At 43.0% G+C, this 144,179-nt stretch overlaps 1 protein-coding gene and 1 pseudogene across 11 annotated transcripts; one reads left to right on the top strand and one right to left on the bottom strand.

Annotated features, from left to right (window-relative positions):
• Positions 1-1,113: 1,113 nt before the first annotated feature.
• Positions 1,114-3,851, bottom strand: LOC309606486 (uncharacterized protein C4orf46 homolog pseudogene; annotated as a pseudogene). The gene has a single exon. The product of its transcript is annotated as an uncharacterized protein C4orf46 homolog pseudogene (transcript).
• A 38,506-nt stretch (positions 3,852-42,357) lies between these two features.
• Positions 42,358-134,120, top strand: LOC309606473 (uncharacterized protein). 10 transcript variants are annotated; one of them, XR_014231864.1, is made up of 8 exons: positions 42,358-59,690; positions 103,878-104,125; positions 106,423-106,463; positions 106,666-106,720; positions 107,753-107,849; positions 108,785-108,858; positions 112,396-112,491; positions 114,006-117,047. XR_014231864.1 is itself a non-coding variant. In XM_082343613.1 (6 exons), exons 2-6 carry the CDS (start codon positions 104,034-104,036, stop codon positions 133,124-133,126), a joined length of 417 nt encoding a protein of 138 aa, XP_082199739.1. In that variant the 5' UTR covers positions 42,358-59,690; positions 103,878-104,033; the 3' UTR covers positions 133,127-134,120. The 10 variants fall into 10 exon arrangements, 2 of the variants coding, with proteins under 2 accessions (XP_082199739.1, XP_082199740.1); XR_014231865.1 differs by having other exon boundaries at positions 107,656-107,849; XR_014231861.1 differs by lacking the exon at positions 106,423-106,463 and having other exon boundaries at positions 107,656-107,849.
• The last annotated feature ends 10,059 nt before the right edge of the window (positions 134,121-144,179 follow it).

The raw sequence follows: 144,179 nt of genomic DNA, 5'->3' as shown, positions 1-144,179 counted from the left end.
CTTCATCGCGGTGTGTAGGCCTCTCACTATTGCGGCCTCTCTTGTTGCGGAGCACAGGCTCCAGACACGCAGTCTCAGTAGTTGTGGCTCATGGGCCCAGTTGTTCCGCGGCATGTGGGATCCTCCCAGACCAGGGCTCGAACCCGTGTCCCCTGCATTAGCAGGCAGATTCTCAACCACTATGCCACCAGGGAAGCCCGAAGAGGCTATCTTACTATCACTAAGCAAAGCACACCAGAAGAAAATTATTAATAAGTACCTTATTAGCCACGTTTTCACCCTTGCTATAGATAAGAAAAGGTGGAAGCCAAAGGGAGATTTTTTCCTTAATAGAAGGAGAACTGTTTGAACAGTTAGAGCTGGCCTGGGTTACCCCATAGAGCTCCCTGGTACAGAAGCCCTCAGCCGCAAGCCCGAATGGCCGCTTGCTAGGGAAACTGCGGAGAAAATTTGCAAACCTGCTATGTGTTTGGTCAAGATGACCTGAGGACTTTCCTCCACCACTTTAGCCAGGCTCGTAGCAGACATGCGAGATTGAGAGCAGCAAGCCTGCCGGCCCCGGCCTCTGTCCTCCACCCAACCCCACCACCCTCCCTCCTCCTGTTCAAAGGCCCCTGCTACAGGAGTGCAGGAAGATGGAAGATGTCATAAGATCGTTCAGGTTTTCAAGAATTCTTGTAACTACAGAATATGTCAGTTAGTCCTGGCTTGGCCAGGAGGAAGTTCCGGCATCTGCTCCAGGCTTCTGCTGTCCAAGTTCCCACTGCCAGGAGGCCTCAGCCATATCCCAGACTCCATTAACTATAACCATATTTCACCTACACACAATGAACCCCTAAGATACCAAATCATGCTGTCCCTTTGTCTTCAAAACTACCACAGGATGCGGTCCTGGGAAGGAGTGCAGTCAGTCTCTGCGGATGATCCCCAAGCTCCCTGGTCCCTAAGCCCTACTAATCGCAGCCCCAGTCCCTCGGGGCCCAGCTGCAGATGTGACCTCGGGTCAGCATACTGTGGAGAGAGCTGTGGAGAGCACGGCTAACAAAGGGAGGGAGGGAGGGGCGGGCAGCTACCCAGAGAGATCGAGTCGGAGCCTGACAAATGGAGGGACTTTGTGTGAGATCAGCAAAAGAGGAGACACAGACACTTGACCTGGTTTGGAATTATTGCAAATCCATCAGGCTCTGTGCAAATTGAGACCATAATTCAGATTGTTCATATCGTCACCAGCATCCCCATTTCCATTAAGCCCTGCTGTCCATCTCCCCTGGGCCTGGCTCTGTCCAGCAGCTAATGGAAGGGGTCGAGCTAGCACTAAATTAACAAACCACTCTGGAGGGGTCAGCCCCCAGACAAGCCCTTCCAGCCCAGAGGCCATGGTTAACCTTGAACAGGTTCCTGTCGCTTCTTTCTCAGCCTCAGGTGCAGCTTTGGCAGAAAGATGCTCATTGACAGCGTGTGGTGGACTGAGCTGCAGACCATATGAAGTGGGTTTGAACCCCAACTCTGCATCTCATTAGCTCCATGACCTCAGGTAATTTATATAAACTGGTGAAACCTTGGGTTTCTCATCTGTAAAATGAGAAAGATAAAAGACATACTTGCTCTATATCTGCTTAATACTATGCTGTATCTGGTATTAAGCCAAAGCTGATGATGTAGGTGAAGATGCTTTGAGGTTTATGATATGCTCTGCAAATGTGGGTGCCTATGGATGCTTCCCTGGTTGGCGTCCAGGGACCCTGTGGTGAGTGAGAGCCCAGTATATGTCCAGCTTCTGTCCAGACTGTCCTTGTCTCAGGGTTTGGGGCTCTGTCCTATCCCACTGTGGATCACCCTTCCTCAAGTGAGAGGCTCAACTGAAGTGTGTCAGGTACCATTCGGGCTGGCAGCAAGCGCTCTGAGGCTGGGGTCCCCGCCCTTTACCTGGGGCCCTGCTCAGAGGAAAGGGGAAGTGGGCAAAGATCTTTACTGGGCACTTATGTGACAGGCCCTCCACTGTCTGTTCTCCATGCATTCATAAACTCTACCAGCCTTCACAAAAGACTTCTGAGGTGGAGATCAGAAGTCTTTTGTTTTTTTTTTTTTTTTGGTTTGAATAAAAGTTTATTTTTGTACATTTTAAAAATTGCAATTTTCATGACACATAAGAAGAAGTTTTCTAATATCAAAATAAGCATCTCTTTGGTATAGGAACACACCATATGTGTTATCCTTAGCTTAAAAAAATTAATCAAGAACCATGACCTAATATGCTTAACAAAACTATCCTTTGCCCATCCATGTGTCCCCTTTCACAGGCCCATTGTGGGGCTTGGGAATATAGTTCTGCACATACCTCCTTACCTACAAAGAAGTAAGATACTGTATCAGAGGCGTCCAGAAGTTACACAGCAAGAGAATTAGTTGGTTCAATCACTGACATATACGACACAAACCCACCAAAAAAGAGAGAGAGAGAGGCAGCGCAACGTAAGATACGGGACAAGTAAAATAGAACACTGTCATGAAGATCAAATAATAGGAAAATAATTACATCATTTAAATTTGATGCATTTTTAAAAAGTAACTTGTTTAGAATTATATTTAGAATTTAGAATTATTACTTGCCAAGCTCCAAAAGTAATAATACAGAGCGACAATTTTGATAAGGCACTTCAAAGAGAGCAAACATATAACAACATCAAATATGAGAAATATCCATAAAAGCAGTTTATCTTAGAAAAAAAAAATAGGCATTCTTTCAAGACAGGTTTCAGTAAAAGCTTTTTTGGAAAGCATGATAGAAGGGTGAAAAATATTTATCATATATTTTAAAAAGCTGTCACCAGTTAAAGTTGAAAATCCTCTTTAAAAAAAAATTTTTTTCCTTCAAGTCAATGAGGTTCTGACTCAAATATTTTTTCGAGAAACAATTATAATCTTCATGCTAAAAACAGGAAGAAAAAACAGCTTTAAATTACGTTGTCAACTCTTATTCATCAAACATTTAGTGATTGTTGTGTAACAGACTTCTAGCTGCTGGAAATATAGAAATAACAAGACACAATCGTTGGTTCTAGGGAACTTAGCCTAATGGAGCTGAATCTAACATTGGTCCATACAATAAAGCTCGACTTCAAACTCTGCCATTTTTGGTATCTTCTTGCAAACTGAAGAGAATAATGGTCCACCTAGTTTGCTACTGGTAGCACTGTGGCATTATTAATATTATCTACTGATTAAATTAACTTTCATAGAAGAGTCTTTGAAAGTTTAGAGAACAGAAAGTGTTTAAAGATAAACGGGCCAACATCAAAAATAACATCATATTCTGTTTTCACAAAATGAAGAAAACCAAGAAAAATTTCATCTTCTGTATACAGAACTGCTGGTGATTATCCTATCCACACGGCACATGTGCAAACATCATAAATGAGGTGGTATGGATTATTACAGTCAAATCAGTTGTCAGGCTTCAAGGAATCATAGCCTTCTTTCAAGAGGTCCCGCCATGTTTTAAGGAAACGTGCATTTTCTGTACATTTGAAGGCAAGCTCTTCCACTTGAGCTGATACTGCAGATGCAGCTTCAAGAAGTTTGGTTAATGAAAATGTTGCGTCTCCGATCTGCAGCTCCACCTCCTCCAGCGGGTCCACCGGCCGGCCGCTGTTCCTGTTCGGAACCGGACGGCCCAAACCCCCCGGGGTGCCGGGGGAAGATGCTGAAGACGCGTCTGAAGACGAGGGAGAGGAGGGCGGCGGCTGCGGGGAAAGCCGCAGCTCCTCGGGTCCGCCATGGAGCGGGCTGGGCGGTGGGACGGCACCTCGGCGGCCGAACCGATACAAGAGATCAGAAGTCTTATCCTCACTTTACAGAGGAAGAAAGGGAGGCATAAAGAAATGAATGAAGCAAATGAATTTATTAATTAATTGAATTAAATGAATTAAAGCCTGTAAGTGGGGCCTGGATTTGATTCACTCTGCCCCAAAGCCTACCTCTTCCGACTCCACCTCCTGTCTTTAAATTGACCTTTCCACGCTTTGCCCTGGGGCAGAGCCAGGGATAAGGACCAAGTGGTGGTCCCTCAGGAAGTAGGATTAATTGTTGAGGGAGGTGGGGCTGGGTGGGGCCCTCAGCAGCAGCCCGAGGACTTCACCCTTCTCTGGAGAAACAAGGCAGAAAGATGTGACCCCTGCTTGTTGCACCGGAGTTGGCCTAGCTGGGAGACTAGTGGTGGGTTTGTGTCCATTTGTTCAATCAGTGGCCAACCAGGCCCTGAGTAAGCTCCAAAGGCAGCTGCAGCTACACTAGAGGGGTAGCCATGGTGCCCTCTGCTGGGGTGGCCTCCGGGGGAGTGATGGTCACACGGGGCCCTCCAGACCACAACTAAGGCTCCTGTAAGCAGACGCTGTATAATGCACTGTGCCGGCCCCTCGGGTTCCCTCTTTTCTCTCATTAAATCCTCTGCTGGCTGGAGAGGAATGCCTCCTTCTAGCCTTCCTATGGGGTATTCCTTCTGGTAAACGGTTTACACTGAAGTGTGATGACAGGTAGGAACTCAGTACGTTCATTTTCCTAGTGGGCACTTTTTAATGGAGAAGGGCCTGAAGCCAGCAATGGCTAACTGGACCTAACTCCAGAACGAAGAGTTGGTCCCAGTGGAGGACTGGTCTCCTCCCAGAGGAGCCTGTGGAAGAGTGATCCTTAGACAGGGGATGGGCCAAAGCCTTCCTAAGAATACTGACAGCAGCAAATAACACTCGCTGCTCACAGAGTGTTTCCTGGTGCCAGGCACGTGCTCCTTTAAAATCCTCTGCTAGCAAGCGCCTTGTCCTGTTTGAATTCTGATTCCTGGGAGCTGTGGACTTGGGCAAGCCACTTAACCTCTCTGAGCTTCGGGTCTGGAGATAAGAAGACCTGCCTCATGGAGAACGCGAGATGATTATGTTTGTGTGATGCTTGTAGGGCCCCTGATCCTGTGATCAGCCCATATTAAGCCCTCCATAAGTGATAGCTCTTTCATCATATCCATTTCTTTCTCTGTAAAGTGAGCATGATTTTGTGAGGCCAAGTGAGAAAATGTAGGTTGAAGTGCTTTGTCAATGTTGAGGGCTAAGTGTGAAGTGTTTCTGTTATTAATTTTATTTTGTTATTGTCACCAGAGGGGGTCACAAGCAACCTTCTCCTCTCAGTGTAAGTCCTCACCTGGTGAGGGCAGCTCTCCCACCTTCTGGGTCTGGCTCCACCGAAGTGCAATCCCACGTCATTCCCTCCAGGAACCATGGAATTGTCCCCGGATTGGCCTATGACTCCCGAGATAAGCCACACGGATCAGCCACATCTGAAGGTTATTACCTAGGGTCTGAGATAATTCTTACCAGTGCTCTTCTGGGCCTTTGTCAGAGGGAAAGAATGAGAGTGGATTGTATCTTCCTGCTTCCCAAGAGCCAGCCTTCGGAGAACACTATCTTCTCAGGATCGCTCTTCCCTTCTGTCCTCTCCAAGATTTTACGTACTATCCCTCTGAGCATTCGCAATAACACGCTACCTTGCTGTCCTTCTTTCCTCATTTCATACTTTGTTGGGTAGCTGTTCTGATTTTTGCAGGCCCTACTCAAATGCATTGGGGTATAAAGGAAAAAGTTAAGAAGTTAGTATCAGAAAACCCAATGATGACACTTACTAGCTGGCTGATTTTGGGAAAATCACTTAACTCCTTTGAGCCTCTGTTTTCATTTGGTAAAATGGAAGAGATAGTCAAATGAGATAATAGGTGTAAAACTGCCTTGTAAATAGTAAGTGCCAACAAAACTAGTTACAAGTCCTATGGTCTCTGAGTCCTCTTCTTTCTTGGCCCAGTGCTATTCTTCCTTGATACTCAATAAAAGGGAGGAAGAGAAAAGCCAGCACTTATTTAGAAACCACCAAGTGCCAGGTGCTTTGACATATCTTATTCATTTAATAAGCTTTATTGTCTACATTATAGAGATGAGGAAAACGTAGGCTTAGTTAACTGTTTTTGTTCAACATCATACAATTGATACTCAGAGGATTTGAATTTGAATCTGTGTGACCTTAGAAGTAGGGTATTTCTGCTTGTGGTCACCCCCAGATGGTCCTAATGATCCTAATCCCCAGAATATGAGTGTCACCTTATATGGCAAAAGGGACTTTGCAAATATGCGTAAGTTGCAGATCTTGAGATGGGGCAGTTATTCTGGATTACCCAGGTGGGACAGACGTGTGGATGAAGAATGTCGCCTGCCATATCGGAAAACAAAGGATGTTGTGGCCATCAATGCATCAGCCACTGCAGCCACCCCAGCTGCAGTGCACCCTGAGGGGATTCAGGATGGTGAAAAACTGGATGCTGGTCCTAGATAGTTAAGGTGCATATCAAAGGAATGATTTCAATGAGCCCAAACTCTTGCATCTTCCAATACATAGAAAAGCACTAAATTCATTAACTTGAGATGTCTGGCTTTATTTAATTAACAGTAATCTTTCCATGTTCTGACTACCTGGATTACTTTACAAGGACCCCTATATATCCTGGTTCCTCCCTTACCACTTCAGAGCAGTCCCTCAGAGCTATCCGAGAGGCTGTCTCCCTGGCTTAAGTCCTCAGTACGTCTGCCAAATAAAATATGATTCTCAACTTTTAGGTTGTGCACTGCATTTTTCTTTTCAGTGGACAGATGTAGTCACAAGTGTCTTTGTAGAGAGAAGGTGATGTGAAGGCTGTAGCAGAGAGAGGTTTGAAGATGCTTTCCTGATGGCTTTGAAGATGGAGGAAGTGGCTGTGAGCCAAAGAATGCAAGAAATGCAACTCTAGAAGTTTGAAAAGTTAGGAAATGGATTCTCCCCTAGAACCTCCAGAAGGAACCAGATCTCCTGACACCTTGACTTTAGTGAAACAGATTTTCAACTTCTGGTCTTCAAAATTATAAGAGAATAAATTTGTTTTAAGCCACAAAGTTTGCAATAATTTGTTAGAGTGGCCATAGGAAACTAGTAAACTGCTAAATCATGCCATGTCCTTAGTTCACCATTTTATATTCTCTTTGCTGCCCTAAAGTTCCAAATTATAGATTTCTCCAAACTTTCCTATGCCCTGGAGGATCAGGCAGTCCTTCCTGGTCAAAGCAATTTGCTGAAAAATATTTAATATTTTAATATATACCTACTAGGAGACCACGCTGTGAAAGACATTGTGAAAGATGCCCCAAAATGGTCCTCAAGGAGCCTATTAGTATCTATGGTGCAACCCTAGAACTCAGCACCTCAGAACAATATATATTTTCTGATCTCACACAGTTTCTATGGGTCAGTTGCTATTTAGCAAGTATTGATAAGAGGTTCCGGCTCAGGGTCTCTCATGAGGCTGCAGTCACGATGTCAGCTGGACTACAGTTATCTGAAGGCTTGACTAGGGCTGGAGGATCCACTTTTAAGATGGAAGAAAGTTTAGAATTTAGCATCAGAAAACCCTATTCTGAAATTTCTTTCGTTCTCTAGTAAATGACTCACGGAGTTGTTGGCAAACCTTAGTTTCTTGCTGGTTATCAGCAGGAGACCTCAGTTCCTCACTATGTGGGCCTCTCCATAGGGCTGCTTGAGTGTCTTCATGTCATGGCAGCTGCTTCCCACAGAGAGAGAGAGAGAGCAAAAAGAAGCTGCTGTGCCTTTATGACCTAGTCTTGGAAGTTACATGCCATCACTGTTGTCACATTCTCTTCATCAAAAGCGAATTACTAAGTACAGCCCACATTCAAGGAAAGGAGAATTAGGCTTCACTGAGAATTTGTGGATATATTTTAAAATCATCACAAGGAGTTTACAGTGGAGATGAGGGGCCTGAACATCCCTACACTGGAGGACAATGAAGGGCAGCCTCTAATTATAGGCAGAACTGACCAGAAGCTCCTGTCCTTGGAGCAAAGATCAGGAAAATGAAGGTGTGGACTCCAGGGGTCAGTAAAGACCTCCAGGAGCCAGGCTTGAAAAAACAGTGTAACATTAAAAAACAAACACTACCTCTTTCAAAAATTATTAAAAGCAAGTGGTACACAATATAGACATTTTGAAAATGTAGAATATAAAGAAGAAAAATACAAAATCATGTGGGTAGAAAAGGAGGAGGGGGAGCCTTTCTGAGGGGACAATAGCCATGATCAAAGGCAAGAAGCTGGGAATAAACACGCCACGTGCCTCTGGTTTTCTAACAGAAGCAAAAGGTACTTGTTATATAGAAGGGGCTAGATTTTGTAAACAAATAAACACACAAATGCTCAAATCAGAAATTACTGTTCATTAGAGGCAGGCCCACTCTGCCCAAGCCAGAGGAGTTGGACTATAATTCAGAAGGAGAGGGGCAGGTATTTGAGAAGGATTAGGCCTGGAGATGAGGTTCCACAAGTGACAGTAACTCCATGGGAAGACATAGTGTGTGTGGTGATCATGAGAGATTGGGGGAGAGTGTATTTAGGGGGTCAGGTAGGGGAGCACCAATGTCGGGGGAGGGGTGATGCCGTACACAAACTTGGGGCAGAATAAACAGCACGAAAGGTCCAAGAAGGTGCTGAGATCAGCAGACCAAGGTCAGCCACCAGGTCTGCCTCTATACACAACAGAGAGAGGAACTGTTATCAGGGCAGAATTCTCGACACTGGACACTGGAGGCTAAGTGACTAGGAGGTGAGCTTCTGATAAATGATGGAGCTGGGGTCCAAACAAATAGTCCCTCATGGTTATCTATTTATTTTGCATGATATACCGAGCACTTTCTGTATATCACAATACACCAAGTTTTTAACATCTAGTATCTAATTTCACCCTGACAAAAATTCTATGAGGTATTATTATCTTCTGTATCTGATAGGTAATGTTTTGGCTACTCATAATATACAGCCCAAAATAACTAGCTTAAATACATAAGGATTTATTCTTTCATGTAAAAGAAGCTTACAGCAAGACAGCCCAGGGCTGGTATGGAGGCTCCTCAGAGTTAACAGGGATCCAGGGTCCTCCATCTTTCTGTTTTGTCATCCTCAGTGTATTTCTTTTTCTTCTTGCTCACCTCATGGTCCAATATGGCTGCTTAAGATCTAGTCATCACATCCACATTCTGGGCATCAGGAAGGAAAGAAAGGGGGAAAGACGAAGAGCTTATTTCCCAGCCAAACTAGCTCTTTATAAGCAGCTTCTCTACCAGTTGCACACAGTACTTTTACTTCCATCTTATTGGCCAGATATTAGTCACATGGCTGCTTCTAGCTGCAAAGCTGCTGTGTCTTTTAGCTTTGCACATTTATGCCCAAGAAAAGTCAGTCTACCTCTAAGGATGAAAGGAAGACTGGATATAGGATGGCGTGCAGCAGTTTTTGCCACATGTTTTTTGCATGTGAGGCTCGGGAAGGTCAACAGGCCTAAAACCATGTATTGAATATTAAGCAACAGAACTAGGTCTCAAATCCAGAGTGTCTGACTCTGAAGTTCCAGAGAGAGAAAGAGAACACAGGTGAGAAGGAGAGCAAGAGAAAAAGAGTGTGGGACAAAGTTCATCAGGGCATTTTACTTGGACCTAGGGGTAAATTAGGGAGGCAGAGCCACAGAGAAGTCAGCAGCCCAGTACTATCCCCAGCACCTAATGGGGGGCTCAGTAAATATGAAGCAAATGGAACATAAAATCCTGCAGGCACTTAAGCAATGCTTTAAAAGTCAGCAGAACTGAGAGAGAGCCGTCTTAGTCTTTCATAATTTACATGTTGACTTCTCTCCCACTCTAGTGGAATAATTCATGTTATAGGTGGATGGAAGACCATAGTTAGAAGTGACTAGAGAGGGTCTTAGAGCACTTCAGTTTAGAGATGAAGGAACGAGGATGCCGCTGACTTTGTATGCTGGGCTGCCGGGGTCTCAGGGTGGGGAGGTGGAGTGGAGGGCGGGGGAGGAAAAGGGCAGGCAGAGTGCATTAGTTTGCTATTGCTGCCCAAACAAAATACCACAGACTGGGTGGCTTCAACGAACAGAAGTTTATTTCTCACAGTTCTGGAGGCTGGATGCCCAAGATCGAGGTGTTCGCAGGGTCAGTTTCTGGTGAAGTCTCCCTCCTTGTCTTGCAGGTGGTTGCTTTCTCCCTGGGTCCTCACATGGCCTTTACTCTGTTTATGTACATCCCTGCTGTCTCTTCTTCTAAGGATGTCAGTCCTATTGGATTAGGGTCCTTACTTATGACCTCATTTAATCTTAATTACCTCTGTAAAGACTCTATCTCCAGATACATTCACATTCTGAGGTACTAGGAGTTAGGACTTAAACATATGAATTTTGAGGGAGCCACAATTCAGTTCACAACAGGGAAGGAAACAAAAGACAAGAGAAAGAGGCAAACCTAAGAATCCCAAAGGAGTGGTATTTGAAGGTGAGCTTTCCCCAGTCCTTTGGTGGTGGCTGTGGAGAGTTAAGGGGGGAAGTGTTAAGAGATATCTGGAGAGACCCTTCCAACTGGAAGCTGCCCAGTCGTGGCACAGAGAGGCCAACAGGGGGTGTTGTGGAGTCACCCTTTGCCACAGGTTTCCCAAGTTCTTATCCATGCCCAGCATCAGGGCTCCCTTCTCTTACCCCCTAACACTCTCCTCCTCACTTAACCTTCAGTCACTCCTCAGATTTTGGTTATCCCTACACCTTCTTGTTCATCTGGGAGATGGGGAGGATATAGTTGAAAAGCGATGAACTTGGGTGTCTGACAGACCTAACTGGGACTTCATTTCCCTACTTACTTCATCTCATACATACATTCATGCTTAAAAGGTAACCATTTAAGAAACTGTACATAGTGCATTCCATTGAACTGGTTGGGTCATTCTCAGCTAAACCTTCTCTTTGTCTTTGTAAAAGAATCTATTGAAAATTTTGGGTGGAGAGATTGGTATAATTTTGAATTGTGGTACTTGCAGTGAGTAACCCGGTAAACAGTTCACCTGATAGCATGGTGACAAAGGTGACAGCCTTGACGAAATTTAATTCCTACTTCTGTATCTACAAGGGGCATCGCTCTGATTTTTCCATATCTAGTCAGTCCACCTTGGAGAACTTTATCTTTCTATGGAAGACAATCTTGTATGGTTTTGAACACAGAGTCCAAGTCTTGATCTGCACATTTTATCTTAAATGGGTAGATGTTGTTATAAAGCACCTCCTCTAATCCTCTAAACCTTAATTACCTTTAAGACTATAAAAAACATTGAACTCTACTGCAATCTCTCCATTGCTTCTGCACCAAAGTTCAGGAACGTGGCTGCATGGTCATTCTCTTGACCTTGGGCTACAGAACTGCCTAGTTTTCTGCTTTAGAGAAGTGAATGGAAATTCATACCTATAGTTGGTTGCAGCCAGGAGTGAGGTCTACAAGCTTGTGTTCAAGGTGAGGTTTCGTGGGGAGATGTCGTTGATGGGTGTATGGGCTACGGAAAAACAGTGGAGACATCCACTCCCCACACACACCCAGACTGGACCCTGTGCAAGTGGAATCAGGAAGTTTTTATTTAGAGGATGCTCCAGCAGGCTTGGGTTGGGTAGTATTCCCTCCATTCATGGTTTTGGAATAAGGAAGGGTGGAAAAGCCTCAAGAGCATTTTTCCTTTCTCCTTCACCCCCCCCCCAACCCCAAACTCCCGCCTTTCCCAGTAGAAACTTTATCTAGAAGCCTTCAGTCCTGCAAGTTTCGTGATGTTACTTTAAAGAGCCTCTGGATGTCTGTTGGTTACACACTTGGGATATCTGGTTTATGTTGTGTCTAGTGGCCTCCCCGCTCTGCTTAGCTTAGAAGTCTGGCAGTAATCATCTATTATGCAGAGCGTTTTGCATTTCAAAAGTGCTTGCTAGGTTTTGTAGCAGGTGCTGTCAATGCCCTGCCCATACCCCCTGGCCCTCATCTGCATTCCAGCCGGGCTTCCACTGCCGGTGGCGCCTAGGATACATTGCCTGTTGGCTCTCTCTGGCCACCAGAGCCTGCTATGCCTGCCAGAGCAGCTGGCTGGAAGTACCTGGGAATGAGCAGATGCACCCCAGCCTCCTGTCCCTCAGGCTCTGAAGCACACCCTCTACACTGGGGCCAGAGGTCCTAGTAGGACGGCGCCTGGGTTTCTTCCCTCCCCACCTCACTTCCCCATTACCCTACTGATGTTTCCTGAGGTCACTTCTAAAGAAAAACTATTTCTCTACTTACATCACTTCTGATACCAAGTGTGTGGGGAACATTTCTCCCCACGCCAACCAGTTTCCAACTCCCTGGACACCAGCTGGGTGTCCTATAACTTAATTCAATTCTGACCCTAACTACCTGGAGTCAGTGTCGGACCCCGCAGGTTAAGGACCCCGTCCCACAAGACTGCCCCCACTTCAGAGGCCAGTTGCAAGCAGTGGGTCCTCAGGGTTCCCACACTTCTGTCTGACTTGGCTACAGAGGCAGGGGTTCCTATAACACCCCGCCCACCCCGCTCTACTCTCTCCCCCACCCCCTGCTCCAGTTTTGATTATTTGCTGAAATGCATCAAAAAACTCATGGGAAGATTTACTTACATTTGCCCATTTATTGTAAAGGATCCAGATGAACACCCAGATGAAGAGATAAATAGGGCAAAGTCTAGAAGGATCTTGAGTGCAGGAGTTTCTGTCCCCATGGAGTTGGGGTGCACTGCCCTCCTGCCATGTGTTCAACAGCTTGTAAGCTCTCTAAAACCCATAGTTTAGGGATTTTTTATGGAGACTTCATCATGTAGGTGTGATTGATTATTGACTCCGTCTCCAGTTCCTCTCCCCTGCCCTGAGAATGAAGATGGGGCTGAAAGTTCCAAGCTTCTAATTACGGCTTGGCCTTTCTGGTGACCAGCACCCGTCCTGAAGCCATCCAAGAGCCCACTGAGAGTCACCTCATTAGAACAAAAGATGCTCCTATCATCCAGGAAATTCCAAAGGATTCAGTAGCTCTGCGTAAGATGCTCCTAGCATCCCTATCACTCAGGAAATTACAAGGATTTTAGGGGCTCTGTGTCAGGAACCAGGATCAAAGACCAGATATTAAAACAAAAGATGTTTCTAGTACCCTTGTCACTCAGGAAATTACAAGGGTTTTGGAACTCTTTGTCGAGAACTGAGGACAGAGACCAAATATATATTTCTCACTATGTCACAATCTCCCAAATAAACTACTTGCTGGAGTAACTCAAACCAACGTAGATTCCCATGACTGAGTGCCAGACACTATACGAGGTGCCTGTGACACTACCTGGGGCTACACAGCACAGTGGTCAAGGTCACAGCCTTCAGAACCCAACTGCCCAGGGTTCACAGTCTCAAGGTCACCCTCTAGTAGTTGTGTGATCTTGGACAACTTACTTAATACTCTTTGTGTCTTGCTTTCCTCATTTATTTTTATTTATTTATTTTTAGTTTCATTGGGTCTTCGTTGCTGCGCGCGGGCTTTCTCTAGTTGCGGCGAACGGGGGCTACTCTTTGTTGTGGTGTGCGGGTTTCTCATTGCGGTGGCTTCTCTTGTTGAAGAGCATGGGCTCTACGCGCGCGGGCTCAGTAATTGTGGCTCACAGGCTCTAGAGCACAGGCTCAGTAGTTGTGGCGCACGGGCTTAGTTGCTCCGCAGGATGTGGGATCTTCCGGGAGCAGGGCTCAAACCTGTGTCCCCTGCATTGGCAGGCAGATTCTTAACCCTGCGCCACCAGGGAAGTCCCTTGCTTTCCTTATTTATAAAAATAAAGCAATAGTCTCAATTTCATAGGATTGTTGTGAATATTAAATAAAATATTGTATGAAAAGCACTCACAGTAATGTCTGGCACATAGTAAGCTGTTAATATTATAATAATTACCACTATTATCTCAACCAATGGCACTACCTTTCCCAGAGCTCTTCGATTCAGAAATCTTGAGGTTGTTCTTTTTTGTTTGTTTGTTTTTAATTTGTTTATTTATTTATTTATTTTTATTTTTGGCTGTGTTGGGTCTTCGTTTCTGTGCGAGGGCTTTCTCTAGTTGTGGCGAGCGGGGCCACTCTTCATCGCGGTGCGTGGGTCTCTCACTGTCGCAGCCTCTCTTGTTGCAGAGCCCAGGCTCCAGACGCGCAGGCTCAGTAGTTGTGGCTCACGGGCCTAGTTGCTCCGTGGCATGTGGGATCCTCCCAGGCCAGGGCTCAAACCCGTATCCCCTGCATTGGCAGGCAGATTCTCAACCACTGCGCCACCAGGGAAGCCCTGTTCTTTTTTTTTTTAATTGAAGTATAGTTTGTTTACAATATTGTGTTAATTTCAGGTGTACAGCAAAGTGATTCAGTTATACATATATTATTTTTCAGATTCTTTTCCATTATAGGTTATTATAAGATATTGAATATAGTTCCCTGTGCTATAGTAGAACCTTGTTGTTTATCTATTTTATATATAGTAGTTTGTATCTGATAATCCCAAACTTGTAATTTATGCCTCCCTCCCTTTTCCGTTTGGTAACCGTAAGTTTGTTTTCTATGACTGTGAGTCTGTTTCTCTTCTGTAAATAAGTTAATTTGTATTATATTTTAGATTCTACATATGAGTGATACCATATGATGTTTGTCTTTCTCTGTCTGATTTACTTCCCTTAGTATGATAATTTCTAGGTCCATCCATGTTGCTGCAAAGGGCATTATTTCATTCTTTTTTATGGCTGAGTAATATTCCATTGTATATATGTACCACATCTTTTATATCCGTTCATCTGTTGCTGGGCATTTAGGTAGCTTCCATGTCTTGGCTTTTGTAAATAGTGCTGTTATGAACATTGGGGTGCATGTATCTTTTCAAATTAGAGTTTTCATCTTTTCCAGATATATGCCCAGGAATGGAATTGCTGGATGATATGGTAACTATTTTTGGTTTTTTAAGGAACCTCCATAGTGTTTTCCATAGTGGCAGTACCAATTTACATTCCCACCAACAGTGTAGGAGGGTTCCTTTTCTCCACACCCTACCCTCTCCAGTATTTATGATTTGTAGACTTTTTGATGATGGCCATTCTAACTGGTGTGAGGTGATACCTCATTGTAGTTTTGATTTGCATTTCTCTAATAATTAGTGATGTTGAGCATCTTTCCATGTGCCATTTGACCATCTGTATGTCTGCTTTGGAGGAATGTCTATTTAGGTCTTCTGCCCATTTTTAATTGGGTTGTTTGTTTTTCTGATATTAAGCTATACGATCAAGGTTGTGCTTAGTGCTTCTCTCTCCCCTTAAAGCCTCATGACCAAGTCTGGTCAACCTGTCCTCTCCATATCGCTCAGATTCACCCAATGTGCCCCATCCATACTTTTTGCCACCACATGCACTCTCTCCTGGATTGCAGTGACAGCCTCCTCACTGGTCCCTGCACCTCTGGAGTGTCCTCTGATCACCCATTCTTCACATCACAGCCCAAGCCATCTTTCTGAAAAGCAGATCTCATGTCACTTCCCTACCTAAACCTGTTCTGGGACATCCCATTTTCCTCAGGAGAAAATCCAAGCTCCTGCCTTTGCATGAAGGACCCTACAAAATCCTCCAGACCTGATCCCGCTGGTCCCCCAGCCTTGCCCCTCCTTATTCTACCTTGCTCGGTGCATGTAGTCCCATTACACTGTCTCTAGCTTCCCACACACACCACGGGGCTTCACATGTTTGTGCCTTTGCTCCTGTTGGTTGTGCTACCTGAAATACCTTTCCCATCTTTCTTCATCTGGATACTATTTATTTTCTGAACTCACTTCAGATGTCTCCTCTTTCAGGAAGGCTTCCTGGATGCCCAGGCTCTGCCTAGTGGTCCTCGTCTCTTCTGTGGTACTTCGTACACCCCAAAATCACCACGTACCATTCTATAGAAGTATTACCTATTTGTTTTTCCGGTTAAATGGCAAACTCTCTTAAGACAGAATCTGAGTCTAATTCATCTTTTATCTCCAAAATCCCCAGTGCTTGTCACTTAATCTGCGTTCTGTATATTTTTGTTGGGGTGAACTGATAGGGAGACAGAAAACCTGGCAGAGAAGGCAGTACACAGACAGGGCTTAAAAAAGGGGCCGCTAAAGTGGGACAGACAAGCCTCCCTGTCCAGTGCAGACAGCTCAAACGCAAGTGACATTCTCTCCTCCAGCGGCCCTACCATCCCTGCCCCCGTAGGGCTCCAATTCGGCTCAAAGCAGCTTCTGGCTCACAGTGTCCTGTTGTTCTCTGTGCAGTAGAGATTATTTACTGTCACCTTGTTTTCGGGCCCAGGACGCTCTGCCTGCTCTTGGAGGTCAGTGACTGCTCAGAGGCCCACAGAGACAAACCGCCATCTGGGGGCTGGGCCTGCATGGAAGGGTTTTTTTTTTGGTCACGCCATGCAGCATGTGGGATCTTAGTTCTCTGACCAGTGATCAAACCCGCACCCCGTGCACTGGAAGTGCGGAGTCTTAACTGGACCGCCAGGGAAGTTCCTGCTGGGGAGGGTTTTGATAGAAACATGAGAAACGCAGATCAGGCTCATGTCCTTGCCTGGGGAGCTCACTGGTTATTGTTCCAGCCTCAGTGTTTGGAAATGTCAGACTCAGGCTGACTCTTCCCTCCTCTGGCTTCACCACAGGGGTCAGAAAGGCACTGTACCCGCCCAGGAGGTTTTGGAAGGGGCTACAGTCTCTGGCTGTCTCTGCAGTCTGGGGACACCGCAAGCCACTTGTGTTTCTGATTTCCGAACATTTCCACGGGGACCATAGGGGAGGGGTGTGGAGTTCAGCATAGTTTACTTGGTGATATTGCCTGGGCAGAATGAATGTCATGGGCTCCCAGATGTCCTGCAGCATCTGGCCCGGCTGGGCTCTGCCCCTAGAGGGAACAAGCTTGCCCTCTATCAGGTGTAGTCGTGGCCTTGATCCTGGCCTTTCCACTGCTAGGTATGGCCTTTACCTGATTTGGGGCTCCAGCTTAGACACTTGAGGTCTGGTATTATGGTTTCTTATTCACTTTTTTCTCAAAAATGTTTATTGGGGGCCCCTATGTGTTAGCTAACTGGGAAGCAAAAGTATGGTCCCTCCCCTAAGGAGTCATGGTTCAGTTGGTAAGAGAGAGAAAAATAACAATGAGACGTCAGTGCTAACAGACCTAGGACAAGATTCCTGGAGAGCACAGAGGAGGGAGTGACTGACTCTGCTTGTCAAGAGAGGTGGTGACCTGAACTTGCTCCTCAAGAAGGGGCAGGAATTCACCAGGGGACTGTACCGTCCATGGTGCCGAGCGGCCAGCCCATCACTGACGCTCACTAAGCAGCAGCTCTCCACTCCCACCGTTTCCTAGATTCCAGTGACACTCAGCAGTACTCACGCAGTGGGAAGTGCCCTATTACTTCATCACCTGCAACTCACAGCATTCACAGCCCACCAAAATCCTTTTCTTTCTTTTAACTACTTCAACCTCAGAGAAGATCCCAGCCTGGATCAAAGTTCAAGTTGGTCCTCAGCTTTAAATACATCAGATCCATCCTTAGTAAAGACTGAGACATTAGCCAGAAGATGCCCTACAGTCTCTGATACCAAAGCTGCATTTACTTCTCTTGGCTCCCAAAGGTCCAGAACATCAGCAGGGTTGGAGATAAAGGGAGCCCAATGTCTTTAAACCCCTTGCAGCTTGGTGGAGCTGCTCTATAAACAGTGAAATGCACACACTGGAAGAGTCGAGCCTCGGCTTCACGTGGACTGTCAGAAGGAGCTGGAGAAGCCAGCCAGGGCTGTAATTAACAGGACCTGTAATTGTGCCATAAATAAGAGCCCAGGCACTGACAACTATTGTTATTGAAATGTCATGTTTTGAATGCAAAAATACAGTTGAAATGTAGAGAAGCTGGGTGATATTAATGTATGCAAATATGCTTTAATTAAAGCTCAGCAGCCACTGGCTTAAAGTAAAGGACTTGATTTAAATACTTAAGCAAATATTATAATGGCTCCTAGGATAGGCGACAAAAATGGTAAATGACACTGCAAACACCACCAGGAACTATTGACTCCCAGACCCCCCTGTGTGTACGATGTTGACGAAGTAAACCCAGTGGTTCCCAGAACAGGGATTCTCCAGATTGATCTCTGGGACATCTGAGGGAACGTGGTCTCTCAGAGGGCAGGTCCAACGGGGTATTAATGGAGCAATGATGACATTTGACTGAAATGGTCTGTTGACCAGCTGTCTCCCCCAGCTGACCTTTGGCCATCTGAGGGCAGCAGTCGTGTTGACTCATCCTACTGATTCATCCCTCCATTCCTGGCACTTGGCTCCATGCCCTGCACATGGGTAGCCCTCAATATATAGTTGTTGAGATGAACTTTGCATTTTTACCTCTGGAACAATCAATATTCACTGAGGAAATCTGACAACCACTTATGGATCTCAAGGTCCATGCCCCCTCTGCCACCTGGGCAACGCTGCCTTCTTAAATGTACAGACAATCTCTACGTCCCTGTGTTTTCTGGCTGGAATCCCAGCTGTCTACCTTCTCAGCAAGGAGAATGGATCGCTGCTGTGCCTTCCTATAGAGGCTGTGTGCTCATTAGCAGATGTCTTAATTTTATGAATCAGTAAAGGCAGATCTTGAGGGGCCTGGGTCCTTCCTATGACATTTAATATTATTAAATTCAAATATGCTTATGGGAAGTAAAATCAGTTATTATTCTTTAGTAAGCAGGCATTATTTCAATGAGGGTAGAAGGAGTTAGTCCAAAAAATAATGTTTAGATTTGATGGAATATGTATAAATAGGGTCTCAATCTATAAAATTTACCAATCCATAATGCTAAAGACATTATAAATATGTAGTGATGCTATAAGAAAAATTATATAGTAATTTTTGTGTCAGACTCAGGGTGGGAGAAGAGAAACCATGTTTTTGGGGATGATACATCCTTAATCTTTTGCAATCACGTCATCCTGTTAGTGCTTTCGTCAAAGTCCAAAGAATATAGGGCCAAATGAATAGTGGCCCTGGACCACTGTTAATGAATTTAGTAACTGTTAGTGGTCACTGTTAATGGTCATTAGCAGACTGGTGATGTCATATATTGAGCACTTACTATTCACTAGGTATTTAACTAACAGCACCTCACTTTATCTGCATGATAGCCATATATTGTAGATATTATAGACATGGTAGATATTGTAACTGATAAGGAAACTATGAATCATTAAGTAATTTTCCAACATCGTTCTTTTATTTTTGAGAGCCAAACACTATATGCTTCAAGGAGACCAGGTTACTACAGAGCCATACCTATGCAGTAGTTCCAAAGCCTCATCAAACCATGACGACTCTCCGAAGTCTTACAGTTAGTAAGTAGTAAAAGTAGATTAAAAATAAAATACAATCTATCTCTATCTTTCAACTTGTGTTTAGATTACTTAATTTAATATTATTATTAATAAGGTTGGATTTACATTTACCATGTCAATATTCTTTTTCTGTTGTCCCTTCTATTTTTGGTTCCCTTATTAACTCTTTAATTACTCCTTTTGGATTATTATTATTATTATTTTAGTATTCCATTTTAATTTATCTATCAGCTTTTCCACTATCCCCTTTGTATTTTTTTTTTTACTAGTTGCTCTAAGGATTACAAAGTACATACCTAACCATTTACTGTATAGTTAGAATTAATATTTTACCACTTCAAATAAAATGGAAAAACATTAGAACCATATAGGTCTCTTTGTTTTAATTGTTTTATATATCACCTCTACATACATTGAAAACCCCACCAAATAACATTATAATTTCCACTTTCAACTTTCAATACTTTAAAGACCTTAAGAGGAGAAAAATATTTTTTATATTTATCCAGATATACTTCCTTTAACAGTTCTTTTATAGCAGGTCTGCTGGTTATGAATTCTCTGAGTTTTCTTTCATCTGAGAATATCTTTGTTTGACCTTCATTTATAAAGAATATTTTTGCTAGCATAGAATTATGAGTTGACAGTTTTATCTTTCAGTACTTTAAATGTTGTTCCACTGTCTTCTGGCCTCCATGGTTTCTTATGAGAAATCCATCATATTTTAAATAATTGGTTTCCCTATAATAACATTTTTGTATAGCTACTTTCATTATTTTTTCTTTATTTCTGTTCTTCAGTAGTTTGGTTATTATGTGTCTAGGCATGGTTTTGTATGAATTTGTCTTCCTTAGGGCTTGCTGAGCTTCCTGCATCTGTAAATTTATATCTTTCACCAAATCTGGGAAATTTTCAGTCGCTATTTCTTCGAACAGCCTTTCTCCTCTCCTCATGGGACACTAACAAATTTTTCATATTGTTTCGCAAGTCTGTGATGCTCTGTTCATTTGTTTGTTTTAATTTCTCTCTGTTTCTCAGATTGGGAAATTTCTATTGCTCTATCTCCAAGTTCTATTGAGGCCATCCAGTGGGAAAATTATTTTTAAAGTTTCAGATGTTTTATTTTTCAGTTCTAAAATTTCCATTTGGTTCTTTTCTTATGATCTCTACTTCTCTTCTGAGAACTTGTTTTCCATCCTTTTCAAGTGTGTTTACCTTTACCTCATGCAAGATAATTCTAATAATTGTTTGAAAGCCTTTCAAGTCTCTGTCTGATAATTCCAGTATCCAGATCAGCTGTAGGTTAGTGTCTGATGATAGTCTTTTCCCTTGAGATTAGGTCACATTTTTCTGCTTCTTTGTCGAGTAATATTGGATTGTATCCTGGATGGTATAAATGCTATGTTGTGCATACTCCATAATGATTAAAACCCTCTAGAGAGGGTTGATTTATTTTTATTTGTTCTATTTTAGTTTAGATCAGTTAGGCTCAGATTGTAAGTTTTATCTTACCTTCTGTGGGTGGTGATTCATATTTCAGCTCAGTTCTCAACACCCTTGTTATAAGGTCCCATGCATGTGCAGTTTAGTGGTGTCCTGGGACTTGTGTGTGTTCATACACAGAATTAGAAGATTTTCTTCTCCAGCTCTCTCGTCTCCAATTTTCCCCTCACACTCTCTAGTTCCAGAAAAGTGGTGTTTCAATCAGAGTTTTAGCTGCACATGCCACCAGCAGGGTACAACTCCAGGTGGGGGCCATGCTCAGGGCAATGCTGTGAGAGAAAAGGGAAAGAAATGCCCAGGAACTCATCTTCAGATGGTTTGCATCTCCTAGTGTTAATTTCTCTTTGCAATCTGCTTGTTGTGGTTTACTTTAGGGTCTTCAGAGAGTTGCTTTTTGTACTTGGTTCCTAGTTTTTAGTTGTAATCAGTGGGAGAGAGAGAGAGAGGCTTTCCCAGGCTTGCTCCATCTTGGAATGTCCTTACAGTAAAGGTAGGGTTTGAAGCCAAGATTGTTTGACCATTAAGCTTCCATTTTTCCACATATCACACAGCCTCCTATTCCTATGCTTTTAAAATTCATGACTACCAAATTGGTCAGAAAATTATCCACGAAGCTTCAGCTGCTTTCTCTACCTTTGTACACAGTGCTTCTGATTCAGTTATGGAGGCAGAACCAGCAGAGGCCAGCAGTTAGTTTATCATTACCAGAGAAACTAATTACATGATGATTGGCTTTTCTTATGGATGACAACAGCACTCTCCCACCCCTAACCCAAACAACACACAATTGTCCTGAGAACCCTTGATTTGTTTGTGTTTTATGGCTATGGCCAGAGGCAGGAAGAACCTGAGGAAAAAAAGAAAGTAAAAGAGGGAGTGGAGTAATTGCAGAACCATGTGCGAACAAAACCTTCTTTTCATATTTCATTCCGTAAAAGAAGCACAAGAAATGCAAACAAGTGAAGTAAAATCCCCCAAGGGAAATGGATTTAATTATCAAACAATTCTGCCAAAAGAATCTGAAAAATAACTAATACCAGTACACTGAGCTTCAAACACACACACACACACACACACACACACACACACATGGCTGTGGAAGACAGATGATCAAGCAAGAAAGAGGAGAGAGAGTCCTGTATATTTATAATTCATAGTTTCAGGGGCAATGCTCCATTTTGAGTGTGAGTGTGTACCTTTGTGTGTGTGTTTGTAGGTTTTTTTCCTCTTAAAAGTTTATACAGTATAGTTAACTGCACATATTTTACTGTTTCAATTAGCAAAGATTACTATTTGTTTCTCTTTCTTTTTAAGCACTGAGGCAGTAATTACACTCACGATGAGAGAGTTTTGCAGGCCACTTTCTCATTTTGCAGGCACTCCATGAACAAAATACAATAATAAACCATTACGAAATAAAGTTGGCCCATTGGAGAGCACTGGCCTCTCCTAACACACAGGCCATTAAAGGTGGATTGTGGAAGAGGATCAGCAAGCAACCATCATAAATGTATCATCAGGCAAATTAGCAAAACATTTACTACTCAATGGTGGGAGAAAGTCCTTTCCAATAACTTTCCCTAACGCCACCATAATTGGGGAAGTATCAGCTGCTGCACAGCTGCGCAGCTTGATATATAAACGGGCACTCAGCGCTGCTGTCTGGGACCAGGTGTGTTCCTAAAGAGGATTTCCATGAGGCATAGAGGCCCTGATGGGGTGTGAGCATCTGAGGTAGCTGTGTAGTCCTTAGTTCCTGTGGTTCTCTGGGAACTACTGAAGTTTGTGATAGAAACTTGGAAGAGGGTGTGGTGTTTCCTCCAGGGCTATGTTTACAGAACTCTCAGAAGCCAGCTTCTTTGGTTTTGAGATCTGGATAAGATGGGGAACATTTTCACCACTAGGGCTTATCTTTCAAGAGTGAGGTTTGGGGGCACATTTTTTTTTAACTTGCAGATAAATAATAACCTTCATCTTTCTTCACAGTTTATAAAACACTTCCACAGGCATCATTTCATCTGATCTTCACCACAACTTTGGGGGTGGATCATTATTATTCTCATTTTACAGCCTGATGAACTGAAGCTCTCCGAGGAATAAGAAACTCATCCAAGATCAAACATGAGTTAAATGGAACAGTCAGGGATTTTGATTCTGCTCTTCTCATAATTGAAAACACACCTCTTAGCAGTGTCCCATCCACTGCTCGTCTTGTCTTGCAGAATGAAGACCTTTCCACAGATTGAAAGCTCCAGCCAGTCAGGGATTGAATTGATCATTCTTCCCCTCCTGCATCGCATCTGGGACCTACTCTGGTCCTTGTGTTTGCATGTAGCGAATCCTTCGTGAATCTGGGTTGACTGAGGACTGGTCTGGAGGATGGAAATCAGGGGCTGCCAACCTCTGGTGCAGTGCCTGCTACTTGGTAGGTGCTCTACGTTTGAGGAATGAATGAATAAGCATATTAAAAAGCAGTCACGTGGGGCAAGTACGAAGTGTGGGGTGCGGTAGGGAGGGAAAGAATAAAGGTCGGCACTAGCAAGGGGTCATGCAACATGGACAGAATGAAGTCTTGGGAGGCAGGTGCAGAGGCATAGGAGGAGGTCAAGCTTCAGGCTCTCCACTTGGCCATACAGGGAAAACTGAGCAGTGACTGATTCTTCCGGTTAAAAGAAGGATGTTCGGGGACAGCCTCTCCATGCCCTGGTATGACCACCTGGAGCTCCTTGATTTTCAAGCCTAGAAGTCTTAGAAGTGATCTCAGATCAACTACCTCTTATGGCCACTTCCTCTGTCTCCTGTATCTTGATATCTTGAGTGCTCATCTTGTCTGTTGGCATAGTGACAGATTCAAAAATAAAGAACCCCCCCCCCCCAAAATATGGGCCACATGGACTCCATGTGGAGGTACCAGGGATTCAGCTCATCCTTTCCTGTTTCTGTGGGGAGAAGTCAGCCTTCTCCATGTACACAGCTGAAGCCTTAAATCCCTGAGCCGTCCTGAGTTTTAGTAATTCTACTGAGAGTAAGACATTCAGAGACCAAGAAATCCTTTCTATATCTGCCTGTGCAGAATTCTCATAATAAAAAGAAATCATGAACTTCTTAGCTACATATTGTCAAACCAATGAGCACTGATTACAAACTGCTAATTTAATCAGGCTTTTTGAACTACTTGGGACTTTAGCCTCTGTGGGTCCATGACCCAGGGTGGTCAGTCCAGCCATGACCCTTTGTTCCTCAGTCTCTACAACCCTCTTGCCTACTGTCTTCTGCCTTCTCTTCAGCCTCTGTGTTCTGTCTTCCACTCCTGATCTCTTTCGCACTCTTGCCATGGTTCTCTCCAGAGCTGTCACTCAGTCCTAACTCCCTACATTTCTGGACTCCTTCCTCTGTCCTTAGGCCTTTACCAAAACTTGGTTCTTCCCAAAGGATGCTGCTTCCTTTCTGCTGCATGGACCCCAGAGTAGGTGTTGGCATTCTCCGAGTATCATCATTGTCATTTGCAGACTCAACTCAGGGGAAATTTTGTCTTTCGTGGCTTCAGTTGTGGAACTAAATTACCTTTTATTTCTTCCAGTTGTTTTCATCTACAGAGTTCCCTGCACTGTATTGTCTATATTTTCTGTATTCTTGAGGCTCTGGCATTTAGGAGGGCCTGGCTAGCTAATTCCCAGAGAGTGCCAACAGCTCCCCTAAGACTGTACCTCTGATATTACAAGCCAAGCAATCCAGAGCCCACACCCTCCAACCATCTCTTTTCTCAAACTCTCACTCACTAAGTCCGTATTCTTCCTGCCCAAACTCACCCCAGGGCCAGCTGCTGGACAGCTAGGACCACTCTAGCTCAGAGCCACCTGAAATTATTCAAACTATCCAATTCTAAGCTTACTCAGTGTACCTAACCTGCCTTGCCGGTTCCTTCCTGTTAGAACCCCAATAAAGGCTCTGGGCCATGCTCTTCCTTCCCCTTCTTTTGCTTCCTAACTGACGCTAGTCCATCCCCATGTGGCCCTGGGTGGCATGCTGTGCCTCCCATTTTTAGGGATCTGTGAGTATAAACTTCTTCCTTCATGACAATCATTTTCATGTCTGCTGTCTTACCATGCCTGAATAAAACAAATCTCGGGTACAATTTTAATACATACACCCTCCCTTGAGCTTCAGATCTCTCATATTCCTTGTTTCGATCTCAATTCCTGCTATCATCATCTGCCATCATCATGAGGAACTCTAAATCCTGTAAGTGGGTGAATAAGTGAATGAATAAATGTCGGACTTGGTTGCAATTCTGACTCTCACCCTCACCAGGCAAGTCACTTCACGTTTCTGAGACTCTTTCCTCATCTGGGAAACTGGGACAATACTTATCCACAAGTTGTGACAAGGAGTTGATGAAAAACTAGGTAAAGCACCTAGAACCTGGAGCTGGGACACAGGGGGTGGCAAGTGTTAGTTCCATTTTTCCTTTTCCCCTCCTTACCTGAGGACATTTGGATGAGGGTGGCCGGAATCATAGGAATCTGAGAATTTTTTCTTGGCTTCAGTTCCCAACCATCAGTCACTATATCTCTGCTCACAGCAGACCACTGGAAAGAGAAGAGGCAGTGATAACAGACACCAGCCTGGTGGGCCTCCGAGCCCAGCCTCCTCAGAAATTGTCACAAGTTTCTACCGTCTCTCCTTCTCCCACATGAAAGGCCTCTGAGATGAAGCAGAGGGGCCTGGATATACCCACAGGCTGTGATTTCCAGGAGGCAGCCTGCTGGAAGGATGGATCCCAGGTCACCTGGGCCAAAGTCAGGGGGGCCCATGGCTGGTGGGAAATTTCTCAACAGATCCCGGGGTATCAGGAAGAATGAGAAAGAAAATCCCTTTCTTTGCAGTAGCATCCTTTGTCAGCCAGAATACACAAGTTAAAATTCAGTTCTCTCCTCCAACTGGGTGAGGTCACCACTCTCAAAGGAACTTGGGGAGACAAGTTTGCCCTCCTGTTCTCCTTTGTGCTGTATGGTCCAGGTCCAGGCTCTCCAACCACTAATCTCTCTCTTCTGGAAGGGGAGCCAGCCCTGAGAATGTGACCGGGTTAAAGCTGATACCGGTGCCAGTGGCTGTGGCTGTCCCTGGGAAGGACTTTGAATCACAGAGTCATCAATCAATCAGCAAGCGGTGCTGTGGGCACAGTCCTATGCAGGTTCTTGTAGTGGGTAGAGAAGAAGAGGAAGAGTGGGCCATCATCACATCTTTCAGCAGTTTCTGGTCTTGTTGAGGAGACAGACTTAAAAGGTCGAAGAGCAGTTCGCTGTGTGTTTGAAGGCTGAAAAGCAGTGCACGCTCCACGTGCAGTCATATCTGGAGAAGAGAAAGCATGGAAGGAGTTACAGGAAAAAGCTTCAGGGAAGGGTGGGATTGAGAGGAGGGAGAGGGGGATGCAGAGCTGAGAACCGTTGGAGGGAAGGAGCCATCATATTCTTCGAGAATGGACCATGAGCCAGGCGCTGTGGAAGTGCTCTACACGTTATTCCATTAACCTGCATAACAGCCTGCAAGGCAGAGGCTTTATTATTCTCACCCTCATTTTTAAATGAGGAAATGGAGGCACAGAGAAACCTACTTTGAGTCACATGGGCAGGAAGTGGCAGGAGGTAACTGGCTCCAGAATCTATACTCATAACCCATACGGTGTGCTTCTAGATCAGGGTTCTCAATCTTGGCTGCACATTTAAATCACCAGAGGTGCTTTTTCCAGAAACCGAGGCCAGGCCCCAGTTCTAGAGATTGATTAAATTGGTCTAGGGTGAGGGTGAGTCACGAACAGTTTAACAGAGCACTCTGAGGGTGATGGCAGGTTGAGAACCGCTGTTCCTGATACCATGAGATTCTGCTGTGAAGGAAAGGACTGGGAGAGAAGTCAGGTGAGCCAGGTAGGGCAGGTGCTAGAAACATGCAAATTGCAGCATAAGGAAGAGAAAGAAGAAGGGAACTTATCCATACGAGGCACACTTGTCGAATGGCTGCTACTGGCCAGGCACTACACCTGGGTTATTTCATTTCATCAACGGGAAGTATTATTATTATTCCAATTTAACAAATGAGGAGAATTAGGAGGTTATGTAGCTTGTCCTTAACTAATGGTAAGCAGCAAAACTAGGATTTAGATGCAGGTCTGTTTAATCACAGCCTGTGTACTACCTCACACACAATAATGGGTAATGACAGACATGGTAGGTTCTTGTGTGGGTGGCAAGTATCAGTTAGGATAGGCTATGTTATGCTGCAGTAAGAAACAATCCTCAGTTATCAGGGCCTCAAACAACAGATGTTACTTTTTCTGCCCCATGTCCGTCATGGGGTAGTGGGGGGGTCTGCTCATCCTGGTCACTCAGGCACCCAGGCTAATCTCAAATGTTGATGGTCAGTGTGCCACAGAGAAAGAGCTCTGGAGGGTCTCGCGTTAGCAGTGAAATGCTCAAGTCCAGAAGAGACACCCATCACTTCTGCCCCCAGTTCACTGAACAGAACTAGTCCCACACTTATCATATGCGTATAAAGGGAGAATCAGGGGGAGTTCCCTGGTGGCCTAGTGGTTAGGATTCCGGGCTTTCACTGCCATGACCTGGGTTCAATCCCTGGTCAGGGAACTGAGATCCCGCAAGCTGCAGGGGACGGCCAGAAAAAAGTGGGGGTGGGGGAGAATCAGAAATATTGATAAGCAGTCCAGATATTTACTACAGGGCAGCAATGTGGAAGTGGTATTCTATCAAGCTGGCCTGGAAGTGGTATGCATGGCTCATAGGGGAGACTGGAGGCAGCGGACTGGCCATTGACATCAGGGGACAGGTGATGAGGTCTTGCTCTCTGGGGTCAATAGTGAGAATGGAGAGGAGAGGAAAAGAGTCATTGCACCAGAGTTGACTTACATGTGGTGGGAGCTAATGCTGGATTGGGAGAGGCTAGAGAGTCAAACATTCAAACATGACTCCTAGGCAGGACCAATAGGCAAAGTCATCAAGAGGCCACATTTCAGGCTTCACCTACTGTCTCCTCCCTGTTTCTCCCCCTCCTGTTTCAGGTCCTCCTGACCTGTATGCTTTCCTCTCGAGCATAATTCTAGAAAGTATCTATGCTCCATAATGTCATGGAAGAGTCTCCTGCCCTCAAAATTTATTAGCTGAGAACTATTATTAAGACTTAAAGTGCTATTCTAGGGATGTTTGCATTTTAATAACTTTGAAGCCTTTGAAAACTAAGTTAATAAATCTCCAACAGTACTAGGACTTCAGGCCACAAGAGAAAAAACAGCTATTTAATGAGAACTACCTACGTTCCTGTCACTGTTTTATGGATGGGCTGTGGCGATGAGCAACAAAGTCCTGGCTTCATGGAGGCCAGTTCTCTAGTGGGGAAGGCAGACAATATACAAGCACATGACTCTGCAAATGTTAAGTGCTATGGAAAAAAATAAAGCAAGAGAAGGGGCTTAGGAAGTGCACTTAAATGTGGGTGTGTGACGGGGCACGGATGTGGGTGTGTGTAGGGGTGGATCATCTTCCAATGATACTGCCATTGCCAAACATATGAAATTCCTTTTAGGGAATTCCTTCAAAGCCTGATCTTTCATGGATAAAAGCCTAGAGGTTTTCTTGTATTTTCTCTGGAGATTCCTAGAAGCAAATCACATAAATCACCTGATGGGTCAAGTCAGAGAATTCCAAACCAGCCTGGGGAGTGGCTCCGCGGTGCCTCCAGGGCCCCTGGCAGTGGGACGCACTCAGGCTACGGTGCAACTCTTCGCTCAGGCACCCACATCCTTCCTTGGTCTTCTCCCTGTCCATGAAGACACAGCATGCTACTCAGTCTGATGGGACAACTGTCAGGGGCCTCACGCTGTCTCTCAGCAGCCTTGTTAGGCTGTCAGAGTGATTCACTCCGAGGAATAAAAAATGACAACGGAACTGCCAGCATCCCAAATGGCCCAACATTTGCAGAAGTCTTGGCCTCAGGACCTGGCCACTGGTTGCTGCTTCAACCTCCAATGAAAGCCAAATAAATAAGCCAAAGCAGACATTTATTGGTCTCTCGGAGAAGGTTGTTTCCCCATAGAGCTCACGCTCTCAACACAGGCTGAATCCCTATATTTTATTTTTAAAAAACAGCATCACCAACCCAAACTAGGTAATGCATCTTCCCTTAGAGCTGAACAAAGGCAGTGCGGTGCCTTCCTTCCCTGCTTGTGCTTATCATTCTCCTGGGCTGGTGGCGAGGTCCACCGCTTAAACAGTTAATATTCTTCTGACACGGCAGTGACTGTGTTTGGAATGCCAAATGGAAAGGATGTCGGGGTCTACATTTCAGAGGAAAACTTGGGAGATCAGCCAGGTCATTCATCTGCCAGATTCTGTGCTTGCAGTAGCAGAGTAGGGAGGAGGGGAGAAGGCAGAGGAAGAGAAACTTTCCAGGATAAAAGCCACCAAAGGAGAACCCTAAATGCATTATGGTCCATTGGCAAGAGCAGTAAACGAGCCTTAGGAAAGCTGAGTTCTACCCAGCCCTGCTGTGAACGATCTGGATAACTTCAGGCGAGTCTCAGATATTGTTGCTGTTGTTCTATTTCCTTATCTATTTAGACATGATCTTATGTATAGGTTAGATGTGAGGTTCGGATGTTATAATAGATGGAAAAGTTCTTCCAGCAGATTAGTGGGGGAAGTGTGTTATTGGTATCAGGAATCATTTTTATTGTTTTTGTGGAATATTACCATTCGAGCATTGGGGGCCTGGGTCTCCAGGCCCAGGTTTAATTTCGAGGAAGGTCTGTGGATTAGATGAGTAAATGCTTTGCAGACAGAGATTATGACTTACATAGAATCACAGAATAATTGGAGCCAAGAGACCGTAGGGGTCACCCCATTCCACCTCACACCCAGATGCAAAATCCCTCCTACAAAATCCTCTGCATTCCCACAGCAGCTTAGAGCATAATTAACGTAGACGCTTGCTTTTTGTGAGCGCCTTAGATCCAGGGGCAAGATTTTTCCTTTTTAATCCAAAATTCCCTAGACTAACATGAGAACACACAGTAGGCACTCTAATGAATAAATAAGTGACGGTATGAACACCCCTGGCAGATGTCCCTCCAGACTCGGCTTTAGACGTCCCAGCGATGGGGGCTCCTCGCTTGAGGAGGTCACTCACTGTATTCTGGGCAGCTGTCATTGTCGAATGTTCTTCCCTACCTGAGCTGGAATCGAACTCCTCCAATTCCTCCCCCTTTTGGTGCTGACTTCTGGGGCTCTTTCCTTCACCAAGGAAGGCCCTTAAATTTTCTTCACCTCCTTTGCCCCTTGATCTTTCCTGCTACCTAGACTTCCCTTCATTTTGGTCTCTTCTCTGAACAGACTATAGTTTGTAAATGCCCTTCTTAAAATGTGATGTCCAGAGTAATGATCTTGCTGGCCGAAGAGTCACAGGGACAATTAATACTAAAGTTTATTCTTATAAGGGCCCAAGTATCTTCCAGCATTATGGGTTCTTTACATCTGTTAGCCTGTTCCATTCCATTAAATCTGCAAAAAACCCTGGGAGATAAGGATTGTCATTCCTATTTTACTTAGGAGGAAACTAAGGTTCAGTGAGTTGCTTCAGCCTGCCCACCTTCTCACTGCTGGGAGGTGGCGGGGTTGGGACTTGCTCTCAGATCTGCCAGGAAGTCTTCCTTCCCAGGCCTCCATTCATCAGTTACTTAGAAAATATCTACTCTGTGTCAGACTCTGTGCTTGGTCCTGGAAATGAAATGACTCAAACTCTGATTCTCTCTAAAACAACAAGATTCCTCCTGTGGCCCAAGAATATACTTCTTGTATGGGGGAAATCAGTGTTGACACAGCACTTTGCAAACACCATCATTTTAGCATTTTTCACATTGTAATGTGTGTGTTTGTGCATTTTCCCCCATTATTGTGGACTCCTGGTGTTTACCTTGGTTCTCACCCCACCCCCAGCATTGGAAGAGGTGTTCAGTACAGTGCTTACATATGATAGGCTCTAAATAAATATTTGTTGAATGCATGAAATGCTTATTTGCTAAATCAAATGTTATGCCCTCTATGCCTAAAGGTAGAGCTCCAGGAAGGGAAATCAGACAAAAATGAAAGAAGAGGAGAATGTCTTTCTAGCTATCTAAAGAATCAAATTATCCTTGGTCATTTCTGGGGCGACAGAAGTGCCTGAATCAACTTCGTGTCTGGTGGGGCTATGACTTTCTCTGATCTGGAACATAATTGCTATGAATGTGGCTTCTAAGACTTTCTCAGCTCTCTGGGCAGTTGTATCACCCTGAGCTTGGATTCATACTGAGCTCCAATCCCCTCTGAAATCCCCAGATGTTTTCTACTTAAACTCTTCTCAAGGCAGATGACTTCCACAACCTGTGCTGCTTCAGGGCCTAAATGTGGGGTTTTGTGATTATCTCTGCTAAATGTTCTCTATCACTTCTAACCTGTTTCTCTGAGTGTGAGTTTGTACTCGTTTTAGTGACCCTCCCAGCAGTGTGTCACCCACAAACTTGATTAGCATGCTTTCTGATTTTTTTTTTTAATTCAAGTAATTGGTAAAAGTGTGGGAAGGGCCAAGGACAGAGTCCTGAGGCCCTTTGCCAGAGGTAGACCTTCAGGGTGACATTAATCAACATTGCCTAAATAGCACTTTAAACAACAAAGATTTGATCTAATTGTACTATTATATTGCTCATATTTCTAGCCTGACTACAAAAGTATTACAGACATCAATGCCAAATTTCTTACCAAAATCTACAGACTTCCCAAAAGGAAAGAAGCAAATGTGGCTTGGATATTTTGAATGGAGTCATGGAGAATGCGACCACCATTTATTTAATAAGGGTTCAGAAACCATCTCCCTCATGATCTTATCTGGACTTTTACTGGGATTCAACACTGAGCTTTTGTTTCTGAAGTTCCTGTTAATCCTTTTTGTGGAAGGCCAGAATAGTATTCCCCTGTTCCAATTACTGGCCTTTGACAACCTGATGAAACTGTGGACCCTACGTTTAACATTCTGCTTTTATTTTCAGTAACCCTAGGCCAAAAATCCTTGATTAAGTTCTTCAAAGAGAATGATCTCCATATTGGAAAGAATAAAACACACACACTTGCAAAGAGAAATTGAAACTTCAAACAGCACCTCATTGCTTGAACACTTAAAGCTGTAACCTAAGTATTGCTATTGAGATGCTTCTAAATATCCAGAGAATGGATCAGAACACCAGCTCTGAGCACTCATCCTGCTCCTTCCTTGATCTGCTTGCCCCAAATATAACTAAACATAAGCCAGCAACAACAATGACGACAAAAATCACAGTCACAACGTACAATCACCTCTTCTTTTTAGTAAAGCCTGAACTCACTTCTGGGGTTCAGATGAAGCTCTCTTTTATACTGAATCTCATGGAAGCATGAGGTAAACTGGATTATTGTGCGGAAATATTCACTCTCTGCCATTGGTGATAGTATATTTCCCTACTCTATAGATTTTGGGCTTGGCTGGGTGCTTGGTTTGGCCTCAGATTGAGACAGGCTGGGACCTGGGACCCTTTGCTGCAGGGCTGCAGGGCTGTACCTGGACACACCTCTCCTCGAGCAACAGAATACAAAGAAACTATGAGGGACTGAAAATAACTGCGTGCATGTGCAGTTGGGGCAAATTATGGACAACAAGATACAAAAAGACCAAAAAAACCCAACTGCCACTTCTGAAGAGCTAGGAGCCAAAACAGGGTGTCAAGGGCAAAATCAGGGTACTGCACATGCCCCCTGCACTCAACACCACCAAAGGGTGGTGGGCAAACCACCTAAGTCACCCCTCTGGCCTGACCCCTGGACACACCCCTACTGTCACCCTATAAGGAAACAGCTTGCCCCCCCACACCTGCCGCCTTGGGGAGCTAGCAAGGGAAACTGTTACTTGTTTTTGTGCCCCCCCTACTGCAGCAGGGGCCCCAATAAGGCTTTGCCTGAACTTCTTGTCTGGCCTCTTATCAACTTCTATTGATTGGGGAAGGCCAAGAACCCTGCTCGGTATCAATAGTGGGTGGAGAATAGCTTCTTGCCCCTTAACTTGGGGTTTGGACACAACACTGCTTTGGCCAATGGAATATTTGTAGATATGACAAAACAAAGGCTTGCATGGTTGGGCTTGGGCTTTTCCTCTCTGTGAAGGCCATGAGAAGAACATTCCTGGAGTAGCTTATGGGTCCACAGAGGATGAGAAACACATAAAGCATTGTCTCCAGCTGACCCACAGACCTTAGAACATCTGACTCCAGATGACTCCAGCTGTGTGGGAAAGAAATGTAATGCATGAGAAAGAAATCTCAGCTGCTGTGTATTTTGTTGTTGTTGTACAGTATTATTGTAGCAACACAGGGTGATCCATCAGACTGTCTGCCCCAGGGCTGGGCACTTAGTAGATAAAAAATCTGTTGATCTGAATTGAATTGAAAATGTATCTGTTGTCTCTATGGCAGCTTCAGAGCAAGGCTTTCGCTGAAGGGCCCCAGCTTGTAACATAATCCTTCAAGAATGCAGCTCTGAATCTCAGTTCTTCTGAGGTGGTTAAACATTTACATACACACATGCCCACATGCCCACACGCATCTATTAACTGTCCATCAGGACCTAGCTTACAGCTTCCTATGTCTGGAAGGGCTGAGCTATTTTGAAACCAAACCAGTTAAGAGCAGCAAGGCCCTTAGGCTGAAGGAAGACCCAGCAACCACAGATCCTTAAAAGGCACAATCCCGGGACTGGACTTCCCTGGTGACGCAGTGGTTAAGAATCCGCCTGCCAATGCAGGGGACAGGGGTTCGAGCCCTGGTCCGGGAAGATCATACATGCCGCCGAGCAACTAAGCCCATGTGCCACAACTACTGAAGCCCGTGTGCCTAAAGCCCGTGCTCCACAACAAGAGAAGCCACCTCAATGAGAAGCCCGCGCACTGCAACGAACAGTAGCCCCCTCTCGCCGCAACTAGAGAAAGCCCGCGCATAGCAGCAAAGACCCAACACAGCCAAAAATAAATAAATTAAAACAAAAAAAGTACAATCCTGGGACTAAACTGACACGTGTGGGCAAGATCCTGGCTTATGATTTGGATAAAGCAGTTCCTGGGTCTCATGTGTAAATACAAACCTGGCATGATTTTCTGTGAGAAATAATATTGCTGGTGATTATGGCTGGAGGATAGGGATGGACCTAATATCACCCCATGCATGATGGCAACTGCTCATGTTCAGTAATCATTCCACTAATATTTAATAATAATAATACCTAGTAATATACTAATGATAATACCTATCTATCGAACACATACGCCAAGCTCCTTATGTGCATCATCTCATTCAATCCTCATAATTGCATAAGAATGTTATTGAACCCTCTGATGTAGTGTGATAATTGCCTCCATTTTATGAGTGAGGAAACTGAGGCTCAGAAAAGGTAAGTGACTTGCCCAAAGTCACACAGCCAATATGTGAAGGAGCTGGAGTTTGAATCTAGTCAGATCACATTTGAATTGGTAGATTAACTCATAAATTATAATAGAAGGGTATTTAAAAAAAATATTTATTTGGCTGCGCTGGGTCTTAGTTGCGGCATGCAGGATCTTCGTTGCCATGTGCAGGATCTTCGTCGTGGCATGCAGGATCTAGTTGCCTGACCAGGGATCGAACCTGGGCCCCCTGCCTTGGTGGCGCGAGTCTTAACGGCTGGACCGCCAGGGAAGTCCCTAGAAGGGTATTTTTAAACTCGTTATTAGTCTGAGGGTGGGGCACAGGAGGAAATAGTAAAATGAGGAAATGTGCATCTTGGCAGCTTTTTGCTGAGCTGTGATGGAGGACAGTTTGCAGTTTGAAGTAGGAGGTGGGGTGGGCGCGGATCAGAAGACAGGTGTAAGGGGGAGGGGGAATCTGGGAGGAAGAAGATACAGGACAGGAGTGGAGGGTGGGAAGGTGGTGCTGCTGCAAGGGGCAGGGCCAGGAGGAGGAGGTCTGATGACGCTCATTTGTGGGGAGAACACAAATGGCCCAGGTGGATCAGCGAGACTGTGTGCTATGGGTATGGAAGACGCAAAACTCTCCATTTTCTTCCCCAGGAGATTTTCAGTAAAGTCTACAGAAAAGCCACAAAATGTTTAGTGTGACTGATTATTTATGAAAAACAGTGAAGGAACTGAGGTCATGCCCAAGGGTCATGCCAGTAGAATCATGTCCACAGAACCAGAGTGGGCAGCTGTGAGCTCATCAGCATCTCTGGGCTCTGCAGGAAATGAGGCGCCCCTGGGCTGATCAGCCAGGGCTAATAGCTAATAGCCTTTCTAGAAAGAAAAAGGCTCCCTTCACGCAGGCACGTTTACCCCAGGCCAGGGAGCACCCCTTGTGCAGAGTGAGAGCTGGACTCCAGTCTCCACCCGCCCCCTCTGCTGGCTGTCTCCGGGCAGGTACAAGCTGCATTAAGGTCTGCGGGGGCCCAGACATTTGTCTGGCACAGAAGTGGGGCAGCAAGCATCTGGGTTACAAGGTTGTGATGCCGCTGTTCTGTGTGGACCGTTTAGTGGTATGGTCAGGGTGCCTCTGAGCCCAGGGGAGGGAGGTGCGATCCGTCTGGCTAGAAGGGCACCCAGATTGGAAAGATCTTAGGTTTAAGCTGAAACCTGGGGGATGAGCAGAATGCCACCAGAGAGATGACAGAGCAAAGGACCTTCTTGCCCCTGGGAAAGGCACAGAAGTATGAATTTTGGACACTATCAGTGGCTGATAATGCGAGTGCAAACATAAGCTCCCCACAAAAATTCTCCATGAGGGGCCCTAAATAAACAAGCACCACAAGCATTGATGCTTCAAAGCAAGTCTTTTAGTCCTCCTTTCCAAATAGCCTGAAGCTTCTACACAGAATATGCCACTGGACTAATGAGACTGAATTATAGGACATCTGTGACTGGTGTGTGAGATGGCTTGGCAGGAGGGGACGCTGCCCAGAGACGAGGCTGGGGAGGAAGTATGATGGATATAAAGTAGTCACAAAGAGGAGTATTAAGGTTCCCGTTACAGGATTACTGGGGAGAGTTCATTATGTCAACAGTAATCAACAGGCTCCAAGTAATCAACAGTAATAGTCAACAGGCTCCAAGGATAGGAAGGAATGGGTTCAAAGGAGGGTGAGCATTTCCCTGTTGGTTACCAAACCGATCAGTATATCCGATGCACTACCCTGTCTCCCAGAAAGGCACCGATAGAGCAGGACACAGGGCAGGTGAGGTTGGGTGTAAGAAGAGAGGTTTGGAGAGGCGTCTCCTCTTCAGGAGGATAAGGCAGGGTGGGGTGGCAGAGGGGAGTCCAGAATTACCGCAGGACAACCCACAGCCAGGGAGCTGGATAACAAAGGGCACAGGAAGGGAAGAGAAATTTTATTTGCCCATTCTCCTTTTCAAATGCCATGCGGTGAAGAGCTGTCATGTGCCAGGCACAGAGTTTTCCTCCTCTGCCTACTTCATTGTCTTTTCTGGGTATGGCCCTGGATGTACACAGCCATCACCTGGCCCATCTTAACTGCACCAGAATTTGTGATTCAGAATTCAGAGCTGACATGCCAGCATCTCTCTTATCTCTGAGACACTGGGGGTCTGGAATAGGAGAGTTCCCCAAGGAAGCATGGCCAGTCAATGGGCAAGGAGAAACAGGCTAGGCTGAAGGGAGCTGTGTCTAGTCAACTGGACAGAACAATGGAATTTGGTGATGGATAGCTGTGCATTAGCTCTGAATTCTTGAGGAAAATGCAGCCTACAGCAGAGCTATAATAGCATATATCACCTCTTCCCTGGGAAGGAGAAACAGTTACACCTTCCTACCTATTAATCACATTTTCCATTAATCAGGATAACTCACCCTAATTGTGATTACAGTTGGGAATCAATTAATGTTCACCTTAAAATAAAGTGTAGAGAGGAAAGCAATTAATGTAATAGAGTTAGAGCATCAAAATGACACAAATGTTATTGACAATTATGAATCACGTCTTGCAGTTTTTTTGGTTCTCTGCTCTTTCATGGAGAGGTTTCACAATGGAGGGGAAGCAGCATCAGATCCTCCAGGTAAAAACGTGAGTTCCAGCTCTCCTCATTACCACCCACTAAGAGCGAGATGCCAGGGGGTTTCAGGCCATCTTTTGTCCTCACCTCCTCATGCCAGTTCCAGGCAACGAGGCTCCAAGGATAGGAAGGAATGGGCTCAGAGGAGGGTCAGCAATTCCCTGTTGGTTAGAAAGACTGATTTATCTCAGGCTTGGCCTAGCTTTTTTTCTCAAAGGCAAAGTCTGTGATCTTCCAGACATGGACTGTTTGGCTGTTTGTTTGTTGGGTATCATTTGGAAGAGATTTATAATATTAAATAGATTTAATCCAACCTAAACAGAAAAGTGGCATTTAAAATCCATATTGAGCTTTTTAGCTTCTTGCATCTGTTTAGGCCTTTCCTCCCTCAACAATCCTGGGAAGGAAACAAGATAGAGGGTTATTATTTTCAAATTTTAGATCTGGAAAGCAAAGTTTAAGTGAATGAATGACTTGCCAAGGTCACACGATGGGTTAAAGGCAGGATGGAACCCAGGTAGGCTGTCTTATCAGTAGGCCAGCTCTACAAAAATCGTTTTAGCACACCTCCCTTGATGGTCGTTCAAGTTCATATTCTAGTCCCCAAAGCCTCCTGTTCTGGACGCACACTCCTTAGAAGACATTCCAGGTATTAGAAAAAGATCCTGAGTTCAGTCCACTCCAGACCCTGACTTCAGCCGAAACCCAACTAAAACTTACAAGAGAAAATTTAGATTTGAAGAATTCAAATTCAGCTGGAAGAGATTTGAGGGGTAATCAAACCCACGCCTTCATTTTCCAGATGAGAAAACTGAAGCCTGGGTTGGGGAGGGTGTCGTGATTTGGGTCCATTCCCAGCTTTGGACAGAAACCTCATAGCCTCTGTAGACAGGGGAAAGGGCTTGGTTGTAACCCAGGAGAAAATGAAGCTACAATAACTGAGACAGAGATCTTTACAGACCTCAACGAAGTGCTTTGTGTAGCTTGTGGTGGTTGATTTAAATGTCTTGGCCCATACCAAGTTTCTTGTCCATCTTAAAGACTGACTTGTGCACATTTGCTGATTCCTGATGTAGTTGATCTGATCCATTTCTTAAACTCCCTGAAAACTCTAGATCAGCAGTTCTTTGATCTGCTCTGTCCTCAGAACAACCACTCCAGGTAGTCAGATGCTTTGATAGAGGGAAGTTACGGGGATCCAGGCCCCTTTTTTCCTCCTTCTTCAAGGAAGGGCATACCCACCACCTGGGGTTGAGCCCGGAGGGCTGCCCAGACAGGCTGGCACAGTTCTCTGAGAATCGCTGCAGGACCTGGGTTTCTGTTTCCTAGCTGAAGCCTTCCTCCCATCGCCCTAGCCACATCCATCATCCAGTCTGGCCACTGCAGCCTGCAAGGAGAGCAAGGAGAGCCTTAGCATTGACTAAGTCTTTGTAAGCCTCCCCATGGCAGTTTTGATTCAATTGCCAAATAAACTACAGAACATTGATGACCCATTGGCACTGAATTTTTTAACTTTTCCTTTTTCTCTTTTAATCTACGTCAAAGAGGAGAACTTACACATGGGGATATGCCAGGTTGACTGAGCCATAATCTTACCTACAGGCCACCCTAAGTTTTGCTGCCCTAATTAAGCATAGCTTCTCTCAAGATCCATGCCCAACATCGTTTCCCTAGGAGCTGGACCATCAGAGGCCTCCAAATCCACTAGATGGCAGTAGTGAGTTAATCATGTAGAGAAGGCCCACCTAGAGAAGTGAGATCCCCACAGAGCAGCCAAGCTCTAGGATTTATAATCAAGTCCAGAATATCTAAATATAAAGACGCCCTCTCCCCTCCTCCATTCCCTGAGGATGACTTTTACTCTTTTAAATTATTATTTAAAATAACAGCTACTCTGGACTGGGCTATTTATGATACATGCAGGACTTTGGCAGAAAAGAAATAGAGACCTGTGTATATAGATGCGGGAGCAGTTTCTGAACTGCCCCTTGCTGAGTCAAGATGAACTGGAGGCAGCTGTGAGCTCCTACTGCAAGGAGAAGATTGCTCCTTTGCTCCTTTTAAGCCCCAGCTCTCCAAGCGTTGGGCCTTCCAATCAAGGACCTCAGCTAGACCATGAGCCCCAAACCACAGCTTACCACACAACTGTGCTGAGCTCTGAACCAAGGCCTAATATTAATTTATGGAACCACAAAGCGATTACAAAGTTGTGTTCTATTTTTCTTCTGAAAATCCCCTATACAAGTTTGAACTGGAACCAAGCCTACGTATTTCCTAGAACTATTTATTTTTTAATTTTATTTAAAAAAAATTTTTATTTTATATTGGAGTATACTTGATTAACAATATTGTGTTAGTTTCAGGTGTACAGCAAAGTGATGCCAATATACATATACAAGTAGCTATTCTTTTTCAAATTCTTTTCCCATTTAGGTTATTACAGAATATTGAGCAGAGTTCCCTGTGCTATGCAGTAGGTCCTTGTTGGTTATCTATTTTACGTATAGCAGTGTGTACGTGTCAATCCCCAACTCCCAATCTATCCCTCCCCTGCCTCACCCAACCCCCTTGGTAAGTAAGTTCATTCTCTAAGCCTGTGAGTCTGTTTCTGTTTTGTAAATAAGTTTATTAGAAAGACAAATATCATATGATATCGCTTATATGCGGAACCTAAAAAAAAAAATGATGCAAATGAACTTACTTATTCCTAGAGCTATTGAACCAGGGCTTCAGAATGTTCTCTGAACCCGGTTGAGACACAGTTCTTTAAAAGAACCTTTCTTTTAGCTGAAGCTGCCTCCAACCCTGTTCTGGCGCTCCACTGTGGAAGGTCTCCTATCAGGGATTCCTGATCAGTGCCCCCAAGGCAGCCTTTCATATGGAGATACCCCCAGTTTCTGCAGCAAACTCCTTATTAGGCTATTTTCTAGTTGGTCACTTCTGTAGCAGCCAGAGAGTCTGCTGGTTGGTTTGGAGATTTATGTAGGACACTTGGCTAAAATATAAACAGTGGTTTAGAGAAAGGGAATCTGCTCTGTGTCAACAGTAATATGAGGCTGGGGGCCTCCAGCAAGCTGCACTGGATGTTTATCCACTGAATCAAACCACTATATCATCTGGCCCTGGCTGACCAGAGGGGCCCTGGCTGGAGAGCTGCAGGCTCCCTGCCAGCTCTTCACTCTGTTTCCCAACCCGGGGGAGGGGGAGGTCTCCTGGCTGCCTTTCTCCTCCTACCCCACCTCACCTGGGTAGAGAGGTGCTGAGCAGGGACCTCAGAATTTGACTTCATAAGCATTTATTTCCAGCTTTCTGTGCCAGTCACTCTTTTGTGACCATTTCATTTAATCCACAAAACAACCTTCTGAGGCCTTTAGGGGTGGGTCCATGTTTTATGAGACTTGAAGTTGGTACAATTTAGGGGGAGGGGGCTTTAAGAAAAAGCAAACAGACATACAATTAGATATAAAAGTGAATATTCATTTAGTATGATGCAAAATTCATCTCACACATAAAAAAATGACTATAGCTTTGGAAATTCAGATTTATTTCTTCTGAGATCTCTTTAGGCAATTTACCAGAAATGCTTATATATGAACACATCCCCCTGGCAACCTGGCTTCCCCCTTCCCCGAGAACAGTCTGCCCTCACTGGGGCCCTGAAAGGCAGGGGCCAGAGGCTTGGCTCAGCTAGCTTGGAGATAAATTTGCTCTGCAGGTATGTGATGATCCCTATTTTACCCTGGTGACTCCGATAGAAACAGTATGTGACTCACGCCAGGGCACAGCCCTAACAAGTTGTGAAGCTGAAATCTGCAATCAGAACTTTTGCCTCCAAGCCTAATGTGCTTTTCACTGCACTCTACCGCCTCCTGCATGGCTGCAGATTGGTCTGGAACTCTGGTGCTCTAGCTTGAAACCCACTCAAGGGCCACTTTTGGTTTGAGCCACAGATCTCACAATCCTCTTCCCTTCCCTCCTCTGGAGGCCAAGGAGAAGCCCTAAGGAGAGGAGGAGGTGGTCTTTTCTCAAGGAGGTAGACCATTTCAATTTATTGCGGCTCCTTTCCACAGGATGCTGTCTCCTTTCTTGCCCGTTGACTCCTACAACCTTGAGGGCTGAACATCTTCATCTTCTGGGAGGGGCTGTGTGTGGGAGGAGCTGTGTGTGGGAGGGGCTGTCCGAGGGAGGGGCTGTGTGTGGAAGGGGCTGTTTGAGGGAGGGGCTGTCAGAGGGAGGGCCTGTCCACTGGTGGAGCTGTGTGTGGAGTGTCTGTGTGAGGGAGGGGCTGTGTGTGAGGGGCTGTCTGAGGGAGGGGCTGTCCTTGGGAGGGGCTGTGTGTGGAGTGTCCCTGTGAGGGAGGGGCTGTCTGTGTGAGAGGCTGTCTGAGGGAGGGGCTGTCTGTGGGAGGGGCTGTGTGTGTGAGGGGCTGTCTGAGGGAGGGGCTGTTTGAGGGAGGGCCTGTCCACTGGTGGAGGTGTGTGTGGAGGGCTGTCTGAGGGGGCTGTCTGAGGGAGGGGCTGTGTGTGGGAGGGGTTGTCTGAGGGAGAGGTTGCGTATGGGAGGGGCTGTCTGAGGGAGGGGCTGGGGTGGGGGAGGGGCTGTGTGGGGGAAGGCCTGTCTGAGGGAGGGGCTGTGTGTGTGAGGGGGCTGTCTGAGGGAGGGGCTGTCAGAGGGAGGGCCTGCCCACTGGTGGAGCTGTGTGTGGAGTGTCTGTGTGAGGGAGGGGCTGTGTGTGAGGGGCTGTCTGAGGGAGGGGCTGTCCTTGGGAGGGGCTGTATGTGGAGTGTCCCTGTGAGGGAGGGGCTGTCTGTGTGAGAGGCTGTCTGAGGGAGGGGCTGTCTGTGGGAGGGGCTGTGTGTGTGAGGGGCTGTCTGAGGGAGGGGCTGTTTGAGGGAGGGCCTGTCCACTGGTGGAGCTGTGTGTGGAGGGCTGTCTGAGGGGGCTGTCTGAGGGAGGGGCTGTGTGTGGGAGGGGCTGTGTGAGGGAGGGGCTGTGTGTGGGAGGGGCTGTCCGTGGGAGGGGCTGTCTGAGGGAAGGGCTGTGTGTGGAAGGGGCTGTCTGAGGGAGGGGCTGTGTGTACGTGTGAGGGGCTGTCTGAGGGAGGGGCTGTTTGAGGGAGGGGCTGTCAGAGGGTGGGCCTGTCCATGGGTGGAGCTGTGTGTGGAGTGTCTGTGTGAGGAAGGGGCTGTCTGTGTGAGGGGCTGTGTGAGGGAGGGGCTGTCTGTGTGAGGGGCTGTGTGAGGGAGGGGCTTGTGTACGTGTGAGGGGCTGTCTGAGGGAGGGGCTGTTTGAGGGAGGGGCTGTCAGAGGGAGGGCCTGTCCATGGGTGGAGCTGTGTGTGGAGTGTCTGTGTGAGGAAGGGGCTGTCTGTGTGAGGGGCTGTCTGTGTGAGGGGCTGTGTGAGGGAGGGGCTGTGTGTGGGAGGGGCTGTCTGAGGGAGGGGCTCCTTTGGCAGCTAAGGTTGCCTCTGTTATGGCCTGTCTCCAGGCCCTCATCTTGAAGCCTTTCTCTTTCTCTCACCTCTGAGTGCCCTTCCTGTGAACCCTGTCTTCTTATTCCCTCCTCCCTCTCCCTATAAAATCTTTCTTTCTGTGCAAGGATCTATTGTTAGTCATTTGTGTCTTAGGGTGGAATTTAAGTCATTTGGCTTCTTCCTCTAGGACGAATTGTAATTCTCCATAAAGGAACAAAAGCTCTAACCCTTCAAAGTGATGGGGGGCAGGGGAAGTAGCCAAGGCGGTAACCTGAGTTGGTGGTGGGGGTAAAGAGATTTCCCACGTTTTTGAAACAGCTATTATACTGTTTTATTATTCTTTTTAGTTTGTAAGAAGAAGAAAACGGAATTTTAAAATGTATTGACCGTCTATGGTGTGTCAAGCCCTGTGTGCTAGGTGCTTTCAAAAATGTTTTCATTTAATCCTTGTAGCAACTCTGTGGGGTAGGTATTATGATACCTTTTTAATTGATGACAAAGCTGAGTTTAGCCACTGTACAGGGTCACACAAAGGCAGAAGGAGCTGTTTTTGGTGAGTGCCTACCTTGTGCCTGGCACTTTTGCTATGCCTTCTCACAAGTATCTCATTTGTTCTTAGAGTACTTCCCAGTATGTAGCGTTAGCTCCATTTTTCAAAAATGAGACAACTGAGGCTCAGAGCAGTAAAGTGCGATCCCTCCTATGTGGGAAATTACCTTGATGCAATAAGTACTCTATGGTGTAAGTTATTTCAGAGGTCTCAGAACAGAAAGGCTCACAGACCAAATTAAGGTGATCAAAATACATGGTTTCTTTAGATTTATTTAAAACACAAATCGAGAGACAAGGGAAGAGGGCTGGGGTGGGTTAACTCACTTAGGATGGGGGCAAGCAGGTGGAAGGACCATACTCCCTAAATCTTGGGTTACACAATGCTTATATGTCCCCTCTCTCTGCTGCATCAGACTTGCCTGCTGATGGGGTGGTTATGAGGATGGAAATTAAGATCTGAGCCATAAGGCCCAGTACACAGAGGGTCCCTTGGGCCAAAGCATGCATTTGCTCTCTGATAAGAGGATCACAAGGGCAAGAACAAGTATGATTGGCCACAGCTATAGCTTGCCAATTAACCTTCTGAACAGCCAAGAATGTTATTTGCATTTCTTGCACAGAGCACATGGGGCCAAAATGAGACCATATGGATGTCAGCCAATGGCTTGCTGATTTAGGCATGACCTAGCTGTCAGCCCAGAGGGGGGATATCATAACCTGTTCTTTCCACCACATTCTGTCTGTAAGAAACACTCTTACTTGTTGCATCGTACATTCCATTTATTCTATATATCTTTAGCATGTCTTACAGGTTACTAACTTATTATCTATAATTAGCATATCTTATGAATTCTGCATATGTCTCACAAGCTACTTACTCACTCATCAACTATACTTCACACATCTTACATGTTTTGCCTGTATCTCATAAGCTACTTGCTTTCTATCTATGTGAGTTTTAGTTATCTATTGCTGTGCAGCAAATTACTCTAATACACCTTTTTTTTTTTTCATCCCTCACAGTTTTTGTGGGTCAGGAATTTGGGAGCAGCTTGGCTGGGTGGCTTGAGGTGTCTCATGAAGTTGCAGTCAAAATGTCAACTGAGGCTGCCATCATCTAAAAGCTTAACTGGGATGGGGGATCCACTTTCAAGATGCCATTGACATGGCTGGCAAGTTGGTGCTGGCTGATGGCAGGAGCCCCCAATCTGTTACCACATAAACCTCTCCACTGAGATGCTGGAGTAACCTCATGATGTGGCAGCTGTCTTCCCCCAGAGCAAGTAACCCAAGAAAGAACAATGTCTTTCATGACCTAGTTTTGGAGGTCTCACACACACACCCCATCATTTCTGCAACATCCTATTGGTTACACAGGGTAGCCCAGCCCAGTGTGGGAGGGGACTATAGCAGGGGCCATGGGGCCAGGATCATTGGGGCCATCTTGGGGGCTGGCTTCCCCAATGAAATATTTATGAATTTCATCCATCCAATCATCAGCATCATCACTGAAGCTTGCTGCTCAACAGGAGCACTAAGAACAAGGTTCTCACAGCGCCACCCTGAGGGGACCTGGGAGGAGCTCTGGGCCAGCGCATAACAGGAGGAGCGGAGCGGGCCACGCTCTACCACAACCTCCTCTCAAGGGCTGCTTCTTGTAGAAGCTGCTTTCACCCCCCAGGGGTGGGAAATATAACTGAACAGGATCTAGAAGAAGTCTTAAACTCGAGACTTGAGACACCATAGTGCTTCTTGCAAGCAACAACCCCTTAAATCCTGACCACCCATGGTGATGTTTTCTCACCACTTTTGCTTATGATGTTGTCCTGTGTGTTTGTCTCTGTTTTGCTTCCATTTATGGTATTAAATTTGCTTTCAATGAGTGGCATCTCTTTTTTTGTGGGACAAGAAGAAAGGTCATTATTGATTCATGCCTGATTTGTTCCAGAGCTGCTGGTGGTAGCCTTTGTCAAGAAAAATAGCTGTTTTACCCCATACAGGTGCAGGTGGTTTATGACTAGACACACAGAAACGTTGTAGTCAAGTTGTGCCTGGCTTTGCTAAGGTCTTTCAGGATTTATTTTAACCGGATAAGAAAATATAACTATCTTATATATTATAACTATTCTATATTTGTTCCAGGCTCTCTCACGTTAGTACACGGCATTTCTTCATGTCTTGGCTACCAGAGCTCTTCCCTCGGGTTGAGAAGGCCTCAGCATCACTAGATTAAGATATGCATAAAATCAGATTTTCATTTATTCATTACTTCTTCTGAATCTTACTTCCCCCACAAAGCTTAATGGAATGAGCCTCTTCAGATGAAGTTCATTTGAAGTTCTACCATTATCACCCTTCAATTCCTGGCATGGTTAATTAAAAAGTGCAGTGGCTTTTGGAACCTCACTGTTTCCTGGAGATGGTTAGTTGATATAGCTTTGCCTACCTGTCTTTTTCCCTGATAGCATCACCACGATTGAACAAATCATAGCTGTACACTCCAATGATATGTGGCCATTGATCTAGCCAAAACTGTCTACTCTATTCCTTTCCACTCCAACCACTACTTGGGAATCTCACCAGTACACATTCACTGTCCATCCCTCTGTCACTATATAGTGCAATGAGACCTTTCTCCTCTTGATATAACTCCCACTCTATCCCAGGAATTGTCCTGAGATAGCATATTGATGTGTCCTCATTCAGGGATCATTTGCTGATCATCAAGATCTCATCTCCCATGTGACAAGGAGATGGCTTCTTAGGGAATGGCTTCACAGTTAATCTAAAGTCAGGGATCCCAGCACCACTGTCTGGGCCTTGAATTGTCAGGACTCCAGGCTAAAGTGTCATTGCAGAAGTCCTTTTCTAACTAGGTGGTCCAGCACCTACTCATGCTGTTGTTTGATGGTGCATCTATAGTCCTGCTCTCAGCCTCTTGCACAAAGCCATCCACCAGGGTTCACGCATGCCTTCTATCTTTGAACGGACACCCAAACAAGAGGTCTTGAGTTGGTGTAGAGGCTGGTAAAGTGAGCCCTGTTTGATATCCTATTACCCTGGCTGCATGCTATTCTGCATCACATTCCTTTGCATCTATGTTAGATCCATATGCCTTCTTGAGCTTCTGGTAGGTTCCTCCCTGTAGAAATGATTCCTGAACTTCTATGTAAGCAAAGTCCTACTATTAGTCTTTAGATACTCTCCTGTGGAAAGTCAACTTTTATCTGCTTATAGAGATCTCATTAAAATTGAGCCTCTATATCATGACCATTAGGCCCATTTACTTTAGAAAAGCAACGAAGCCACATGTACCCCACATTTTAGTGTTTAGTGTTTTACTTAGGTTATATCCTATCTGGCCTAAAACAATCTTGGCCATGCCATAGATGACTGTATTTGGGTAGAAATGATATATCTGGATCATGGCATCCTTCCATGGATATCTTTCACTTCCATGTAGTGGTGGTGAGCTATCCCCTGGCCATGCATGTGGTACCCTCAGGGGTTGTTTGTTCTTAACTGCCTTTTGCTTTATGGTAGATCTGACTTTTGAGTGGGTGAGGAAGACTATCTGCCCTGGTTCTGAATGATTCTGTGTGATATGATTAGAGAATGAGAGCAACTGTGATTATCCATCCCTGAGAGATTTCTACATGAGTGTATAAGGGCTCTGGTGCCTCATTCTAGTCGGGGGCGGGGTGGAGGCTCTGCATATAGCCATCACCAAGGTTGCCCACTTGTCCGCTCCCTCCATCTCCTGCTGAATGACTCCTGGACTGTGGATAATGGCCTCATTCACTGGTCCTCTCGGGAGGACATATTTCCCATTAAGACCAAACTGCTTTGGCAGAGGCACCTGTGGAAAGATATTAAGCCTATTGGATAGGGTGAGTATCCAAATCTATTAGGATGATAACAACCAGAAAACTCCTCTTCTTGCCATTGTCTTTAACATGGATGCTGTGACTCAAGTTGTCTTATCCTCCATCCTGACCCTTATCTCACTAGTACATGTAGGCAGTGGTCATTACTAGAGAATTCCACCTCCTTATTATGCAGATGCATTTTCTTTTGGTACCAGCTGCTAGCAGCATGGGCCCATTGAGAGTCCATTTTATATGACTACATTGGCTAGGTGTTGTTGGCCTATTGACTCTATGGGACTCTTCACTTTTTGCGGGGACAAAAAATTTATACTGACCACGTAGGACTCTTACTCTGGGTTTGACATTGCTTTCTGGTTAATTTGTTGTTTGCTGTTAAGGCAGCCCACTCTGCCGTTAGAGATATAGAATTTCATAGCGAGGCACCCCATGGAGACTTCTTTTCCATCTTCAGTGACCAGAACATTCATTCAACTGATGCTTCTGCCCAATTTTGAGTATGAAAGAGGAACCTTAGGTGGACTTTCTACCTAGCCTCTACCTTCAGGCAGTCAGCATCACTGAAAAGTAGAATGAGCTTTCAAAAGCCAGTGGTGCCACTGTCCTGGCTCCCTGTCTCTCCCTCTCTGTATGTCCTATCATGCCCATGCAATAGAAGGCCTGTATGACCACCTCCTTTATGGCTTAGTTTCTTAAGCCATTCATACAAGCAGGATTTAGGTCAAACATTAGAAGATTGGACTTGTTTTGGGGATCTGGTCATTGACCTGCATTAGTATTGATAGCCTACTCGTAGTAATCCTGAGCTTTTAAAAGCTAGAAATGCCACCCTAATTGTCCTGTCATGGTACTTGGATTAAGCTAAAGAGTTCAGCTTCTTCTTTTTAGGAATATCTTTCTGTTTTCCATTTTACTGAGAGTTCTGTTTCTTGCCTTTGAACCTCAATTTATGTGTATTTATTTTTTCTACTATTTTTACATCTTCTACTATTTCTGTGAGTTCAGCAAAGGAGGAGATCTTATCGTGTGCTCAATCTGCCATCATGCCCTGACAGGAAGCCTGATTCCCCCTTTCCAACCCAATTCTCCTCTCTTTATTTTGTATATCAACTTATCTCCCCATCCCCTGCTCAGCTCTGATCCCCTGTTTATGTATGCAAAGACATTGATGTCCTCTACTAAACAGTAGGTTATATATTCCAAGTCGCCTCTTTGGCAGCCTGGAATAATCGGCAGAAGTTTTGAAATTTTCATCTTTCCCTTCATCCTCCCCCATTAATCTCAGCCAGGGAAGGGAGCTGTTTAGAGCTTTATATCCTCCTTAATATGAATTATGTTTTCTTCTTTAAAAGACAGATGTGATTGTTTTAACTAATAATTTTTTTCTCTATTACAATTATCAGTAACATTTATGGAGTACTTATGTACCAAGAATTATATTAAATAGGTTACCGATGCTAGCTCACTTAATTCTTACAACATCCTGAATGGGAGTGTTTCATCTACATATACAGGTGAGAAAACTGAGGCTGAGAGAGGTGAAACAGTTGCCTCTGGTTTCATGGCTATTGAAGGTCACAAATGGGGTTCAGACTCATGCCTGTATGATTTTAGAGTAAACTTCTTTTGCAAAGACCCTGATAGTAAGTATTTTGGCTTTGCAGGCCATATATGGTCTCTTTCACATATCCTTTTTTTAATACCTCTTTAAAAATGTAAAAACTGTTCTTAGCTAGAGGGCTATAAATAACAGGGCATGGGCCACATTTGAACTGCTGGGCATAGTTTGCCAAACCCTACTTTAGAGCATCTGTCTTCAACCACCATAGCCAGGAGTGGGTGGCCAGATGGGGCACAATTCCATTTTGCTTGTGCCTCACAAGCACCATGAACACCAGGCACATTGCAGCAAGTAATGATTTAGAGGCAGGCAAAGCCTGTGCTCTTCAAATAGCTAGAATGTTCCAGCTGGGTTTTTGCCCTTGCTTTCTGAAATGGGAATTAGGACAGCAGGCCTTAGGACTGAATTGTTTGTTTGTTTTTTAATCTCCTTGTCCCACTGGTCACACTGAGCATTCAGGGCCCCAGGTGACAAGGCAGTGAATTCTATGGCACTTTTCTCCTCTAAGACTGTAGGCAATAACTGCTTTGCTGTTCCTTCTTTCTGAGATACATTTGTCATAAGCCTGTTTGGGGAGAAGAAGGGGGTGGAAAGGGTAATAATTAGAGTCAGGGTCTTCATTTCCTCATTGCCCTCCATCAATAGATAATTATTTAACATTTATTATGGAACATCAGGGAGACCATTTGGTAGGCAGTTAATAGGTTAGAGCTTAGAGTTGATAAAGGTCTAATGTAAGAGAGATTGACAAGAGGATGAATTCAACAGACCGTAAGGGCTTGGTGTAGGGTATGAAGAACGGCTAGGAACTTAGGCTGATGCTGAGAGGGCCAGCCTGGATGACTGGGAGGATGGTGACACCATTAAATAATAGGAAACAGAGCAGAGAATCAGGTTGGGAGGCGGAAGTGTCAAACTCTGTGCTGGATGTGTTAAATCTGAGAATACTGTTGTTTTCACATGGAGATGTCAGGCCAGCAATTTGAAACACAGGTTCAGAACTAATGAAACTGCCAGATTAAAGAGTTTTGAATTTAGCCCCAGGACAACTTGGACCTATTGGAAAAAAAAAATTGTGCAGAGGTGTTTCTTCACAAAAGCTCTGTTTAGAAAAATTATTTTGGAGGAGGAAAAGGTGTTGTGAAGTAACTTCCAATGATCCTGTCTATAATATGATGAGGCTGGGAGCTAGCGTGGGGGCAGTAAGATGAGAAAGTGACAGAGAGATGCAAAAGGTATTTTGCAAAAACTTAGCAAAAATTGTAGATTTCTTTCCTTTAAAATAGCATTTTCCCTACTATTTTATTTTGAAAAATACTGAACCAATCATTGGAAAAAAACAGTACAATAAATACCCATATTCTCTTCACATAGATTCTCTAATTGTTAGCCTCTTTTGCCATATTTGCTTTCTTTCCCTTTCTCTTTTCAGAAAAAGGGCACTGTCCTACATAGCCACATTATAATGATCACACTCAGGACATTTAACAAAGATACCATAGTTTTACCTAATATATAACATATGTTCAAATTTCCATGATTGTCCTAACAATGACTTTTATAGCTTTTTTTTTTTAGTATTCAGTCAATGGTCCAGCATTGCATTTACTTTTTCATGTCTTTTAAATCTTTTTTAATTTAGAGCAGTAGCCCCTTCTCTTTTGGTCTTTTATGACATTGACCTTTTGAAGAATCTAGACCAGTGGCTTTGAAGAATGCCTGAGGATTTGGATTTGTCCGAATGCTTCCTCATGATTAGATTCAATATCATGGGTTTTGGCAGGTGTAATACAAGTGGGGCTGCATCCCAACCAGAGCATATCCAAAGGCACATAAAATTGATCTGTTCCATTTTTACTGATGTTAGGTTTGATCTTTTGGTTAAGTTGGTGTCTGCCAGATTTCTTCATTGCAAAGGCACCTTTCCCCTTACCTGTTGGATGGTACTTTGAGACTATTTGACTGTCCTGATCTCCAAAACCATTCATTTAATATTTTAGCTTACATTGATTATCCTTGCTTGAAGTAAGTATTGCATTGGTGGTTGAAAAATGGAGATTTTCTAATCCTATAATTCTACATGTGCTAGCTGGCATTCTTCTGTTAAAAAGAGCTTTCCTTCCTTCAACTTTTGTTTTTAGTATCATTATGGACTCATGAATTAAAAAAAATTAAGTTCAATATGTTATAATCTATTACTGTCATTATTCTTTTTTAAAATTGAGATATAATTTACACATGGTACAATGTCCAGGTCTTAAATTTGCAGTTAGCTGAATTTGACAAGCATATATATTCATGTAACTCACACCCCTACTAAGATACAGAACACTTCCATCATTGCAGAAAGTTTCCTTGTATCCCTTCCTTGTTAGTTCTTGTAATCACTCTAGGCAATCACATTTCCTTATTCTTTTTAACACTCAAACTCTTCCAAATTTGGTTAATGAGAGCCTCTTTAAGCTGGTTCCTAGGTCTTTTTGTCATAGCCCCATCAGTTTTTGAGCACATTCTTGCTTTCCAGCACAATAAGATGCCTCAGACCTCTGGTACCAGGTATTTCTTTAAGGAGCCCCTATTTTTGTGTGTGGGTCAAATGGTATTTAGAATCCAAGATTTAGTTGCTGGATGTATTAGTTTGCTAAGGCTGCTATATCAAAAATACCACAAACTAGGTGGCTTAAAACAACAGGAATTTATTTTCTCCCAATTCCAGAGGCTCGAAGTCTCATATCAAAGTGTTGGCAGTCATGCTCTTTCTGGAGGATCTAAGGAAGAATCCTTCTCTGCCTCTTCCTAGCTTCTGGTGCTTCCCAGCTGTCCTTGGTGTTCCTTGCCTTGTAGCTGCCTCACTTCAATATCTGTCTCTGTCTTCACAGGACTATCTCTCCTCTGTGTGTCTGTGTGTCTTCACATGGCTGTCTTCTTATAAGGCCACCAGTCATGGATTTAGGGGCTCATCCTAATTTAGTATGCTCTCATCTTAACTTGATTACATCTGCCACGACCCTACTTCCAAATTAGGTGACATTCACAGGTATCTAGGGTTAGGACTTCAGCATATCTTTGTGGGAGACACAATTCAACTCACAATACCGAGTATGCTCACTGAAAGTAAGATGTCATTTTTCTGGGCCATTTCAGTGAACAGAGCTAGATTGAAAAAAACATACATATGTATATACATATATATTATATATCACTCATACACAATCATGAATTTATACTGATATATTCAATTCCAATTCAATGCCACAGGGTTCTCCCTTTCCTCCTCCCCATCCTACATTTGTATCTTGAACCCTGGCAAATAGGATTTGCCTGCTCCTACAATACAAACAAAATAGTGTCGGAATTCAACATCGACACCACTACCAACAACAAATTAAAGTTCAAGATTTCATTACAGTTTCGTTTGTCCTTAGAATATATTTCATTGAGGGTATTCAGCCAATGTATTCTGTTCAAAAGTTACTTGAATTACCTTTTTTTTTTCTATTTGGTTACTTTATTATTTTGATGTACAATTAAGGCTATTTGTTTTATTTGTATTCAACTCTAGATTTTTTTACTGATTTAGCTTAATGTTTTGAATATGTAAATCCACTTCTTTCTTCCTTGTTGATTTAACTTACTTTTTAAAATACATAAAATGTTAACTTCTTACAGCTATATAAAAATCATACTCAGGATTCTCCCTCCCCTCCCTAATCCTTTTAACCTCATTCCTACTCACCCCCTTTTACGTAACCAATTTCATTATTTCCTGGTTCAACTTCCTGTGTTTTGTTTTGTAAAAATAAACAAATACATACATATATACATTTTTTAGTTTATAATACATCAATCACTCAGTAGCAGTTCATAGACACCTTCTTGCAGCTGTAGAGTCCTCTATTATGTGATGTTATGCCATTTATTTAATCAGACTCTTGTGGATGTGCATTTAGATCATTTCCAATCATTTTTATTGCAAACAGTGCAACAAAGAAAAACCTTGTGGTTGTTTTCATTGTGTAGTTGTTGGAGGGGTATCTTCAGGGTTAACTTTAGAAAATGGGACTGCTGAGCCAGAGGGTAAATGTCTTTGTAGTTGTATCAGATATTGCCCAAGTCTCCTCCATAGGAGTTGTACCATTTTTTCATTCTCATCAACAGCATGTGAGAGTGCCAACAGACTGGCTGTCAAGATTTTGAAATTTTTGCTAAATTTTTAGGTGAGAAAATAACTTAGTTTTAATTTGCCTTTCTTCATTAAGAATGAAGTAGAACATCTTTTAATATTTGTGTGTGTATGTGCATAAATTTATTTTTTATTTATTTAGTTTTTGTTAATTTACAATGTTGTGTTCGTTTCAAGTGTACAGCAAAGTGATTCAGTTATACATATATATATAAATATACATCTATATATTCTTTTTCAGATTCTTTTCCACTGTAGGCTATTATAGGATATTGAGTATAGTTTCCTGTGCTGTATAGTAGGTCCTTGTTGTTTACCTATTTTATATATAGTAGGTCCTTGTTTACCTATTTTTTATATATATATATATTTTGTATATAGTAGTGGAATATCTTTTAATATCTTTAAGAGACATTTTATGTTTTTTGTTGAACTATTTATAACTTTTAATACTTTTTATAAGGTTTTAAAATATTTATTCTCAATGTTAATATATTAGAGATATTAGCTTTTTATCTGTTATACATGTTATAATTTTTTTCTCCCAATTTCTCACTTATCTTTAGACTTATGGTGTTTTTTATCATGGGGAAGATTTTTAAAATGTAGTTAAATAATGATTTTATTTTTTTAAATTGTAGCTGGATATCCAATCATAGTTAGAAAGGCTTTCCCCTTGTCTAGTACTTGTATGGTTCCATCTTTTATATTTAGATCTTTTGTGCATTTGGAGTTTTTTCTGCTTATGATGTGAAGGAAAGAAGCCAATTTTATCATTTTCTCAGAGGTGCTTCAGTTGTTCTAATGCCATTTGTTAAAAAGTCCATCTTTTTCTCGGTGATTTGCGACATCACCTTTATAATATACTAACCATCCGTGTGTACTTAGACTATTTCTGCACTTTCTATTCAGATCATTGGTCTGAATTTTACTTTGTCTGATGTTAGAATCAGAACCTTTCTTTCTTATTGTTTCCATTTACCTGATACAATTCCCCAACAATTTATTTTTAGCATTTTTGATTTACTTCATTTTACATTTATCTTTTGTATTCATCACATAATAGGGTTTTGCTCTTTGAGCCAACTCAAAAATTTCTTTACTTTAATAGAAAACTTAAGTACATTTACATTTACTAATGTGAATAAGGTTTGGCTCCAACTTTGACATCTTTTTTGTTATATTTACTATAGGCATTATGTTGTATTTACTGTGTTCCTTTCTATTATCTGTTCTTTGCTTATTTTTCTTTTTTGTATTTCCCTCAGAATTTAAGAATTGTTATGGTTGTTCTAGTATTTTATACTTTTTATGACACCCATAACCCCTTTTTTTCTTACTTAGAGATTTACTATTTGGTTTTTAAGTTTAAATGTAACCTTTGACTCCTCTCTACTTACCTATGTGACCATCAATGAGTTTACTCTCTTTCTTCTTTATCTCTCACTTCCTCAGTCTTTTTAAATTTTGAATTGTATTTACTTTTATAGAGCATTTAGCATTTGCATTATGGTCTTCTACACTTGACCCACATTGGTTTTAGTCTTAGAGCAACAATTAAACATATTCAGTACTTTCTCTAACTCCTTTCTTGAAGTTTCCCAGACATCTCTTGGTTAGATGAAGCTTGACTTCTAGTAGATTCCTCAGAAAAAGTTTCTGAGTACAGATTTCCCTCCATTTTTGTATGTTTAAAACTTTTCTTCTAGCTTTGGTATTTGAAGGACTGCTTGGTTGGATATAAAATTCTTTGCTCACACTCTTTTCTTGAGTTTCTTGAAAGTATTGTTCCATTGTTGGCAGAAATGGAGAAGCCTAACTTCGAATCTTTCTTTCAAATATCAAGGCGAGATGAAAGTTTTAAGTTGGGTTGAGATAGTGCTAACTTAAGCATTCCAGTTAGTTTTCCCAGGTACATGGTGTGGCGTTTCAATACGCAGATCCTGGTCTTTCATTTCTGCAAAGTTTTCTTGAATGATAGGTTTAAATATTATTTCTGTTCTATTTTTTTCTTCTTCAGAGACTCCAATTATCTATATTGGATTATCTTTGCTGTCTTCTATAGTAATTACTTTTTCTCTAATTATTTTTTAAACACCTTCTTTCCATCGTTTTTGTTTTCTTGACTGTTTTGTGTCTTTCCTTAATGTCTCTTATTATATTTTTAGTTAAATATATTCTCTCTTGGGTCCTTTGTAATTTAGTTTTCATTTCTAAGATGATTTTGTCTTTTTCTTCAATTTGTTTTCTAAATTTAGTGAACACTTGTTTCATATCTTTCTGTTTTAGGTCTGTTTCTGTTTTCAGTTTTTTAATATCTAATTTGAATTGTTTTTATATATGCAAATGCCTGTTTGAGGATATTTAATCCAGGTTGAGGTGTTGTGGTATAATTTTCTTCTGCTTCGTGGTTGGATTTGGGGAAGAATTTTCACCAACTGAAATATTTTAAAATCTCATTTTGATTTTTCTTTTTATAGTAACTTTGTATGGATACTCTCTGTAATTTTCTGCTAACTTTGAACTATTTATTTTCCCAGACTAGCAGTAACAGTTGCATGAAGACAGGGATGAAGAAGTTTTACCAAAATTATTTCAGGGGAAGACTTACCAGAATTTTGTTAGTTCAAGAGTACCCTCTTGTTGAGATATAAAATGCAATTTTACTGCATGGTGCCTGAGATAGGAGAGGGGTTGGGTGCCTTCTGAGTTGGTGATTCTCATTAGTTTCTGTAGGACCGTTAATATCTACCTCCTGTTCCTTCTTTCCCTTCGCTATTAAGCCTTCAAATGATGCTCCTTGGAAGTCTTCTTTCTCTCCCTCAGAAGTAACCCCTACTCAAGACTGCTGCCTTTGGCCCCTTGCATCTTCAAGCCTTTTCCAGTTGATGTCCCAGTAGCCAGAGCTCAGAATAAGTCTCCAACTTCTCATCATTTCCCCACTCTGGGTGGTACTTTCTCTTTCTGGTCTCTGCACCTCCTTCACCTCCTCCACCCCTTGTTTCTCTCTTCTCTCTGGCATGCATTCTCCAGATGACTCTGCTGGTTTGGTTTATTTCCTGACTTGTGCATGATTTTAATTTTAATTTCATACTATTCTTGGTTTCTTACTTACGCTATAGCTGGGTTATGAGTGTATTTACTCTTCTGTCAATCTTTTTTTTTTTTTTTTTTGAGATGTGTGAATTGATTTGGATTTAAGTACCTACTATTATCCTACTGGAACTTGGAGCCCTCATAAGCTTTTATTTATTTATTTATGACTGTGCTGGGTCTTCGTTGCTGTGCAGGTGTTTCTCTAGTTGCGGAGAGCAGGAGCTACTCTTCGTTGTGGTGCGCAGGCTTCTCATTGCTGTGGCTTCTCATTGCTGTGGCTTCTCCTGTTGCAGAGCACGGGCTCTAGGTGCATGGGCTTCAGTAGTAGTGGTACGCAGGCTTCAGTAGTTGTGGCTCATGGGCTTAGTTGCTCTGGGGCATGTGGGATCTTCCCGGACCAGAGCTCGAACCTGTGTTCCCTGCATTGACAGGAGGATTCTTTAACCACTGCCCCACCAGGGAAGTCCCATAAGCTTTTTAATTTGAGATAAATGTTAGAGATTATTTATTCCAAACCCCTTTATTTACAAATGATAAACATAGTCCCAGTGACAGCAAACATTTCTCTCAGGGTTACACAGGAGCAGAGCCAAGACTACAGCCATACTTCCTTTACATCCTTTAACAACAAAATACTCTTTCAAAACAGTTAAATTGCACTATGGGGAGAAATCCACAAATTCAGAAGTCTCAGGGGTTCCCACACACTTATTTGTATCCTGAGAGGATATACAAAATAGTAGTTGCCCTCCTGAGTTGCTTGAAATTCCAACAGAAGTCCAAGGAAAAACCTCTGGTCCTAGAGGAATTTGTCTTCATCTTCTTATCTCTGGCTGTGCAGGAGGAGGAGTAGAGATTCTTAGGTCTGATTGAAGCTAGAAGTTTATTTGCATATAGGAAGTTAAGAGAAAAGAAGAAATAAGAACACAGAATGGTCTCCTCTCCTTTCCTTTAGAATCCTTAGGGATTGTTTTATCACAAATTTTTCATTTGTTTCTCTGGCAAAGAAACCATGGGGGTAGAATGGTGGCGTCAAGGCCCAAAACACCAGTGAAGGCTTTTACTCATTCAGTCCAACAACACAAATGGTGAATCTATGATGTGCTAGGCACTCAGCTGAACATGGGGAGAAATAGTGAGGAACAAAGCAAAGTTGTTTTCCACAAAGAGTTCACTGTCTAATGGAACGAGTTTGCATGCATTACACAACCAGTGTGGTAAGTGCTGTAAGATGTAAATACAACTAACAGTGGGAGGAAACAAGAGAGGTGGAAGCAGGGATTCTGCCTTGCTAACTCAGTGGCATTTGAGTTGAGTTTTAAAGAATGAACAGGAGTTTACTAGAGATAAAATGCAGGAATGCATATTTCACATTTAGTGAACTGGAAGCAAATGGCGAATGGGTGGAAGATTAGGCTTGGCTGCGTGCCAGAGGCTAGATCTTGAAAGTCCCAGTATATCTCAAACTTTAACTTGAAGGCAATAAGAGGTGGTAAATTGTCTTAAGTAGGTCAGTGACAGGATGAATTTCGTATTTTAGAATACAGGGTGGATTGGAAGGGGCATGCCTGGAAGCAGAGAGTTGAATTAGGAGGCTACTGTCATATAAATGAAAGATAATGAAGTCCTATACCTTGATGACTTCCTAGTCTCTGGCTCTGTACTTTCGTGTACAACCAGTGCCTGCTGGAATCCACCAGACACTTTGACTCAACCTGTCCAAACCTAAACTCTTCATTGACTCCTTTCTTCCTTAACATGCATTCCCTATTTCAGTTCTTGAGACCAGTCACCCAAGCAAGATAGCAAGAGTCTGCTTCTCCTTCACTCCATACATCCAAGAGTCATCTACCCTTGAAAATTCAAAGTCTTAAATATCCTATCTCTCAATTCCAATTGCCACTATCTTGGTGAGGATATGAGGAGAATAATGTGGTCTGAAAAACCACGTTGGGGTCAATGAATTAGAGGTTCCAATGAGGTCATAGAAATTCTGGAATGGGAGTACGAGAGTGTGTAGGGAAGGCAGGAGATTGTGCTCCGCGAGGGTGATGTTTGAAGTGGAGGTTTCAAAGGTGGTTTGTTGATGTGAAGGTTTTGGTGTGGCCATGTGAATGAGGCTGAGGTGGGGGCAGGACATTATTATCAGAGATATGGAGCTTAAGGAGCTGAGAAGTCAGAGTATTCGAAGGGTCATCATGTAGATATTGAAGTCCCCAAGGATAATGACAGTAGTAATAGTAGTAGTAGTAGTAGTCGTCATAGTCATAGTAGTAGAGAGATATCCAGATACCGAAGTCATCAATAAATAAAGGGAGGTACCCAAGGGCTATAATGAGGAAGTAGGAGGTCATGTTCATCCCTAGATGCAAATTTGTATCAAAGATGTGAAGGAGAACCACAATATTGTTTCTGAGGTCAAAGGAGGAGGAAAAGAATTTCAAGAAGCAAAGGTAGTGTCTACAGCACCAAAGGATGCTGAGGGACCTTGGGACTTGGTGCCTGGAAACCATTGGTGGCCTGGGCAGGAACAGCTCTAGCAGAATGGATGCTTGGCTCTAGGGATTTGGGCAGTGAATGGATGGAGCAGACACAGGGTCAGAAACTGTACACAGGGCTTCCCTGGTGGCGCAGTGGTTGAGAGTCCACCTGCCAATGCAGGGGACACGGGTCCAAGCCCTGGTCTAGGAGGATCCCACATGCCGGGGAGCAACTGGGCCCTTGTGCCACGGCTGCTGAGCCTGCGCTCTGGACCCTGCGAGCCACAACTACTAGGCCTGCGTGCCTGGAGCCCGTGCTCTGCAACGGGAGAGCCCATGGCAGTGAGAAGCCCATGCACCGCAACGAAGAGTAGCCCCCGCTCGCTGCAACTAGAGAGGACCTGCACACAGCAATGAACACCCAGCGCAGCCAAAAATAAATAAAATAAATAATTTTTTTTTAAAAAAAGAAAGAAATTGTATACAAAGGGTTGAGGAACTCATCTGTGTATAAAGAAAGAAATGAGGTGACGCTAAAGGGACACATTTATCAAATGAAGGAGGTTTTCATTGTTGTTGCTTTTTTTTTTTTAATTAAAGCTAAAGGAAACCTGTGCCTATTTATGCTTCATTCTCTCACTCTCTGGGGAAGGAGGGGAGGAGCTAAGGAAAGGTGTCATTTTACAGCAAGAGGGAAAGGTCAAAGTGTTCACATCTAAGTCTTCCATATCCTTGGTAAGGAAGAATGTGAAAACACAGTGAGTCACATCTGCTATGACTAGGCCAGACTTTCCAGAGGCTGTCACTTGGAAAGAAACAAACCCCAGCTTTCTAAGGTTAACTGCTGAATTCTCTTCCTCTTGTTTAATTTTAAACTTTGGCACTTCAAGGGCAATGAAATTGTTATGGATTGCATATTCCTGTACTCCCCACCTCCTGCCAAGTCATATGTTGAAACCCTAATCCCCAGTGTGATGGTATTTGTAGATGAGGCCTTTAGGAGGTGATTAGGTCATGAGGGTGGAGCCTCCATGAAGAATTAGTGCTCTTATAAAAGACTCAAGAGGGCTAGCGCGCTCTCTCTCTCTCTTTCTCTCTCAATCCCTCTCCCTCCGCCTCACCTCCTACTCCATGTGAGGATACAGTGAGAAGGTGGCCATCTACAAGCCAGGAAGAGGACTCCCGTCATGAACTGAATCTGCCAACACCAAGATCTTGGACTTCCCGGCCTCCAGAACTGTGACAAATGAATGCTTGTTGTTTAAGTCACCTAATCCATGGTACTTTGTTATAGCAGCCCAAACAGACTAAGACAGAAATCCAAGATCCCCCTGCACTACAGCATCAGACAGTGAGGCTGCTGTCTCTCCTGTCTCCTCCACGTGAGTCTTTAAACTGTCTATTTCCATGTTCCCAGATTACAATCGGCTTTTCGCTGACAGGCTGTGCTGAGCGTTGTCTCATTCATGGGGTAGACGGTTGTTGCCTGTTCTCCAGCCATGACAAATTGCTGACTGCTGGCATCACTGATGAAATAAGTAAGGCCTCTGCCACCCCAGCTTCTATTACTTTTTAATATGAGTTACTTTAATAGAAAGACTTAAATGCTTCTTTCTATTGCTTTGCCTCAGCACTTCTGGGGTCATAAATTCTTCTCCCTCTTGTCTGCTATTACTGGCATATCAATCCTTTCTAGTTCCGTGAGCACTAAAATTGAAAGAAAACAAGGTTGTGGCTTTATGCATTTTTAATTTAACAAAATCCCAGCTTTGAAGTTGAGGGAAACAATGCTTCTGGCGGAATGGTGCGGCCACCAGGAAAGCCTTTGGAGAAGTCAGATCAATGGAAGGTTTGCAGGCAATTGGCTCCATCCTTAATCTTCAGGGGACCCTCAGCTGACTTTGTGTTCTTATGAATTCCAGTCAGGTTGTAAATCTTCCCCACTCACCCCTCTTGTTTTGTATCCCTCTTGAGAACATACAGAAACCTAGTAGGATAGGAGACTTTGCACTCTCAGCCTTAGAGAAGAATCCATGCATCATTTGATTTGTCCCCAGGGTTCCAACATGAAATGGTTAGCTGGTTGCATGACAATGAAGGGAAAAGAGTGTCTCCATTCTTAAAAATCTCTCTTTTAAGGCTATTCCCTTGGGGTGCTTAGTTTCTGGGTCTCAAAAGGTCAGGAAGTCCTTCCTCACCTGTAGCTCACATTGCAAACTCATGGAGAGAGCCTATTTCCTAGAGGTGGAAAAAAAGTGCAGGTTGGCATAAGGCCCAAGAAAGAATGAAATAAAATGTCTCTTTAGGCATGGCCCAGAGGCATGATTAATACCACTGCTCATCAGCATAAAATATATTCAATTATGAGGGATTAAGAGGCTTGGGAAAGCAAAATGCTAAAGCAGTTGAAAGATGAGCATATTAGTGGAAAACAGGGCCCCAGGATGGCAGAGGCTGAGGCTGCCTGTGGTGTCAGAGGGTGCCGGGGGAGTGCAGCTTTGCATTCTACTGAGGAGGATTGTTTCCCAAATGCTGGGTTCTTGAGAGGTTCTGTACTGTTAGGAGGGGATGGAGCTGGAGAGGTGTACTCTGCCTAACCTGGCCACATTCACCCTGAAAAAGAAAGTGCTTTTCAAGCACCTTTGTTTCCCTTAGAAACCAGTGCTTGCTGAAATACATCACTCCAAGGGGCTCCAGTGTGTGCTGACCATTGAGATGCCCCACGAGGGGGGGATCACTTGGATAACTCTCCCAGATTCTCGTCTGTGAATTTACACAGTTCAGGCAGAGAGGAGAGTGGGTAAAGCGTGCTGTGCCTGTGTGGTGGAGTGTGGGCAGAGCATTGGGTAGGTGGGTGACAGCCTGCCAAACAAAAGGCAGAGAATCAGAAGAATCCCAAGAACCACCCTTTAGGAGACAAAGTAGTGACTCCAGAACTAGGACCAGATGGCCTATCTGCCTGGGGTAGAAAACCAGCAACCAATCAATTAGCTGAACAAGTATTTTGTGGCACCTTCTATTTGCCCACCACTGCTATTTATTCATCATGCCTTTCATGATGCACAGAAGAGCTGTGCTGGGGGTGTGTGGGAACTGGGAGAGGACTAGTACTAGAGAAGCAGTGATGGAGACTTTTAGTCTTTCCATGAGACAGGTTTGCAGATGATCCCAGAGTTGAATTCCCAGAATTAGAACAAGTTACTTCAAGATCAGAGCAAATTGTTGGAGAACAGTATTGTGGTTAAAAGAGTAGCCATTAGAGTTAGGAGGACCTGGGCTTGAACTCTAATTCTGACACTGACTAGCTGTGTGACTTGAATGAGTGGCTCATCCTTCCTCTGTCTCTTTGTCTTGTGCATAGAATGGAAATCATAACTGTACTGATCTCAAAACGTTGTGGTGAGAGTGATGTTCAGTAATGTGTGAAGCTCCTAACACAGTGTCTGGCCCATAGAAAGCACTCAGTGCATTTTTTATAAGTATTTGCATCTTCAGAGGTGGAGCTGAGAAAGGTGTGCAGAGAATAAAAGAAATGGAAAGTTAGCATTACTTATAATATCCAAGATATGGAAGCAACCCAAGTGCCCATCAACTGTTGAATGGATAAAGAAGACGTAGTATATCTATACAATGGAATATTACTCAGCCATAAAAAAGAATGAAATTCTGCCATTTGCAGCAATGTGGATGGACCTAGAGAACATTTTGCTTAGTGAAATAAGTCAGAGAAAGACAAATACTGTATGACATCACTTATATGTGGAATCTAAAAAATTATACAAATAAGTATATATGCAAAATGGAAACAGACTCACAAATACAGAAAACAAACTAGTGATTACCAACAGCAACAGGGAAGGGGGGAGGGGTAAATTAAGGGTATGGGATTAAGAGATACAAACTACTACATATAAAGCAGATAAGCAACAAGAATATATTATACAGCACAGGGAATTACAGTCATTATCTTGTAATAATTTATAATGGGGTAAAATCTGTAAAAATACTGATGCTTTACACCTGAAATTAATATAATATTGTAAATTAACTATATTTCAATTTAAAAAAAAAAATGGAAAGTCAATAAGGCGACAGAAGAAAATGGCAGGGGATTTGATAATCTTATAGGCACATCTGTCTGGCCTGGGGCTATTTGCATTAGACCAGGGATGTCACATTTTCCATGCTCTAGGGGTCTTTAAGAGGTTGCATGGTCCCTAACAGCCAAGGCAGGGGAGCCAAACAACAATGTAAATGTAGGAATTAAGAAACCCAGTCTAAGTGCTTCACCATATGTGTTGGGATGGGTTGAGTTGGACTGATGGTTAATGACTAGGGTATGTGATCAAGTCCAGAGATAGTGGCTTAAGTAACACCTGCAGGACTAACTGTTTCTTGTCCCGATGGTGGTGTGGGAAAGGTTAGCCCATTGACATCTGTTTGGCCTTTCTGTTTCCTAGACAGAAGCATTCTGTTGGGCTGGTTTATAGAAAAATGTCTTAAAGCAGCTTTGCAAATTAAGTTCACATATATCTGCCTGCCTTCTCGAGAATGCAAAATGAGAGTTACTACTCTCTTCCATCCAGGAGAATGGAAGGGTAGCTTTTTTGCAAATCTGACCTTTCAACTTCTTTTAAACAAAAGTGCTGTGAGGGTACAACTTGTATCATTTTGTAATCCATTCATTCGTTCACTCATTTAACAAATATGTATTGAGCTCTCCTTACATGAAAAGTACAGTCCAAGACCTTGGGAATGAGCACAGCAACCCTCAAGGAACTCAGAAGGGAACAAGTCAGGTTAACAAACATCTGTAATCAAAAGAGGAGAGAGCAAAAATGGAAGCAGGTGAAGAACTGATCTCCTTCTACTTCTGGGATGTATGCCCAAAGTACAGAGCAGGTATGGTGAAAAGGAGATGTAAAATGGAGCCAGGGCTCTTCTCTCTCTGTGAACTTTGGTGTGGTATGGCCACAGGATGACTAATAAATAGAACTCTCCAGGGAAGCAGAATAAATTGCATGGAAGAGAGATCATCGGGATAATAAACATATAGCATCTCTCTTGGTCCCCAAGTGCTCAGATCATCTAAAGCCTCCAGCTCTGGTACCAGAAATCAGAATAGTGGCTTTCCAGGTGCGTCACTGGCCAGAGGTAGTGCTGGAACGAGGGAGGATGGGAAACATGACCCCAATCCCATCCACCTTCTGAGCCACATCCACCTAGGTTCTAAGTCCCTCATCCTGGCTTACTGGTTGGCCCAATAAAAGTAAAGGCAAACCTGAGAGTGGAGAGGTCTGTCACAGGAGTTGAGAAATGGCCACAGGAGTGGAAGTTACTCATAACATTTAAGGCTATGCTACCCTGTGTTAGGATGACCACAGAGCAAACTAACATAGGCAACAATAAAGCCCAAGCCAGCAAGTTGAAATAGACACTCTGCCCCTAATAGGGGTCTGTAAATACCAGTTAAATGGATGAATCAATTGTATATGCATGCATCATATTTTTCCAGCCCAAGATTTGATTTGGTTTCCATGGCTAGAGGCCAGATGCCTACTGAGAAGTCTTCCAAATCACCAGTCTTGATCTTTTCTTAACTGCTCCCAGGGGATCCAGAGACTGACTCTGGTATCTAGCACAAGCAGCATGGCACTGTGCCCTGAGAGGGCTAATGCACTATTCATATTGGCTTTGGGTCCAGGCACCCGCTATGCAGAGCCTACCACCCAGATGGTATAGACTCAGATTCCAGTCCATTTGGAAAGGCCAGGTCCTGCCAACTCCATCTCCAAGGAGACAGTCTATACAGAACCCACATGCCAAACTACCCGGGACTTTGCCAACCAAAAGATGGTGAGTGGTCCTGTCCTGTAAGCCACACCTAAAATAGGCAGCAGATGGGAAATGGGGGCAGGAGGTGGAGAACAGCTGGATGGCATTTGCTACCTAATAGCTCTTGAGGGATTTGAAAATCATTGTTTAATTTCCCTTCCCACCTCATGTAAACAAATGTCCTATACCAGGGGTGTGGAAATCAGAATGTTAAGTGGTAAAGCTTATCTTCATAGCTCTCCAGCCTTCTTCTTCATGACCACCAACACACACACACACACACACACACGCGTGCACACTTGCAAAAACACATGCATTCACTTTCAGCCACTGAAATGGCTGCTGACTCAACCTAAGGCTTTATTTCATTTACTGTGTATCTAAAGCCTTGTCAGGAGCCCAAGCTTCTTCTCTCAAGTTTCTTTTGAAAATTAAATCTGGCTCTTTGGGACTGCAGCAGGAAAACTGAATTTGAGATACAGTAATTCAAGATATTTATATCCTTTCGTCATTTGCTCAGTTGGTCTTCTGCAGCTGTGGTTTGTTAGGGATTATCCCACCAGAAGGGATAGCAGAAATACACATATTTAATAAGAATTTTTTTCCTCCATTTCTTCCCCTGACTCTAAATAGCCACTTGGAGGGAGGGGGGGGCTGTACCATAGGAGAGAATCTGAGGGGCCAGGAACAGTTGCCCAAGAGCTGGAAGCTTCAGGCCAGCCTGGAGGGAGGAGGGAGATGAGAGCCTGGAAAAGCTGGAGCTGGATCCTGGTCCCCAAAGTTGAAGAGAGGAGAGTGGTTCTGATGATGCCCCTTTATAGGAGAATTTAAAGCCCACTTCTGCTTTCTTTAGCCCGTCTAAAGGCCAGGTGTTCTGTGGTCTGGACAATCCATTATCTACCTTCTTCATCGCTTCTGGGTACATTCCCTTCGGCCCCAGAGAGAAGCTCGGGACCCTGGAGGACTCCTGATACTCCCACACCGAAGCCATGGAGCCTCCTTCTTATAGGCAGGAGGGCAGGTAGTTACCTGGGAAGGGCTGACACACCTGCAGGTCCCAGTGGCCCTTAAACATCGAGGCTCTTTGCCTCAATCCTAAATCACTTCTAGGTGCACAAACACTCAGGGCTACATTTCCATTCGCCTTCTGACTCCAGTTAATAGTGTTACCTCCAGGTCACAGACATAGAAAACAAGCTTATGGTTACCAAAGGGGACAGTAGGGAGTGGGGGATAAATTAGGAGTTTGGGGTTCACAGATACACACTACTATACATAAAATAGAAAAACAACAAGGTCCTACTGTATAGCACAGGGAACTATATTCAATATCTTGTAATAAACCATAATGGAAAAGAATCTGAAAAAGAATATGTATACATATACAAATGAATCACTTTGCTGTCCACCAGAAACTAACACAACATTGTAAATTAACTATACTTCAATTAAAGAAAAAAGAAAAAAATAACCACATCCCAGAGATCTTTGGTTGGGGTGTTTGCATGCGTGTTTCTTGAGTCTCTTTTGCAATAATCCCTCAGTCCAGGCAGAGGTTTTTTCTTCTTTACCAGAGAAAAGAGAGAGAAAAAGGACAAGACTCTCCTTCTCTTTAAAAGCTGTGCCCTTTCAGTTGAGAGCCACTCACTCCAGCTCTCTGCAATGTGGCAAAATCTCCCCAAGCGAACCCATCGCATTCTGGGAGCTCAGCATAAAAATTACAGCTGCCTTAGAGGCCACCTGACCCTGATGCATCAAGCCCTGGAGTGAGGCCAAACAACCACTTAAAATGACAATCCTGGGCAAAGTGGCACAATGACATGCTAAAAATATATAGATGGGTATAGATGTGATATGAAAATATATATTTTTCTTGCTCTCACTGTGAGAAGCAGGCATGTTAAAGGTATTAACAATTAGTGTTCCTCTCTGGAAGGATCCTCTAGTTATGTGCTTTGGGATCCAGACAGGAAGTGAGAATCATGCAGCAAAGCAAAATTAATCCAGACAAAATGAAATGATGCAGTCGAGGTATCTGGGATGGAGGGGCCCAGAGGGCATGAGGTAGTTACCTGTCTCCTGCCCTTGTCCTCCGCAGCTCTCTGTGGGGCAGGAGAGGCTTTGTTTGAAGAGGATGGTTGCTGCGGGAACCAGGAGCTACCAAAAGCAGAGTGAGTTTTTCATTTCTGAGGAGCAAAACACCCAGGGAGGAAATTTCTGTGCAATGTGCCTCCAAACTGCTGTCCCTGACTTTCTAGGGCACCTGGAAATTGGTGGAAAGCTTGGCATGCGTACACAGAAGGCACAGATGTGGCTCCCCCAACCCTGGCCCCATCGGGGCTGGCTCCAGACATGCAGAGTTAGAGGTGACTCGGGCTGAGATCTGAGGTCATCTGTCCCCAGCAGATGCCCCTCCTGTGCTAGGGGGATGGAAATTCCCCAGACTAGGTTCTTTCCTCAGGAGTGGAAAGACAGAAACAGCTTTGCCTTTGTTTCCAGATTTTAATTCCCTAGAATCTGCCCCAAGGGTAATGTCTTTTTGTTCTTTTTTCCAAAATAATTCCTCAGTTCAGACAAGAGAAAAACCTTTTTGCTCTTTCCTGTTTAAGGACAGAAGGTGACTTTTCTACTCTTAAAATACAGTACCTTTCTATTTCAAACCACTTACTTTGGCTCTTCATAGTGTGATGTAAAATTCCTGGTACTGACAGACTCACAGATCAAATTTCCAGAGTGAAAGAGTAATTTGGTAATGCACTCTAGTGTTTTCCAGCCCCCTTTGGGCTTGCTGGCAACCACACTGTAGCTTTTGCTCTCAGCTCCACCATTTACTGCTCTCTCCCTATACTTTTCACTTTTATTTTTGCTTTTGGAGTTCTAATGTCTGCCTTTTTAAACTTTTTGAAAAAATTTTTATTGAGATATAACCTACACTCAGTAAAGTGTACACTAATCTTACCCGTACAGCTCAGTGAATGTTTTTTTGTGAATATACCATGTAATCGCCCACTCAGTGCCCTCCCCTACCGTGTCCACAACACTTCCTCCCTGCCTGGATGTAACCCCATTTTCACATCTATCACTGTAGGTGAGATTTGTCTTTTCTAGACTTTCATATGAATGGAATCATCCAGTATGTACTCTCTCATGCGTGTTTTTTTTCATTCAACGTTATATTTTGAAGATTCATCCATATTGTTGCATGTATCAATAGGTTTCTTATTTTAACGCTGTGTAGCTCATTTCAGGAATATATAGAATTTATCTATTCTCCTGAAGAGATATTTGATGAATATTTGAATTGTTTCTAGTTTGGGCTAACACGAATAAAGCTGCCCTGAACATTCTTTACACATTGGGGTTTTGTTATTGTTGTTGTTTGGTGGACATATGCTCTCATTTTGGGGGGTACACCTAGGAGTGGAATTGCTGAGTCATAGGGTATGTGTATGTTTAAGCTTTAGTAGATGCTTCCAAACCCCACATTCCAAGGAGCTGTAACAATTGGCACTCCTGTCCGCAATGTGTGAGCGTTCCGGTAGCTCCATATCCTCTCCAACACTCAGTTTTGTCTCTCTATCTACTTATAGTTATTTACACATGAAGTTGCTGCATGTCTGCTTACCTGGGGTCCCTTCCCCCTTAACTACACTTTTAATTCCTCAAAATATTCTATATAGGGATTACAGGGTAAAACTCCCCTGGGCTGTACTGATGTTAAAACTGCAAGTTCTGTGTCCCAGGACCACTCCTAGTCCTTTCCTGGGCAAACTGGGATGGCTGGTCACCCTAAATATGGTATAATGCAAAGGAAAGAGGTTTTGGCAAGGAACTGACCCGGTTTGAATCCTAGTTCACCTACTAGCTGTGTGAAATCAGTCAAGGGAAAGAGTGACGGACAGATGGATAGATATGTGACAGAACAAATATAGTAAAATGTTAATGGTACAACCTGGGTGATGGGTATACATGTGTTAACTGTAAAATTCTTTCAACTTTGCTGTATGTTTGGAAATAATAAAATGTTGGGGAAAAGACAAAGTAGGGGTAACGCTGCTTGGTTCTGGGGTACCAGATCTCAGAACTCAGAGGAAGCTAGTTTTTCCATGTCATGGAGCCACTAAAGAAAACAAATGCCTACATTCTTCTGGTCTTCACATTTCAGTTGCCCCACCAAGTTCTTCTATTTCCTAAAATCCTTTCAGAAGACGAGAGACAAGAGAAAATAGCAAATCAGAGCAAATGGACAGAACTTGTCTTTAAATTCCAGCAGTCACATTGCTTTGCTCAGAGTTGTCTCGCAAACAGAACCGGAAGCTTGGTGTCATATTCCCCCTTCCCCTTCCGACCTCCTGCTGGCCTCAGATAGACTAAGCTGGACCGTTACCCATGACCTGATGCCTTCTTGAGCCATATTCTCCAGGCTCTCTGCTTCTAACTTTGCTGTCATCGCTGGCAAAGCCGACTTACTTTTATCCTCTTTCAAAGCCATCTCCTGTTCCCATGGCAACTTACTGGGGGTCTTCTATCACCATGGGAACATGGCTGCTGGGTTTAAATACACCTTATCACCACAGCATTAAAAATATGGGGAGAGAGGGAGTCTGGTTGTCAGGGAAACAGAATTCAGGTCTCCATGAGAGATGGGCTGGGGAAAAGGAAGTGCTGTTGGGAGTTTAGAATCAATGCCACACCTAATCCTGGTCCTTCTGGGATGGCCACACACTTACTGTGCAGATACTATGGTGTGTGTGTGTGTGTGTGTGTGTATGTGTGTGTGTGTGTGTGTTAGAGAAATTGTCTTTGCATCATGGACATATGAAGAACCTCATCGGAAGGCAACTTGGAGATTTCAAGGGTCTCAGAGGACACTCTAATAGCTCAGCCTGACGATATAGGGATATCATGGTCTCCCCCTCTCTCTCTCTCCACCCCCCTCTCTCTTTCTCTCCCCCCACCCCCACAATCACAGTAGGGAACCTTCCTTGTCATCAAGAGGACAGCAATTCCATGGTGAACATCCCAGGAAAAGCAAACCAAAAGAGAGAACTGCGTATAAAACAAAAGGGCATAAAAAGGGTTTAAGTGATGGGAAATAGGAATACCATCCTTGACATGGATAGAGTGTACCTGAAAAAGGCCAGTACTCTTTATTCTGTGTCACCTGTTTGTCCTTGAGGCAAATGGGACACTCAATCAGTCAACCACCTTGTCAGAGGGATAGTAAACGAGTATTGGGGGCACCTACCTTCCTAATCACAGTGGGGAGTTGTCGAGCAAAGGAAGATGCTTGCCCCCTCCCCAGGCAGAAGAAAGAAAACATATGGAAGACACATGTAGCTCATAGATCACAGGCTTCCAAGGACCAGAAGCACCCAGTAGTGTGAAGCTCATTGTCACTGCATACACATTCAAAGAAACAAAACAAATGCCACCTAATTAATCTTTATGTCATTACTATCCAAGTGTTCAGGCGCTTATGCGCATCTGGGAATTTTATCTCTAGTAGTCTTAGTCCCAGGAAGAAATATGGACAAACATGTCCCAGGCTCAGCTGGCAGCTCTTCTCCCTTTTCAGCGGCTTCCACGGTCCCAGGGCCCTCAGACTGTCATAAAGTTGCTCAGAGCCACCCATAATGACATCCTGCCCAGCTGAACCCCCTTCTGAGACCCATTCCACACACAGCTCCTGCCATCTCATCATGTCAACGTTTACCTCTTCTCTCTCAAGCGTGGAGTAGAGGAAAGAGAAAGCGCTCTGTTCTTAGAAAATGCTGGGTTTGAATCACAGCTTGCCACTTTCTAGATTTGTGAGTTTGGAGGAATCTCTTATTTAAGTTTATATTACTAAAATAAATTTACAAGATGATTCTAAGGATTAGATGACATATGAACATGAAAATGCTCTGCAAACAAAGGACATAATGCCCTGACAAGGACTGATTGTTCAACCTCCTGGGTAGCACACTTCCGGTCTAACAGGGTGCCTTGGACTATAGGAGTGATTCTGAGGGGTGTCAGTTCAGGTCAGAGCTGGGGATGTGGACATTTCTGGTTGTGAACTAATGGAGGGCAGGGGCCAGCCCCAGGGCCCAGCACTGTGCTAGGTTTATAGTAAGTTCAACAGTGGCTGCTCATTCAGAGGTTGGTGCTGTTGACTGGGACCTTTGCTGCCCTTCACATTACTTCACACAGGTGGGTGGCAGTGTGTCCACCATACCCTGGTGCAAGACCTCTTCAGCAGTGAGAGTCAAATTGCCCAGGTCCAGACTGAGCAGGTCCAGCTGCAGGGGGAGTGCAGGAGGGCTATGAATTGCGACTCTCCTCCAGGACTGACATGATTCATATCCTGGCTGCCAGAAGGGGACCTCTCTGTAGCTTTTGACTCCATTATCTTGAGCTCACTGCCTACCCTGGCCACTGCTCCATTTTCTCCTCTTAACATTTGTCCACTTGCCAGGACAGCTTAGTAATAGCTCCAAGAAAGACAGATTATCAGTCCCTCTCCAGAAAGAACCAATTATTCATGGCCTCAGCTAGAGTTTTATGAAAGAAAAAATGTGGCAAGAGGAGTGCTACTTCCTGCTGCACCTGGGAGGCTTTGCCTAAGAGTAGAATCTAGGCGTGGAGTGGGCCAGAGCAAGAGGTAGTATGTGAGATGGAATGGCATCAGAAGGAGGATGCAGGATTTGGACAACAGGATGCAGGGGTGGAATCAGGAAATCGCCTGGCAACAGGCTCCCAGACCATCAGCTGTGTGTTACCACCAGGGGCATGTGGCAGTGTGCCTGGGGCAAAACTACAAAGTCCATGCAAATTGTACCCTTTGGTGAGTCAATTAAAACCTCATTTTTATAGTAAAAATAAATAAGGATATATTTTGATGCAAAGTACAATTTTTTTGCATGAATTGTTAAGAAAACAACTGAGACTTCCAATTTTTTTCTTGCTGCTCAGTCATCAGGTCATGCCCCTAGAGCTCTGGAGGTATGAATTTGCTCTTTTCTGACATTAGGGTATTTCATTAAATCATGCATTCATCCATTTATTCATTCAACAAATATTTATTGAGTGACAACTATGAGTTAGGCACAAGAGATGCAGCAGGGAGAAAAACACAACTGGACCTTGAGTTCATGGAGTTTATACTCTAGGGGAAATCTTTGAAAGCATTGATGAGCCCAGATTCTCTCATTTGTGTTTGAAGATCAGGCCAGGGGAAATGGTGAGCTTCCTTTCTGGTCACCAAATCCACAGGCAGAGATTAGATAAGCAAAAGTTGCTTGTTGAATGAATGAGTGAATGATGAATGGTTTTCAACATTGGATGAGGAGGCCTACTGGCTGACTCTGAAAGTGCTTTGCCATTCCTGACTCTGTGCCTTCTCTCCCCTGTGCCTTGTGGACGTGGCGGGGATATGCCCTTGGCCCTGGAGGGGTTTCTGGAGCTCCTTTCTATCTGCCTCTTTTAGTCTTATGCCTTGATCCCTTGAAGTCAAACTCAGCTTCCTCCTGGAGCCTGGGCAGTCCAGAGTCTCCAAGCCTTTCCCTCACCTATGTCTCTCTTGGCCAGTCAGGCAGTGGAATCCTAATGGGCCAAGAATCTGAAAAAATAAAATACAATTGGCTGTTGGTTGGAGATAAAAAAGGAAAACTAAACATTTCTCTCTTGGTCCTGTTTAGGCCACTGAATGCATTCGATCCAAACATGGCAGAAGGCCCAGCAAAGGCAGGTGGTTCCTAAGCAGAGATGTCTAGAACTCCGGCTCTGAAAGGCAGCATCCAAAGTGGTCCAGCCCAGAAAAAAGGAGAGGGGATGCAGGGTCTACACACTCTTCCCTCCAGATGGGGTTGGGCATGAGACTAAAGGGCTCCAGATGGCCCAGGCCCCTGTGGTGTGACCATTCCCAGTGGCCCCTTTGGAGGTGTGTGTGTGTGTGTGTGTGTGTGTGTGTGTGTGTGTGTGTGTGTAGCATTCACAGAACAATTTAGGCACGTTCATGTACATCACACATTTAACCCTCACAACAACTCACCCAGAGGAAGCGGCATTGTTATCCTTTGAGTAAATAAAACTGAGTTTCCCAGGGGGAGAGCAAGTCTCTGGTTCCAGGTCTAGGGTACCACGATGCCTCTCCCCTTTAGCTCCCACACAGTGTGGGCTTCAAAGACAGAATAATTCAAATTCCCGACTCCTTCCAGGTGGAAGAGGTACCTGGCTCTGAGAAGACCCCTCTGCCAGAGTGACTCACTGTCAGGCCCCACAGGAAGAAGCTGAGGTCCTTAAGTGCTCAAGAAACTGCTGGCTCCAGGCAAAGAGACGAAGCTGGCCCTGGACTCGTAAAAGAGCTGCTGCACTTGAGCAGGGCCCCCTGGGCTGCTGAGCTGCTCCACATGCAGGCCTGGGGTGGGTGCCACCTTCCCAGGCTGCTAGGTGAGCATCTCTGATGCTAAGTGAGGGGGCAGCTCCAGAGCCATCTCTCCCCTCCCAGCTCCCAGCACCTCTGGCATAGAAGCCCCACTCAGCACCAGGGAGATATCATTCCTCACTTTTCACCTTTCCAGGTAATCTATCACCCAGAAACAGGGTTATGGAGAGTTGTTTAATGTGAAAATGACTCTTGTGGGGAGCTGGAAGAATAAACCTGTCTCTAAGGCGCCATGTCTCATTCTGGCTGCAAGGAAGGGACAAGGAGGGAAGTGTGGCGGGGGAGGTGGGACAGGAAGGGGGCGCCAGCGGAGGTGAAGAGGCCCTGCAGAGAGAGGGATCGGCAGTGCTGTGGTTACTGGCTGAGGAGCTGGTGCCCGGGATGGTGCGTTGAGCTTCCCTCTCACCTGGAAGCCCAACAATCCTTACACTTTCTGGGGAAATCCCTGACACTCAGCGATATAGTTGTGTCAGAAGCCCTGGCTCCACCGTGGTGTCAGCACCTTGGAGAAGGTAGGGGATGGGGGAGAGACCTCTGCATCAGGAGCCTGGGTTCCCACTTGGCTCTCTGCAGCTGAGGCTGGGCAGAATTGGGGTGACATCTGCACTGGGGCCTCGACCGCTTTGAGGCCAGAGGGGGAGAGGGGAATGCGGTCGTTGGGACAAAAATAATTGTTTTTTACTATGAGGGACAAGGAATTGAAAAGGATGATGTGTCCTCCTTGGGTTTCTAGGACTCAACTCTTGCCTCAGTTTTCCTCAAGTCCATTGCCACCTAGTTCTATTGCGGAGGATCATCTTCTGTCTGTTTCCTTTCACAATGAGAAGAGTCTCTTGGTCCTCGCTGGCTAAGGACCTGCTTCCTTTTTTCTTCATTTCCAATGATACAGACACGGGATCAGGACTCAGATGAAGTGAGTGAGGCACTTGCCTCTGGCATGAAATATAAGGGGGCACCAAAAAACTCAGTAATCAAGGTAAATGCTATTTTGATATAATATTTTAAAAATCAAAATTAATGCAAAAAATCCTTTATGAATAAAATATCCAAAATTTAAATAAAGTTAAGATCAGTACTGAATTCTCCTTTCACCTCAAACTTCCCTATGGTTCACAAAGCACAGGATACAGAACCACTCAGTGTGCTGGGCCCTGGGGGGTCTGGTGGAAAGGAGGACAGACGTGCTTCCCCCTCCCCACTTCCAATCTTCCAATCTCAGTAAAACAGAAATGAATGAGTAAACCAGCAAAGGTTGAGAGTTGTGATCCATGAGACAGCCAGGGTTGGTGGTGGAGACGCTATGGATAGGAGAGTTAAAGGAGCTTGTCTGGGGATGTGATGCTTCCACTAGGAACTTGAAAGATGGGAAAGATCCAGTGTGATGAGTTGGATTGCCACCCTTCAAAATTAATATCTTGAAGCCCTAACCTCCAGCACCTCAAAATGTGACCTTATTCGGAAATGGAGTCATTGCAGATGTAATTAGTAAAGATGAGGTCATACTGGAATAGAGTGGGCCTTTTTACATAATATGACTGGTGTCTTTACAAAAGGGGGAAATTTGAACACAGGCGTGTACACAGGTAGAACGCCATGTGATGAGGAAGGCAGAGATTGGGGTGATGCTTCTACAAGCTAAGAAACAGCAAAGATTGCCAGCAAACCACCCAAAGCTAAGAAAGAGCCTGGAACAGTTGCCTCAGAAGGGCACAGCCCTCAGAAGGAACCAATGCTGCTGACGCCTTGATCTCAGACTTGTAGCCTCCAGAACTGTGAGACAATAATTTCCGTAGTCGGTGGCACTTTGTTATGGCAGCCCTAGCAAACCAGTACATTAGCCATACAAATAGCAATGATAACAGGTGTCCAGGGAAAGTGAATAGTGTGAAAAGGCCCTGAGGTGAGCGAGGGCTCAACATGTTTGGGGAACTGGAAAAAGGTAAGTGTGTCCACAGCACAAAGAGTGAGGTCAAGGGGTGGGCAGGAGACAGGACATGCAGGACTTTCTGGAATAAGTCAGCCCTTCCCATGACCCCTTTACTCCAAGGCAACAGCACTGAATCCAAATCTTTTTCAGCACCACTGAGTTGAAATTCTGCCCTTTTTAGGAGTGAGGATAGGGATTGGGTGGGGACAAAAAAGGCAAAAAAGAATGTGAGGATTTAACAGGCCTCACCTAAGTCCCCAGTGGATGGTTCTGGACGTCCTGAGGGTTTGTTTGACAAGACCAGCCTTTGCCAATTTAGCAAGTCACTGAGTACCTGCTCTTAATGATCAAGACATTCGCCACCAATGCCATCCAAGTGAAGACTTCAGATGAGAATCTGGAAGTGGGGAACCAGGAAGCAGAGAGAAAGATTGACATTGTGAAAATCCCTGATGGGGAGTGGGTAGGAGGACAAAAGAAGTATTGAAAGTCTGATAAACTGGACCTTCTTCCTCCTTGCCCTCTCTTTCACAGAAAGTCAAGTTGAATCAGAAAGGGAGTTGGCAGGAGAGTTTGTCCTGTTGGCACCACTACCAGGGACCCCTCTAGCCTCCTGGACGCCTGCACTCCAGCTGATTCTCACTGGGATCCCATCCTCAATGGCAGCTCCCAGGGCTTGTCCAGAGGCCCTGGATGGGAGGCACTCCCAGCCTGTAGAGGCAGCAGATGTATTCTTTAAGCACAGGGACAGCAGAATTTTCAAGCTTGGTGGTCAATGGTGTCTTCCTCTGAGCAAATCACTCCCAGGGGCAACATAACCTTCATGCTAGAGCCACGACTGCCAACTTTCTCAGCAATCTTCATCACTGGCAGGGAGGTGACACTGATCAAGAGAGGATTCTATATCTGAGTTAAAGTTTCTTACTTGTCTTCACTTATACCTGCATCCCCTCTTGTACAAGTTCTTTCTCGCCGTTAATAAAGCTGTAGGAGCCTGGAGAAGATGTCCAAGAGTGATTATTCATGCCTGAGCTAATCCCTTAGGATCCTGCTGGGAGATGGGCAGTGAGTGGCCAGAGGTCAGAGGTCAGCATCAGGAGTCCCTTGGGCTGGTTGGAACCATGAGAAGGATCCTCCCATTCAGTGCCCAAAGTGGGGCACGTGAAGCAGCATCACAGACAGCAGGATTTGGACCTGAACTGACTCCCCGGGGTTCAGGAGGAGTTTCGACAAGACACTGCACATCTTCGGAGCAGGTGGTCTCTTCTGTCTCTACAATCAAACAGAAATTTTTTGCAGCTGTTCTGTAACAGACTGCTGCCTGGGATCCTAGAACCATAGTGTTTTTGATCTCCCTCTTTTCAGTGTGGACTGCAAATCCCCAGCCTGGAAGCCCTGCCCTGTCTCTCTCTGAACACGGGGGGTCAAGGGAGGCTGGCCCTTGGGGAGTCCCAGTAGTTGCTGGAGATGTGTGTGCACAGTGGGGTGTGGAAAACAGCAGCCTCTTCTGATCTCTACACAGGGAAACCTGGGAGAGTCGCTTTAAAACCACCAGTGAAATTATCTCGTCTATTGACTAAACAGGTGAAAGAGGAAAGGAACTGTAGATTTTCCTTAAGAAACAAAGATTATCTCCTCTTATCCTTTTCTCCCCAGTAAACGTTGCCCCAAATTGGAAGTGAAATGTGTAATTTATTGTCCTACTTTAAATGTTTCTTGTAGCTATGAATATTATACTTGGATCAGATTCTATTATACTGAACTCCACTTGGGCTCTAAATTCTTTTACAACAGTGGAATTTTGTTAGAATGAGTGCATTGTTATAAATCACATTTCCAGACTCCAGCTTGGAGTTTGCATTTGGTTTTCATCTCCACAGCTCACCAGCAATGTGATCATTGCTAGCAAGTCATTTGAACTCTTTGATCCTTATTTTCATCTACCATAAATTGGACACATTAGGTATAGCTGTCCTAATAACTGTTAGCTTATTTTTTTTGATGGAATACTGATCACAATTGGAGAAACTATTTTGGGCCCTCTGCTTATGTGGGGCAGTGGTCTGAAATCCAATTTGCTTTGGCCAATTCACCTTCTTTGTTTTCCAGCATTAGATAATCCACATCCTCTGTAACCTGCATTTACTTATGTTCAACAGCAAAGTCTGTTGTGCTGTCCTGCTCTCCCTTTGGCTCTTGTGTCATTTTCTTTTACTTTTTCCAAGATGACGTGTAGGACTTAGTTTTGGTGGCCATCTGATTTATTGATGCCGGGAAAAGAGGAGGACTCAAGCTATACACTCAGTGTCAAGTTATCTGTTGAGGGAAACTCATTTTTATTAGAAAGCTTCCCAGTGTTCATGAGTGTCCACATGTGTCTGAAGATGAGGGTAGGACTGAATTAGAGGTGAAGATTGCATCAGTCAACTCCTTTCTCTTCCTTTACAGTAATATCCTGAGGTTTCTCATGGAATGTGTTGTTCAGGGAGGGGGCACTGGATTGGGAGGGACCTACAAAATGTCATAAAGAGAGAAAAAAAGTAATGTATAGCTCTAAGTAAAAGGTACTTTTAACCTAGGTTGGAGACACCCAGAGCCTGCTCTTATGATGTCCACATGCCAGCCACTGCCATGAATCTTTAAGTTAAACTGTTCACCCCATGTATCTCCAGTGGGAGTGGACTTGTGGAGGCATTCTGGAGAGTAATCAGGCATGACTTCATCAGATTAAGAATACACACACTCTCTGACCCAGTAACTCCAGCGCTGGAGATAGATGGCGAAGGGGACATGTATACTCATGACAGAGTTATTTGTGGTGATGGTGAGGAGGTAAGTGCATCCTGGGCACCCGTTCCTGGAGAATGGGAAGGCAAAATGTAGTGGATATACACCATGGGAGCCCGGCAGCCATTAACAGCCATTGATTAGATATAAACATAACAACATAGATGAATCTTAAAAGCAGAGCTCATGAAAAAAAGTAAGGTGAAATGAAATCTATCACACAACATTTATACAATTTAAAAATGCATGTATATAAAACAATACCCATTTGCATTAATACATACAAATAAACAGATACACATTGAGCCATTAGAATGATTGACTGTGAGGGTGAGAGTGGGGAGATGGATATGAGAATAAAAGAGAATAAGTGATACATAAAATAAGAGGGAGGGCTTGAATGGGAAAATGTAAGAATGACTTACTCAATCCTCTGCACCTGAGGTTCAAAATAAATAAATTAATAAAAATATGAAACCTCCTAAGTTTCTGAGTTAGTCTGGGCTCCATAGTCTGTAATTTCTCAATGACCAAATGGGACCTATAGTAAAAAGAGAGGGTGTTTTACTGAATTAAAAAAACAACAAAAAAAGAACAACCTGTTTTGCACTGATCTCTCAGTTGAGTCTTACATAAATCCCTGTTGATCCTCATGGCTGTTCAACAATTCTTACATTTTTCTCTTGGATACTCCAGCTCGTGTCCCACTTGGCATCCTTTTTTAAACTTCACTCTCTCTAAGTCTCTACCTCAGTTCTGTCTTCTCCCTTCTTTTCATCACGTGAACTCACCAACAACTTCCTGGAGATCAACATCATCTGTCCCATTTAGGGCTCTTGATTGCAAACAACAGAAACTAGCCTTGTTGTCTGTAGCAAAACAAGGATGTAGAGACCAACAGAATCCACAGGAGCCTGGAGGAGCAAGCTTGGAACATAAGCAGGACTTAAAGGGGGTCTGGAGGCTGGGCTGCAGGTGGAGTATGGCTGGATGGCAAAACGGCTGCTGTCTCTGACCCTACTGCCACCACTGCAGGACACTGTGCTGGGCAGCTGGCTGACCATGAGCGACTGTGGTAGCCAGCCTCCAAAATGGCTCCTGATGATCTTCACCCCCTGCCTGCAGTGATAGGGTTTTCCTGTATAGCCAATGGGATATTGTGCAAATGATAGTGTGTGACTTCTGAGGATAGGTTATAAAAGACATTGTGGTTTTTGCCTTTCTCTCTCTTGGATCAGTTGTTCTCATGAAAACCAGCTGCCATGCCATAGTGCACTCAAGAAGCCCTGAAGAAGAACTGAAGAATGGAAGAAGAAGAACTGAAGCCTCCAGCCAACAGCCAGTGACAAACTTTAGCCTCCTGCTAATGGCCATGTGAGTCAACTCTCTTGGAAGTGGATCCCCAGCCCACTGCAGGCCCAGCCAAAATCTTGATGGGAATCTCATGAGAGACCCTGAGCCAGAATCACATAGCTAAGCCACTTCTCAATTCTTGACCAACAGAAATGGAAAGAATAAATATTTGTTCTTTTAAGCCACTAGGTTTTGGGGTAATTTGTTACACAGCAATAGGTAACTAATACACCTCCCCTTCATTTGTGGGTCACACTCACCACACTGAAAGATTTAGGGGGAGCTTCTGATTGAACGTGAGTCACAGGTCATACCCTGGCTTCCAGGTGCTGGTGGAATAGAGTGAGATGAAGGCAGACTCTCTCCCCTTTGCCTCTTTAGGGGGGAGGGGCACTGCTTCTGCCACCACTGCACATGAATTAAAGCCCCCTAACTAGAAAGGTGGTTGGAGTTTGAACAGTCACAATGAAGAAAGATCCATTACCCCTTTGTACCTGAGTTCCCGCATTGCCTCTGTTCTTCTAATCACAGTCTGTCCGGATCTTCCTTCTCTTCTTCCCTTCCTTCTTGTCCCTGGGTGAGATGTGTCCTTCCTTCCCTCCAAAGCTTCCCTCAAATTCTACTTGGGCCCTTGGCCCCATTCCCCCCACAGGCCTCAGATCTTCAAATCAGCAATTACCTTCTTTCTGGCTCACATTTTAAAATGTTCCGTCTGTGTGCAAATATATTAGTTTTCATGCTCTCTCTGTGTGTGAACATCCTGTTCTGGATTATCTTCCCTTGTTTCTACTCTCCCAGAAGAAATAATCTCAGTTTGGCTCAGAGATTTTTTACACACCTTTTCATGGTGTTTCATAGTGACCCCCTGGCAGCTCAGCCTGGGTAGGAGAGCGTGGGTGAGGATGGGTCATACCTGAATGACCACAAAGCCAATGTGCATAGGCTCCATGGAGGTGGCAACAGCAGTCATGGTCCACTGACTGGGTACCTCTTGCAGGTGCCCAGCTCACCCCCATCACTCAAAGCAACACTGTAGAGAGAGGTTTCTGAAGCATGAATGAGGTTACTGTAGTCCCCTTATTCTCACAAGCTAGGAAATCACTGGATTGCAAACTTCTTGAGGGAGGAAACGTGTCTTGCTGCCATTCTGTTCCAGGGCCTAATATAATGTCCCAAACAGAGAAGATGCTCAACACATACATGTTGAAGGAATAGTTGAGTGAACAGATGAATGTATGGAATGTAGGGAAGGTGGGGTTACTCTGAACCCCATGCACGCGTGATTGGAATGGTTTTCCCCAAACAGGTCCTTGGGAGGGGGTGAGAATCAAACCCAGCACTGGGGAAGAGAAACACTGTGACATCAGAGGTTTCCTGGAGGAAGAGTGAGGAGGGACAGACCCGAAGCTGGAAGTCCCACTGCGGTCAGGGGCTTCTGATCTGACCTCTTACAGCAGCCCGAGGATTGACGCAGAACACTTCACTGGAGCTCACTGCAAGGCTGACACAAGATGGACCAAGAAAGGAGAAGCATAATAAAGACAGCAAGGTGATCTGCCCTCCAGATACAGCTAATGTATCTTCAGCTCCTGGTCCACTACAGGACGCAGCAGAGACCATCTCTGACCTGTACCTGCCCAACACACAGGTTCAGGCTTAGTCCTTCTGACACTGAGGATGAGCTTGTAGGTCTGAGGCTGAGACTGAGACTGACGTTTCTTCCCGAGCTCCACCCCTGAGTGCTGGGTCCCATCTGAACCCCGCCTCTTCCGGGTGGTTAACCCCAGGATCTTCCTGTTCAGGGGAGACCTTCCACCCACAGGGGAGTGGTCTTTCAGGCACCAACACAAGAAGGCAACACAGTAATTATGACCCTCCCAAGAGTGAACAGCATTTTGGAGCTGGGGGTATTTTTGTGATGATGGAGAGTGGCAGGGCCAGAGGGACAGGAGCCTAGAGATGGGAGGTGGAACTGGATGTGGTCTGAACTTTCTTCCTTCTCTCCCTTTATTTATTTTTTTATTTATTAAATTTAAATTTTTAAATTATTTTTAATATATTAAAAATTTTTTCTTTCTCTATTCTTTTTTTTTCCTCTTGTCTTTTTTATTGGGGGTGGGAACACATGTCACAAGGATTAAAACTATTAGGGTGAGGATTCCACAAGCGTATCAGACTGAAGTCAGTGTGGTGTGTAATGTTTGCAGAGGGCACCCGTTCATAATAAGATAGTAACATCTGTGATGACACCATCACTCTCCCTTCACTCCATTCTTCACCTTTGCTTCCTTCCTACCCATTCCTTAACCTCCTACGTTTGGGCTTCTTTCCCTACTACCCGGTGAGGAAAGTAATCAGAAATCCACCCCACATGCTGAACACCTCTCCTGAGTTCCCCACTCCTCTCTCTGCAGTGTGGATGTCGTGAGGGATCCTGCTCTTCCTTAGCTTCTGTGACAATGTCCTCTCCCCCAGCATCTCTGACCCCTCCACCGGCTCCCTTCAACCGTTCCTTTCATCATTCTACCCCTTAGATACAGACATTCCCTGAAGCTTGTTTTCTGCCCATCTCATCCTATTACTTGTCCTCTCTAAAGTCCATCCATACCAACTGTTTTATTTTTCACTCTCTGTAGCTGATTCCTGAATCCCTCTAGCCTAGAACTCCCTTCCAAGCGATAGACACACATTTCCAGTTATCCAGTGGGCATCACAGCATGGATATGTTGGTGAAACACCAAGTCATTCAGTGTGGCTGGAACATGGAGGAGGAGGAGGAGGAGGAAGGGCAAAAGGACAAGAAGTAGACAGCAAGAGGCTATGAAGGGTCCTGCAGGCTAGGTGTATCAGTCAGAGTTCAGGTACCAATAATAGAATTCACTCTACCTAGTGCAAGCAGGAAGGGTTTTAATACAGGGGTTTAGATGCTGCAAAATTATTGGAATGAATAACAGTCAAGTCTTAGGAGCACTCAGCTGCTGGCATGATCAGGAAAGCTGCCTCCCCAATGCAGAAAGCTGTCAAATCAGGAAGCACATCTCAAAATGGGAAGCTACTGATTGAAGAACAGCCTTACCTCCACCTGATCAGCACCCAAACCTGGATGCTATACACTCTGCCTCTCTTCCTGTTTGACTCTGTTCTGAAACAAAGTCTCACTTGAGTTCTTCTGATTTGTGGAATCTAAGTCATATCCAGAGCTCCGTTTACAAGAGATCCTGGGAAATTTATAATTTTATTTCCAACCTCGTTGGGATAAGGGCTGAGCAAGTCAGTCCACCATCTTGTGTGCATTAGGCAGGAATCTTTCTATTGCCAGTGGCAGGAATCCAACTTTATCTGACTTTGATCAAGAAAGAAATATCATTGACCTGTAATGAATGCCAGGGAAGGGCAGGGGTCAGTCTGGCTTTAGAGACAAGTGGCTGCCCAAACTTCCTCTTTCTCTATCTGCTACCTCTGCTTTTCTCAATGTTGGTTCCATCCTCCCCACTGAAGACAGACTTTGTCCATGAGCCTGGAGATGTGGCCATAACACTCCCAGGCACCCACCTTTTATCTCTTCCCCACTGCAGGGAAAGAAGCTGGCATTTCTTGGTTCTAATTGTAAAAATACACAGAAAAATCTCTGATTTGTCCAGATTGAGTCACGTGCTCACACCGTGTGCATTGGAAGCAGGATTCTGTGATTGGCAGTCCATTTAAAAAACTCAGGACTTCCCTGACAGTCCAGTGATTAGGACTCTGCGCTTCCACGGCAGGGAGCACGGGTTTGATCCCTGCTCGAGGAACTAAGATGCCACGTGCCATGCGGCGCAGCCAAAAAAAAAAAATTATTAAAAGAATAAAATAAAAAACTCATTTTGGAGATGGGTGAGAAGCAGGTACCCAAAGGAGGGGCTGATAGCTTGGTCATAGCCACTGGGGGTCGAGGGTCAGGAGACTGTCACAATTGTGTCCACTACACTATGATACACTTTTTAAAAAGTCTTGACTGTGGTAGAGAACTAATGCAGAACCTTAAGCAGTAAAGTGGCATAATGAAATAATATTTTTCTTTATCCAATTACTAAAGGGACTAAATGAGGTAATGAATGTAAATTGTCTGGTACAGTACATAGTACAGAGTAGGTGCTTGTCTTGGTTCGAATTCTCCCAGAAGCTGACTTTGAAACAAGGATTCAAGTGTAGTGCGTTTATTTGGGAAGTGCGGGGGTACCAGTAGTGGAGTGGAGAGGGCAAGGCAGATGACAAAGGCTGAATTATTAAGCCGTGACCACAGTGGTTGGCTGGAGCCTAAGCCCATGGGGAAACTCTTGGAAGCAGTACAAAACATATGCCTTAGAATTATTTCACCCGAAGGGCAAAGGAGTAGAAATATTTCTATCTCAACTTCAGAAAGACACTGGCTAAGAGCTGCTCTTGGGGGTGGGGTCATTCCTCAGCACTGCTAGCCTGCTGCACACGTGGGCAGAGTGGCCTTCTGTAGTTCCAGCCTAAGCACAAAGTGTCCAAAGGGCGTAGGCAGAGTCTGCAGTGTTTAATATGTGTTAGCTCCTCCCCACCATTAGTGTAGGATCCATGTCTTATTTATTCTGGAATTTCCCACAAACCTAGCATGATATTTAACACATCATAATGGTCAATAAATATTTATGCTTTGCTTAATTAATGACATTTCAGGCTATTTTTCCTCCTGGTGATCTATTGGTATTGCCTCCGTATACCTTGATATTTCTGGGCCAGAATGAATTTCATGTCATTATGTTTTTATCCATTAAATATATAATTGAACATGATCTGATTTTATACTTTTGTAATACTTCTCATGCAATTGCATTTATAAATAAATAAACCTCTGTTAGATCACAGGTCTTGTTTCTATATATCTCAACTTGATCTCTATAGGAAACTATCGCCAAATTGGGGGAATCTGGAGACTCCTGATGTGTGGATTCTTATTAGCTTCCTTGCCTGAATCAGCCTAGCCAACTGCCAGCAATAATAACCTGCCCCCTGTGTGTTCAGCCACATCCAATCCTTGAGCCAGGCTTCATGTTGTATTGAAAACTCCTTTCCCCTGGGGTGAGGGGAGGCATACCATTTTCCAGCTTAGACCACCTGGCTTCAAAAAGGAATTATCAGAGGTTCAAGCACTAGATAAGCAATGAACTCTAGCTCCTCTTTTCCACATCACTATGCATGGGGGCAATTTCCTTGCAGGACCCTTGTCTCAGACCCTGGCTCTGATCCCAGGTCAGCAATCCTGGACCCTAATTCTAATCACTTAATCTGGGAGGACTCCTTTTCATCTGGTTACTGTGTTCTACTTTTGAGAACATTTACCCTAACATTTACCCTAACTTAGACAGAATCCATGTCATCAAGACTACCTCTCCCAAGAATTGTCCCTGCCTAAGAAGCTACCGGCACTGTGCTTATCTGTTCCATCAGATTGGACCCTTTGAAACTGATGATGGAGTTTATTGTATACGCTTACAGTTGGGTGGTCATGGCTGCTGTCGGTCAGTCCACTCAACCCTCCATTCAGGTTTTGCTAGATTCCCATTCATCATCCCTTCCCTTCTCCTTGTATTAGTCTCCCAGCATGTCCGCCAGTTAAGACATTTACTTTAGGACATTGTCAGAGTGGGCTGTTTTGTTGGTATTTCCTAGATTTGGGATTCCATCTTGCTGTTCTTACTCCTAGACCACTGGTTACTGATACCATCTTTCTGCATCCTTGTACATGGGAAAGTCCAAGAGATGGGATTTGAAAATGGACATCCAGCATTGGATTGTTAAGAGTACCTGGCATGAATGCCTTGTTCGCACCACAGGGTGTCCAGACCAGTATCCAGCTCCAGATACCTCTACTGTGCCCCTTATGGTTTCCCTGATATATGAATTCCTGAAGAATGCTATCTCCATTTGGGGTTGGTGGAAAATAGGGACAGAGCTGTTTTTCTGTGTCCTGGGACTTGATGTGGTACCAGAACAACCTTGTTTCCTCTTGGACTCTCCAGTTGCTCAGAGTTTCTGATGTTGCCTTTCTTTATACATCTTCCCTTGAATCTTTCCATGAAACTTGCTTTGTCCTTCCCTCCCTTTCTTTCTTTTACAATTTTAAGAGATAAACCCTAGTTCCACTCTTTACTTTCTCATGATCTTGGAACCTGTTGAATGATCTCTTTGAGTTCCCTACTCTAGCTCTGAGCTACAATACGACTCTTACTATTTCCAGAAGAGTCAGATTACCTTGGTGCTTTCTTTTGTTTCCCAAAGGATGCATGTATTTCTTGAAAAGCTTCCCAAGAATCAAGTGGCATCTACAAAAGCCCAGAAAATGATACCTCAAGTGGATTCTTTGCAAAATCACCATCATAGTTTCTAGAGGTTGGGTCAATCCAAATCCAGGAGACCTAAACAATCATCTCTGGGATTGTATACTCGATCTTAAAATGGTCCCAGGCTCTTACTTGGAGCCTGAGAATGAAGAAAAGAGGAAGAGACATATAATTTCCATTTAGATTGAGAATCTTTTCCCTGGAAACACAGAGGCCTCCCTGCTGCTTGCTTCCTTTTATGCATCCTATTCGGAGGATGGCATGATTATTCCCTAAACATATTACAGCAGCTCTTCAGGCAGATTCTCTCTTCTAGGAATGTCACGAATGAATTACCATGTGGTGTTGGCATGGGGCCTCAGCCAGCAGGAGCCAATTATTTAAAAAATTTCCAAGCAAATCAGATCAGCGTTTCACAAGCTACCGGCCAAAAATATTCAGAAAGTCATGTGGCATTCCTTTGCTACAATGTGTTGCTGACCTAAATGTGTACCAATCTCGCCATCCCCAGGTCCACACTCCCAGCTCCAGGGGTTTTGTTAGGACACCAGCTCACACCCTTTTGCAGTAATCTAACTGGGTAATTTCACTTATCAAAACTGTAAATGGATGTTTGATCAGATCAGATCATTAAATTTCCTAATTAGGCAGCACAGACTCCCCTTTGCCAGATGGATTGAGCTGCACCTATTTGTGACACAACTTAATCACATTTTGCTTCACTGTCAAGGCTGTGTTTCAGGGAGGAAATATGTTCTCTTGGCTAGATTAATCATAGCTGTCCAAACTCGGCATCTCCAGCTAAGAGAAGGAGACTTTGCTGAACTGGAACATGTAAGAATATATGTCATGGCTAAGATACATTAACAATCAGCACATGGGGAGATTCTGCCATGTCTGAGTTGCATTCTTAACAAAACAGTCTGTTTATGGAGAGAATGGACTCTGCCTTCATTCGTTAACACTTCAGATGGATATTTAAAAATATTTAGCCTTAGGGATAAAGCAGTCAGCACAAGAACAATGTATCGTAGTGTCAGTTTTTGCTGCTTATGTTTCTTTGAACTGTCAGGATGTATGCAGATGGCTCTGTCCCTGATGGACAGGTACTCTGGAGTATCAAGGAATTTAAAATGTCACTTGGACATCAATTCCAGAACTCTGTGCCTCCTGCAGTCTAATCTAAATCGTTTCTGATAAAGTTTCATTCTGTTTCGTCTTGTTCTGTTATCAAGAGAGATAGAGCTCCCTCAGTCACCAATATCCATGCACAGCAGATCTTTTACTCACTGGGAAGTACTGGGTCATTTAAGTGTTGAGAACCCAATAGAATAACACTTGAAAAAATCTCACAGGGCTTCTCTGGGGGTGCAGTGGTTAAGAATCTACCTGCCAATGCAGGGGACACGGGTTCAAGCCCTGGTCTGAGAAGATCCCACATGCTGCAGAGCAACTAAGCCTGTGCGCCACAACTACTGAGCCTGCCCTCTAGAGCCCACAAGACACAGCTACTGAGCCTGCGCACCTAGAGCCCGTGCTCCGCAACAAGAGAAGCCACCACGGTGAGAAGCCCGCGTCCCGCAACGAAGAGTAGTCCCCGCTCGCCACAACTAGAGAAAGCCAGCGCACAGCAACTAAGACCCAACGCAGCCAAAAATAAACAAATAAAATAAATAAATTAAAAAAAAGAATATGTTCATAATATATAAAATGAATAAATGCAAAAAAAAAAACTCACAGTGAAAATGCTTGTGAAACTTTAGTCTATGCTTTTGTCTAAAGAGTGCTGTTTACTTTGATTTTGTGGATACATTATAACAGGGTCTGGGGTCCGTTCTCACCGTTTTGTAGAATTATCACTGTAGGAGATCAGTCGGAACCAGTCCTGATCTCCAGGCATGCATCTCTGAATAAGGACCCTCATACTGAGAGAGCTTTGTTGTTATTGTTATTTATCCCTTTCTTCTATAGGAGGAAAATATACTCCTATTAATTGAGGTACTAATGTAGGTTAATTTCAGTTATTTCCTAGCCTTTGAGTAGAAATGTATCATATTTTTTGTTCTAGTTCTGTGAAAAATGCCAGTGGTAGTTTGATAGGGATTGCATTGAATCTGTAGATTGCTTTGGGTAGTAGAGTCATTTTCACAATGTTGATTCTTCCAATCCAAGAACATGGTATATCTCTCCATCTATTTGTATCATCTTTAATTTCTTTCATCAGTGTCTTATAATTTTCTGCATACAGGTCTTTTGTCTCCTTAGGTAGGTTTATTCCTAGATATTTTATTCTTTTTGTTGCAATGGTAAATGAGTGTTTTCTTAATTTCACTTTCAGATTTTTCATCATTAGTGTATAGGAATGCAAGAGATTTCTGTGCATTAATTTGTATCCTGCTACTTTACCAAATTCATTGATTAGCTCTAGTAGTTTTCTGGTAGCATCTTTAGGATTCTCTATGTATAGTATCATGTCATCTGCAAACAGTGACAGCTTTACTTCTTCTTTTCCAATTTGGATTCCTTTTACATCTTTTTCTTCTCTAATTGCTGTGGCTAAAACTTCCAAAACTATGTTGAATAATAGTGGTGAGAGTGGGCAACCTTGTCTTGTTCCTGATCTTAGTGGAAATGGTTTCAGTTTTTCACCATTGAGGACGATGTTGGCTGTGGGTTTGTCATATATGGAATAAAGATGCAGACCTATTAGAGAATGGACTTGAGGATACGGGGAGGGAGAAGGGTAAGCTGGGCCAAGTGAAAGAGTGGCATGGACATATATACACTACCAAACGTAAAATAGATAGCTAGTGGGAAGCAGCCACATAGCAGAGGGAGATCAGCTCGGTGTTTGTAACCACCTAGAGGGGTGGGATAGGGAGGGTGGGAGGGAGGGAGATGCAAGAGGGAAGAGGTATGGGGACATATGTATATGTATAACTGATGCACTTTGTTATAAAGCAGAAACGAACACATCATTGTAAAGCAATTATACTCTAATAAAGATGTTAAAAAAAAAGAAATGTATCATATTAGTACTAAAACTTAAATTTTGATAGTCACTATATATTTGTACCTAAAATGCATGGATAGATTTGTCATTTCCTGCCCCTAGGTGTGCCCAGGAATTCTCCACAGGTTGCCTTAAGTGCATCAAGAATTGGTCTCGGTCCTCACTCGCTGTTAAGCTAGCCGGCCCAGAACTCCGAACTGCTGATGAGAGCAATGCCGTGTTCTGATCGTCCACACCATGGCTTCTTATTCCAGATTCCTGGCCTTCATGCTGCAGAGCTGTGAGTCTGTCACAGCCATCCCAGTGCAGGTTACCTTTGGGTACCCTGAGCAATAACGCTTTTTTTGGGAAAAAAGGGGGAATATTAGTTCTCAACATTTTTCTCAAGCGAGGGCTTCAGTGGTTGGCAGCAGACTCAGGGTTGTTGCTTGGGCCCCATTGTTAGAGCTCCTTGGTCCAGCTTTCTTCTCTGACCAGAGCCCTTGCATGGCTGTGCAGCCCAGGCCTTTGCTATCCATCTCACTGGGCTGGACTGAATTTTCTTTGCACCACCTCAGGGTGGCCCTGAAGGAGATCCACAGAAGGCAGTGGATGCCCTTGATGTTCTCAAGGCCATGGCAGCCTTACAGACTGTGGAGTCTATAAGGACGTGGGCTGTTACACTCAGTGGGGAGGCTGCTGTGACTGAGACCGGCAGCATGTCCCAGCTGGGTGGCTCGGATCCCGAAGTACTACTGACTTCTGTGAATTGGTCCTTTCATTTCCCAGACACTGTCCCTTTTCTCCTTGAGGACACATGCAGCACCATGGTGGCTGCCTGGGCTGGGTTCCCACAACAGCTGCAAGATGCATCTGGAGCCACCAGTTCCCCTCCTACATTTAGTCCTGGCTCACGGTGACAGCCTCCTCTCTCATGGACCCCATTTTCTTTCTCACTTCTGCTGGGAAAGTCCCAGGGCATTGGGAATCTGGTGACATCTCCCTTACATAGATGGGATCCAGTTGTTCTTTCTGGGAGACTCTGTAGCTCCCGTTTAAGTTGAGTGACAGGAGCAAAATAGGGCGGAAAGAGCATTAATTACCTCCACATGCCTGACGCACTACCTCCCCGCAGTATCTTCACAGACCGAGGCTTTCTGTTATTTTCCTTCATATTATAGAAAGAACCTTGTGTTTCTACAGGCTGCCTTTTCTGGTTTGTCTTTTTTTCTTAAGGTCCACAGATTCGGGCAAATTATACATTTTTGACAGTTTTTATACATTTTAATTTTTAAAGCAGTTTTGTTGAGGTATATATATGTATATACAATAAATTGCATGTATTTAAAGTGTATGATTTGATAACTTTTGACATATATCTATATCTGTGAAATCATAGCCACAAATCAAGATAATGAACACATCTATCACGCCCAAAAGTTACTTCTGTGTCCCTTTGTACTCTTTTTTTTATTGTCTGGCTTCTTTCACTCAGCATAATTATTTTGAAATTCATCTATGTCGTTGTATGTGTTAAGAGTTCATTCCTTTTCATTGCTGAGTGATATTCCACTGTATGGGTATACGGATATGATTGTTCAGTCACATGTTGATGGATATTTGGGTTGTTTCCAGCTCCAGGCTATTATAAATTAAATTGTTATGAATATTCATGTACAAGTCTTTGTATGGATATATGATTTTGTTTAAATTAGATAATACCCAGGAGTGGAATAGCTGGGTCATATGGTAGGTATATCTTTAATTTTTAAAGAAACTGCCAAACTGTTTTCCAAAGTGATTACACTGTTTTACATTCCCGCACATCTTCACCCATACCTGGTATGATCAGCCTTCTCAATATTAGTCATTCTAGTAGGTAGATAGCACATGTTGTTTGGGTTTTAATTTGCATTTTTCTAAAGTCTAATGATGTCAAGCCTCTTTCATGTGCATAGTTGATATCTATATATATTCTTTGATGAAGTGCTCATTGAACTCTTTTGCCATTTATTTATTTATTTATGTACTTCATTTTGAGAGCTCTTTATATATTCTAAATACAAATCCTTTATCAGATATGTGTTTTGCAAACTTGTTAATTTTTTTTTGTTCTGACATTTACTTTTTATGTTTAGTTTTTGAATTTTATTATTTTTTTTATACAGCAGGTTCTCATTAGTTACCTATTTTATATATATTAGTGTATACATGTCAATCCCAGTCTCCCAATTCATCCCACCACCACCATGTCCCCTCTGCCACTTTCCTCCCTTGGTGTCCATACGTTTGTTCTCTACATCTGTGTCTCTATTTCTGCCTTGCAAACTGGTTCATCTGTACCATTTTTCTAGATCCACATATAGGCATTAATATATGATATTTGTTTTTCTCTTTCTGACTTACTTTACTCTGTATGACAGTCTCTAGGTCCCTCCACATCTCTACAAATGACCCAATTTCATTCCATTTTATGGCTGAATAATATTCCACTGTATATATGCACCAAATCTTCTTTATCCATTCATCTGTCAATGGGCATTTAGGATGCTTCCATGACCTGGCTATTGTAAATAGGGCTGCAATGAACATTGGGGTGCATGTGTCTTTTTGAATTATGGTTTCCTCTGGGCATATATACTGGGTATATGCCCAGTAGTGGGATTGCTGGGTCATATGGTAATTCTATTTTTAGTTTTTAAAGGAACCTCCATACTGTTCTCCATAGCAGCTGTATCAATTTACATTCCCACCAACAGTGCAAGAGGGTTCCCTTTGCTCCACACCCTCTCCAGCATTTATTGTTTGTAGATTTTTTGATGATGGCCATTCTGAACGGTGTGAGGTAATACCTCATTGTAGATTTGATTTGCATTTCTCTAATAATTAATGATGTTGAGCAGCTTTTCATGTGCTTCTTGGCCATCTGTATGTCTTCTTTGGAGAAATGTCTATTTAGGTCTTCTGCCCATTTTTGGATTGGGTTGTTTGTTTTCTTAATATTGAGCTGCATGAGCTGTTTATATATTTGGGAGATTAATCCTTTGTCCGTTGATTCGTTTGTAAGTATTTTCTCCCATTCTAAGGGTTGTCTTTCGTCTTGTTTATAGTTTCCTTTGGTATGCAAAAGTTTTAAGTTTCATTAGGTGCCATTTGTTTATTTTTGTTTTTATTTCCATTACTCTAGGAGATGGGTCAATAAAGGTCTTGCTTTGCTTTATGTCAAAGAGTGTTCTTCCTGTGTTTTCCTCTAAAAGTTTTATAGTGTCCGGTCTTACATTTAGGTCTCGAATCCATTTTGAGTTTATTTTTGTGTATGGTGTTAGGGAGTGTTCTAATTTCATTCTTTTACATGTAGCTGTCCAGTTTTCCCAGCACCACTTATTGAAGAGACTGTCTTTTCTCCATTGTATATTCTTGCCTCCTTTGTCATAGATTAGTTAAACATAGCTGCGTGGGTTTACCTCTGGGCTTTCTATCCTGTTCCATTGATCTATATTTCTGTTTTTGTGCCAGTACCATATTGTCTTGATGACTGTAGCCTTGTAGTTTAGTCTGAAGTCAAGGGAGCCTGATTCCTCCAGCTCCTTTTTTCCCCCTCAAGATTACTTTGGCTTTTCGGAGACTTTTGTGTCTGCATTCACATTTTAAGGTCTTTTGTTCTAGTTCTGTAAAAAATGTCATTGGTAATTTGATAGGGATTGCATTGAATCTGTAGATTGCTTTGGGTAGTATAGTCATTTTCACAATATTGATTCTTCCAATGCAAGAACGTGGTATACCTCTCCATCTGTTTGTGTCATCTTTAATTTCTTTCATCAGTGTCTTATAGTTTTCTGAGTACAGCTCTTTTACCTCCTTAGGTAGGTTTATTCCTAGGTACTTTATTCTTTTTGTTGCAATGGTGAATGGGATTGTTTCCTTAATTTCTCTTTCCGGTCTTTCATTGTTAGTGTATAGGAATGCAAGAGATTTCTGAGCATTAATTTTGTAGCCTGCAAATACCAAATTCATTGATTAGCTCTAGTAGTTTTCTGGTGGCATCTTTAAGATTTTTTATGTATAGTGTCATGTCATTTGCAAACAGTGACAGTTTTCCTTCTTCTTTTCCAGTTTGGATTCCTTTTATTTCTTTTTCTTCTCTGATTGCCGTGGCTAGGACTTCCAAAACTATGTTGAATAATAGTGGTGAGAGTGGACATCCTTGTCTTGTTCCTGATCTTAGAGGAAATGCTTTCAGTTTTTCACCATTGAGAATGATGTTTGCTGTGGGTTGGTCATATATGGCCTTTATTATGTTGAGGTAGGTTCTCTGCATGCCCACTTTCTGGAGAGTTTTTATCATAAATGGGTGTTGAATTTTGTCAGAAGCTGTTTCTGCATCTATTGAGATTATCATATGCTTTTTATCCTTCAGTTTGTTAATATGGTGTATCACATTGATTGATTTGTGTATATTGAAGAATCCTTGCATTCCTGGGATAAACCCCACTTGATCATGGTGTATGATCCTTTTAATGTGCTGTTGGATTCTATTTGCAAGTATTTTGTTGAGGATTTTTGCATCTCTGTTCATCAGTGATATTGGCCTGTAGTTTTCTTTTTTTGTGACATCTTTGTTTGGTATTGGTATCAGGGAGATGGTGGCCTTGTAGAATGAGTTTGAGAATGTTCCTCCCTCTGTTATATTTTGGAAGAGTTTGAGAAGGATAGGTGTTAGCTCTTCTCTAAATGTTTGATAGAATTCACCTGGGAAGCCCTCTGATCCTGAACTTTTGTTTGTTGGAAGATTTTTAATCATAGAGTCAACTTCATTACTTGTGTTTGGTCTGTTCATATTTTCTACTTCTTCCTGGTTCAGTCTTGGAAGGTTATACCTTTCTAAGAATTTGACCATTTCTTCCAGGTTGTCCATTTTATTGGTATAACATTGCTTGTAGTAGTCTCTTCTGATGTTTTGTATTTCTGCAGTGTCTGTTGTAACTTCTCCTTTTTCATTTTTAATTTAATTTTAATTTTTTTGTTGTGTTTTAAAAATTTATTTAATTTATTTATTTTTGGCTGCACTTGGTCTTTGTTGCTGCACGAGGGCTTTCTCTAGTTGTGGCGAGCAGGGGCTACTCTTCGTTGTGGTGCAGAGGCTTCTCATTGCAGTGGCTTCTCTTGCTGCGGAGCACAGACTCTAAGTGTGCAGGCTCCAATAGTTGTGGCTCACGGGCTCTAGAGCACAGGCTCAGTAGTTTTGGCGCATGGGCTTAGTTGCCCTATGGCATGTGGGATCTTCCCGGACCAGGGCTCGAACCCTTGCCCCCTGCATCGACAGGCAGATTCTTAACCACTGTGCCACCATGGAAACCCTCATTTCTAATTTTATTGGTCTGAGTCCTCTCCCTCTTTTTCTTGATGAGTCTGTCTACAGGTTTATCAATTTTGTTTATCTTCTCAAAAACCAGGTTTTAGTTTTATTGATCTTTCTATTGTTTTCTTTCTTTCTATTTCATTTATTTCTGCTCTGATCTTTATGATTTCTTTCCTTCTACTAACTTTGGATTTTGTTTGTTCTTCTTTCTCTAGTTCCTTTAGGTGTAAGATTAGATTGTTTATTTGGTATTTTTCTTGTTTCTTGAGGTAGGATTGTATTGCTATAAACTTCCCTCTTAGAACTGCTTTTGCTGCATCCCATAGGTTTTGGATCATTGTGTTTTTGTTGTCATTTGTCTCTAGGTATTTTTTGATTTCCTCTTTGATTGTTTCAGTGATCTCTTGGTTATTTAGTAATGTATTGTTTAGCTTCCATGTGTTTGTGTTTTTTACGTTTTTTTCCCTGTAATTTATTTCTAATCTCATAGCATTGTGGTCAGTAAAGATGCTTGATATGATTTCAATTTTCTTAAGTTTACCAAGGCTTTATTTGTGACCCAAGAAGTGATCTATCCTGGAGAATGTTCCATGTGCCCTTGAGAAGAAAGTGTAATCTGCTGTTTTCGGATGGAATGTCCTATAAATATCAATTAAATCTATCTGGTCTGTTGTGTCATTTAAAGCTAGTGTTTCCTTATTAATATTCTGTCTGGATGATCTGTCCATTGGTGTAAGTGAGGTGTTAAAGTCCCCCACTGTTATTGTGTTACCGTCGATTTCCTCTTTTATAGCTGTTAGCATTTGCCTTATGTATTGAGGTGCTCCTATTTTGGGTGCATATATATTTATAATTGTTATATCTTCTTCTTGGATTGATCCCTTGATCATTATGTAGTGTCCTTCCTTCTCTCTTGTAACATTCTTTACCTTAAATTCTATTTTGTCTGACATGAGTCTTGCTACTCCAGCTTTTTTTGATTTCCGTTTGCATGGAATATCTTTTTCCATTCCCTCACTTTCAGTCTACATGTGTCCCTAGGTCTGAAGTGGGTCTCTTGTAGACAGCATGTATACAGGTCTTGTTTTTGTATCCATTCAGCAAGCCTGTGTCTTTTGGTTGGAGCATTTAATTCATTCACATTTAAGGTAATTATCAATATGTATGTTCCTATGACCATTTCCTTAATTGTTTTGGGTTTGTTTTTGTAGGTCCTTTTCTTCTCTTGTGTTACCCACTTAGAGAAGTTCCTTTAGCATTTGTTGTAGAGCTGGTTTGGTGGTGCTGAATTCTCTTAGCTTTTGCTTGTCTGTAAAGTTTTTGATTTCTCCATCAAATCTGAATGAGATCCTTGTTGGGTAGAGTAATCTTGGTTGTAGATTCTTCCCTTTCATCACTTTAAATATATTGTGCCACTCCCTTCTGGCTTGTAGAGTTTCTGCTAAGAAATCAGCTGTTAACCTTACGGGAGTTCCCTTGTATGTTTCTTATTGTTTTTCCCTTGTTGCTTTCAATAATTTTTCTTTGTCTTTGATTTTTGTCAATTTGATTACTATGTGTCTCGGCATGTTCCTCCTTGGGTTTATCCTGCCTGGGATTCTCTGCACTTTCTAGACTTAGGTGGCTATTTCCTTTCCCATGTTAGGTAAGTTTTTGACTATAATCTCTTCAAATATTTTCTTAGGTCCTTTCTCTCTCTCTTCTCTTTCTGGGACCCCTATAATGCAAATGTTGGTGCATTGAATGTTGTCCCAGAGGTCTCTTAGGCTGTCTTCATTTCTTTTCATTCTTTTTTCTTTATTCTGTTTGGTGGCAGTGAATTCCACCATTCTGTCTTCCAGGTCACTTATCCATTCTTTTGCCTCAGTTATTCTGCTATTGATTCCTTCTAGTGTAGTTTTCATTTCAGTTATTGTATTGGTCATCTTTGTTTGTTTGTTCTTTAATTCTTCTAAGTATTTGTTCTTTAATTCTTCTAGGTCTTTGTTAAACATTTCTTGCATCTTCTGGATCTTTGCCTCCATTCTTTTTCTGAGGTCCTGGGTCATCTTCACTATCATCATCTTCACTATCAATATTCTGAATTCTTTTTCTGGAAGGTTGCCTATCTCCACTTCATTTAATTGTTTTTCTGGGGTTTTATCTTGTTCCTTTATCTGGTACATAGTCCTCTGCCTTTTCATTTTGTCTGTCTTTCTGTGAATGTGGTTTTCATTCCACAGGCTGCAGGATTGTAGTTCTTCTTGCTTCTGCTGTCTGCCCTCTGGTGGATGAGACTATCTAAGAGGCTTCTGCAAGCTTCCTGTTGGGACGGACTGGTGGTGTGTAGAGCTGGGTGTTGTTCTGGTGGGCAGAGCTCAGTAAAACTTTAATCTGCTTGTCAGCTGGTGGGTGGTGCTGAGTTCCCTCCCTGTTGGGTTTTTGGCTTGAGGCGACCCAGCACTGGATGCTACAGGCTCTTTGGTGTGGCTAATGGCAAACTCCGGGAGGGCTCATGCCAAGGAGCACTTACCAGAACTTCTGCTGCCAGTTTCCCCTTCCCAGTGGTGAGCCACACCCATCCCCCCCTCTGCAGGAGACCCTCCAACACTAGCAGGTAGGTCTGGTTCAGTCTCCTATGGGGTCACTGCTCTTTGCCCCTGGGTCCTGATGCACACACTACTTTGTGTGTGCCCTCCAAGTGTGGACTCTCTCTTTCCCCCAGTCCTGTCAGAGTCTTGCAATCAAATCCCGCTAGCCTTCAAAGTCTGATTCTCTGGGATTTCCACCTCCCATTGCTGGAACCCCAGGTTGGGAAGCCTCACTTGTGACTCAGAACGTTCACTACAGTGGGTGGACTTCTGTGGTATGATTGTTCTCCAGTTTGTGAGTCACCCTCCCAGCACTTATGGGATTTGATTTTATTGTGATTGCCCCCCACATACCATCTCATTGCGGCTTCTCCTTTGTCTTTGGATGTGGGGTATCTTTTTTTGGTGAGTTCCAGTGTCTTCCTGCCTATGATTGTTCAGCAGTTAGTTGGGATTCTGGTGCTCTCACAAGACAGAGTGAGCACATATCTTTCTACTCTGCCATCTTGAACCAATCTCCTCCTTACGTTTACTTTTTCTAATACTGATATAACCACAACAACTTTCCTTTGATTAGTGCAAGCATTGATAACATTAATTAGTGTAGGTTAATGTTATATTTTTTTCATGCCTTTACTTTTAACCTTTTTGTGTTGTATACTTAAAGTGTGTTTCTTGTGGGCAGCTTATTGTTGAGTACACATATCTCATTTTTGCTTATTAGCCGTTAGTCATCATTGTTTCATTATTTTAGTGCTTGCCTTAGACTTCATAATATGTACCTTTGGCTAATCACAGTCTACCTACCTTCAAGTGAGTTTATAAAACATCACTTATAGAACAAGAACTTTAAAGTAGTAGACATTTGACCTTTGAACAATGTGGGAGGTAGGGCACCAACCCTCTGCACAGTGAAAAATACATGTGTAATTTATATTTGGGCCTCCTTATATGCAGTTCCTTCATATCTACAGTTCCTCCATATCCAGGGTTCCATACCTGTGGATTCAACCAACCTTGGATCATGTAGTACTGTACTATTTACTACTGAAAAAAAATCCACATATAAGTTGACCTGTACAGTTCACATGTGTGTTGTTCAAAGGTCAACTGTACTTACATTTCTCCTCTCCCATTCTTTGGGCTAATTTTGTCATACATTTCACTTTTATACATGTTATAAATTTTTAAACATTGTTATGACTTTGATTTAAACAGTCAATTGTCTCCCAAACAAATTTAAATAATCAGAAAGAATTTTTTTTATATTTAACTTTTACCTATTTAGTTACAATTTCCAGTGCTCTTCTTTTTGTTCTTTTTGTTTTTAGAGATCAAGATTTCCATCTGGTATTATTTTTCCATTTGTCTGAAGGACTTTCTTTAACATTTCTTGTGGTATGAATCTGCTGATGATACATTCTTCTAGCTTTGTATTTCTGAAAAATTCTTATTTTTCACTTTGTTTTTGAAAGATAGTTTCCCTGGGTATAGAATTCTGGAGGTGGTTTTTTCTTCCACTATTTTAAAGATGTTACTTCACTCTCTTCTCACTTTTATTGATTCTGATGAGAAATATTCTATCATCCTTGTCTTTGTTTCTTTGTATGTAAGATATCTCTCCATCCCTCACCTCCAGGCTGCTTTTAAGATTTTCTCTTAGCCCTGATTTTAAGCAATTTGAGCACACTGTGCCTTGATTTACATTTCTTCATGTTTGTTGTGCTTGGGGTTTATTGAACTACTTGTATTTGTTTTTATCAAATTTGGAAAAAAATTGGCTATCAGTTTTCCAAATATGTTTTTTCTTCCATCTTCCTCCCACAGGAACTGCAGTTAAATGCACAGTGGATATTGTCTCACAGTTATTTTACAAAATTATTTTTTCTCTATGTGTTTCATTTGGGGTAGTGCCTATTTTTATGTCTTTATGTTTACTATTCTTTTCTTCCGCAATTTCTAATACACTGTTAATTCTAGCCAGTATAATTTTTATCTCAGACATCATAGTTTTCAACTGTAGAAGTTTTATTTGAGTCTTTTTAATATCTCCCATGTCTCTACTTAACTTTCTGAACATATGGAAGTAAGTTATAAGAACTGTTTTAATGCCTTTTCTGCTAGTCTAACATCTGTGTCTGTTCTGGGTTGGTTTCAATTGACTGATCTTTTTCCTCATTATGGGTCATATTTTCCTACTTCTTCTAATGTCTATTAGTTTTTGGTTGGATGCCAGACATTTTGAATTGTACCTTGTTGAGTGCTGGCTGAATATTTATTTATGTATTCTTATAAATATACTTGATCTTTTTTTCTGGGATGAAAGTCAGTTACTTGGAAATACTTTGATCCTTTTTAGTCTTGTTTTTAAGATTTATTAGGGAGCACCAGAGCTGTAGAATTAACTAGTCTAGAACTAATTTTGCTAATTCTGGTGTTTCTTACTCCATCTTTGCCAGAAGTGGAAGTCTTTTTCACAGTTTTTAATTTGGGGAAAACTATTGAAGGCATAAAGGAAAATTATACCCCCTAAGGTGCCAGCATTCAGGAGTCAACTCTGTGTAGGTTAATATTTCACTCTTCTTAATTCTCTGGATAACTTACTGTCTTCTAATTTTCATTATCTAATAAATACATATATATCCAGAAATAACAATCCACATTCTCATTATTTTACAGAATTTTATCTTCTCCCTTCTTTTAGTTTGTGGATAGGATTTATATAATTTTGTAGTTTTTCCGTTCTATTGATGCTGGCAAAGGGGCGTACTTAAGCAACAACATAAGTGATAAAATTTTGAAAGTGCCCATGTCCATATGTTCCAGTTTCTATTGTGTAACATATTACTTGAAAGCTAAATGGCTTAAATTTTTAAACTGTACTTATGGATTATGTGAGTCAGGAATTCATACAGAGCACTGTGTATTTGGCTTATCTCCCTTTCACGGTGTCGACACCTGGGCTTGGAAGTCTCAATGGCTGGATGTGACTCAATGGCTGGTGGCTGGAATCATCTGGAGACATCTTCACTCACATATTTAGCCATTGATATTGGCTGTCATCTGTAACCTCACTGGGGCTGTCAACCAGAACATCTACATAAGGTCTCTCCCTGTGGCCTGGGCTTTCTCACAGTGGCCTCAGGTAGTTGGACTTCTAACATTGTGTCCCAGAGAACAAGGTCAAAACTGTATTACTTTAATGATCCACTCTTGGAAGACACACATCATTATTTCTATTTTACCCTATTGGCTAAAACAGTCACAAGCCCACCTAGATCCAAAGAAAGGGAATTAGGCTCCATCTCTTAATAGAGCATTAGCAAGGTTACATGATAGAAGTGTATGTAAGGTATGGGATACTTTTGTGGTCATCTTTGGAAAATAAAATCTGCCATAGTCTGCCTCTGGCCACAAAATTCACATCCACTTTCACATACATTCAGTCATCCCTTCCCCCAAGACTTTCAAAGTTTCATCCCATTGAGGCATCAGTTCAAAATCTAAGATCTTGTGAACTAAATTATGTCCAGGTGACAGTGGGGCTTCTCTAGTGCAATTCTTTGAGTACAGTTCTTCTTGTTCTAAAAATCTGTGAACTAAAGGCACAAATTATTCATCCTCTCCAACCACACCCAGGTGAGACAAGCATAGAATAATTACTACAGTCTTCCCATTCAAAAAGAGGAAAAATAAAAGACACACAATAGTCAGTTTAAAAAATCCAGCCAAGTACACATTATCAGTTCCTGAGTTAGGACTCAGTCCTACTCCCTAGGATCATCCTCCAGGACAACTGGCTTTGCCTTCTGGGCTCTTAGTTCCATCCGATGAGTTATTCTTCATTTCTATACAAAGTCTTCCATGTTTTCAACTAAGTAGGCTCTCAGATTGCTTGGTGCCCAAAAAATTTTAGAGATTCAAAGGCTTCTGTTCATTTTGTACCATCTCTTTCAATTTAAAATGCTACAATTCTTTTAAAATTCTGTGGGCTTCTTGTATATTAACAAAACATATTTCATCAGTTAAACTCCACACCCACAAATCTCTTTGAGATGAGCCCTTATTTTTTTACCTTGGGATGTCTCTGAGGTTGTTATGAGACAACATCCTTAAGAGACTTAGATTTGTTGAACAGAAAAGATCTTCAAGGAATGCCCTTAAGATACTTAGGAGTCCATTTATCTATTTGATAGTCTGTGACATATCAGTTTTGATCTATCTAAGGTCCTAGGAAAGAGTTTTCTGGTCACAGCTTTGGCTTCATATTTACCCTGAGATGTATCCATTTTAGCACCCTGGATTTGATCTTCACCTTGAGGACATTTTTGTTTTTGAGGATTTTCTGCTATAAGAGATGGAGACGATAACTAATTTTATTTTCAAATCCAACAAGTCCTGGATCCTTTTTATTTCCCTTAAATTTTCTTTAACACTGCATGGCTACTTTTATCTGGCTAAAATAACTCAGTTAGCACTTTGGTATTTTGCTTGGAAATCTCATTGACCACACCCACTGGTTCATTAGGTTTATTTTTGTTTTCCATGTCATTGCAAAAATGATTGCATTGCAAAAAAACAATGTTGCTAAACTTTCTACCACTCCATAACAAGGGTCATCTTTTTCCCAGTCCTGTCCTTTTTCTCAAAAGCTCCTTAAGGCTGCTTCCTATTTATTGAGCAAAGCAATCACAGGCCTACTCAGGTTCAAGGGAAAGAGAGACGGGAGGTCTTGAAAAGAATAAGGCCAGGTCACGTTATAGAAGAGCAAATGAGATGGAGGTACTCCTGCAGCCACCTTTGGAAAATACAGTCTGCCACATCATCTATAACAATTTCAGTGCTTGTGGGCAGGTGGGGTCTATCACCAGATACAAAAAGCCCACAAGGAGACTCTATCACAGGATAAAACTAGTGACGTCTGCTCCAAATTGGGTGCAAAAATTGCATGATTGGGTTGTCCTTCCTGAATCTTCTAAGAATGATGCTTATTGAAAGATAGGATTGCTATGGTAAAGGCAGAGGAGAAATACTGAAAGGAAATGGTAAAATGTAGAAAACATCATGAGGTCACAAAGCTGCTAAGATAACATCAACTAGAACAGCCTTAGCTTTTCTCTTTATTACTCTATACCTCAAAGGGTCCACAGCCATTAAATAAAGGATCCTGCATTAGTAAAACAGTTCAGTGGAGATCTTTTATCACCCTATGTTTGTCACCTACTACACTTTCATATTTCAGTGCTTACTTTATTAGTATTTAATGAACATCAACATTGTGCCATTTACTGTACTTGGTACTACGGCTATGAAAAATATGGTTCTTGACCTAAATTAGCTCAGAGTGATAACCAAAGAGAAAGCTGTTAACAAATAATTTAAACATTCCTGGGTAATTTCTAGGGAAGACTTTTTAAAAAGCAGCTAAGGGAAGGTAGAAAGGTCAAGAAAGATTTGACTGTAGGATAGGTGGCTAGAGTATTGTTGATAATTGAGTTAATTCATGAAAAATAAAAGTTAATTTCCAGGTAGAAAGGTAGACTATGTAAACAGAATTCTTGGCAGAAGAAATAACAAGTGCAAAAGTACAGCGTCGTGAAAGGGCTTAGCTGGTTTTAAAAAGGATGAGGAATTTAGTAGGATTGGACCATAGGAGTCCTAATGCAAAGTGAGAGGTGAGGCTGCAGAAGGTTGGAGCTAGATTGCAATGAACCATGTACACTACCTCATGGAATTTGGTGTTTATTTTATAGTGATTGAGAGGCCAGCAAAGGTCCTTAACTAGAAAGTGATCAGGAACATGACACTGATGGCAGTATGAGAGTAAAGGAAAAGACTAGATAGCAGAAAGAATGCTTAGGAAGTTGTTGCAATAATTCAGGGGAGAGAAAAGCCAAATCCTATTCTAAGACAGTGACAGTGGAGTTTCAGGGAAGGGATCAGGTTCAGAAACTTATTCTGAAGCACTTGGAGACTGATTGAATGTGAGGAGCAAAATCATCAAGGCTTCTAGCTTGGGAAACTCAGCAAACAGTGATAACACTGACTGAAACCAAGAATACGGTGAAGGAAATAAATCTGTAGGAGGATAGGGTAGAAGGATAGAATTCAATTATGCCTGTTAGGTGTGTGCTGCCTTTGGAATATTCAAAAAGAGATGTTCAAGACATAATTGGAAATATGGGTCTGGTTGAAACTAAAGGGGAAGTTGAGATCATGGGAGTTCTCAAGTTTTAAGTTATGCAAGTTTGGGGACTTGAGATTTGTTATTGTGCTGAAATAGAGTATGACAACTATTGACAAGCCTCTGCTCAGTTTTAAACCCTTTCATCATTTCAGAAGATTCAACATGTCTCCTTAGAGAACATTTATAGAGGACTTGGGGACCAGCTGGTAATATGGATCAATAAATGATTGGTGGGTTGAACTGGAGTTAAAGCCCAGTCCGCTCGTGATATGTCCCTGACTGAACCACTGATGTATTATTTAATAAACGTACCCCATTCACTTCCTAAGAGAAGAAACAGCCCATGCAGGAGATACATACACTTTAAGGATGAGTAAGAGAGTCCAGTAATGAAAGGAGAAAATAATTTATCAGAAACGTCTAGCTAATAATAATAACAACCACTGACTACAAAACATAGCTGTGAGTTTACTGGCAGCCAAGGAAAGGAGGAAAACATGATGGGTTTATTATTATTACTTGAGTTCCTCCTTGAATTAAATGCTAAGGAAGCAGATTACTCCATTTATCAGGATGGACAGTCTGCTTCCCTAGTATTTAATTCAAGGAGAAACTCAAGGAATAATAATATGAAGAACATCTTCAAAACCCACCTTGTAAAAGGCCAAATATCATTCTTCATATTGTTCTCTGGTTGAAACTAAGCTCATAATGTTAGATCCTATTTTTGTGAAGACATTTCCATTCAATATGGTATTATTTACTCCTTGCAAATCCACTCTTTTGCCTCTTCTACAGAAAGGCCAAGCAACTGACAGAGAAGGGGAAGTTTATTTAGCTCCAGGGACAGTAGTCCATGGAGAATAGCACAGATTAGTGGATAAGAATAAAATTCCAGGAAAAGCAGAGAAAAAGCATTTTCAGACTGTGTTTAAGTGGAGGCTGAGAAGAAGTGATTTCTGAGACAACAGCCCTTCCCCAGCTCAGGAAACAAGGTTGATGATGCCAAGCATTAGCTGTGGCTTGGGTCTTATGACTCTGCAGGAAAAAAAGGAAAAGCTGTGAGAGGATGAATTGCTTTATATAGAATCTAGGAAAGGGAGTTTCCAGGGCGACTTTGTCAGTCAAAAGTCCCTGTAGGCCACGTGTTCTGACCAGTAGGGAAGCTACAGCTAGACAACATAGATGTGTGTCAGCCCCTCCTGGATTTTCATCTGGTTTCTAGATCTTCCCCCAAGGTGGAGGAGGCCTGGTTACAGAGTACAAGTGTTGATATGTCACATCTCCTGTACCAAATTCAATTGGTTGGTTATAGCTGACTCAACACCATGTTGAGAAGGTTTCTGAGGCCCCACCTTGGCCCAAAAGGAAAAGGTATCATTATTGAATAACAATGGCTGCCATAGAGTTGGGATCAGAGTAATTAATAGAATTGAATCCTATACTAAATATTAAGGTAAACAATCAATGTTCATATATTCATGGGCATAAATACAATTAATCAATATAATTAATATTAACATATTTACCATCTTTGATGTTGGTACAATAGCAACAATTGCACATGGGCTTTCCAGTTAGTACTTTTCATGGACTTAAGTGTGTCCCTCCTCTCCCAAACTCCTATGTTGAAGCCCAAATCTCCACTGTGACTGCATTTGGAGATAGTGCCTTTAAAGAGATAAGTAAACTTAAATAAGATCATAAGGAAAATCCAAATCTGATAGGACCGTCCTCATAACATGAGGAAGTGACACCAGCACTCGCTCACTCTCTCCACCCAGAGAAAAAGCCCTGTGAGGACACAGCAAGAAGGTGGTGGTCTGCAAGCCAGGAAGGGGAGCCGCGTTAGAAACCAGCCCTGGCAATTCGATCTTGCTTGAACTTGTGGTCTCCAGAACCATGAGAAATAGATTCCTATTGTTTAAGCCACCCTGTGTATGGCATTCTGTTATGGCAGCCCAAGGAGACAATGTTGTACTGAATCAAGCATCCAGGGACAGTTTACCTTGCCAGAAAAGGGTGCAGAAAGGTAAGAGTTGTAACTAACCCTAGAATCCTCCCCTCTCCAACTCCACCCATACCTTTTGAGCTAGAAGAAAAAATTGGGTTGCCTGAGGTTGCTACTAATTTGCCTACTGTCTGTAATCCTAGTGTGTATCTTGAAGGAGCCACCTGTTGCCTCCAGCATATGTGTTTCTGGGTGAAAAGATTTATAATACAGGTTAAAATGTGTGGACTCTGGCAGGCTTTTACACACTCAGACTTTTTCGGTGTCCAGAGAGATAAGGTAAATGAGTGAAACCAAACGTGTGTGGCAACAAGACTTGGTGGGGATTTTGGTGACCTGGAAAGTCAAAGTGTGTGTGTGTGTATGTGAGAGAGAGAGAGAGAGAGAGACAGAGAGATGGGGTGGAGGAGACCCTGCACGTACATCTGTGGCTAAATTCAGCCAGTTGGCAATCAGTTTGCTATGTCTGAATGCATGATCAGGGACTGATATGGCACTTGGACAACTTTTTCCAGTGTGTCAGCCGCATATATTGTAGAGAGATGCAGGTGAGCATTGCAGCTGCAAATGCTTGCAGAGGTCAGTGAAGAAGAGCCCCACAAAGCTGAACTACCAAATGGAGAGGAGGCAAAGGGGATGTTTAGCTGTGAGCATTAGGGTGTCAAACCACCATGTTCTCTGGGGAGGTCAAGCCAGCTCTGAAATGTAGCAGAAGGCTCCTACAGTGTTCACAGGCAGAACCAACATTGTTCCAAAGAAACCACTTTGGATTTGTTCATAAGCTTGACCAGGTTTTCAACAGAAATTTCAAGCGTTCTAACCATCTAATGGAAGAATGAGATGCTGTTGACTTGGATATTTTGAGTTCCTGCTTTTACTTTAATTTTATTTATTTTTTAATTGATGTACAGTTGATTTACAATGGTGTGCCAATCTCTGCTGTACAGCAAAGTGACTCAGTTATACACGTATAGACATTCTTTTTTAATATTTTTTCCATTATGGTTTATCCCAGGATATTGAATATAGTTCACTGTGCTATACAGTAGGACCTTGTTGCCTGCTTTTACTTTAATATTCCTGTTGAACGGACTTAGTTCTGGCCAGGACCTGGTCTGCTCAGGCCCGCCAGGATGAGCTGGCTAGAGAAGGACTCTGTAAGTAATGAAATGCATTGCCCTGTTGAATGGAGAGACTCACTCACGTCCATCTGGATGCTGAATAGCCTCTGACGAATATGACTTGGATTTAGCACAGTTGATATTGAGCTGCTCTTCCTGAGAGAAATTGGCCGCCTGGTTCATGGCCATGCCTCTAATGTCAGGAAGACTGTGTCATCAGTGCCTTAAAAGCTACTTGTCTCCCGTCTGGCAGCCAGCATCCTGAGTACCTAAGAGCTGAATTACACTTAGTAGGTGTTGGTTACCAAGCAGGAAACCAGGTTCCAGCCCAGCTTAGGTCACCTCAGTTTAACATTTGCTCAGTTAGAGCCCCCTTCCTACCCAGAGTCACTTAACTTAGCACTGTGGCCTTTGGGGAGGTGACACCCATCTCATTTTCCTATGTGAACCAGGAAGGGAAAGTGTCAGCTGTGAGGGAAAAATACCCATTAAATGTGTATAAGCTGCCAGATTGAATCATGAAGACAAATGTGTTTCTGAACTTGGCATTATTTTAAAGGCTGAAGTTCGGTATTGCATCAGATGAAAGTTTGTTTAATTCTCAATTAAGAATTGTTGTTATGCAGTGGCAGTGGCATGGGGACTTTTATGAGCTGTGCTATTGATTGAAATGATTCCTTCATTGGGTGTTGATTGAGTGATCTTTTGATTCCCTCCCTATTAACATGCTAATGGTTAGGGGTACAGACCCTCGCAAAGGCTCCCGTTGGATGGATGTCTCTGACCTTGCACTGTTCTCCCCAGAGGCCGGAGGTGTGGGGGTGGGGGTAGAGGGGTGTCTGGGGCTCATCAATGGCCTCATTAGCATATTGTAGCTCCACTCCCAAGGGTGACAAATTTAAAGAACATGGAACAAAATTAGGAAGATACTTTAAAGGTTTTAAATGGTGGGCATGTTCTGAGAATGTCTGGATCTCCATGTCAAGGGCGTCTAAGTCAGCCCCGGGAGCAGCTGGAGCCCAAAGGCCAGGCCTCTCTGTGCACCGAAATTACATAAGCTTTGAAGATATTTTTAGCTTCCTTCTCTCACTCCTCTTAATATTCTCCTGATTCTCTGTCTCACAAAGGGGGAAGGCTGCAAACTTAGGATACTGAGCTTTTGGTCTTCAGAAGTTCTGATGTTATTTTCTTTTTCAGATCTTCTGGGGCTAACCAGAAGCAGACACTGATGCAGAAGTGTAAGCTGGCTGTACTTAGAACCCTTCTGTGTGGGCACCAGGGAGGGTGGGGGTCGCTTCTTTGTGGGGTGATGTCTGCTCACTTGGGATTTTTCATTTTAAAATGAGATTAGCTGAGATGATATACATTCAAGTGCCTGGCATAGTACTGACAAATGTAATGTTTCCTTTTCTTCTCTCTCTCCTTCCCCATTTGAAATAGTCTAACTGGGACTCTGAATCAAGGTTATGGTAAAGACCTCAGGGATCTTGGGAAGGTAAGCATCCATTAATATTCATCATTCTTTCATTCAACAAGCATTGATTGAGATACACCAACATGCCAAGCATTGAGTTAGGTAGAATCCAAAATGATAAAAAAAAAAAAACCGAGATGCTCTTGGTAGTCTAGGAGTCTAAGCTCATGTGCACATGTGTGCATGCATGCATGTGCATGTGTGTGTGCACGTGCATGCATAAGGGGACATGGGGGCCTCGTGCAAGCTGTCACCTCATGAAGGAAACAAGTAAGTTCATCGTGTTCCTTCATATCTCCTGTCCATGTAGATCAAAAGAGAACCAGAGACACCCAGGGCTAAGAAAGCCCTGCTCTGCCATAGCAGCCTGGGGGCTTGGTTCTGATCCTGTTCTAAGCAGCTGTGTGATCTTGGGCAAATCACTGTACTCCATGAGCTTCAGCCAGTGGTATAATGCAGTAGCCTGGCAGCAGGAGATAAGCAGGAGAGGGCATGCCCTGTATAAACGTATTCTCAATGTTCATTTTGTGGATTGAATCAAACAAGGTGATGGGCAGAATTCTGCCCCGGGCTGTGAGCTGTGGGCACTGGATGAGATGATCTCAAGGTTCCTACAGCTCCAGCACTCAAGAATTCAAGGACACTAAGCCTCCTGCCACTCTTCCCTGTGCTGTTCCCGGTAGGGTTAGTCTGCCATAGCCAATACTTACATGTGTAAAATAATGACATAAACCTTTGAAAGAGAGGGTTTTTATTCCTATGACAGTGAGTCACAGGCTCTTTGAGAAAGTATTTGGTGAAGCATCAAGTTACAAAGTTTGGATGAACCACTGATAGAATCCACCCTGGATCTAATATCAGAAGGTCCAGAGCATCCAGTGACCTGGTTTTCTCATCTCTGTACAGTTGAGTCATGGACTCTCATCCCTGCTGATTTTTCTTCCTACATCCATTAGGTCATTGGACATGTTTTGTTCCTTGATGAGGGAGACAGATATGGGCGCTAAACTCCAGGAGATGCTCCATTCCTTACCTGCATCAACTCTCTCCAAGGCTATCCTTAGGTCCTCATCTGCCCTGAATTTGGGAAGTCAAGACTTCCAGAAACCTTCAGGCAGGAGTCTGCCCCAGGAGGCTGGCCTCATGGCAGGTACTGTTATCCTAATTTCTGACAACAGTGTGATAGGAGGGTCAGGTCTTGGAGATCAAAAAGATTTCCTCGGGAAGACATGGCCTTATTCTAAATTTTGTGGGTCAGGAAATATAATCCAGATAAAACAACCTTTGAGGGTGCCCAGTAGAGAGGTCCAGTGGAAGCTGACTGTCTAATTTGCTTGCCTGGCTGTGCATTCACATGAAGTCTGCTAGTAGCGGTGCCTTTTTCTAATTTGCACAAGGGAACCTTATGGGATTGTCCCCTCTCACCCGTTCTCAGTAAGTGAGAATAGAAATGGATTCTTGGTAGAGGGTCCACAGATGCCCCCCACTCCAAATCCCACATTCTACACCTTTTCACTAATTGTCCCAAACTGGGCAGGGGATAGGAAGAAGTTGGGGGTTGGCAATAAAGCAGTGTGGGTGATAAGGTGGCAGAGGGCAAGGTTTAAGTCTCGGCCGCCTGTAGAGCTCTCACAACCCCAGATCCAAGAGAGGGCTATAATAGATACAGACACACTAATACATACAGAGGTGCACACACAGAGATATACACACATGCTGATAGACACACATCCAAACCCTCAGGATGCACCCAGACACACTCTCTGTGGTAGACATGGGGATGCATCATCACACAGATCTTCCATTGGTAACAAAGGATTTATTTCCCAGCTGCTGGGGGTGTTGCCAGAAGACAGCCTTCAGCCATCAGCCCTTTGTGCATGGCCTCGCCAAAGTCACATTTCCTTCCAAGGGCGGCTTGAGTCCAGTGACTGAGTGGGGGTTGGAGGGTGGCTAAGAAACACCCGGCCTCCTTGGTCCCACTCTCGGGTAATGCATGTAAAGGTGGTCCATAACCCTGATTCTTTACGCCTTCATGGATTGGCCTTGTTTTCTAAACGTCTTCATTCTTTTATTCTTCTCTAGCTACTCTCCATTCTTCCCCATCAGCCTTCTGACACCACCACATCCCCAAGGCCTGGCACAGCACGAGGCATGTGGTAAGTGCACAATAGTTCTGTGTTGAATGCTTGAATGAAGGCAGAAACTGGATGACTGAGCCAGGAGGGGATCCGGAGGAGATGCTTATACTAGATGGGAGGTTAGAGTAGGTCACCTCAAGGGTCTCTTCCAACCCAGACTATGAGCCAGTGATTCTGAGAATTGATGGGCACTGTTTCCCATCATGGGAGGATGATGTCCTCTCCATAAACCTCCACTCACTTCCTTATGTCTCCTCCCTGCTCCCTCGCCTCTTCCCACTCTTCCCTTCTCCCTGACCCTCAATCCGCATTTCCTGGGAGTCCAGGTCTTGTCGATGGCTCCTCTCCCACTTATCTCATGACTCCATCCCAGTCTTTCTGTTCCCACCTCCCTGGTTTAGCTCCTCCATAACAGTCCTTGAAGGGATCTGGGCGTCCAGACTGCCCCTCCCGTCCATTCCCCACACTGCAGCTGAACCTTCTCCATCTCCTGCCCAAACCCTCCTCCTCCCCTGATGTTGCACACACAGCCCTTCAAGATCTTTCCAGCTTCCACTTCCCAACACGCCACTTGCACCCTACATGTCCAGTTCCCCATCTACACCGTGATCTTCTGCATCCCCACCCCTTTTCATTTCTGTTCTCTGTGCCCAAAGGGCTCTCTCACAACTTCCTTGCCCACATGGTTACTCCTACTCACCTTCAAGGTTCTGATCAGTCTGGTGTCTCCCAAGCCCCAAGTCCGACTTAGATGCTCCACTTCTGTGCTTTCCAACGCTCACTGCCTCCTTCTGTTAAACCACTCTACACTGCTGTATCGTGACAGTTGGTTCTCATTGCCATATCCCCTGCAGGGACAGTGTCTAATTTCTCTATGGGTCCTAAGCACCTGACACAGCATCTGGCATACAGTAGAATCTCAATAAATGTGGAACAAATGAATGAATGATTATATGGATATACGAATGAATGGTTATATGAATGTTTCTCCCACATTACCCTCTTTTGAGAGTCCTCGGTGTGGGACAGGTCCTCATCAGTTGGATGGGGGCCTGCACATACTGTGGGAGGGCAGCAGGTGGGCATGGGAAACGCTTTGCTATCCTGGATTTCTTTCATCCATAGGAAACCAAGAATACTTAAGAGAATCTCACTTCCCTTGACTTCTTTCTATCCCTGACATCTGAACAGTGACCCCAGGTTCCACTTCCACCACTGGTTTCTTTTCTTGGGCTGGAGCTGTGGAGCAGGGGCATCCGGGCACTAACCCTTTGGAATGCCCACATTCTTCTTCTCTCTTGCCCTCCCTTGCCCACTCCCCTCTCCTCTCTCTCTGGACCAGTTGCTGAGTACTCAGCCTCTGGCTTGCATGACAAGAATGCTGTCATCTGAGTCACTCCAATTTCTGCCTGATGACTGTGGATCATTTCAAACATCCTCTGATCAATTTGCAGTGTCCAGCAGGGAGCACATCACTGAATCATTAAGCAATGTATCTCTTAACTGGGCTTTGTGTGGAAGGTCAATTGTGCTTTCACTCCAGAAGCCACAGAACTTCCAGGATGCCCAGGAAGGACAGTCTCTACCAGGGACACACAGACATGCACTCCCAGAAGACACCAGATGACCCAGGACCCCCTGCCTGGCTCAGAGGGATTGACAGACCCTCAAGACCACTGCCTGGTCCCAACCTCCCTCAGGTTCCCATTCAAGAATCTAGGTTAAATACAAGTAGAAATTCAACATATGCTATTAGTTGAATTTCTCCTTGTACTTAACCTAGATTCTTCATGCTGCAATGGCTCTTGTCTTCCTATTTTCTTACAGGACAGGGCCTAACCTAGACAAAATCGTGTACTAGAAATTTGCCCTCAAGATTCCACCATTTCCATTCTTTCTGAGGCACACTATGTGACCTGATGTTACCCAGGGACCATTTATTTTTGGAAGAATTAATTCATTCCCATGTATTACTGATCTAATACCCACCAATCACCCCCAGCAACTATTTTATCTGAAGAAAGAAACAGAGGGTTAAAACATGCTTAACTCAAAGGTTTGTATCCTAAATGGTGGAACTGTAGACACTGACATGCCCAAGAGAATTTGGAGCAAAGAAGACTTGTATCAGTATCAGCTCTACCTGGACTTAGAGTCAAGGTCTTAGAATGTTAGAGTGGGAAGAGAAGGTTGAGATTATCTAGTCTCTCACCTTCTTGCTGCAAATGAAGAAACTGAAGCCCAAAGAGACACTCACTTGGTCACGGGCTGGGTCAGCATTAAAAACTCAGTCTTCCATTTCCTACTCCAGCGTTCTCTCTATTAAAATAATTGTTTACCTTTCTTGAGCACATACTACATGCAAAGCATCATCATGAGCTCTTTACAAGTATGTATTAACTTATTTAATCTTGACAATCCTGTGAGGAAGGTGCTATAATTATTCCCATTTTACTGAAGAGGCAACTGAGGTGCAGAGAGGTTAAGTGAATCTCCCAAGGACACAAGCTAGGAGGTGACAGGGCTTCTGCTCTTACCCCCTACACTTGACTCACACAGCACCCTCACTGTGTTTCAGGGACTCCTCTGAAGCCCTGTTGTGACATCGATTTTCCACCACTTTCCATTCTTTCTCGGGCATCTGTGCTTTCTCACAACAAAAAATGCATCCCACATTCCCTGCTCCACCCCTACATTAAAGGCTAGAAGACCTCATAGAAAACCCGTGTTCCAGGCAAAGAGGTGCCACTGTTCCCTGACAGACCTGCCTGCCTGCACCCCTCTCATGTGGTTGGTTGTCACCAGGGCTGTTATTAAAGCCAGAAATAGGCTCCTGAGCGCTTTCGTCCTCCTCCAAACTTCTCGCCCAGGAAGTTCCCACATGTCTGTGGTATCACAGCACTCCCCCTCCTCCTCCTATGACGTCATCCACACACCCCAGCACCCTCCCCCCAAGCCAAGTTCCCACCTGCCCAGGCAGGAGACACAGACTATATCACATCCCAAGAAAATTTTTAATCATGAGATGCATGAGAAATAAAATCTTTCTCTGGTTGGGGTCTATATTTTCCCATCTGCCTCTGCCCCTCCCAAGGGGACAATCCATTCTGGCTACACATGTCAGCATAGCATCTCCCCAGGATGAGGTGAGGCCTACACATGCTACTCTTTCTCATCCCATTGCCACCTCCTCTTCATCATGGAACCAGCCAAGATCCTTCCACTCTGAAAACTCCCACACCCACATGGCATCTCCACTCAGCTGTGTGTTTATCTGGGTGTAAGACTTTGTGTTTGTGTGTGTGCGGCCAGGGTGGGGACCTGTGGGGGACATAGAGTTGGTCCATCTGTGGGAACTGGTTTAAAATAGACTAAGTTCTCAGGCCCAGGATGGACGCTCACACCAGGTCCAGATAGATCCACTGCCTTTATCCCCACCTCCAGAGCAGGGAGGGTCTGGGTGTGGTTTAGGCATCAAGAATGGGAAATGAATGGCCAAGAGTCCAGGGCTGTATTCTATTAAAACATGCATATTGGCTTGATTATGTCTTTCAGAAGTGGAATCCAGAGCAGCAGATAGGACTTTTCCTTTTTACCATGCACACTTGCTGTATTCATCAAGTGTCACTTTGGTGCTCGGCACTGTGCTAGGTATGGAGCATATACATCAAGGAAAATGGGTCACAAAATTTAATCACATTACAACTCACAAGTGAGGGGAAATGAGCTCTGTTATGTGTAACTAATCTGGTCTTTTTTCCCAGAAAAAGTGGGGAAGGGTGGGAAAAAGTAACCAAAGGTCCAATCTGGTTTAGAGCTTGAGTTCATCCAATAGTGCAATAGTTCTTTTAGGAAAGTGCATGTCTCCTGAACAAAAGATGCTCAGTCTCTTGTACTGCTCCTTTTTCTCCCCTAAGATTGAAGAAGGAAGGGGAGGGCTTTATGCAACCCCATGGTGGAGGGAAGTTTCAGAGTTCTCCAGTTCCTTTGGTCTCTAGAGCCACGTCCCTTCCCTCATGGCTGATCTTTGTCCTACTGGTGTTGTAAGCCAAGCTTGCGCTTGAGTAATTTATGACCTAGTCTCTCTGGATTTGGCCAGAGCCCATGTTTCCCTGCCTCCCCTGGTACACTGGCTGTACCTAAGTTCTGTTGGGACTAAGGACTCCCTGAGGTCAAATTGTATCTCCCAATGTTGGGTGTCTACCCACAGCCTTCTCTCATGTCTGTGGTGACCTGCTGTAGAAAACTCCTCAGAGGACCCTTGGCTACTTCTAAGTCTTGTCTTCGCCTTACAGGAACCAAGGGTGGTCAGGGAAAGCCCAACCTTCAGGCTTCCTTCTGCCCACTCGTGCTGTGGTCTGCTCTATCCTGCAAGGCTGCTTTTATGACTTTCTTATTCAATGTCATTAAATGCTTACAAGGGCAGGGATAGTGCTTATTTTTCTTTTTATCAGCAGAATCTATTTCAGCACTGGGCATACAGTTAGAGTTCAATACATGTTTACTGAATGAATGAAATATGTTCAGCAGGGCTGCACATTATTAGGGCCACATAGCATCCTTTGGAGGAAATTAGCATCTCAGAGGGAGATGACAGATGTTTCCAGAAAAACTAAAAGAGGAGCTGACTATAAAAGTAGTTAAATTTTGTTGAAAAATTACTATGGGTCAGGTACTGTGTCAAGAGCATTGCAAACACATTTCCTCAATTAACTCCCCAGCAAATCTTTGAGGTAAGTGGTCAAGATCATTATCAGCATCATTTTATAGATAAGGAAACAGGCCTAGAGACATTAAGGAACTTGCCCAAAATCACACAGCTGGAAGTTGCAGACCTTGGACTTGAAACCCATGTCTGAAGCATGAGCTCTCTCCTTTCAGCCTAGAAGCTTCATGGGAGCCTCCATAGAGGTGGGCCTCCTAGGACTTCAGGAACTAGCAAAACTGTGAAAAACCCCAAGAGGAAAGAAATTCTGATTTAATGGAGCCCAAGAGTCAGCAGGAACCCAAGTCCCAATTTAAAAAGTAAAGAAGAGACAAATGTAAATCCAAGGAGGAACTTCTGTAAAAACCCAATGCCCTAAGGAAGGTCAAATAATTCTTATGTTCTAGCAGCTTCTATCCTAGGAGATGGACCAAACCTACATGCCGCTGTCTCTTTTCAGTGCAGCAGCTTGGGAACTCAGGATAATGGATCCTCGAACATGCATAATGCAGGATGGAAAAGCATCTTTCTCCTCTGGGGCTGGCAATGTAATTTCATACTAAATTTACTGCGGTTTATGTAATTCTTTTCATTCACACCAGAAGGAGTTTCTTTGCTGCTTCCCTTTTCAGAAACTTGGAGACCATATATCTTTGCAAAGTAGATTTTTAAAAATAAAACAGAGAAGAAAAACCAGAGAAGCTCTTAAGTTTCCGGCCTTCTGCCTGGACCAGCTTATTATGCTTCTTCCTTTCCAGAATTGATATGGTAAATGTTAATGCAGTAGCACTGGCTCTGAAAAGCCTAGGTCTTCCAAGAAAGCAACCTTCAAGGAGGAATTCTGCAGCTTCCTCTCCTCTGGGGAGTTGGAGGAGCCAGAGGTTGGGGAAAAGACAGAGACAGAATTGCCCCATCAGTGACTTTCAGGAGAATGTGAACAGGTGATACAGATCTTATCTCCATGAGTCCCTACTCTTTTTCCACTGTCTGTCTCCTGAGCCATCTCTGATTCCTTCAAAGGCCTTTGCTAGCAGTGTCCAAAGTGTCCAAGCTCCTCTGTCTCCTGGAAGAATCTACCTCTTTCTGCTCCTCAATGAAGGAAGGACAGAGCCAGGAGATGGAGCAGAAGAGGGGCAGGCCAAGCTCACCAGAGGGCATATGTCCTGGATACTGGGATCCTAGCCAGTCTGGACGTTGGTCCTTTCAAATTCCTCACCACCACATTTCTAATACTGGGAATATCGATCTTGAGCTGAACTTAGAATAAAATCCTCCCTCAAATTGCACAAAGCCCTGTAAGCAGCTTCCTCCAGCCCTTTTTCCAACCCCATCAGATGCCATCGCCTATCACACCTGGGCACAGTGATGTCGTTTCTGCTTCTTTAACACACCAGGCTCTTTCCTGCCTTCGTGGAAGCCATCCCCTTTACTTGGAAGTCTGTGCTGTATACATCAGCTGGCTCCTCAAGCTTTGCATGGGAACCTAATTGTCTTCTCGTCAGAGAGGTCTCCCCGACCACCCTTTCTACAGCAGATCTCCCCCACCTCCCATTCCCTCACATGTTAAATTTCCTTCATAGTATTTTGCACAAGTCATGATCTCCTTTATGTGCAATTTGTCTACTGTCTGAGTCCTCCACTGCAATGTTCTCCAAGGGTGGAGACCACATCTTTCTTGTCCCTGCTCAATCTCCAGTGCTTAACACAGGGCTCAGACTCAACAAACATTTATCAAACGGATAACTGAATTCCAGCTGTCTATGGTGCACACAGACTGCGAACTCTTGAGGGCAGGGGCTTCTTTCCTCTCTGCAGCCCCAGCACATGGTGCAGAGAAGACTCTGGCACTATTTATGAATAAATGAAATTGTCCCCCTCATTCTGTATTAGAGCCGTTCTACTCCTAACTCCTGTAGAGGAGTCCATCTGATCAACCAGAGACCAGGAAGGCAGAGCAGGCCAGGCATGCTGCAGGCCACATGCCAGTGTCCAATTATCAGGTGACATCATCTCCAGATGAGTTGGAAAGAAAATGATTATCGTAAACAGTCACAGCCCATTGACTATTTCTCTGGCATTTATAATCACTGTTAGACAGCTGCGCCTGGTCCCTTTCCCACGCCTGCTCTAGAGAGCTGAGGTTTGCTGTTGGGTTTTGGTAAGGGTGTTTTTCCTGGCTCATTGCTGGAAAAGGCTTTGGAGAGCTTCTAGTATCTAGCCCAACCTCTCACCCTTCTCAGTCCCTCCACCCCTCCAAGGTCAAGGAACGCACCATTTCAAGAGGCAGGGCCTCCTGTCCTGCACAGCTCTGGGCTTTGCGATTTCTTGCCCAGGTGGAAGCCAAAAAGTCCTTCCTGTGACTTCATCTGTTGGTCTAGACTCTCCCACCTGGGACCACATTCTAAGGATGGCCCCATAGACATATAAGATGATACTGGGTCTTTCTGTGGCCCCAGCGATTATTCTACCCCAGTGACACTTCCTGTTCCTTTGTCACTGCTGTTCATTTCTTCTTTCCTGTGGGCCCCAGGCCTCTCCAAGGGGGCCTCTGTTCACACTGGCTGGCATGCTCTTGCCCCAAACCCAATCAGTAGGAAGTGGGAACCCAGTATCTCAAATTCCCTCTGTTGTGTTTAAGGTACCTTCCCTACCCCTAGGGTTGCAGAAGGAAGGAGGAGTTATTTTGCTTCCTTGATCAGGGGTGATCAAGAAACCAAAAATGATGAAGTTTCAGAATCCTACTATCTTTTTACACATCATGGTCCCGAATCTGTAACTGCCCTTCTTGCTAAGATGGTAACTGGGCACCTCATTGAGGAACGACTTTTACTATCTTGAGGGTGGGATTTGTAACAGTCCCCTTTCTTCTAACTCTTCCCTCTTAGGCTCCTCACTCTGGAAGATGTTGCTATTAGGTGTGCCTTAGTCTCAGGTGGGCAGTTTGCTTCTCCAAGTGGCTTTAAATTGGGGAGCAGCCAACCCTTGCCTTTATCTCTAAGGAATAGCACAGCTGTGGGGATTTCCTTATAGTCCCGACCCTCCTCTTAGGAGAGGTTAGCAGCCCTAGTCCCCAAATCATTCTCATGTGCCATGGTCTCAAGTCCCTTCTCCTGCCTGACAGTTTCCCTCTGGTCATTCTTTAGCCCATCAGTGTCAGGAATAATAATAATAGATTGTTGTTATGAGATTAAGCCAGTGATATAAGAATACCCAAATCCTGCCTTCAAACAATCTGTATCTCCATATGTTGGCTTGTTTGCTTGTTTCTTTCTTTTTTAAATAAAGTACTTTCTTTTTTTAAAAAAAAATTGAGATATAATAGATTTCTGCATTATTTAGCTCAGGCTGTCATAATGAAAAATACCATAGATTGGGTGGCTTAAATAACAGACATTTATTTCTCACAGTTCTGGAGGCTGGGAAGTCCAAGATCAAGATGCCAGCCAATTCGGTTCCTGGTGAAGGCCCTCTTCCTAGCTTGCAGATGGCCCCTTTTTTGCTACATCTTTACATGGTGGCAGGTGGGGGGGGCTGGGGGTTGGAGAGAGAGAGGTCTTCTTATAAGATCTCTTCATATAAGGCACTTATCCCATCATGAGGACCCCACCCTCACGACCTCATCTGAATCTCATCACCCCAAAGGTTCTATCTCCAAATACCATCACATTTGTTGTGGGGTGGTTAGGGCTTCAACATATGAATTTGAGGAGGACACAATTCCATCCATAGCATTTTCCAGAAGAAAATATATGCATAAATGAAGCAAAGAAAAGAGTTATTATCAGTTAGGAGCATATCCCCAAACCCCAGAGCTGAGCTCAACAAAGCTGGGCCCGTATAAGAGAAAATTCCTTTTGCTAGGCCTAGGTCTGAGTCAGCCTAGAGCCAGAATTGGTACAGCCCCAAAGTCTGCCTGGTTCTGTGCCTTCTCAGTGGCCACACTTGAGTCTCAGATCTTAGCCTCCAATGGGAGAAATGGCAGCTCCAACCCCACCCACAGCACCAGGAGAAAAGGAGCAAAGAGCGAGAGAGACTGTTTTCTCTGATTTAAGAGTAGAATGGTCTGGGTCTCCTGGCCCAGGTCTTCTCAGGCCGGTCAGTGGTCCTGGCCCTAAAACAGTCCCATGAGAAGAGGGGGAGGAAGAGAGTCAGAGGGAGAGATGCTGGGGGCGGGCCCTGGTCACGAGTCAAAATCAAAAGGGGAGAGACCACACTCATATGCCTGGATATGTTAATTTTTTTGAAAGTTTCACCCTTTTAAAACATGACTCAATTAGGTACCCTTGAGTCTGACCAATCCAAATTGGGGGTGGGGGCATTTGGGGCAAGCACTCAGTGATTTAGTGCTCTCCCTGGAAGCCCAAACTCTGTACCCATTTAAAAGAGAGTCACCCAGAATGGCATACAGGCTTTATATTTGGTCATTTTTACTTCCCTTAACCTAAAGTTAAGGCACAGTAAACATGTATTTATGCAACTGGAGGTTGCTTGAGATCTTTTAGCAGCTGCATCTCACTGTTGGATTATTCCAAGTTTTTGTATGTTCCACCAAACCCCCAATAGTTTCCCCGTGAACTGCTTTCAAGTCAACTATTCCCCACCCTAAAATTGTATAGATGGTCATTCGCACCTACATTTGGGAGTTTACATTTATTTCTGCTAAAGGTTTTCATGTTGATTTTGGCCCATCATTGAAACCCATCAAACTTATTCTGAATTGTAATTTGCTGAACAGCATATGAACTATTTCTGCTTCTCCACTTCACTGGGATTTTCACTGCAATGTCTCAAGAGTTGCTGTTCAAACTAAAAATGTCCTACTTAGCATTCATCCAACTGTCTCCCTCACTTCTTCCAAAACAGAGCTCAAAGCTAAAGGTTCTCAAGAAGGCTTCCAAGATTAAAAGGGGGCAGAAATGAAGCTCTTTCCTTTTCGGACAAGGGGAAACTCCACAGAGCTCCTGCTCTGAGTGGCCTGGGGCTACTCATGGATTTCAAAGGGGGAAGGTCCATTCTTAGAAATGAAGAGGACAGACTGTCAAACTGCATAATGTTGAATGTGCTGTTTCCGGGAAGAGAGAGGCCTGTGCCTTCAGGTGAGAGGTGTCCCTGTGACCCCAAAGACATACTGGTCCTCTGCCTCCATGCCAGCCTGCTTGAGCCAGTAACCTCTTCCAGAAAGAGAAAGAAATTATCCAAAAAACCATCTCTGTGAGCTCCCAACCCCCAGCCCACAATCAGAAGGAGCAGCTGAAACCAAAGAACAACTGTAATGTTCTGGTTTAAGAAAGGCAATATAGTTTGGAGGTCAGGTGCTCAGAGTTCTGGGTTCGAATACTGGCTCTGCCCCTCATGCATGGTTTAGCCCTGGGCAAATGCTTCTGCTTTATAACCTTCAAAGTTTCCTCATCTGTAAAATGAGATACTTTATGGTTTCTACCCCTGGAGGATAAAGTGAAATAATAACTATAAATCACCCCATTTAGGGCCTATCCCATGGGAGGCGCTCAATAAGTGATCACACTCGTCACTGTTTAGGTCGCTCTTTTCTTGGCTCATCTTTGATTAGAAACATGTGGGAAGTCTCAGTTATTGGCACCGATTTCTCACTTGCAAGCATGCTGGCCACAGTGTATATTTAAAACAGAAGTTTTATTAAAAGCACAAAAGATCAATAAGCATTATGTTCTGAAACCAGAGAATCAGTGATGTTCACTGAACTGCCTCTCACTGTCTCTGAGCCAGTGCTTGTGAGTCTGCCTCTGTTTCAGTTTTCTATTGCTGCATAAAAAGCTGGACAACCTTAGTGGCTTAAACTGCAAGGATTTACTATTTCCCTATGATTCTGAAGGTTGGCCAGGCTCCGCTGGGAAGTTCTCCTCCACATGGTATTGGCAGGGGTCACCGGTGCAGCTGGCTTTGCTGGGAGCTGGGATGGGCTAGAACTTCCCTGGTAGCTCCACTCACACCGGGTACTTCAACTGGGGTGGGTGGAACAGCATGGCCTGGCTGGACAATTCTTGCTCTCCATATGACCTCTCTTCATGTAGTAGTTTAGTGTGACTTTCATTACGTGTAGGCTGGACCCCAGTAGGGTGAAAACAGAAGACTCTAGGCCTCTTAAGGCCTAGAATTGGAAGTCATGCAGCATCACTTCTGATACATTCTGTTGGTCAAAACAAGTCACAGGGTGAACCTAGATTAAGGGAAGAGGACATAGGCCCTACTTCTTGATGGGAAGAGCAGCACACAGGTACAAAGATGGGAAGGATTATTGGTGGACATTTTTGCAAACAATCTACCACACCCTCTTGCTCCAGTATCTATCCCAGCCTCTTTAAATGGAGCTGTAAGCAAGTGCTACCTGGCGGAACCCAGGTGCTAGCCAGGCCCTGGCTGCCTCCATTCTCCCAGTCTCACTGGCTCTTCCTTCTGTTCGTGTTCTTTTGTCCTCTCAGCACCATGTGCCTCTTCATCGTGACTCTTCATGCTCACTTGGGCTGAGAGAATGGTGGTCATTCCTTCCAAGCGTATTATCCCAAATTGGTACTTTTACAACATATTTTTAAAGGAAATACGTTGACTCGACAGTTCTTAAGACCATGATGGAATGACATTAGAGACAGTAAGGAAAATATGGGCACATCAAGAAGGTCCTAAAAGGCACCTATTCTATGTATTTTTGACCTTCTCTCATGGAAGGATCTACAAAGCTCCAGTAAGAGGGTGCTAGGCTAAGGTCCCTCATCTCCTTCTTGAGACCCAGCCTCTGTTTCCTGTCCCTGGGCAGGCAGAATCTCAGACAAGAAGGAAAACAATGTGCCTCCTCACAGCCCCAGGACCAGTCAAGAGTCCAGGGCACCATCTCCAGCGTGTAGAGAAGCTGGAGCTTCGTGCCTCCATTTAAATGGACTTGCTTCCACTTCTCCACAGAAGTAAGCTATGCTTTTCTCCATAAGCTGCTTCCTATTTATTTCCTAATGAAAAGATGGCTCAATAATCCCCTGGTTCTGAATGAGATGATGATGGTGATGATAATAATAATAGTAGGACTTCCCTGGTGGTCCAGGGGTTAAGACTGCACACTTCCACTGCAGGGGATGTGGGTTTGTTCCCTGGTGGGGGGACTAAGATCCTACATGTGGCGTGGCACGGCCAAAAAAGAAAAGAAAAAGAAACTCACGGAAATAATAATAAAATAACTATTATTAGTTACTATCAATAAGATATTTTAATAAAGATAAGTATAATAATAGTAATTCTTATGATGATAACAAACCAGTAATAAAACAATAGCATTTACTGAGTACTTTTTATGCGTCAGGCTTTGTGTCAAGTGCTTTCTATGCAATGTCGTTTAAAACTCACACATTCTTAGGAATTTGCCAAAGTGACACAGCTCACGGCCAGGCAGCAGCCAAGCTTGGCTTTAAACCCAGATCAGAATAACCTTAAAGGCAGTATCTTCTCCACCAGACTCAGCTGGGGGATTCATTTCATCCAGAAGTCCCCTCACCAGTGCCAAATGCCACTCCCATGCCAGATAAAACTGAGCCCTCAGCGGCTGCTAGAGTCACACACCCAGGAGTCTGTCTAGTCCCAAAGACAGCATGGTGCGAGGGTCTGGACCCAGGTTCTAATTAAACAGAGCACAGCTTCCCTGGGAGAATGTTTGGAGAGAGGAACACAGAGAAAGGAGAGAGGGACAACTGACAGCAAGCAGGCAGAATATTCTGGAGACAGGGTGTCTAAGTCAGGGTTCTTCAGAGCGACAGAACCAGTGGGACATTTATAAAAGGAGTTTTATTATGAGGAATTGGCTCCTGTGATTATGGAGGCCGAGAAATCCCACGATTTGCAGGCTGCAAGCTGGAGTTACAGGAAAGTATAATTCAGTCTGAGCCCAAAGGCCTGAGAACCAGGGCAGCTGATAGAGTAAACCCCAGTCCAAGGGCTGGAAACGATGGCATAAGATGTCTCAGCTCAATAGGGAGATGGGAAAAAGGGGCAAATTCTTCCTTCTTCTGTCTTTTGTTCTATCAGGATGAGATGATGCCCATCCGTACTAGGGAGGGCAATCTGCTTGAGTCCACTGATTCAGATGCTAATCTCGTCCAGAAACATCCTCGCAGACACACCCAGTAATAATGTTTAATCTGGGAACACTGTGGCCAGTCAAGTTGACACATGAAATTAACCACCACACATGGGCACTTTGGGCAAACTTTGCAGGCACAGATGCCCCGTAGGGATCCCTCTGGCTCCCCCTGCAATGGAAGGAGGAGTCATTATGTTCCCAGTGTCTACACAAGGGCTTCAGGCACCTCCTTCTTCAGCTTTCCTGGAGCTCCCAGTTGCTCTGCCCTCAGGAAACTCCCTTGGCTGGAACGCTGGGTCTGGGCTGTACGGAGGCCACCATGTTCATGAGCCTCATCTACCACCAGATCTTCCCAAACCATGAACACCTTCTCTGCAACTCTGACTCTCGTTTCTCAGGCAGCGGCTCTCAAAATAAAGTTTTGTGTCTAGCCCATCACCGGCCCAGTCACTCTGAAATAAAGCAGACCCAGCTAGTTTTACATCTCATTTACATGACAAGCTACACTTTTGCCTGAGTGGACCCTGACACAAAATTTTTATGTTATATTCCTTTTGTTCTTTGGGACACCACTCAGTCTAAACAGCAAAAACAAATGGATTATCGTCTACCCAGAAGGCAATCTCCCTGGGGTCCCTTGGGTCTGTGTCACCAATCCCATCTCTTTTTTGTTTCCTTTCTAGGTATTGTTGAATGTAACACACACATAGGAAGTGACTTAAAACAAAAATGTACAGCTTAATTATCACAAAGCAAAAATCCACAAAACCATCACCCAAATAAAAATGGAACAATGTCCCAGAAGCCACCTCGGTTCTCCTCCAGATCACCTCCCTCTTGTCCCCCCAGAGATGACCACTAGCCAGATTTTTGTGGTAATCACTCACTTGCATTTAAAAATTTTTATCACCCAATCAGGCAACTCTTAATACTATATAGTTTAAAAATGAAGTCATACTGTATACATTTTGTGTCAGGCTTGTTTTGATCAACATTATGTTTCGGAGATTTGTACATATTGTGGCTGGAGTTCATTTATTTTCATTGCTGTATCAATTTCCCTTGTATGACAATACCACCAATAGTTGTTTCTAGTTTGGGGCTACTGCAAACAAAACTGTTATAACCGTTATTGACCACATCTCTTGATGTCCTTGTGGAATTGCTGGGTCATAGAGTATATGTATGCTTAGTTTTAGTAGATATGCCAAACTGTTTTACCTAGGGATTATAACAATTTTCATTCCCACCAGTACTGTACGAGGATTCCCTTGCTCTACTTCTTTGCCAATACTTATGGTGGTGACTTCTTTTAATTTTAGACATTCTGGGTACTGTTCTGTATGACTATACTCCGATTTGCTCATTTTTCCATTTCACTGATTACTAATGAAGTTGACTCCCTCTTCGTATATTTGCTGGGCAATTGAATATTCTTTTTGTGACGTTCTTATTGGTGATTCTTTCCCATTTTTTCAAGTTGTCCATCTTCTCCTTACTGATTTGTAAGACGTCTTCTTATACTGTGGATATGAGGCCTTTGCCAGTTATGTGTGTTGTGAAATCTTTTCCGCCATGTGCTTGCTTTTTCACTTTCTTACTTGTATCTTTTGATGAACAGAAGTTCGTAATTTAATGTTGTCCAATTCATCAGTCTTTTCCTTTATTCTTAGTGCCTTTTTCGTGTCTTGTTCTAGTAAGATGTCTTTTCCTACCACAAGGTTATGAAAATATTCTATATTTTCTTCAAGAGCCCTGTAGTTTCTTGTTTCAGATGTAAGATTTATGTCTTTTATATCATCTTAATAATGATTTATTGATGTACAATGTGAAGTAGGGGTCAAGTTTAAATGTTTTCCCAAATCCAGTTGATATGGGAAATTATTTCTTGAAAAAACATCTTTTTCCCCTCTGCCATGACACCTTTGTCAAAGGTGAAGTACCTAATTGTGGGTCTGGTTTTGGACTAGAGAGCTCTTCTATTCCATTGGTCTATTTCTTTGTTCCTGTATCAATTCCTCACTGTTATTAACTAGTGTGGTTTTATGAGTCTTGCTTTATGGCAGAGCAATTCTTCCCACCTTGTTTTTTTTTCTACAACTGTCTTAATCTTTCCTATTTCCTATAAATTTTAAAATCAGCTTGTCAAGATCCACAAAAAAAAAAAACTTGTAATTTTGATTGGGTTTCCCCTGATTCTTCACGTAAATTTGTAAAGAACTGATATCTTTATAATGTGGAGTCTTCTACTTCATGACTCCCTCATTTATTTAAGGTCTCCTTTTATTTCATCCTATAATATTTCAGAGGTTTCTGCATAAATATCTTGCACAACTTTTGTTAGATTTATTCCTAGATAGATAATTCTTTTAAAGATATTGTAAATGGGAATCTTTAAATTTCTTAAAAATTTTCTGACTTCCTCCTTTTGCTAGATAGAAATCAATTGATTTTTGTATATTGACCTTGTATCTATAAACTTGCTAAGAAATTTGTAGGTTCTTTAATGATTTTCTAGATACACAAAAAAGTCTTATTTCTTCCTTTCTAATTTCTATGTTTTTTTTTTCTAGCCTCACTGTTCTAGCTAGGACCTTCAGTCCATATTGGCAAGGGATGCTGTTACCTGGCTAATTGTGTTGTTCAAATATTTCATTCTCTATTTCAAAGGGAAAGCTTTCAACATTTCACCATTAAGTTTGATGTTTGTTATAGGCTTGTCATAGATTTACTTTATCAGGCTAATGAGTTCTCTTCTATTCCCACTTTGCTAAGTGATTCTTGTTTATTTTGATGAAGAATGGATGCTGAATTTTATTGCTTTTTCTTTACCTATTAAAATAATCCTACAGATATTCTCTTTGTTCTGTCATTGTGAACTAGGTTGATTGAAGTTTCAATGTTAAACTAATCTTGCTTTCCCAGAATAAATTCAGTTTGATCTGATGCATTATTCTTTTATACATTGCTGATTCCATTTGCTAATCTTTTGTTTAGGATTTTTGCTTCTGTGTTCTGAGTGCAATTGTCCTATAGCTTTTCTTTTCATCATGTTCTTGTCAAGTTTTGTATTAAGATTATGTTGGCATCATAAAATAAGTTGGGAACCATTGCCTTTTCTTTATTCTCTGGAAGAATTAAATAGGATTGGCTTTTTTTTTTTTTTTTTTTCATTCTTAAACATTTAGCAGAATTCACTAGTGAAGCTACTTGGGTCTAGGAACATTTTCTTTGGAGGAGATTTTCAATTGATTATTTAATTTCTTAAATAATTATGTAACTATATTTTCAACTTTTTTCTGTGTCAATTTTGATAAGTTGAGTTTCTCCTAGGACTTTGTCCATTTAATCAAATTTTCAAACACTGGCATAAAGCTACTCAGAATATCCTCTTACCGTCGCTTTAATGTTTGTATAAAATGTAAGGATGTCTTCCTCATTCCTGACATTTGTACCTGCTCTTTCTTTTTTTCTTAATCAGCTTTGTCAAGGATTTATCAAATTTATAACTCTTTTCCAAGAACCAGCTTTTGGCTCTGATTTTCCCTCTCCATTTTAGTTTGTTTTTATTTCATTAATTTCTGCCCTTATCTTTTGTTGTCATTTTCTTCCTCTTACTTTCTTAGGTTTTAATTTGCTGAGGTTTGTTTCTAACCTGTTGGAATGATTAATTACATCACTGATTTTAAAATATTCTTTCTTACTTCTAACAAATGCATTTAAAGTATAAATTTCCCTTTAAGCATTGCTTTCGCTGCATTCTATTTTAGTATGTCATATTCTTATCTTGCAATTAATATTTTCTAATTTGGTTGATTAATTTTTGAACTATGAATTATTTGAAAGTATATTTTAAAGGTACATACTGAAAGTTTTGTTATCTTTTAACAATTGATTTCTAGCTTAATTCCTCTGTTGTCAAAGTATGTATTCACAATTTCAATTTTTAAAGTTTATTGAGATGTGTTTTGTGGTCCAACATATGATCAGTTTTGCAAATGTTTCACAAACACTGGAAAACTATTTGTATTCTTCAGCTTGGGGTACAGTATTCTATTTGTCCATTAGGTTAAATCTACACTTTACATGTTAAAATGTCTCATATTCTTACTGATTTTTTGGGCTGCTTTTCGATCAATTACTTAAAGAAGTGAGTTAAAATCTTCGACTATGTGATTTATCTATTTTTCCTCTTAATTGTTGCTTTAAATATTTTGAGGCCAGTTATATATTTATAAATATATAAATTCTATATATTTAGAATTTCTATTTTCTACCTGATGAATTGAAACCCTGATCATTATGAAGTGGTTTCTTTTTCCCTAGCAATTTTGTTAGTCTTAAAGTTCACATTGACTGATAATAATAATACAGCTCCACTAGCTTCTCTTTGGTTAAAATTTGCATAGGTTATTTTTTCTCATCCTTTACTTTCAATCTTTCTGTAACTTATGTTTTAAATGTGTTTTTTATGAACAACAAACAAATCGTTGGAATTTTAAAAATCCTGTCTGACAAATCTTTGTCTCTTAATTGGAGCATCTGGCATATTTACATGTAATATAGTGGTTGCTGGATTTGGGTTTAAATCTACTATCATACCATATGCTTTCTATTTCCCTGCCTGATCTTCCTTTTGAGTTTCTTATTTTCTTGCCTGCTTTTGAATAGGTTTTTGAAGGTACAATTAAAAAAAAATACACTGTAATCTAAAGTTTACAATTCCATGAAATTTTTACAACAGTTTACACCCATGTGATCTCCACCTAATCAATATAGAGAACATTTCCATCACCCCAGACAGTTCCCTCATGTCTCTTACCAGCAGTCTCCTCACTCCCACCCCATATTATCTGCAACTTAAAAAAATTTTTTTTATCAACATAATTTTGCTTGTTCTTGAACTTCACTTGAATAGTACTCTTGTGTCTAGTTACTTTCACTTGACATAATGTTTTTGAGATTTATTCATGTTTAACGTGTATTGGTAGTTTGTTTTTATTGCTGAACAATATCCCACTGCATGACTATAACACAATTTTTTTATCCATTCTCATATTGATGGGCATTTGGGTTGCTCCCAGTTTGGAGCTATTATGAGTAAAACTGCTATTAACTTTCCTCTACAAGTGTTTTTGTTAGCACATATTTTTGTATCTATTGGATAAATGCTTGAAAGTGGAATTTCTAGGTCATAGGACAGGTGTATATTTAACTTTGAATCATTTTATACCTATTTTATATTCCCACTAGCAATACATGTGGCTTCACATCCTTGTCAATATTTTACATTGTCAATCTTTTTAATTTTTGCCATCCTAGTAGGTGTGCAATGGTATCTCACTGGGGTTTTAATTTGCATATCCCTGGCTACTAATGATGTTGAACACTTTCCCTCATATGATTACTAGAGATATATATGTATGTGTGTGTGTGTGTGTGTGTGTGTGTATATGTTTTCTTTCAATCAGTGGCTTGCTTTTACATTTTCTTAATGGAGAAAGTAAAGTTTATCAAATTGTTCCTTTATGGTATTACTTTTAAGTCTTGTCTAAGAAATCTACCTATAACAAGATCACAAAAATGTTGCCCTGTGTTTTCCTTTAGAAGCTTTATAGTTTTACCTTTTATATTTAAGTCTATGATCCATCTCAAATTAAATTTATGTAATATATAATATATTTATAATACTGAAATATTTATATTTATATATAAATATAAAATATAAATATATTTCTATAAGAATAATCAGTAGTTCCAGTATCATTTGTTGAAAAGACCGTGCTTGTCTTGAACCTTTGTCAAAGATCAATTAAATGTAAATATATGGGTCTATTTCTGGACTCTGTATTCTTTTTTTTTTTAAGATTTATTTATTTATTTATAGATTGATTGATTGCTATGTTGGGTCTTCATTTCTGTGCTAGGGCTTTCTCTAGTTGCGGCAAGCGGGGGCCACTCTTCATCGCGGTGCACGAGCCTCTCACTATCGTGGTCTCTCTTGTTGCGGAGCACAGGCTCCAGACGCGCAGGCTCAGTAGTTGTGGCTCACGGGCCTAGTTGCTCCGCGGCATGTGGGATCTTCCCAGACCAGGGCTCGAACACGTGTCCCCTGCATTAGCAGGCAGATTCTCAACCACTGCGCCACCAGGGAAGCCCTGGACTCTGTATTCTGTTCTGTTGATTTCTTTGTATATTCCAACACCAATACCAGATTGTCTTGCTTACTGTAACTTTGTCTTGAGAACAGTGTACTCTGTAGATTACTGTAGCTTAAATCTTGGAAACAGGTAAGTCTTCTCCTATTAAAAGGTAAAGTATATTCCTTCATCTCTTGAATCCGTGTGAACCTGTGAGTGCTTTGACTAATATCATGCAACAGAAGTGTTTCTATGTGATGTCTAAGTCAGAAGCATTGCAGCTTCTTCTTTGGTCTCTTGGAATGCTCACTCTGGAATAAACCAGGCAATGTGTAAGCAATCTGACTATCCTGGATACCACCATGCTGTGAGGAAGCCCAAGCTAGCCATGCAAAAAGGTTACGTACAGAAAGTGGTGCCTGACAAGCCGCAGCTATTCCAGCTGTACCGACCCAGACCCCACACAGGAGACTGAAGTATCTTTCGACAACTTTAACCCTAGTCATATCTGACTGAAATTTCAAGAAAAATCCTGAGCAAGAACAGCCCAGCTGAACCCATGTAACCCACAGAGCTGTGCAAGATACTATATTGTTATCTGGAAACAAGTAGGTTTTGGTATAGTTTGTAATATAGAAATAGATAACTAGAACAGTAGAGTATTAGAAAAGAGTATAGGATTTCAGGATTGGAAAGACCTGGACTCAAATTTTGCTTGTGGCTTTGTGCAAAGAGCAATCAAGTTACCAGGCTGAGGGCTAAGGAATTTATATACGATATTTTATTGTTCAAAAAATTTTAAAGCACCTACTGAAGACAGGGAGTATGCTTAGAAGATACAAATGTGAATACAAAGCAGCTACTCCTCCAAAGGAATTTACAGAGCAGTGGGGGAAGATAGACATGTTCAATACAAAGATAGCTGATGAAATCACTTTCTGTCAGTAGCAACTGCTATACAGCAAATTCTAAGAAAAATAACTTTGCTAATCTGGATTCACACTCAACTGATACGTACAAAACATCAGATAACGAGTATGTCACAGCCCACCTGGCTTCTCTTTCGTACTGGCTACGAGGAAGGTCAGAATTGAAGGTGAGATTGCTTCCAGTGTCTCCTCTCTCCTTTTGCAACATAATTTCCAACTTTCTCCCTCTAATTTAACAGTTGTAATGTCTTAAATTCTTTTGAGGAGTAAAAGGTGGGATGAAATTATGAATTAAAGGTATATCAGAAAGCTAATTGATCAATTCAAATTGAAAGCATAGCTCAGGATGAATCTGAGTTGTTGCGTTTCTTGTTTGTGTAGTTGAGACAGTCCCTGCTGTGAATATGTCTTTCCTATGACCACTACGATTACAGCAGCTATGGATACTATTACTACTAATGACAACCAAAGCTGGTGTTCACAGAGCATAGTGTACCAGGCACAGTGCTAAGCGCTTAAATGAATCATTCCATTTCATTTTTACAATACTCCTGTGATGTAGGTGTTATTATTTTCCCAGTTTTACGGATGAGGAAACTTGGAGAAGTTGTGTCACTTGCCCAGGTAATGCTGATAGCCATGTCAGGGGCAGTTCCCTTCCAGAGCCCATGAACTTCTGCATTAGGCTTTTGGAGCATATGGGTCCATGGTAAAGGTGGATGAATGGACTTTAATGATGACCCAATCTGGCCTAACCTTCTTCTTTATTCAGAGGCTTTCCCTGGTAAGGCCCAGGTATCCTTAGAGTCCTTCAGGGGTTGGGCTAACCGAGTTGTCCCCACCAAGGTCACCGCTCCCCATACATGGAATTCCATCTTCACAAATATTTGTCTTCCTGGATCCTGAATCCTAAATCTGTTCACAAAATATTGATAGATTTTGTTTGCATTCATAGTGACCAGAGGAAACTAGAGAATGGACAAAAGAGAGAAGTTAAATTCTGGTAATTATTTCAAAATATTTGATAAGTTAGCAGTGATGTTGAAAGCACAAATCCCTGGCATCATTAAAACCCTCTTCCTTAAAAACTCAAAGGGATATATCTCTAATAGAGAAAATAAAGGCAGTGTAGTGGGAAAGAGAATGAGCTACATATATTCTGATACATACATCAATCAGAAGCAGGAAGGGAACTGACATATATGAAGTGCCAATATGTGCCAGACTTGTTACATGCATTGCCTCATGTGATCCTCCTTCATCCACCCATGTGGAGCAGGTGTTATGGGAAGTGAATCAGACCAGAGACCCTGGAATCCAAAGGCTTCCACTGCTCAGTGAGGAACCTTGGCAGGTGTGTATCCTCTGTAGGCCTAGGTTTCCTCATTTATAAAATAACAAAAGAACCTAACACATAGTGTTGCTGTGAGGATTAAACAAGATGTACAGCACTGTGTAGGGATACAATGACTGGTAAGTACTATGATTATTCTATCCATTGCTGAATCTCAGGAGGGAGAACGAAGTGCACCCTGTACTTGGTTTGGAAGATGGGGGAGGAGTGTCAGGGAAGAGGAGGGAGGGGTTGCAGGAGGGGTGAGATTTGGGGGTCCGAGGGAGCAAGTGCCTGGGCCCTGGGAGGCTGGCGACTCAAAAGTGATGAGTGGGCTGTCATACTCCGAATTGAAAGTGATTTTGGTAACATTTAATAGTGGTTTTCTCTCTTTAAAAAGTCTATGCTTGTCAGATAAATTATATGTGTGTCAATCCTATAGCAGCTTCATCTAGAATTTGTGCTGATTTTGTCTCTGAGATTAGCTGAAATGTTATTAGTTTGATATTGTGCACCAATTCCAATTTTAGAACTTCTACAAATTTGTTACGAAGCTTTTTTGTTTTTATCTCTTCTGAACTGTCACCCAGAAGCAACTGAGCTAATTTGATATTTAATTATATCTGGCTACTTGGGTGTTTAATGGTGAAGGGGAACTGGTGTGGAGTGTCTGATTTGTCATCTAGTTTCCAGGTCCTGGGGGCACTGCTGGTCTTTGGATCCTTGGCTAAATGCCCCAAGGGGAAGTAGAGATAGAGGTACCCTCCCCAAGGCCAGCAAGAAGGTGTGGAAAGTGAGGCCGCCAAGGTGTGCGTGCAGACACGGGTTCCGTCCTGCTTGACCTTCCCTGGCTGGATCACGTCCCTTCTCCGAGCTTCAGCTGATTTCCCTTTCTGTGAAGCAAGATGGTTAGAATTTTTGATTTAACATGTTTCCCAAACTCTACAACTTAGGGTTCAGGTGTTCATTTGCAGAAGAGCCTGGCCCCGCTGGGCAAGCTGTCTGCACCATCAGGCAGATTTGGAAACACTTTTTGAAGGAGGAAATGTGTAGTTTGAATGGTGGCAGAGAAATGTCTTGGAGGATAAGCGGGGCTTGGCATTACAGTCAGGTGGCGCAGGCTGGGAGTAAGTGGGCGCTGGGTCTGGGAAGGGACTCAGCAGAAAGTGGGGATGGACTGAAGGGAAAGAAGAGAGAGAAGCAGAGAAGGTACCATGCTTACAGCAAAATGCCCTGGGGTCCTGGGAAGGCATCTTGGATTGACCTACAGCAAGAGAAAGCATCCCTTGGATCCTGAGGGATGTTGAGGAGAAGAGGGTGATGTGGCCTTAAATCAAAGGGCAGAGTGAGGCTGGTGAAGGTGGTGGGTGGTCGTGGGTAGGCAGGCCCTCCAGATGCTCAGCATGGCCTTTAGTCTGTGATTTCTTCCCTCCAGGCCTCCATTTCCACCTCTACCTGATGAAGGGGACCATACTCTAATACTCCTGTTCCAAACTGGGAGTGCCTGGGGCCATTGTGGTGAGTAAATGAGGTAATGCAGTGAGTGAAGGGCACATGCCTTGGCTTTGGTGAACTTTTAACAAATAGTCCCTATTTTAATTTTTTGGCCAGAAAGATATAATAATATAGGAGAGGGATAATTGGGACTAAGTCTGGAGTCTTAAGGAGGGGTCTAGGAGACCCTAGGAGTACAGGTGCTAGATTTAGGGAGAGGAGAAGTTTTCTAAGGATCAGAAGCAAAGCCTGTGATAGGTGCTTAGGACCCCTGACACCCCAGGGAGTCTCTGGGAGATCCCGGAGGCCAGGGAGGGAACAGCAATAATGACCAGGACTGAATTTCCTGCCAGCCAGTGTTTGGGGCAGGAGTCCAGTAAAGTCAGATTTAAAGAGAATAAAACAGTGTGAATATCTTGCATACCTGAATTCGTGCAGTAAGACTCATACCCTTGTATCACTTATCCCAACATATGGTGTTATTATGTGTAAAGAAGGAAAAAATAAACACAGAAATGATGAGCTTTAGGGAGGAGGACTAAAATTTCAATTTGAGTTTCATACAAGAAGAAATGAAAAAAGCAAATCCCTTACAAATAACCATGTGGCTCACTTAACTCTTTCCTATGTGATCCTTGGGGCCTCAGGTTCGGGAAGGCAGGGTCTTGGAGGAACAGACTTTTCTCTCACTAGAACAAGAGGCTGAGCTCCAAACTGTACCCTGCTTATGAGATGGGGCCAATGTGTCCCCAGTCTCCAGGCTCACTTGGGGCAATCTCTCCCACCCACCTGTGCCGGGCTCACCCCGCCAGTGCCTACCTTTACTGCACTAGGACCTTTCGGGGGCAAACACATCCACCACCCAGGCTCTCCAGTGGAGGGTTTCAAATAACAAGGGATCAAGGAGAATCCTAAAGCCTGCTGGGTGATAGAGGACAGCTGGGGTGAGGGAGAGGGCTTGAGTATAAAACAAACTGAAAACGGTAAGACTTCCATAAGGAAGGAGGGAACCACAATGTGTAGGGAGAGAGGAGTAGATATGGACCAAGGAAAGTTTCCTTCCCACTTAGGAAGCACGGGGAGAAAGACAAAGATGAGGATGAATGTGCAGCCTGAGAAGCCAGATAAACCACAGTTGCTCTTAATAATGGGCATCCTGAGCATCCCCCGGCTCCAGGTCCTGGGGACCAGGAAAACACAGACTGTTTGTCCCAGAGGTCATCTCTGTCGGATGGTTTTCGACTGTGCCCCTCAGAGCCCTGGAGTCCTCTGGAGGTGTTCCCAGGGACCTTGTAAAAATGGAGGAGGAAAGGGAGCGGGTAAGTTTTGGGGGCCTGAACTCCAGGCCCCTCCACCTGGATTCAACAAAGCTGCTGCAATCTTACCTTTTTTTGTATATTGAGATTTTATATACTTTTCATTAGGGGGAAAGTTTTCTTTTTTCTTTTCTTTCTTTTTTTTTTTTTTTCTTTAGAAAAAGATTTGAAACTCAGTCTGGCAACATGGACATATGATAAAACTCAGCAAAAGGGCATTCTCTTCAAATATTTCAAGGCAGTTGGCAAGCTGATACTACCAGGAAAATAGTCGTGAGATGAGGCCCGGACCATCCCTGGCTACTGTGCTCAGCTGGAGAACACCATTGAGAACCCTGAATGATGCTGTGATGTTGGGAGGGAGCCTGGGAGCCACTGGCCCTTCTCCAAAGCAGGTCCGGGTCTCCTGCCAGACAGACAGAAAGAAAGAACACCAGACGGCTGGACACGCCTTCTCACAGCTGAGCCTTTGCTACGACCCTGACCCTGAGGAATTCCCAAGGCTCTCGCCTGCTGCACAGACATCAGATGCCTCGAGCTAATTTCTCTGTGTTCCTCTTTCACATCCTTCCTTGCACTTGACCCTCCAGAAGTACCAAACTGTTGGTAGTTTCCCATCCACGCTGTGCCATTTTAAAATTAATTAATTAATTGAATTACTTATTTGCCCTCTGGTCTCAATATCTGGAATTCCCTTTTCTCCTCTCTGTTCTGGGGTTTTATTCTAGCACTTACGTTGCCTCTTCCAAATAAAACACCAACAACTGTTTTTATATTCCAGCTCAGACATTGCCTCTTCCAAGAAGCTTTCTGTTTTCATTCATACAAAGTCAGTTTTTCGCTTCTGGATTCCACTCCTTTGCCTTGAACTAAATTCTGTTTTGAACTTCTTACCCAGCTATCAACTGAAATCTCTTTACCCCTTAAAATCAAAGCGAAGTTACTTTATCTTCATATTCCATGACCTTAGGAAGCTAAAGCCATTCCCAAGATGTTGGCCCATTCTTGGAGGAGTGGGGAGAAGTGAGTTGTAATATTTCAATTACTCTAGCTTCAGGTTTTGAAAATCTCCTTAATTTATGCTACTTATATTTATTCTAACCTTATGCATGAAATTTCCAGTTTACAGAGCTAAAACTAAATTGTCTACTATATATTGAGCCCTGCACCAGTTATTCTGAGTACAAAGGTTGAATGGAACATAGTTCTTGCCTTCCAGAGGCTCACAAAATAGTGTGGGAGACAGACAGCTAAGCTGATAATCAGAGCAGCATGAGTCATGCTATAACAAAGACGTGGGGACCACTGGAAGGGCTGTGGAAGTGGTGCTCAAATCTATATGGGTAGTCAGAAGAGGCTCCCTAGAAAGTTAATTTTTTAAAAAATCAACTTTACTGAGGTATAATTTGCATGCAACAAAATGCAAATCCATTTTAAGTATAGGTATTGATGAGCTTTGATAAATTTATGTCTGTGTAACAATTACCACAATCAAGAAATAGATCGGGCTTCCCTGGTGGCGCAGTGGTTGAGAATCTGCCTGCCAATGCAGGGGACACGGGTTCGAGCCCTGGTCTGGGAGGATCCCACATGCCGCGGAGCGACTGTGCCCGTGAGCCACAATTACTGAGCCTGCGCGTCTGGAGCCTGTGCTCCGCAACAAGAGAGGCCGCGATAGTGAGAGGCCCGCGCACCGCGATGAAGAGTGGCCCCTGCTTGCCACAACCAGAGAAAGCCCTCGCACAGAAACGAAGACCCAACACAGCCAAAAAAATAAATAAAAAATAAAATTAAAAAAAAAAAAAGAAATAGATCATTCCCATCTCCCCTCCCTCCCCTTTTACCCCTCCCTCCCTCCCTTCCTCCCATCCTCCCTGCTCCTTTCTGGGTAGTTTCGGTGAGGTTCACAGAACCTTGGCCAACCCGACCACAGGCCAAATGACTTCTCTACTCTACTCTCAACACTTTTAAAAAAAATTTTATACAATTTTTAAAGGTTACTTTCCATTTACAGTTATTACAAAATATTGGCTATATTCCCTGTGTTGTACAATACATCCTTGAGCCTATCTTACACCCAATAGTTTGTACCTCCCACTCCCAACCACTATATCGCCCCTCCCCTTCCACTGGTAACCACTACTTTATTCTCTATATCTGTGAGTCTGCTTCTTTTATGTTATATTCACTAGTGTGTTGTATTTTTTAGATTCCACATATAGGTGATATCATACAGTATTTATCTTTCTCTGTTTGACTTATTTCACTTAGTATAATGCCCTCCAAGTCCATCCATGTTGCTGAAAATGGCAAAATTTCATTCTTTTTTTATGGCTGCATAGTGTTCCATTACGTGTGCATGTGTGTGTGTGTGTATGTGTGTGTATGTGTATATATATACATACACACACACACACACACACACACACACACACATACCACAGCTTCTTTAACCATTCATCTGTTGATGGACATTTAGGTTGCTTTCATATCTTGGCAACTGTAAATAATGCTGCTATGAACATTAGGGTGTGTGTATCTTTTCAAATTAGTGTTTTTGTTTTTGGATATATACCCAGGAGTGGAATTGCTGGGTCATATGGTAACTCTATTTTTAGTTTTTTGAAAAACCTCCATACTGTTTTCCACAGTGGCTACACCAATTTACATCCCTGCCTACTCTCAACACTTCTAATACCAAATGTGTGGGCTTTCCACACCAAGTAATTATCTGATTCTCTGTGGACATCACCTGGGCGTTCCACAATTCAGTTCGATTCTGACACAAAGTGCCTGGAGTTAGCACAGACCCCACAGGTTAAGGGCTCAGTCCTAAAAGATTGCCTCTCCACTTCAGACAACAATCACAAGTAGTGAGTCCCCAGGTTACCTGAAACTTCTTTCTGAATTGACTACAAATTGGTGGTTCCCACCACCCCATCCTTAGGTTCAATAATTTGCTACAATGGTCCACAGAACTCAAGGAAACACCTTGCTTATGTTTACTGGTTTATTATAAAGGATACAAATGAACAGCCAGTTGAAGAGGTGCATAGGTCAAGGTCCAGAAGGGTGCCAAGCACAGGAGCATCTATCTCCATGGAATTTGGGGGAGCTTTACCAACCCTGCACATGGATGCATTCACCAACCTGGAAGCTCTCTGAACCCCATTGTTTGGGGATTTTATGGTGGTTCCAATATGTAAGCACAATCGATTAAATCACTGGTCATTGATGATTGAACTCAATCTCCAACCTCTCTCCGCTCCTTGGAGGCTGGAGGTGAGGGGTGGGGCTGAAAGTTCCAACCCTAAAATTACACGGTTGGTTCCCCTGGCAACAAGTCCCCATACTGAAACTATCTAGAGACCCCGGCCACCAGTCTTCTTATTAATACACAAAAAGACACTTATTACTCCAGAGATTTCAAGGGTCTTGGAATCTCTTGTTTAAGGAAACAGAAACCAAGACTAAACATTAAAACAAAAGATACTCCTATAACTCAAGAAATTACAAGGGTTTTAGGAGCTATGTGTCCAGAACAAGAGACAGAGACCAAACATATCTTTCTTAGTATATCACAGCTGGGTGTCCATCACCCATAGTGCTCGAGTCTAGGGGTGGGGACATGAGACCCAAGCAGCATCAGTTGATACCCTTCTTTGGAATTTAAATACAGAGAGGAGTTCTCTCTTTCCTCCAGGGTTCCCAAGCAAACATGATGAAAGCCTAGAGTTGTCTGGTCTGTGGGCATACAGACCAAGGGAGAAGGCCATCTACAGTAGAAGAGGAGGAAGCAATGTGTAGAGCAAAGCTGAGTCTCAAGAAGGAAAAAGTATGATGACATAATTTGAGTCTCTGGGTCCAACCATGTTCTGAGACCCACTCCACTCCCTTCTTCCCAGTTATGTGAATCAACCAAGTGCCCTTCTTCCTTCATCAATCTTAAGCTGGCAAATCTCATTAAATTTATGGCAAGCAGGTGACATTTAATAGCCCTGTTCTTAGATTCTGGAAATGATCCTCATTTGATGCCCATAGTCCTGTATAGGTGAACACATATCTACTTTTGAAAAATCAATACACATTTGTATGCCAAGGCCAAATTCTGAACTTTTCTTTCAACATCAGATATGGATTTTGGCTATGATAAGCAATGAAACTAAGATGTAATTGCTCATGTTTGCTTTGCATTATAGCCAAAGTTGTTTGATGGACAACATCTGAACAAAGCAATCTTTCTAGGCATGCTTTCTCACCACCCTTAGATTTCACTTCTGAACTCCCTGTGGGATATGATGGTTGCTCTCATATTTCCACCAGCCTGGGGGAATCTGCCAATCACAATTAACTGGGCATAGGAGTGAGGTGGGGAGAATCTCTCTATGCGTGCCAATCCAGTTGCTCCTCAACAGTGGGTTCATCCATCCATTCAATTCAATCATCCATTATTCAGTTGTCTTTTAGTACAGACCCAGAGACAGTACTTGGTGTTGGGGATACAAGTCAGACACATACTCGTCCTCACTAAGCTTATCGCCCAGTGGAGGAGACAAACAGTGTGACACGCACTGGCCTGGAGGAAGTGCTGGGTGCTAAGGAAAGCATAAAGGAAGCATGTAACTCAGCTTTCCAAAGGAAGTAGGTCAGACGAGCTAAAACATGAAAGATGAGTGGGAGTTGGCCAGACAAAGGTGCTGGAGTTGGGGAGATGGAGGCCATAGAGGAGGGGACAGACAATAGTTAACAGATAAGAGTTCTTGGCAGAATGAACAGCAGGTGTGAAAGCTTGGGACTAAGAAATATCTTGACAAGGAGGCAACCTAATTGTCCATCGACAGATGAGTGGATAAAGAAGATGTATTCTATATATAAAATGGAATACTACTCAGCCATAAAAAGAATGAAATAATGCCATTTGCAGCAATGTGGGTAGACTTAGAGATTATCATACTATGTGAAGCAAGTCAGACAAAGACAGATATCATATGGTATCACTTATATGTGGAATCTAAAATGTGATACAAAGTAACTTATTTACAAAACAGAAACAGACTCACAGTCATAGAAAACAAACTTATGGTTACCAAAGCAAAAAGAGAGGGAGGGATAAATTAGAAGTTTGGGATTAGCAGATAAAAACCACTATATATAAAATAGATAAACAACAAGGTCCTACTGAATAACACAGGGCACTATATTCAATATCTTGTAATAACCTATAATGAAAAAGAATATATATGTATAACTGAATCACTTTGCTGTACTTAGAAACTAACACAATATTACAAATCAACTATACTTCAATATATTAAAAAAAGAAAGAAAAAGAGAATCTCGTTGTGGCTTAAGTTTTCAGCATGAGGGAACAGAGATGAGGCTGCAGGGGCTCTTTCTTCTCTGTTCAAACGAGCAGCCATGTAGCCCTTCATGGCACCAAGCTTGGGGAGTCCCCACTTTCTCCAGTCTAAGTTTCACTGGGGGGATGCAAGGAGCCCCTCCTTTCTAGCAGAGCACCACATTTTGAATAAAGCAATAAGTGTATTTAGTTCAACTCTGTCTAGTCTGTAGCCTCACTTCTCTCTCCCTGGTGAAAAGTTTACTGATTCACCTATTCGAAATGGATGCTGAGGACAGGAAGATAGAAGGATGTTGCCAGGGAAGCTGGAGCACGTTGGGGAAAGTCTATGGCTAGTTTCTGGTAGAAAAAATAGATCTCCTACTTTGGCAGTAAAGAAGAAAACTAGATGAAAGGGTCAAAATGGTGAGCTGATGTGCCAAAATGTCAAGGTCTTGTGCTTATTTGAAAACACAGGCTTTGGAATTAGACATCTTTGGGTTCAGATTCAGGCTTTCCCTCTAACTGGCTGTGTGGCTATGGTGACTTTCTTACTCTCTTCGAGTTTTCAGTTCATGGTGAAATGGGAATATGTGGGAATTAGAGCACCATATGTGGTACCTAACACACAGTAGGTGTCCAATAGATGACAGATCTTCTTTTGTATAATATAGATACCATTGGGTTGTTGTAGAATTAAATGCTTTCACGCATGTAAAGTGCTTTGTCTATAGGAAGCACACATGTTAACTATTACAACTGTTGTTATTGTTATTTTCAGAGAGAGCTGTATATGGAGAATTCCTGAGGTCTCCCATCTTACTATAAAAAGACAGAGATGGGAAAGAGACTGTGGCATGTAAACCAAGGCAGGCATGACAAATAGGTTCATCTCTGTACCAGCTGACCAAGTTGGTAGTGGCTGCCTGGAATGTGAATCAAGTACATATCTGAGGCCACGTCTGGCTCAACAGGAAAGAGCACTGTGGTCAGTTAGTGGTGTCTATTCTGGGTGGCAGAGGGGATCATACCCTCTGCTATGTATTTGCATTCTGTAGACTGAAACATCATTTTAGACAGTTGATTTGGGAGCCTTTGACAAAGGGCCAGGTCTGACTTTGTCCATGCCTGCCAATCCCCACTTTCTCCATGTTTTACTCCCAGCACGTAATTGAGACATGGCCAAAACCCAGCTCCAGCTGCCTTTTCCTCAGGAAACTTTGGCTGGCACAAATTGCGACCTGTAAATCCACCATGTGGATGACACAGGCTGTGTGCCCAGCCCAGGCTCTGCAAGCGACAGAAGAGGAGGGAGTTGCTTAGTGACATGACACAAAGGGTGTCTTTGATTCATCACCCAGCTCCAGCTCCAAGCCCATGCCCAGCAGTGAGTAACGGCTGCAAATGGGCAATATAACCCCTCTAAAAATGTCACTTTGCTGTAAAATGTAAATGTTTAACATTTAAACATGAACACGGAGTCCTAAAATGCCTAGTGCTGGGTGGCCTTTTTTTTCATTCTTTTAGAAAATCTTTGGCCTTCCATGGTGAGAGATATCAATGCGAGATTTACACCCTTGTGTTTGTTAAATTGGTGCCATCTCTTGCTCCAGATAGGGCAGCAAAGGAGGGGATTTGCAGGGGACTCTCTACCTTGCCTGCTAATGCAGAGTGTTAAATGTATAGTGCAATTCCATCCCCAGGCACTGTTCTGTGGTGTTATGAACTCTGAACATAGGAGATTTCATTTTATTTCCAATTATCCTGGTCTTCAAAATATAAGATTGTGTCACTGAAGGTCAAGAAAGACCAAAAACAGCAGTAAAGAATGTTCATTGGGAACTCTCTCCTTTAGACCTATTCATCACCTAATTCTGTCCCACGGGTCTGGGACTAGGAGGCTCCAGGTAAATCAAAGGTGTGGGTGATTGTTCTTGGGACTGATTCTTTTTCTCCTAAGACAATTTGAATGAGAGTCATCCCAGTATCAACTCTGGGCCTCTTGCTGATTAGTCTTTGGACACAAGTGGACCTTGAATAAAAAGTAAGTCAAACCTGAGAGATCTGGGTGAGCTCAGAGCCTGGTGTGGAAGACAGTTGTGTCACAGGGATCACTGGGCATGGGGATATGCGGATACTAGTGTCAGTTTCACCCTAGTTTTATCCAACTTCCATTTCCTTTGGAGATTGTTATTTGCTGAATTTTTCTTTGGGGTTGTGATCACAGTAGGCACTGAATATATGTTTGTTTAATTACTTAAATAAGTGATGAGTCACGGGCAAACCCGAGAGATAAGGCCTAGTGTTCTGGCAAATGCATGTTCCAACCTTGGCTCAGTCTCTTAACCTCCCTATACATGATTTTATGTTATTCTTGTCATATTCTTTGGAAGTAATGAGGGTAAATGAGGTTATCGTTAATTTACCAATTAGAAATGGAGGACCAGACAGTTTACAGAGTTTTTCTGATATCACATTGAGCCAGTGATAGAGCCAAGATGAAAATTCTGCTTTTCGGTCCTCATTCTAACTTTTTTACACTTCACCACCCTGAATGTGTACACCTCGTGCCATGAACCCTGATGAGGCACATGCGATCATCAGGGCCAGTACTAGGGTGAGCGAGTGGGAGGCCTAGGGTATTTGCAAGACCCTGAGATTGGGTGCTTCTTTAAATTTAGTACCTGGCTTGTTTCACTCTCATCCCAGCCCTGGTGCTCACACATGTAGAAGCATGAATGAAGGGGTGTGTGCAAGAGGAAGATTCTGCAAGTGAGCTCAAAAGAGTTCGTTTTCTCTAGGTCTAGTACCTAGATGTCAGGACACCCTTGGAACAGAAAGTTGGGAAGGACTCTCCACTTTTCTGAACAGAGTTACTGATGACACTTGCCAGTAGCCCTTGATCAAATCTGCCCCCTCAGAAGATGGATAGGACAGACGACTGGGGCTTCATATGGGACCAATCAGTGTGGTTTGCCACCACCAAGTGTCCTTGTATTAGGACACTTTAATCACAGTGTTAGAAACCCAACTGAAACCATTTTAGGCACAAATGACGATTTATTGGATGAATACTGAAATGTCTTAACACAACTGAAAAAGAAAGGGGTCTCAGGAAGCATTGGAATTAGGGACTTAAATGACCTTAGGGGTTTTTCCACTCTAGTCTCCACTTCTTTCCTCTCTTTTGTGACAAAGGGATTAAAAAAATAGTTATTGAGAACTCTTAAGCCTCACATCCTGGCTCTCATCATCAGCAAAGAGTGACCTTTGGTCCTTACATCCAGTTTTAAAAATACCAGGGAAGGACTCTGATTGGCTTAGCTTGGTCAGATGCTCATCCTTGGATGTCCTCAAACTCTGGGTCACAGAGAACCAATAAAGCCTCTGAGACCACGCCTGCATATAAACTGTCTCACAGACAGTGGAGATCCCTGTGAACTGGGCAACAAACCCAACAGTGTTTTCTATGGCCATACACCATGATCAGCAAATGGTGCAAGGTTGGACGCTGTCTTTTGTGGCAGTTTAGCACAGCAAGGCTTCCAAAGCCAAAATTAGGTGGAACGGGTTACCTGCAAGAAGCACATGTTTTGTAGTCACTTCTGAGAGCTTGTGTATTATTCCCCTGGATGTCCATAAATCGTCGAGACACTTCAGTAGGAACTGGTTTGCTGAGTCAAGCACACTATCAAATGGCCATAACAACCCTTCTCATGAAATCCAAGATCCTTTATTGGAGAAATAATATAAAGCTCTGACCTATTTCCAGGGATGACGATGTGAAATTCAGCAATTCTCATGGGAATTTCTTGGCTCTAAAACCTAGCATCTGCTGAGGATCTCCCCTCGAGCTTTCTACCTCCCCAACAAAGCCATGGTACTTATCTTAGTGTCAGTGAAACCTTTCATTCCTTAAGCTGAAGTTCTTCATGCTATTTTCAAGGAAAATGGCAACCTGGACCAACCCAGAAGCTCCACAAGGCACTTCCAGTCAGATTCATACTACTGCTTGCCTTAGATAAAATTTCAGTAAAACCAGAGGGTCAAAGAAATTAGGATATGTTCTCCAAAAATTGGGTTCTTGGGGTTCAGTGGGTGGGAAAAGCACAAACTTCTCTTTTGAGGAACGTGTTCAATGAATCCAAAGAAGGAATATTAGAGGTAGTATAATTTGCTGGAAATAGCACAGATTTATTTTTTAAAGTTATTTAAATTTCAAAAGCAGAAATATTTGTAGGCAAACTTGGGTAAAAGAGAAATTCACCTATAATTCTTCTACAATAGTACTGTTTTGTGCTGGTTCTTCTAGTCTTTCATATAAATAGTTGTTCGTGATATGCATGTGATGCACGTGATCGTGGGCATGAAGTGACTGTACTAGTATGCCAGTGAGCTCCTGCTGCCAAGGAGATGATTTCTGCATTATGCAGAATACATAATGGAAAGCCATCTCCAGGTTGAGACTTAATAAGGAAGTTATACTTCTTGTCAAAGGAAGTTTAGATATTTCCTTCCTCTGGGGACACTTATGAAGACCAAGGGGAATACAGATGCATAAACAGTACCTGGAGTAGAAAAGAAAAGCCATTCCTGGTATTAACAATGAACTAGGCACCCAGCATTTTATAGATCATTTTGTAGAGAAACCAAATCCTCCAGGTAAATCAACTGCTTCTTAAAGACTCTACTTTGAAAATGCCTTAAGCGAAGACTAGAACTTTCTCTAATAAGAAACGAGGGTCCCTGCAGAGTCAGACACTGTTGCTCAGACAGGATGGGATACATGGAAGAAGATCTGCAGAGCGTGAAATAAGAGGTGTTTGCCAGAAAGACCCTGAGTTCCATTACTCACACGAATGTTTTGACGAGGAATTGGAGACTTTGTAGTGTGTATATATCTATCAGAAGCAATTTGGTTTAGAGATTTAACAATTCCTTTCATAGTCTTAATAAAGTCCTTTGTTAAAGAACCCTTCAGGCATTATCATATACTTAATCCAGGTGAATCCTACTGAGGCATCAAAACCCGGTAAACAGCAGTGTGCACTCCACCCACTCTGACAAAACTGGTTGAATAAAACTTCGTTCTAAAGTGGTGGGCTACAAGTTAGGTTCTGCCGGACTAGGCAGAGAGCCCATAAAGGCTAGCCCTTATTTTTGGAAATATTTATCTGAAGCCTATAAATCTTAAAAATCTGTTGTGTTAAACCCCATAGACACCTCAGCTGCCTATGTTTCTTTGCATCATTAATTTCTACTCTCCACTCACTGATAAGATATGAGAGGAGGCCCAAGAAAAGATAAATTTCATAATAACTATATATAGAGATATATATATACACGTAAATGTACATATTAACTATATGAATGCCACCAGCTATGGAGAGAAGAGGAATTAAGAATCACAGCCGTTTGGTGACAGACCTGTCTCCAGTTGGGAATATGGAACATCTGTTGGGGCTGGAATGTCCAAAGACAGCTTCTTTACTTACATGACTGGTAATGTACATATTTATACATATACAATTTAGGTATATATGTGTGTATATACATATATATTTATGTATTTAACCTGACCATTTAATGTAATTAAATTTAATGTAATTTACATAACCTCTACCATCTTCTTGGATACTTCTGTTGGGATTTTTCTGTTACTGTTGTTGAAATAAAACCACTATTTTTAAACAATTAGTTCTTTATCTCTTTTGAATTATTCTCTAAGGACTCACTTCCTGAGACAGAAGTTTGGATTTCAAGGTCTTAGTTCTGCTTGCTAAGTTAACCATGTGATCTTGGTCAAGTTATTTCACTTTCTTTGGTCTATAAATTGAAGGGATTGAGATTTGTGGTCCTTTCTAGATCTAAAATGCTTTGATCTCAGGGGTGTATCAGCAGGGCTGCCATGCTGCACAATTTCAGGACATTAATAATATCATAGATTCCCCCTGGAGTTGTACAGTGGGCAGCCAAATAGACATAG

Source organism: Balaenoptera borealis (genome assembly GCF_965194805.1).
Source record: "Balaenoptera borealis genome assembly, chromosome: 11".
Taxonomy (NCBI): domain Eukaryota; kingdom Metazoa; phylum Chordata; class Mammalia; order Artiodactyla; family Balaenopteridae; genus Balaenoptera; species Balaenoptera borealis.
This window is presented reverse-complemented; position numbering and strand designations above follow the sequence as displayed.

What these genes read in the sequence shown, in the direction of transcription:
- LOC309606473 (XM_082343613.1), top strand. Translation starts at nt 104,034, where the DNA reads ATGGCATTCTGTTATGGCAGCCCAAGGAGACAATGTTGTACTGAATCA. An exon ending in CCAGAAAAGGGTGCAGAAAG is followed by an intron (nt 104,126 to 106,665) that starts GTAAGAGTTGTA and finishes CATTTGAAATAG; the next exon opens with TCTAACTGGGACTCTGAATC. An exon ending in GGCACAGCACGAGGCATGTG is followed by an intron (nt 108,859 to 131,480) that starts GTAAGTGCACAA and finishes TCTTCCCTCCAG; the next exon opens with GCCTCCATTTCCACCTCTAC.